This window comes from Mustela erminea, chromosome 10 (assembly GCF_009829155.1).
Source record: "Mustela erminea isolate mMusErm1 chromosome 10, mMusErm1.Pri, whole genome shotgun sequence".
Lineage (NCBI taxonomy): Eukaryota > Metazoa > Chordata > Mammalia > Carnivora > Mustelidae > Mustela > Mustela erminea.
The window spans coordinates 58,642,356-58,786,534 of record NC_045623.1 but is presented as its reverse complement, the minus strand read 5'-3'; the positions used below and the strand labels follow the sequence as shown (position 1 = coordinate 58,786,534).

At 36.8% G+C, this 144,179-nt stretch overlaps 1 protein-coding gene and 1 non-coding gene across 4 annotated transcripts; one reads left to right on the top strand and one right to left on the bottom strand.

Moving 5' to 3' along the window:
- Window positions 1-29,587: 29,587 nt before the first annotated feature.
- On the bottom strand, window positions 29,588-29,726 carry LOC116568300. Its single transcript, XR_004276539.1, has one exon. It is a non-coding gene; the product is annotated as a U4 spliceosomal RNA (small nuclear RNA).
- A 17,762-nt stretch (window positions 29,727-47,488) lies between these two features.
- ATG4C (autophagy related 4C cysteine peptidase) lies at window positions 47,489-124,176 on the top strand. Of its 3 annotated transcripts, none has more exons than XM_032302228.1 (11): window positions 47,489-47,821; window positions 71,696-71,833; window positions 79,756-79,839; window positions 89,487-89,720; window positions 91,613-91,943; window positions 93,954-94,024; window positions 97,500-97,636; window positions 100,950-101,028; window positions 101,686-101,762; window positions 108,621-108,740; window positions 123,614-123,781. In XM_032302228.1, the coding sequence occupies exons 2-11, from the start codon at window positions 71,758-71,760 to the stop codon at window positions 123,779-123,781; spliced, it is 1,377 nt and encodes a 458-aa protein (XP_032158119.1). In that variant the 5' UTR covers window positions 47,489-47,821; window positions 71,696-71,757. The 3 variants fall into 3 exon arrangements, with proteins under 3 accessions (XP_032158119.1, XP_032158117.1, XP_032158118.1); XM_032302226.1 differs by having other exon boundaries at window positions 47,493-47,775; window positions 123,614-124,176; XM_032302227.1 differs by having other exon boundaries at window positions 47,809-47,989.
- The last annotated feature ends 20,003 nt before the right edge of the window (window positions 124,177-144,179 follow it).

The following is a 144,179-nucleotide window of genomic DNA, read 5'->3' as shown; positions in this document are numbered from 1 at the left end:
AAAAAATGGAAACAACCCAAATGCCCATCAACTGATGAATGGATGAAATGTCACGTATCCATACAATGGAATATACTATTTGGCAACACAAAGAGATAAAGTACTGATCCAAACTACATGAATGGACCTTGAAAACATTATGCGAAGTGAAAGGAGCCAGACACAAAAGGCCACAATTCCATTTACATGAAATGTCCAGAATGGACAAATCCATAGAGACAGAAAGTAGATTACTGGTTGTCAGGGGCAGAGAGAAAGGGAGAATGGCAAATGACTACTGATGGGTGTAAGGCTTCTTTGGGGATGATATTAATAGTATTAATAGTCATTATTGCACAACTCTGTGAGTGTCCTAAAAGCTATAAATTATAGATTTTATGGGTGAGTTGTATGAAATGTGAACTGTTATCTTGAAATGTTTTTCTTCACAACATTCTGACACCAAATGTATATAGTTTTCCCCCTACACCAGCCAACTCCCCAGCTCTCTAGACAACAACTGGGTGTCTTATGATTCACTTCTATTCTGACACTACCCAGAGTTTGCATAGACCCCACAGGTGAAGGGCTCAATCCCACAAGACTGCCCCAAGTGCCATTGCAAGTCACGGTTGCCATATGCACTTCTGACCAACCAGATATAAATTCAGTGCTCCCACAGTATCTTCCCAAGTTCAGTAATTTGCTAGAATGGCTCACAAAGCTGAGGAGGACACTTTACTTATTATTGGTAGTTATTATAAAGGATACAAATAAACAGCCAAATGAAGAAGGGCTTAGGGCAAGTCCAGAAGCATCTCAGCACAGGAGCTCTGTCTGCATGGAGTTGGGGTGCACTGGTCTCCTAGCACATGAATGTTTCTGCCAACTCAGAAGCTTTCCAAATCCCATCATCTGGGGCTATTTACAGATGTTCCATTATGTAGGCATGGTTGATTAAACCATTGGCCATTGGTGATTCAACTCAATCTCCTGCTCCTCCCATTCACAGAGGTCTGTGAGTGGGGCTGAAAGTTTCAGCTCTCTAATCACATGGTTGGTTCCTCTGGCAATATGCCGCATTCTGAAGTGATCTAGGGGCCCCACTAAGAGTCACCTTATTAGCATAAACTCAGGCATGATTGAAAGGAACTTTTTATGAATAACAAAAGATGCTCCTATCACCTCTATTACTTAGAAAATTCCAAGGATTTTAGAAACTCTGTGCCAGGAACCAGGGACAAAACCCAAATATATATTTCTTATTGTATCACATATCTCAATAAAGCTGTCATTAAAAAATGGAACAAGAGGCACCTGGCTGGCTCAGTTAGAGAGCATGAGGTTCTTGATCTTGGGATCAATGGTTCAAGCCCCATTTATTTTACCTAAATAAATGAACTTTTTTTAAAAAAATGGAATAAAACACACTTAAGAAGCATACAGTATTAATCAGAGTTCTCCAGAAAAACAGAATAGAAGAAAGAGAGCAAGTTGGGGAGTTAGGGATTTAGGGAAGGAGAGATTTATTTTAAGGAATTTGTTCACACAATATAGAGACTGACAAGTCCCAAGATCTGCTGTTGGTAAGCTGGAGACCCAGGAAAGCCAATTGATAGAGTTCCAGTCTAAGTCAGAAGGCCTCAAAACCAAGAAAACTGATGGTGTAGTTCCAGTCTGAAGGCCAGAAGACTCAAGGTCCAAAGAGCCAATATTTCAATTTGAGTCATCTGAAGGTAGGAAAAAACTTATATCCCAGATCAAAGGCCACTTAACAGGAGGAATTTCCTCTTACTCAGGGGTAGGTCAGAACTTTTGTTCAATTTAGGCCTTCAGTTGATTGCACAAGGCGCACCCATATTATGGAGGGCAATCTGCTACACTCAGTCTATCAATTTAAATATTAGACTTGGGGCTCAGTTGGTTGAGTCTGCCTTTGGCTCATGATCCCAGGGTCCTGGAACTGAGCCCCACATCAGAGAGCCTGCTTCTTGCTCTCCTTCTGCCCCTCTGCCCTGCTCATGCTCTCTCTCATTGGCTCTCTCTCAAATAAATAAAATCTTTGGGAAAAAATAAATACTAAGCTCATCCAGAAACACCCAGTGTTTGATCAACTATCTGGGCACCATCTGGCCCAGTAAAATTGACACATAAAATTAATCATCACACATTCCAACCCAAATACAATGTGCGAAACTATAAAATAAAAGATATTGTGAGACAGCAAACTCTGATCACTGACTGGGTTTTAAATAACATTAAGAATTATATTTTCTGGATATTTTCCATTTGTTCCTCTAGATCCACTCTCTGCCCTGCTCTCTACTTTGGAAGTCTGGCCCTATATGAACTGTATTAGCAGGCCTCCCTGCCTTTAACTATTAGATGGGCTTGGCCAGTGACAAACAGTGGCAAGGGCACTAGGGAGGGAGGAGAGTAATATCAGGGTATTATTCCCCAGCCTCCTTCCCTGAAAGGTCACCTTTTGCATACTGTGTCTCTTGGACACAGCTATTTGTTTCCCTCAGAGCAACCAACTCCATAGAATCTTTTTTTTTTAATTTTTTAATTTAAATTCGATGTAATTAACATATATTGTATTATTAGTTTCAGAGGTAGAATTCAGTGATTCATTAGTTGCATACAACACCCAGTGCACATTTCTTCAAGTGCCCTCCTTAATACCCATCACCAGTTACCCCATTCCCCCATCTATCTCCCCTCCAGCAACCCTCAGTTTGTTTCCTATGGTTAAGTGTCTCTTATGCTTTATATGAGTACACTGTAACTGTGGTTCCCCTATACCCTCTCTGTTTTCCTTTTATTTTTCCTCTCCTTTCCCTATGTTCATCTGTTTGTTTCTTAATTCCAAGATGAATGAAATCATATGATATTTGTCTTTCTCTGACTGACTGATTTCATTGACCATAATACCCTCTAGTTCCCTCCACATTGTTGCAAATGGCAAGATGTAATTCTTTCTTATGGCTGCATAATATTCCATTGTAAGTATATACCACCTCTTTATCCATTCATCTGTCAATGGATATCTGGACTCTTTCCATAGTTTGGCTATTGTGGACACTGCTGCTATAAACACTGGGGTGCGTGTGCCCGTTTGAATCACTATGTTTGTATCCTTTGGATAACTACCTAGTATTACAATTGCTGGGTCATAGGGTAGCTCTATTTTTAACTTTTTGAGGAACCTCCCTATTTTTCAGAATGGTTGTACCAGTTTGCATTCCCACCAATAGTGTAAGATGGCTCCCCTTTTTCTGCATCCTCCCGAACCTCTGTTGTTTCCTAAGTTGTTAATTTTAGCTGGTTTGACTGGTATGAGGATGTATCTCATTGTCATTTTGATTTGTATTTCCCTGATGCTAAGTGATGTTGAGCATTTTTTTCATGTGCCTATTGGCCATTTGTATGTCTTTTTTGGAGAATTACCTGTTCATTTCTTCTGCCCATTTCTTGACCTTTCTAGAATCTGGTAATCACTCCCTTCCCTTTCTATATGGCACCGTAGGAAGTACCAACTCAGTCACTTACTTTAGGTTAGTACACTATATCTGCGGTTCCCCTATACACACAACCTTTAAATAAATCCTCCTAAAGTCATCCTATTTTGAATGTGTCATCTGTTTACTGTTGAAGCCTTGATGTAAGTGTGATAAGGGTTTTGTAGTTATAAAAAAAAAAGAGAGAGAGAGAGAGGAGGAGAGGGAGTCTTTTATTCCTTGAAAATATACACTGTGGAGTGTTTATGAATGAAATTATATAAGGTCTGGGATTTGCTTTAAAAATAATTCAAGGGATGTCTGTGTGGCTCAGTCAGTTAAGCATCTGCCCTCGGTTCAGTTCATGATCCCAGGGTCCTGGGATCAAGTCCCACATCCTGCTCCCTGCTCAGTCAGGAGCCTGTTTCTTCCTCTGCCTGCTTCTCCCCCTTCTCTCTGGCAAATAAATAAATAAAATCTTTTAAAATAGATAAATAAATAAAATTCCACATGATTAGGGGCACCAGAGTGACCCCGTAGATTAAGGGTCCAATTCTTTTTTTTTTTTTAAGATTTTATTTATTTATTTGAGAGAGAGATCACAAATAGGCAGAGAGGCAGGCAGAGAGAGAGGGGGAAGCAGGCACCCCGCTAAGCAGAGAGCCCGATGCGGGACTCGATCCCAAGACCCTGTGATCATGACTTGAGCCAAAAGCAGAGGCTTAAGCCACTGAGCTACCCAGGTACCCAAGGGTCCAGTTTGGTGTTTTTATTTTTTTTTTTAAGATTTTATTTATTATTTGACAGAGAAAGACACAGCAAGAGAGGGAATGCAAGCAGAGGGAGTGGGAGGGGGAGATGCAGGCTTCCCGCCAAGTGAGGAGCCTGATGCAGGACTTGATACCAGGACCCTGGGATCATGACCTGAGCAAAGGCAGATGCTTAATGACTGAGCCACCCAGGCACCCCCCTCAAGGGTCCAATTCTTGATTTCAGCACAGAGCATGATCTCAGGGTCAAGGGATGGAGCCCTGTACAGAATCAGGCTCTGCACTCAGCACAGAGTTTGCTTGAGATTCTCTCCTCTTCCTCCCTCTAAGCCCCTCCCCCACTCACCAACAAGCTCTCTTTCTCAAATAAATAAGTAAATACATAAATGAAATCTTTTTAAAAAATTGAACATGATTAAATCTAGTAAGCATAGGGCTTCAGTATTAAAAGGTGAAAAAGCTCCCGGGATCTGTTGTACAATGATGTGAATATATTTAACACTGCTGAACTTCACACTAAAAAATGCTTAACATAGGGAGCGCATGGATGGCTCAATTGGTGAAGCATTTGCCTTTGGCTCAGGTCATAATCTCAGGGTCCTGAGATTGAGCCCTGCATCAGGCTCCCTCCTTAGCAGGGAATCTGCTTCTCCCTCTCACTCTGGCCCTCCCCACCACTCATGCTCTTGCTTGCTCTATCTCTCTCTCAAATAAGTAAACAACATCCTTTAAAAATGATTTAGATGTGGGGTGCCTGGGTGGCTCAGTGGGTTAAGCTGCTGCCTTCAGCTCAGGTCATGATCTCAGGGTCCTGGGATCGAGTCCCGCATCGGGCTCTCTGCTCAGCAAGGAGCTTGCTTCCTCCTCTCTCTCTGCCTACTCGTGATCTCTCTCTGTCAAATAAATAAATAAAATCTTTTTTAAAAAATGGTTTAGATGGTACATTTAATCTTATGTACAACACACACGCATAGAATCATAATCTAACATGGGCTTATGTTGATGATTGTTGAAGCTGGGTGATTGAGACATGGGGTCATTGCATTATTCTTTTTTTTTTTCATTATTCTTTTTAAGTTGAAAAAAAGAAAAGAAGAAAAGTCTCAAATTATCATAATGTCAGACAGGAGAAGACAACCTGCTGATTAGAGAAAAAAAGAAAGAGTTGAAAGCTCTGAGAATATATCTATCTGGTAGCTAACCCGAAAGCCTTAAGCAGCCAGGTTAAGAAAAGAAAGCAAGCAGAGGCAAGGTAGGATCAAGAGGCAACTCAGAACCAGTATCTGTGGTGCCCTACTGTGTTGTTCTTATGTCACTGCACTGAGCTAGGATCTGAAACATGCTGGGTATTATTTATTCTGGATCTGGGCCCAGCTGAGCCCAGTGTTCTGTAGGAACAGTAGGATAGATCTGGAACAAGCAGTTTTGACACAGAGAAAGGAAGGAGAAGCACCAAAGTTAAAAAGAGTTGGAGTCATGGAAAGGTTATGCTGCGGGGCTCCTGCCTGGCTCAGTTAGTGGAGCATGTGACTCTTGATCTTGGGGTTGTAAGTTCAAGCCCCACGTTGGGTATAGAGATTATTTAAAAATAAAGTCTTTAAAAAGAAAAGAAAGGTTATTCTGGGTAGGAAACTACACATTTGCAGGTTGTGGGGAATGACTAAGGGGAGAAAGAAAATTGGTAATATGAGATAGACACTTTAAAAAAAAAAAAAAAAGATTTTATTGGGGCGCCTGGGTGGCTCAGTGGGTTAAGCCACTGCCTTCGGCTCAGGTCATGGTCTCAGGGACCTGGGATCGAGCCCCGCATCGGGCTCTCTGCTCAGCAGGGAGCCTGCTTCCTCCTCTCTCTGCCTGCCTCTCTGCCTGCTTGTCATCTCTCTCTGTCAAGTAAATAAATAAAATCTTTAAAAAAAAAGATTTTATTTATTTATTTGACAGAGAGAGATCACAAGTAGGCAGACAGGCAGGCAGAGAAGGGGGGGGAAGCAGGCTTCCCGCTGAGCAGAGAGTCTGATGGGGGGCTTGATCACAGGACCCTGAGATCATAACCTGAGTAGAAGACAGAGGCTTAACCCCCTGAGCCAACCAGGCACCCCGAGAGAGACACTTTTAATAACATTGAGAGAAAGAGGTATCTTTCATAGGCTACCTCAGGAGGAAAGAAAATGATGGAAAGTCATGTAGAATTTTAGAAGGAGAAATCAGGGAAACTGAGGCAACAACAGTCTGGTAGGATCCCAATTTCTTTACTAAATATAACCATGTAATGCTGGTATATTTGTTTTCTATCACTACATAACCAAAGGTAACCACCATCGTACATTTGTCATACAATGTAACCTGTCAAAGGAGCGACTACTTCATCATATGCATGGGTCCTGCCCACACACTTTAGGAGGGCTTATACAGAACATGTACACCAGAGGCAGGGAGTTGGGAGGCCATCTTAGAATTCTGCCTACCACAGCTAGGAAATTGGTTCAAACTGTGAACTAAGAGATAAAGCCTTGGCTGGGGAGCCGGGTACCATATTAAAAATTTACCAAGAGGGCGCCTGGGTGGCTCAGTTGGTTAAGAGACTGCCTTCGGGGGCGCCTGGGTGGCTCAGTGGATTAAGCCGCTGCCTTCGGCTCGGGTCATGATCTCAGTGTCCTGGGATCGAGCCCCGCATCGGGCTCTTTGCTCAGCGGGAGCCTGCTTCTCTCTCTCTCTCTGCCTGACTCTCCGCCTACTTGTGATTTCTCTCTCTGTCAAATAAATAAGTAAAATCTTTAAAAAAAAAAAAAAAAAAAGAGAGACTGCCTTCGGCTCAGGTCATGGTCCCTGAGTCCCGGGTTGAGTCCTGCATCGGGCTCCTAGCTCCATGGGGAAGTCTGCTTCTCCCTCTGACCCTCCCTCTTCTCGTGCTCTCTCTTTCAAATAAATAAAGAAAATCTTAAAAAAAAAAAAAAATTTCCCAAGAGACACAGAGGGTGAAATAGGGAAGATGCTGCCCTTTTTGATATAGTTGGAGCAGGGAGCTGGAAATCAGAAAGATTGGAGTTTAGTTCTGGCTCTGCAATAATCTTACTTTGTGACTTTAACCAAATCACAACCATCTAGGGCCTCTTTTTCCTCAGCTAAAAAACAGAAATGATGAAACTAAATGAGTGTTAAGGTAAATAAAAATCCTCTGTTATCAGTATCATATGGCACTGGGGCAAGTATGAAAAACAGCTGTAGAATGTTTTTCTTCCAAACATTTTAAAGAATTGCATAATTTGCTCTGTTTGGGGACTACTGGGAATAGCCTTGCTTAATGGTAGGGGGAAAGTAGATGATTATCCCTTAAGAATGTTGCCAAAACCCAGAATTATGTGATTCAAAAAATAGAATGTTATCTCATACCTTAGCTCTGGTGTTTGCTATTTTCATCTATCTGCAATTTGTTTTAAAGTTCATTGCTTTCTTTACTGGTTTAACTCTATAATATCACTATTGTATGTTTGTTTCACAACAGGTAGGATATTCTATCAAGACAATTCTGAATCAGATTCTGACTCTGCTTCTCTCTCTGCTGCTGGCTCTAAAAACTTACCTACTACCACTGAATTGAATATTCTCAACATCTCACACAGAGATTATGATAGGCATTTGAAAGATTTCATGAAAATAATTGATTCCACAAACATAATTTAAAAGCTGTAAGTAAAAAGAACTTAAATATGGCTACATAAGTTTGCTTCTATTTGGCATATTTCTTCAAAGTACATTTTCTTAGAACAAGAATTATTTGGGTACCCCCTTACAGTTGTCAGTTCTCTTAGTCTGCATATTGTTACTTTTCTCTCTATAACATATTTGTAAATCACAGACCTGGAAGGAACCTGAGAGTTTATCTGGCTCAGTTGAAGTGGAATGAAATGATTTCAGTTAAAACCGTCCAAGAAGTGGCAGAATCCGGTACAAAACTCAGGTCTCTGTATTCCATTCAGAAGTTACTTTCATGACTCCATAGTATCCATTCATTCATCAACTTATTCACTCATTGAATAAATATCTTTTGAGTGCTACTCTGGGCCAACGTTTGTGCCGGGACATAGTGATACACTACGAATGAGAAAATAATCCTTGCTCTCCAGGAAGTTGATAAGGGAGAGGTGGGGAGGGAAGTAGACAAGCAAACAGGAAACTCTTTGACAAAAGTATGCAGAGTACTTTGCGAATACGTAAGAAAGGACACTAACCAATTCTTGGGTGGGCAAGGAAAGCTTCCAAGAAGAGGTGACCAGAATCCTCAAGGCCAAGTAGAAATGAGCCAAACCAGTGAGTGTGGGAAATGAGCATTTCAGGCAGAATGTTTAAACAGTATGTGCAGATAGAACTTTGTCTTATCCTGTGCGACTGCAAATAGTTCTATGTGATTCGGGCTTGGTATACAAAGTCAGAAATGATGATAAGTGAGACTGGAGAGATAAAGCAGAGGCTAGTTCAGGAAGGGGTTGGTATGCCAGGCGGAGGAATATAAAATACACCCTGAAGGAAATGGCATGGGAAGTGGAGGATGGCAGGGAATGAGCAGATGGAACTTGAATTCTACAATGACCCTGAATTTAAAGTGAGGGTGAAAAGACTAATCAAATGTTGTGGTATTAATCCATAGACCTGGTTACTATAACAGAAACTTCCCCTGCCAAAGAAGTGGTGTACATGACATCAAAGTTTTTCCTCCCTGAGACCGAGCAGAAGCAATCCAGAGCTGGTAGAGAGCAGTTCCCAGGCCTTGGATTCTCAGGTGTTACCCTTATCTGTTGTTCCAAGATGGTTCACTATTTTTTTTAGAGGGGGAAGCAGGCTCCCCGCTGAGCAGAGAGCCCAATGCGGGGCTTGATCCCAGGACCCCGAGACCATGACCTGAGCTGAAGGCAGAGGCTTAAACCACTGAGCCACCCAGGTGCCCCCCAAGATGGTTCACTATTACCACAGATGCATTACAGCCTGAGATACAGAATAGTGAAGAAGGGGATGTATTTCCCTTTAAGTTTATGATCTGGAACTTCTACATCACTTCAGCTCCTATCCCATTAGCCAGAATTTAGACACATGACCATTGTCTAGTGCAAAGATAGCTTCAAAATGTAGTTTTTATTCTGTGAGGCCATGTGTCCAAGGAAAAAACAGGTGTTTATTTTATTTATTTATTTTCTTATTTTTAAGTAGGGTCGTGCCTAGCATGGAGCCCAACACAGGGCGTGAGCTCACAACCCTGAAATGAAGACCTGAGCTGAGATCAAGAGTCGAATGCTTAACCAACTGAGGCATCCTGGCACCTCAACAGGGGTATATTGCCTTAAAAATGGGGGAGAATAAATTTTCAGGGAAACAGCACACAGTTTCTATCATCTAAGTACAAAATATATAAGACCCAAAGCCATCTATAGGTCCAATATAATCCCCAACAAAATACCAATGGAGTTATTCATAGAAATGAAAAAAAAAAATCCTAAAACATGTATGGAACCAGAAAAGGCCCAGAGTAGCCAAAGAAACCTTGGGGAAAAAGAACAAAGGTGGAAGTGTCACACTTCTTAGTTTCAAACTCTACTATGAAGCTATAGTAATAAAAACAGTATTGTATTGGCAAAAAATAGACACAGAACCCAATGGAACACAAAAGAGAGTCCAGAATTAAAACCTTGTTTATATGGTCAACTAATATTTGATAAGGTAGCCAATAAAGAAAGGATAGCTGCTTCAACAAATGGTACTGAGAAAACTAGAAAAACATATATACAGCAATGAAATTGGAACACTATTCACACCACCCACAAAAATTAACTTGAAGTGGATCAAGAACTTAAATATAATACCAGATACTATTAAATTCCAGAAGAAAATGTAGGGAAGAAACTCCATGACATTGGTCTTGGCAATGATTTCCTTTAAAGATTTATTTATTTATTTATTTATTTGACAGAGAGAGAGAGACTGAGAGAGAGAGCAGAAGGAGGGGGAGCAGGAGAGGGAGAAGCAGTTTCCCTGCAGTGAGCCCAACATGGGGCTCGATCCCAGAACTCTGAGATCATGACCAGAGCCAAAGGCAGATGCCCAACAGACTGAGCCACCAGATGCCACAGCAACAAATTTTTGGATATGACACCAAAAAAAAAAAATAATAACAAAAGCAAATCAACAAATGAGACTCTATCGAGCTTAAAAGCTTATGAATAGAAAAAGAAACAATTAACAAAATGAAAACCTACAGAATGTGAGAAAATTTGTGGAAACCATATTTCAGTTAAGAAGTTAATGTCCAAAATATATAAAAAACTCACACAACTCAGTAACAAAAAGACAATCCAATTTTAAAAATGAGTAGAAGACCTAAATAGACTTTTTCCCAAAGAAGTCATACACATGACCAACAGATTCATGAAAAGACACTCAACATCATTAATTATCAGGCAAATGCAAATTAAAACCCCGTTGAGATATTACCTCACATATTAGAATGGCTATAATCAAGAAGACAGAAATAACAAGTGTTGGCAAGGATTTGGAGAAAGGGGAAAACCTTGGGTACTGTTGGTGGGAATGTAAATTGGTGCAGCCACTTTGAAAAACAGTATGGAGGTTCCTCAAAAAAATTAAAAATAGAACTACCATGTGATCCAGCAATTTCACTTCTGGGTATTTATCTGAAGAAAATGAAAACACTCACTTTAAGAGATGTCAGCACCACCATGATCATTCCAGCATGATTTGCGGCAGCCAAGATATGGAAACAACCTAGGTGTCCATTCACAGATGAATAGGTGAAGAAAATGCAGTAAACATTTACAATGGAGTATTATTCAACCATGGGAAAGAGGGACATTCTGCCATTTGGAACAACATGGATGGAATATGAGCACTTTATGCTAAGTGAAATGTCAGAGAAAGATGAGTACTATATGATAACACTTGTATATGGAATTTTAGAAAGCCAAATTTTTAAAAGCAGAGAATAAAATTATCATCAGGGGATAGAGGGTGAGTGGACAGGACAGAGGTTGTTTAAGGGTACATAATTATTTGCTGTTTATGGTCCTAGGGTCCCGGGATCTGAGCCCTGGTTTGGGCTCCCTGCTCAGCAGGAAGCCTGCTTCTCCTCCCTCTGCTGCACCTCTTACTTGTGCTCTCATTCAAATAAATAAATAAAATCTTTAAAAAAATTATTTGTTGTTTAATACAATAAGCAGTACAACAGCCCCAGAGATATGACACACAGTACAGTGAATATATATATAATCATCAAATATAATATAATCAATCAATATAATCATCAAACTTGCTAAAAGACGAGGACTTCATTATTCCAGCTACTGAAAACAAAAGATAATTATGTAATGTGATAGAGGTGCTAATTATTGCTATGATGGCAATCATATTACAATATATAAATGTATGAAAGAAACATGTTATAGCCCTTGAATTTATACAAAGTTATATGTCAAATATATTTCAGTAAAAAAGAAAAGGACCTGAAGTAAGGTAGTGGCAGTGAAAATGAAAAGAGGTGTACTGGTTTGAGAGGTAAGTAGGAGGTAGAGTGGACTCAGTTTGGCTATGGAGGGTGAAGAACAAGATGATGCCACAAATAATAACCAGGTTTCTGACTAGGGTACCTGGATGGATGATGGTGAATAGCTTTTACTGAACAAGAATACAAAAGAAGAGATTTAAGGAGGAAGTAAAGAATTCAGTTTTGCACAGGAACTAGAGACACAGCAGTCTGAAAAACCTGATTCCCTAAGAGCCAATACGAAAGAGCATTTTATTTAAGCACTATCCCTTCAAAATAGAAAAAAAAAAATCACTTGATTTTATTACATCACTGTCAAAACTCAAAACTATTCAGTTATTAAGGAATCCTTGGTCATCTGGATAGACCAAATACAATTTTTTTTAGTTATTTATTTGATGTACTTGATGTATTCTCCTAGTTTCCATTATGGGTGAGCACTCCAGTCCAAAAGAACTTCCATCTCTGCTCAGATTGGCTCCTCTTAAGAACTTTCCGTAATAAAATGCTGAAGGCTGGAGTTAGTAAATTGCAAACTGCTCATTAGTGCTTTGAAAACACATTGTTTCCACTTAACAGCACAAAAGAATTGTTTGGATTTTCATTCTTTAATTTTAGTTTTATTTGTGTTGTTGCTATTGGATAGGTTCTGTTTAAGAATGCTGTAAACCAGGGCAGCTGGGTGACTCAGTGGGTTAAGCCTCTGCCTTGGACTCAGGTCATGATCTCGGGGTCCTGGGACCAAGTCCCACATCGGGATCTCTGCTCGGCAGGGAGCCTGCTTCCTCCTCTCTCTCTCTCTCTCTCTCTGCCTGCCTCTCTGCCTACTTGTGATCTCTCTCTGTCAAATAAATAAATAAAATCTTTGAAGGAAAAAAAAAAAAAGAATGCTATAAACCATGAGAGTGCGAACAGACAAAAAGGAGAGTCTAACCTGCTTCATGCTAAAAAGGACTCTTCAGAGAAAATCACCTTTATTACAGATCAAGGTTAGGTTGGAGGGCTGATGTCTGAGCAAGTGAGTTTCCTAATACTGAGTCCAGAGTTATTCAGACCTGCCTACCCAGTTGCAGACAGAGCAGGAACTGGGGAGACCCCTCGTCTACCCCCAGCATGGGCGGGCCCTGACCCTGGAGGAGCAGAGAGGAAAAACAGGGTGCCTCTCTGTAGCTAGATGCCAAGAAGCATCAGCTGAGCTGTTCATGCCCAATTTCTTTTTTCAAACATTACCCCCAGGGTGGAATGTATGCCCAGCTGGCAGAAGATCAGAAGCACTATCCTAATACATACGCTAATGGCCTCCTGTCAAATGCAAGAAACATCAGGAGCAGGAAAGAAGTATTCTCTATAACTCTGATAGCATACTCACAGGTTAAATACATCTATTTGTCTATCTAGAAGGTCCCAATTGTTTGATTTATAGCTCTTTCTAATATTCTTGATAAAAATTTATTTTTTTCCTTTGCCTTATAAAGTTCAAGAAATTACTCTGCCTATACTTAGAGTTTTAATAGTACCATCACTTTATCATTATGAAGCAATTATACTAAGCACCTACCTGTATGTAACCTTGGGACAGATACGTTAATCTCATATTTTATCACTGCTATGATTTCAAGAGAGGACATTTATTTTAACAGATTATGAAACATGAGGGTACAGATGAGTTCAATGCTAATGACAGTTCCCAAAGGCCTTTATCTATCTTATTCAGCACGGCTCCCAAGCTTAGTGCCTGGCACATAAAGGGTCTCAATAAATATGTGTTGGATAAATGAATACACTTTCCCCAAATCTCACATTTATTTGGATGGTCCATTTCTAAGTTAGTGTTTATGGGCGAGCCTTCATATTTGCAAAAGAAATATGTTCTGGAAGACTTTTCAATTGGGAAAATCCTCTGTACTTAGAGATGTTCTCAAGGAGAAGAAAGCCAAGAAGAGAGAGGTAGTTAAAAGGAAAAGTGTGATGCTCTTTTTTCAAGTGGGTATTTGCATATATTCTTTCCCCAGGCATTTTCTCCTCTCCACACAGTTTCCTCCTCTTCTTTCCTTTCTTTGTACTCGTTGGCTGCTGCTTCTCCTTCCTACCCTTCTCCTCCTCTTCTTCCTCATAGAGAGGGACACCTGGCACCCAGGAAGGAGGTATACCAATTTAGAGAGCCTGGTCTGCCCTAGAGGAGTGAGGAATTCTCTCGACTGGGGGGATGGAACACATTGGAGGAGACGAAAGTTTGCAACTTTCTAAACCAATTGTGACATTGGTATTTCTCAGCACAGACCTCCTCACTCATTAAAGAGAGAATAAGAATCATTTTTCAATTAAAAAAAGAATTCAAGTAAGAGATAAGCGGATCAAATTTGTATTTTAAACAAACTCTGGCTGGTGTTTGGAAGATGGATGTGAAGGAGTTCAATGCTGGAGACTTGGAGAATGTAGATTGTTGGCAGTCGTCCAGCCAAGAAATTCTGAGGGCCTGATCTGTGGTAGTGATTTTAGGAATGGAAAGGAGGAGACCTGGCTAATTAACGAGGTAAACTTGTCTTGAAGAGTGACTAGGAATTAACCTGGCAGAGAAGTGAAAAAATGATATTCCTAGGCTGGAGGAGAGGCAAGGAGATGTGGACAAGGAAGAACTCTTCTGAGAAGTAATTAACAAATAATTCAGTGTGAGAGGCACACAGTACCACTACGAGTGTGTCAATCAAAACCAAGAGCTGCACAGTAAGTAGTTAAAATGGTGAAAACAGATCTTATTCGGGAACTATTACAATAGGAGAAAAGAGAGCTCAGTATAGAATTGGGCTCAATTTAGGATATAAAGGAAAGTGGGGATTTGTAGCCAAGGATGGGGTGGGTGGGTAGGTAAGTCTATCAGTGGATGGAAAATTACTAAAAGGGTAGAATAATCTTGCTCAAGTGACCTAATAGGATTCTTGCTGAAAGTAGGCCAGAATCATCAGGTATCACCTGGGAGATTGTGGGGAGTGGCGAATTTGACCAGGTATCGAGGGTGATCAGATATCTGAGGTGAGGGATTCCCTCTATGCTGACTTAGCAGGATTCTTGCCACAACTTCACCAAGCAAGCCCAACAAAAATTGACTCTGAAGCCCAACGTCAAAGCCTAGTTGAGAAGACAGTTTAGAGGAATCTGAATAGTTTGGCCAAAAAGAGCATCTTTGTCAGGTAGAGGCAGAAGAAAGAGATGTTTGGGGAGTCAGAGTCTAGTTCATGAAGGGTCTCCTATGTTATGCTTAGGAGTTTGGTCTCCTTGATCGCTTATGCTGCATACTACCCACATCCATCTTTTTCTCTTTGTAAGAAAGAGGTTCTGAACTCCAGGGCATGCAATAAAATCAAGGAGTCCTTGGGTAGGAGGGCCTCAACCCCTCCAGAAAGATCCAGAACCATAATCAAGAATCCTCACACAGGGAGTGCCTGTGGTTCCTTTGTGAACGACCTTTCAATCCTGCAAACCTCATAGCCTCAATCACCACCGAGTGTTATCTGAATATAGGCTGCCCTTTCAGTCTCTAATTTCATTGCATTGACTGAGGCTTTAGAGAGTCTATTGTTGGAAAAGGAAGCATTTGTGCCTCAAGTACAGGAAATCACCAAACAATTAACTTCCATGGACTCGTGCAGCCTGGGTCAAATGCCTCAGTGTGATTGTCTTTGTTTCATGTCAGGCTATTGAGGAAATGTTTTGCAGGTCAGAATCTTGGCTTTAATGTGTTGTTTTGAGTCAATGGGATCAGCTGTGAGACCTCTCACAGTGATAATTATCTATAGCAAAATGTGAATATAGCCGGTCAGAGGTCTGCCATGAGGAAGGAAGATTTCAGGGGGGGAAGAGTTTTCTCTAAAATACACTGTAATTTGGATATTCGGAGGTGGGAAGGGCCACTTAAAGAGACCAGGGAGAAACTAGCGTGGGAAGAAGGGGAAAGGAAAATAGTTATTACATTTTGTGGACAGGAAAACATTAACCCCTCGGAGACAAAGAATTTGGTGTGTGGGGGGACAGTAGGCAGAGGCTGTTGAGAGGCACTTGATCCAGTGACCTCTCTGACCCAGGATATGCCTCAGAGAGAAGTGCCAGAGAAGCCTCCCAGAGGATGAGCTTTCACAATGTCACAATATTTTCCAGGAAACCATTTAGGATGGATCATTTTGCTAGTGGAAGAAAACTATATTCACACCCTGGGACAATATTATATATTAAGAAAGTGGCAACTGATTATTATTACTATTATATTTTTTTCTTCATGGAGAAAGCAATAGGAGCTAACGGCACAAGACTGAGATTAAATGGATCTGAGTATGAATCCTAGCTCTACTGCGTACTGAGTCACTTGGCATAAATTACTTGTCTGATATCACTTTCCTCATCTGAAAAATAGGAATAATGACTCATTAATTTTCCAAAATATTTGCTGAGCAGTGAGGTGGGGGAGGAAAAATTTCTTTTTCCCCTCTACCCATCTTAAGCTCATAGGCTGGTGCTCTATAAATTAGAATGACAAAAGACAGATTAACAAGAGAAAAATGGAAGTTTACTAACATGTGCATTGGGCATACACATGGAACACTCCGAGGTGAGCAGTTCAAAGGGATGGTTAAAATTTGGGCTTATATGGTATCTTCACAAAAAATAAATTTTTAGAGAATTGACAAGACAAGGAAAAGGGCTTTGAATTTCAGTTGGGTGGCAGACTGTGGGAAGGCAAACATGGGGGAAATCATGGAAGGGCTTGTTAGTGAAGTTTGTTATATAGAGTCCCTGGGGCTAATAAGGGTCTAGAGTTTTCTCCCATGATTAACTTTTGTCCTGCCTGGCAGAGATAGAAAGGGAAATACTTTCACAAATTTAGGTCCTGCTTTTAGGCAAATAAGGGGAGGGCAAAGAGTTTTTCTTCTATCTGTTTCTCAACCGCCTTCAATTTAAAATAAGTGGCTTATTCTGGGGTGATATGTTCTGCCACTCTCCAGCAGCTACTATGTGAATGGGACGAATAAGATTCCTACTTTTGAGAGGCTTACAACCACGTGGGAGTGTAGAAGGAAAGAAAAACAACGAATACGTAAATAAGAAATGAGATGGGGGCACTTGGGTGGCTCCGTCGGTTAAGTATCTGACTCCTGGTTTGGGCTCAGGTCATGATCTTAGCCTCGTGAGATCAAGTTTTGTGTTGGGTTCCATGCTGGGTGTGGAGCCTGCTGAAGAGTCCCTCTCCCTCTTGCTCTGCGCCCCATTCCCTCCCTCTCCAGAAAACAAACAAACAAACAAACAAAAAACAACAACAAAAAAAAAAACCACATCACCACCACCAGCAACAACCAGATGATTTTAGAATGTGATTAATACTGTAGAGGAAATACAGTTTTAAGTGTGTGGTCTCTTGAATTAGTCAGCCTGGGTCCAAATATTGGCTCTGCTACTTACTAGCTATGAGATCTTTGCAAGTTACTTAGTCTCTGTGTTTCCATTTCCTCATTTGCTTTTTGTTTGTTTGTTTGTTTGTTTAAGATATTATTTATTTATTTGACAGAGAGAGAGAGCATGAAAGTGCACACAAGCAGGGGGAGTGGCAGCAGAAGAAGGAGAAGCAGGCTTCCCGCAGAGCAGGGAGCTGGAAGACAACTGAATCCCAGGTCTGGGGACAGGACCTGAGTAGAAGGCAGACACTTAACCCAATGAGCCACTCAGGCACCCCTCCATTTCCTCATTTGTAAATGGGGATAGTGACAGTACCTGCTTTGTAACTTCATGGGGTTATTGGGTGTGGCATCTAAATGGGGTGTCTCTTGATCCGATGGGGGCCCGTCAAATGTGGGGTGACGATCTGGTGCAAGCCAGTAGCGCAGGACAAAGGACATCAAAGTTTATTGAACACACAAGGGAGTGGCGGGCAGGACAGCGGAGGAGAGGCTGTCTTTCAGGAGGCAGTGGGTGGGGGCTGCTTCTAAAAGAGAAAAGATAAGGAGTATGGTGACTTGTGGAATTTTCCCTTTTTTGGTAACTGTGCCTAGTTCTAAGTAGCCCATTGGTCAGTTAGGGCCTATGGATATTTTGAGATGGGTCACCAGATGGGCCTGTTTGTATTCGGCCAGATGGTCGCTGTGGGCCCTTTCTACATTCCATTGCTTAAAGTCTGTTTGCCTAAAAGAGGCTTCTACACTGGGGAGATTAAATGAATGAATGAATTAAATAAATGAATGTATCCATGTGAAGTGCTTAGAACTGTGTGTGTCCCACAGGAATTGCATACTAAGAGCTACCTACTAGTACTATGAAGATAGTGATACAGGACAATAAATGCGGAGGGTGGTGCTTTTAAGATAGTCAGTGAAAGACTTACTGAGATTGTGGTGATTAAGCTGTCACCCAAAGTGTGAGCAGGAGCCTGTCATAATTAGAGTATTTCAGGAGGAGGGAAATCTAAATGTAAAGATCCTACAGCAGAAGCAGCTTAGCATATTTGAAGAAGAGAAATGTGGCCTGTGTGGCATGACAGTGAGCAAGAAAAAAAGTTGAATTCTATTGGTTTTCTACTGTGGTGCAACAAATTGCAACAAACTCAATGCCCATTTATTAGCTCACAGTTCTGTGGGTCAGAAGCCTGGGTGGGCTCAGCTGCATTTTTCACTTAGAGTCTCTCACAAAGCTGAAGGCAAGTTGTTGGTCAGACAGTACTCTTATTTTTTAATTTTATTTTTAATTTTTTACAAGTATGCTCTAAGCCCCACGTGGGGCTTGAACTCGTTACCTGAGATCAAGGGTCACACGCTCTACTGACTGAACCAGCCAGGTGCCCCAGACACACAGGACTCTTACATGAAGGCTCCGGAAGAGAATTCACTTACAGACCCATTCAGGTTATTGGTAGAGTTCAGTTCCTGGTGGTTGTAGGACTGGGGTCCCCGTCACCTCGGTGGCTGTTGTCTAGAGGCTTCCTGCACTCCTTGGCTCAAGGCCTCTTCCTCCATCTTCAAAGCCAGCAAAGGCGAGCCACATCTTTCTTCTGTATTGAAGTTCTCTGACTTCTGCTTCTGCCTCTACTTGCGCAAGCTCAAGTAATCTCCCCTTTGCCATGTAACATAACACAATCACAGGAATAATACGAGGGATGGAGATAATGGGGGCCAAAATTCTGCCTACCACATGCATGAAATAAATTGTAGATGTATTCTTTTTTTTTTTTTTTAATTTATTTATTTATTTATTTTTATTTCCAGCATAACAGTATTCATTATTTTTGCACCACACCCCGTGCTCCATGCAATCCGTGCCCTCTATAATACCCACCAGCTGGTACCCCAACCTCCCACCCCCCGTCCCTTCAAAACCCTCAGATTGTTTTTCAGAGTCCATAGTCTCTCATGGTTCACCTCCCCTTCCAATGCCATTTGCGACAACATGGATGGAACTAGAGCGTATCATGCTTAGCGAAATAAGTCAAGCAGAGAAAGACAACTATCATATGTAGATGTATTCTTAAACCAGATTATGAAAAGACTGATAGTGTCGATGTTATTCTCCCCGCCCCCCAAGTTTCCTTCCTTCTTTCCTTCCTTCCTTTTCCTTTCTTCTTCCTTCCTTCTTTCTCTCCTTCCCTCCTTCCTTCTGTCCTTCCTTTCTCTCTTCCTCCTCTTTCTTTCTTTCTTTCTTTGCTTCTTTCTTTCTTTATAGCACAGGGGGAGGGGCAGAAGGAGAGAGACAATCTCAAGCAGACTCCATGCTGAGCAAGGAGTCCAAGGTGGGCCTCAATCCCACAGAACTGAGATCATGACCTGAGATGAAATCAAGAGTCAGACGCTTAACTGACTAAGTCATCCAGGTGCTCCAAGTGTCAATGTTATTCTAAGTCTAAATGAAACCCTTAAGATTTCAAGCTTACAAGTGTCCTGATCTGATTTATATTTTCCAAAGGTCATTCTGGCTGCAGGTGAAGAACGGATTGTAAAGATTGTTAAGCAAAGGCAAAGAGGATATGCCTGTCCAGATATGAGATGAAAATACCTGGGACTAAGAGTGATGGTGGACATGGAAAGAGAGGATGGATATTGGCATTCTTCAGATAACGTCAGAGGAACTTACTGATCAAAGTAGGTATAAGAGATATGGAAAAAGAAGTGATCAACTTGGAGGATCGTAGTGCCATTGCTGAGATGGGAAAGAATGGGGAATGGTCTGTTAAGAGTGGAGAATGGACTTGGGAATCAAGAGTTCTGTTTGACACGCGTAATAGGAACCAAATCTCTTCACTGGTTTCTGTTTCCATTGTTGCCTGGTTCCTCCCCACCAACCGCTCTTCTTAGCAATCACAGTAATTCTTTTTAAAAACTTCAGTCTTACAGTATCGCTTTCCTGCTCTCAACCCCCAAATGGCCTCAGTTCACAGAATGAAATAGTTTTTTTATCATGGTCTACAGAACACTCCCTAATCTGACCCTTGACTCTCTCTCCAACTTTGTTTCCCATCATTCTTCTCCTTGCTCACTGTGCCTCAGCCACTCTGGCTTTCTTCCAGTTCCTCAAACTTTGCAAACCTGTTCCCATTTCTGAGTTCTCACAGTTGCTTTTTCTGTAGATCCCAGAAGGTCCACTTCTTCACTTCATTACAGTTTCTGCCCAAATGTCTTCTTCTCAGATAGGCCATCTTGACCAATCTATAGAAAACAGCAACACTGTTGCTCTAATTCTTTGTCCTACTTTAATTTTCTACCTAGCATCTATCAACATCTAACATTGTAACTTAAGTTTGTTTCTTATCCATTTCTCCCACAAGCCTCACCAACAATGTTCAAATTTTTGCCCATCCAACCTACAAAAATTGGAATATCAGTGAGGTTTGGGTTTTTTTTGTTGCTGTTATTTTTTTTTTTTTAAGATTTTATTTATTTATTTGACAGAGAGAGACAGAGCAAGAAAGGGAACACAAGCAGAGGAGAGTGGGAGAGGGAAAAGCAGGCTCCCCACAAAGCAGGGAGCCTGATGCCAGGCTCGATCCCAGGACCCCAGGATCATGACCTGAGCTGAAGGCGGACACTTAACGACTGAGTCACCCAGGCACCCTATCAGTGAGTTTTAATATACTTTTCTCTTACTATGAATAAAGTTGGTAAGTTTTTCATATTTATTTTATGCAGATTTTTCCTCATTTTAGTAAATATTGCATATTACATATTTTAGGACTGAGCTTCCCCTTTTAATAAAGTGGTTACTTCTGTGTTAAGTATGTGTCCTATTCCATTTGGGCTGCTATAACAAAAATATCATAGAATGTGTAGCTCAAATAATAAATACTTATTTATCAAAGTTCTTGAGGCTAGGAAGTCCAAGGGTCAAGGTATTGGTAGATTCAGTGTCTGAGAGCTACTTCCTGGTTCATAGATGGCCATCTTCTCTCTGAATTTTCACATGCAGAAGAGGCAAGGAAATCTCTGGAGTCCTTTATAAGGGCACTAATCCCAGTCCTGAAGGCTCTGCCCTCATGACCTAACACCTCCAAAAAACTTCAAATACTATCACATTTGGGATTAGGTTTCAATGTATGAATATTCGCGGGTATATGAGCATATAGTCTATATTAGTGTGTTAAGTATGTTTATTTATAAAGACCCTTTTCCACAAAATATTTGAGAAAGGTTTTAAAAAGGCACATATAGGAAAGTACTATACTATAAATAAAAGAAAATAAAGGCTAAGAAAAAGAAGAATACTAACATGACAACCATTGGGGTAAACATAAATTACTGTATTTTTTTTAAAGATTTTATTTATTTATTTTACAGAGAGAGAGAGATCACAAGTAGGCAGAGAGGCAGGCAGAGAGAGAAGGGGAAGCTGGCTCCCTGCTGAGCAGAGAGTCCGATGCGGGGCTCGATCCCAGGACCCTGAGATCATGACCTGAGCTGAAGGCAGCAGCTTAACCCACTGAGCCACCCAGATGCCCCTAAATTACTGTATTTAAATCACACAATTTTCTATGAACATCTTAGTGTTAACAGGTATAAAATTGTTCAGTAATTTGCATTTAGACACAAAGATGGCCCCAAATTATCCTCACTTCCTGGTATTCATGCCTTTGTGTAAATCCTTCTCCTTGAGTATAGGCAGGGCCTGTGACTTGCTTCTAACCAATAGAATATGTCAAAGGTGATGCAATGTTAGTAACCTCTGTCATTGCATTACAGAAGACTGTAACTTTGATATTGCTAGCGGATTTTCTCTATGGACTCTCTGACTTACTGGCTTTGATGAAGTAAGTCACCTTATGGAAAGGCCCATGCAACAAGGAACTGAGGACAGCTTCTCCTCAACTGCACAGGGTCTGAGGCCCTCAGTCCAATAGATGACAAGGTGTTGAATGCTGCTAACAATGAAGCAAACTTTAGTAGATCCTTCCCCAGTCAAACCCTAGATGAGAGACCAGCCCAACCCTGATTAGACCTGATGGCAGCCTTGTGAGAGACCCTGAAGCAGAGGACTGGGCTAAGCCATCCCAGATTCATGACCAAGAGAAGCTATGACCTAATAAATGAGTAATTTTTTAAAAGATTTTATTTATTTATTTAGAGATTGAGAGAGAGTAGAGAGCACGGGGAGGGGCACCGGGAAAAGGAGAGAGAGAATCTCAAGTGAGGCTTGATCTCAAGACCCTGAAATCATGACCCGAGCCGAAATCAAAAGTCAGACACTTAACTGACTGAGCCTCCCAGGCGTCCCTATAAATGAATAATGTTTTAGCCCTTTAACAAATGACTGATATTTTAAGTTACTCAGTTTGTGGTAATATTGTTACACAGCAATATATAACTTATAAAACTACAGTGTAAGAAATACCACATTTCATTATTTTTCTCAATTAAATTAAATCCTTTGGGCTCTTATCTATCAGGGTTGGTAATTCAATCATAGTTATTTTTAGAAGGCCCTACCTCATTCATTATAAAAGAACCTAAGGCTTATGTAACTTACGAAAACTGATGTGGAGGAGAGAGTTATAGAGAGTCCTCAGTCCATTGATTTGCTGCTGAAATACACATTGTCCCTTCTTACACTCCATTCAAGGGTGGTTGCCTCTGCTGAAGATAGCATCTACTCCCTCTGCCGAATTTGGCAGCTGGAATTTTCACTACAGGGATGATTACAGCTTAGTGCTCAGTCCCCAGATACACAGAAAGCCACGCTCAACAACATTCCTGCCGCGTCCAGGCCACTGTGAGAAAGCAGAATGAGGAGGCCCACAGCTAGAGGACCTAGCACAGCCTAACTGCCCACTCTGGATATAATCCATCTCTGCGCCAGTCCCTTCTCTCTTAATACTGGAAGTTCTCGTCTTTTAGGCCAACTCAGCAAGTCTCAAAAAACAATGTTTTCTTAACTAGGTGAGGGAAGCCTAGACTCTACCAAATAGAACACAAAGTCCTGGCTACCCTGCCCTCTCCAACCCTCAGACTCTTCCCGAGGAAGCAAGGAAGATTCTTTTGTGAAGATTCTCATTCTTTTGTGAAGATTCTATAGCAATTTAAATAAATTAAATGTAAATAATTTAATGTAAATAATTATTTAATTTAATAAAGTTAGTAATAATAATTTAATAATTATTTAATTATTAATTATTTAATTTATCATTTAGGTTGCTAGCCACACCATCAGGGCAAGATGAAAACACTTCATCATGAAGTTCTCACTATTGTGAAAGATTCTGTTTTCACAAAACAAAACAAAACAAAAACAAAACAGCACTCTTCTTAGCTCTAAATTCTACGGGAGATTTTCTTTTTAAGAATAAAAAGGAAATAAAAGGAGAAAAAAAAAGACATAAAAGGGACACAGTATTACGATTTGTAAGTTCTGGTCTACTTAAAGTCCAGCAGTAAGTGAAACCCTCATGTCAGTGACCCTGGGCCTCTGTTCTGGTGTAGTATTTTGAGATAAGGAGAAGACTGAATATTGTGGTAAAAACCATATTGTGGAGGGACTTGCTGCACTATAAAAGGGATAGATTAAAACTGAACCAAAAGTAGACATTTATATTTCACAAATTAAAAAAAAAACTGTACTATTTATCACTGTGGTCTTGGCTGTTCTAATTTCTGATGCTCCTTTAATTTTTTTTTCTCTGAAATGTATTGGACAGCATTACAAATTGTCTACTTCGCCAAATCTGGGTTCTTCCACAAAGATATGAATTTAGTTTTTCAGCAGTTCAAATATTTCCCCCCTTTTTCCTTCTGCCATTATCTCTGATAATGCTGTATTAGTTAGTCCTCCCACTCAAAAGCAAAGAAAGACAATCCAACAACTTCCTCCTCCAACTTACTTAGAGGAAAGAATAGAATCAATTCTATCAACTCCAGCTGGGGCAGCAAAATGCCAAGAAGCTTTTCTTAGATTTTTGAATTCTGTGTGACTGTCACTGTAGGTGCTTTCCAACAATTTGGTTTTATTTTTCTTGAATTCTGTTTTTGCTACAAAAACCTTCAATTGTCTAACACTGGTGATATTTAGTAATCTTAGCCAAGTTTCATTCCAATTCAGTTGCCTGGAAGGTTTCAGTGACCCTGGAATAAGCTTTTGTAAAGCTTGTTTTGTGCAATGGGAAATTGCTCAAGGAAGTATGAGTCAGCCTCCCCCCTTCCAGTAAAACAGATTGATTTATTTCTTTTTATTTCAAGATGGAAACAGAAAGCAAACAAAAAAAATATGACCATCACCCTTGCTCCTACTGCAGAACAAGTTAAATCTGCAGCATTGTAAAAAGCAATGTTTGCCTCAGGGAAGTATCTGTCTCTGACAGTACCCAAGGTCATTGTAGCTGGTAAGCTGGCAAATTTTTTATTATAAAAATTGTTCCCTTAATATGTATTAAGAAAGTATGACAATGTATTAACCTATCATTTCATGGATTTTATTATTTCAGATTAGGCTAAACAAAAAAAGCTCCAAGAAAAATATGAAATAAATGATAACACAATTGTCATGTGAATCCTGAAAGTGGTACATGAGCAATGGTGTACAAACAGTTGATGGTTAAGAAACATTGTCCAAGGGGCGCCTGGGTGGCTCAGTGGGTTAAGCCGCTGCCTTCGGCTCAGGTCATGATCTCAGGGTCCTGGGATTGAGTCCCGCATCGGGCTCTCTGCTCAGCAGGGAGCCTGCTTCCCTCTCTCTCTCTCTCTGCCTGCCTCTCCATCTACTTGTGATTTCTCTCTGTCAAATAAATAAATAAAACCTTAAAAAAAAAAAGAAACATTGTCCAATTAAAATGTACAGGGATTTGTCTGGATGGCTCAGTCGGTTAAACGTCAGACTCTTGGTCTCGGCTCAGGTAGTGATCTCAGGGTCATGAGATTGAACCCCATTTTGGGCTCCGTGCTCTGCTTAAGACTCTCCTTCTGCCCCTCCCCTCCTCTCTCTAAAATAAATTAGTCTTAAAAAAAGAAAAAAAAAAGACGAAACTGTTTTGAAACCAGTATCCCTGCTAAGCGTCTCTGAGCTTTAGGCAAGTCCACAAACCTCTCTGAAACTCAATGTCTTCATCTGTAATTTAAGGAGAGTTCCTACCTTAACAGTTTTTTTGAGAGAAACCAGCTACTGAGTTTAAAGCAGAGTTTTATAGTGAGCATAGTGTGTACTCTATTAAATGGTAGACATCTTTATCTGATTCCTCGTGACTCTGTTTATTGTCACTTATCTTAAGTAAAAATCTTGTAGCCACAAAGCCAGTAACCAGCTCTCCTGCCCAACATTAGTGTCAGAAAATACTGGTGCCCCTGAGAAACAGGGGAACTAATGAATAGGGCACTGTTTCAGGAATCAGGATATCTGGCTTTCATCCTGGACTTACTGCAGCTAGTGACTTAACTTACAAAGCAACTATGAAAACAAGCCTTGTGCCTGAAAAAATAAACCATCTCACTCTTTTCTTGGTATGTTTGATTGCCATGGGATTGTTTTCAGAATTAGGGGAATATGGCTCAAGTTCAGTTCAGGTCAACAACTTTTTTTTTTTTTCAGGACTTGAGCTGTGTCAGGCACTGTGCTAGTTCTTGGATATAAAAATGAATAAGGCAAGATTCTTGAGCTTTCATCCACTCATTCAATAAATGTTTATGGAGTATCTAATACATAATAGAAACCTTGTAAGGCCTGAGGAATCAAACAAAAAGAGTTACTGCATTGAAGGAATTTATAATATAGAGAAAGTTATAGACAGTGATGTATTAATACATGTATTAATACATGTTTAAGAACTAGCTCACTACTGGGGCGCCTGGGTGCCTTCGGCTCAGGTCATGATCCCAGGGTCCTGGGATCGAGCCCCACATCGGGCTCTCTGCTCAGCAGGGAGCCTGCTTCTTCCTCTCTCTCTGCCTGCCTCTCTGCCTACTTGTGATCTCTGCCTGTCAAATAAATAAATAAAATCTTAAAAAAAAAAAAAAGAACTAGCTCACTACAAAATAAATTTTAAAAGTGTGCATGTATTAAATTTTATTAAGATAAATAATGTGTAGCCAAAATTTATAGATAATAATATACACTTTATTGTGAAGTCATTACAGCCAGTCAGTTCTCACTAAATGATTTTGTTGATTGTTGCAGAACTTTTGAATCCATGGCAGACCTATGGCTGTAATTGACAAATGAGTGTGATTACTCCTGAATGTTGGTCAATATTTTAAGTTAAAGATTAAGGTGAAGTGGAACAAAGGAGAAGAATGTCACTTGTTTGTCAATGACTGAGTGATTTCTTCTTGAATGAGATAATCGTTTTCAAATACTGAAAGAATATATACTCATTTTTTTTGTGCTATTGACAACCTAACTCTTACAGACAAAACACACTTTTAATTTTAATTTGTATTTTTAAAAAAGATTTTATTTATTTATTTATTTGAGAGAAAGAGTGAGCGAGAGTGAGCAGAGCACAAAGCCTGGGAAGGTGCAGATGAAGAGAGAGGAGTAGACTCCACAGTGAGCAGAGAGCCCGACTTGGGGTTCAATCCCAGGACCAAAGGCACACACTTAACCAACTGAGCCACCCAGGTGCTTAATTTGTTTATACTATTAATATACTTCTTTATCATTTTCTTCATATATATATATATTAGAAAGAGAGAGCATGAGAGGGAGAGAGAGAGAGAGAGAGAGAATCCTAAGCAGGCTCCATGCCCAGTGCAGAGCCTAATGCTGATCTCAATCTTACAACCTTGAGACCATGACCTGAGTTGAAACCAAGATTTGGACAGTTAACCAACTAATCCACCCTGGCACCCCTCTTTATCACTTTCTTAAGTCTATAGAGGAGGGAAAGAACAGTATTAACCCTTATTGTAGCATTTTCTTATTTCTGTGATAAAAATACTGCCAGTATTGCCACTTTCACTTCTAATATGATTTTCCTAAATATGCGGTTGGAAAGAGATTATATATTATTTCCACCATATAAAAGATAGATGTAAATAACTTCAAAAACATAAATAATAGTAAAATTCACTAAAATAAGTTAATTTAGGATCTATTTTTGATATAATTCATTTCATTGTAAGTTATAAGATACAATAAGCATTATAAATTTATTTATTTTTATTTTTTAAAAATTTTAAAAAGCACTTTATTGTTTATTTGAGAGAGAGAGAGCACAAACAGGAGGAGGAAGAGGGAGAAGCAGACTCGCCACTGAGCAGGGAATCCAACATGGGGCTTGATCCCAGAACCCTGAGGTCATGACCCAAGCCAAAAGCAGACGTTTTACCCATTGAGCCTCACAGACGCTCCTTTAATTTGATTTTTAATAATGGTATTTACGGGGTACCTGGGTGGTTCAGTGGTTAAGCTATTGCCTTTGGCTTGGGTCATGATTCTGGAGTCCCAGGATCACGTCTCACTCAGGCTCCCTGCTCTGACCTTCCTCCCCTTTCATGTTTTCTCACTCTCTCTCTCTCAAATAAATAAATAAAATCTTTTTTTAAAAAATGGTGTTTAAAAACTGGCTCACAGCATTTTAAAAAATAAAACCATTATTCTTTTGAGCTAGTATAAGCTAGCTCCAGCACTCTTGGAAATGTTATAAGGTAATATCTTGAAATATTCGTATCTGTGGGGTATTTTTCTTTTCTATACTTTCTTGTACTTGATCTTTTCCTTGTAACTCAGAACTGTTGCCTTAAGAAGAAGCATGGCTATTTTAGTGAACAAGAAAAAAGGTCCTTATTATTCATGATAGAATGAACACATTTGTTCACCACAGGTTTCTCTTGAAATCCTTATGAAGACATAAACAAGAAGAGTTAAGAGAGTGGGAAAGGAGAAAATATAACAAAATTTGAAGCATGGAAGTAGATGAACAAGTGATGAACAAGTAGATGAAGTGAGAATGAATATTCCAATCTAAAGAAAGTTAAAATCTGAACTTGCAGAGGTAAAGTTAATAACAACAAACTGATTCATGGCTGTGGAATCCCAAAGGCTCGGGAATTTGAAGATAAAATTGAAGGAAATCTCTGAGAAAGTAGAATCAAAAAATAAAAAAGAATGGGAAATAGAAAAGAGAAGAAAATTAAAGACAATTCAACATCTAAATAATAAAAGTTTCAGAAAGGAAGGATAGAGAAAACAGAGGGGAGACGATCAAAGTAGTAATTAAGAGCAATTCCCACAATTGAAAGACATGAGTTTCCAGAGTAGGAACACTCACTAAATGCTAAGCACAATAGATTTAGAAAGACCCACACCAAGGGATCTCATATGAATTTTTATTTACAAGAGACAAAAAAAAGTTCCTAAACATTTTCAAAGAGCGAAAAGGGAGGCCACAAACAGAGCTAGAATTAGAAAGGAATTGTCTCTTTCCATCATACAGAAGACAACTAATCAATGTCTTCAGAATTCCAAGGAAAATAGTTTCAACCTACCATTCTATACTCAGCCAAACTTTCATTCAAGAGTGAGGATAGAATAAAGACATTTGTAGATGTCCACGTTTTTAAAGATTGTATCTAACATGTATACTGCAGAATGTGTTCCACAAAACAAGAGAGCAAAATAAGGAAGAAGATATGACACCTAGAAAATAGGAGATCCAACATAGGAAGGAGAAAGAATCCTCAGCACAGGGCTGGAGATCTCAGAGCCATATTTGAATATTGGTAGGGAAAAATCTATTCCTGTTGGGACTGGAGAGCAGAAGGCTTCACAAGGGATGTTGCCATGAGATAAATAAATTAAAAAAAAAAACCTGATGTATTTGAAAATTATGAGAGGAAATTTATAATTCTGGAGGAATTTTTGAGGATGAATTAGTTATAGGAACATAGAAAACTGAGCAAACAGTAAAGATAATTATTAATTCCAAAAGAAAAAATTATAGAAGAAAGGAAATACAATCATGGATGTTATTTAAGAAGATGGAAACAAGTACCAGAAGAATATTTAGCTACCATAATGGAAAAAATGTTTTGTTTTAAAAGTGGGAATTGAGAGTAGTGGAGGAGAAACAATGTATGTAGTGCTTTACTTCATTGTATTATAATAGTATTTGATTTTTAAAGCTCTGTACAAAAATAAGCTATTGTTTTAGTTTTTATTTTATTTTTTAGTTTTTATTTATTTATTTGAGAGAGAAAGAGAGCATAAATAGGGGAGGAGCAGAGGGAGAAGCAGACTCCCTGCTGAGCAGGGAGCCTGTTGCCAGGCTCCATCCCAGGACCCTGGGATCATGACTTGAGTGAGCCAAAGGCAGACGGACGCTTAACTGACTGAGCCGTCTAGGTGCCCTGATAAATTATTGTTGTAAATAAAGAAGTAAGAGGCACCCAATTGTCTTCTTTTTGTTTTTTTCAAATAATCTTTTTCAATTAGCAATAATCGCGCCTCAGATAAACCTCATTGGCTACGATACTGCCACTGCACAAAGCTTGAAAATAGAATTCTATTTTGAAAATAGAGAGAATGCAGTGAGGAAAGTGATAGTGGTGTGTGAGGGAAAGCTTCAACCATAATGGTATAGTGTACTGGAGAGTGATAATTACCACCACCGTTACAAAAATAATCACACCCTTCAGTGTTACAAAGAAAACCCAGAGAGGGTTGCCTGGGTGGTGCAGTCGGTTAAGTGGCTGACTCTTGGTTTTGGCTCAGGTTGTGATCTTAGGGTCATGAGATCAATCCCCGCATTGGGCTCTGCACTCAGCATGAAGTTGGCTTAAGACTCTCTCAACCAGGGGCACCTGGGTGGCTCAGTGGGTTAAAGTCTCTGCTTTCGGTTCAGGTCATGATCCCAGGGTCCTGGGATCGAGCCCCACATCGGGCTCTCTGCTCAGTAGGAAGCCTGCTTCCTCCTCTCTCTCTGTCTGCCTCTCTGCCTACTTGTGATCTCTGTCTGTCAAATAAATAAATAAATCTTTAAAAAAAAAAAAAGGCTCAGGTCATGATCTCAGGGTCCTGGGATTGGGCCCCATATCAGGCTCCCCACTCCGTGGAGAGCCTGCTTTACCCCCTCTCTCTGCCTGCCTCTCTGCCTACTTGTGATCCCTCTCTCTGTCAAAAAAAAAAAAAAAAAAGACTCTCTCAACCATATGGTTCCTGGGTGGCTCAGTTGATTGGGTATCTGCCTTATACCCTTTAGGTCAGGTCCTGATCTCAGAGTCCTGGGATCAAGTCACAAATCAGGCTCCTTCCTTAGTAGAGGGTCTGCTTCTCCCTCTGCCTGTCACTTTCTTTCTCTCTCCCTCTGACAAATAAATACATAAAATCTTAAAAATAAATAAATAAATAAAGACTTTCCTTCTTCCTCTGCCCCGCTCCACTTTAAAATAAATCTTAAAAAATTATGAAACATTTATGAGGTACTAGTATTTCTTTAAAAAAAAGAAGAAGAAAAACAAAGGGGAATTGTGGACCCTTATAATAAGGGTACTCAATCCCCTCTGTGGCTTATGGAGGATTTCCATACGAGCTTACAGTTCAGCCAAAGAGACAGATTATAAATAGATAATTTCAACACAGGTGGTAAGTAGAAATGATGGAAGTATACATAGAGGGGCGTGGAGCACAGATTGAACATTTAGCCCAATCTGCATGTATCAGGGACTTCTGTAGGAAAGAATGGTTAAAGATGTGCAGGAGGGTAATGAAAGATGTGGAACAATCATCAAATATTTCTGAAAGGTTTTGAACCTTTACATGCATAAGTTGAAAGTTTCTAGACAAATGTTTTAACCTGATAATCAGAATCATATATAGCCTTAATATTTGAATATCTCTTTATAGAGTTGGTAAAAAAGGGAAACAAGATCAAATAATAATAATGTTTATAACTAACTAGTATGGGAAAACCTTAATTTATTTGAGCATTACCATATTTCTTTCTTTCAAGTTATATTCCTTCTCTTGCCCTGGAGTCATAAGAAAGTAGGAGAATGTAGGGGTATTTGGAAATTTTCACCCTAATCATATTCTTTTTTTTTTTTTTTTAACTTTAAAGCATTTATTTTAACCTTATTCACTTGTTGTATTTCTTGGAATGGGGATATATACATTATTTACCAATAAATTCTTTTTTCTTTTTTTTCCAATAAATTCTTAATGCCTTAATTTACAATTACCATTTATTTGCAGAATTTTGAAAACTATCCCAATTACATGGAAAAAAAATGTACAGAGGCACCTGGGTGGCTCAGTCATTAGGTGTCTGTCTTCGGCTCAGGTCATGACCCCAGGGTCCTAGGATGGAGCCCCGAGTTACCTCAGCTCCCTACTCAGCAGGAAGCCTGCTTCTCCCTCTCTCACTCCCTCTGCTTGTGTTCGTCTCTTGCTGTGTCTCTCTCTGTCAAATAAATAAATAAAATGTACAAAAATTATCTTTCTTTTGCCCTTATAATTCAAAGTACATTCAAATTAACATGGTGGGTTTCTTTTCTTTTCTTTTTTTAATAAATAGAGAGAGTGCACATGAACATTTTGGGGGAGAAGAAAGGGAGAGAGGAAGAGAGAGAATCGTAAGCAGGCTCCAGGCTCAGCACAGAGCCCAACCTGGTGCTCAATCTCATGACCCTGAGATCATGACCTGAGCAGAAAACAAGAGTTCCATGCTCAACAGACTGAGTTACCCAGGTTCCCCTATAGCAATCTTTTTAACTAAAAATTCAGTGACAGTTTTGTAAGTTTAACAAATGGCCACATTCTTAAGTTTAATTCCATTGGTATCACTGACTCTTCACACTAGTCTGACTGAACTAAGAAGTTATAGCTGCTAGCCGATGAAAAACACGTTAAAAGAACTCTAGTCGTGTTTGTAACTATTATCCAGGCTCTCTAGGTTTCCTTCAGTCTGGCTCTTTATTCAGATTCCTTCTCTAGCAGCTTCTGGCCTTTGTCTCCTCTTTCTGGCCATGTGTTTCATTGCCTCCTGGACTTGATGAAATCTGCCTTCCTTACTTTGACCCGTGGCCTAGAATCTCACTGAGGCCAGCCCCATGTTACCATGGGAAAAGACTTCACTCTCTTCAACCAGTCACTTGCTCAAGTTTGTTTGAAGATAATCTTTAGGGTTTGGAAAAATATAGTCTACCCATAATTCTCTATGCAGTGGAATTGTTAGTGATTCTTATTCTTTTTTTAAAAAACTTGTTCTTGTATTTATTTCCCTAATAAACATGAGAAGGAGCAACAGTAACATTTTAAATTTGTATGATGGGCTTCATATGTATATCGTCTTCAACCAGGGCAATTTGACTTCTCTGTGTTTTATTTCTTAACTTCCATAGTAAGATTTTAACAAAGGACTCCTTCGTAAAAACAATGTTTTTCAGATCAATATTTGCTTTGAGTATTTAATTTAATCCTCAAAACAACCCAGCAGGGCTGATAGTTCATTTTTTAAAATCCTACTTGAGAGATAAGGATATGAAAGCAACAAAATACTGATTGAGCCTTTTTTATACAGCTAGTTAGTTTTACATCTGGCATTAGAATTCAGGGCAGAAATAGTTATGGTGCAGGTTGTCTGGGAATTCAGGTGGTAGTTTCTTGTGGTTGCCAACATATGAACACCAAATTAGATTTTTTTTAAAAAAAGATTTTATTTATTTATCTGAGAGAGAATGAGGGAGAGAGAATATGAGAGAGGAGAAGGTCAGAGGGAGAAGCAGACTCCCAAAGGAGCTGGGAGCCTGATGCCAGACACGATCCTGGAAGTCTCGGATCATGACCTGAGCCCAAGATAGTCACACAACCAACTGAGCCACCCAGGCGCCCCTCAAATTAGATTTTTAATATCCACAATATTCATATCTCTCCTCAATCCTGCTGGGGTCATCAATACCACATTACCCTGCCAGAGGTAATTGTTCGATTCAATTGTTCGAACTCTGATGCTTTGGTAATTTTTAAAAAATTAATAATTGGGATTTGTAAACTAGCAAAATATTTTTTAATTTAAATGCATGAATTCACTTATAGGAAAAATCTTGCAGAGACATAAAATTTAAAATCCAATAAAGGAATGACCTTTGTTGTGGAAAACAAAAGAAAGGAAAAAATTAGGTCTTTTCTGGAAAATCTGGGACATCAAATTATTAGGCATAAAATGTTTCTCCCTAGGGACATAGGTCACTTTCAATATTTGCCAAAGCATTAGATCAGCCAGGCACTGGGAAACATTTGTAAGCTTTAATAACTGAGCTCTTTCAATGTGTTTTGTTAGAAGTTTAAAATCTCTCTGGCCCCATTTTATTAAACATATACCTTTGGCTATACAACATCTCTCTCCTAGGATATTACTGAGAGAATAACCATCTACTTAACAACTTTTATTGTGCCTGCAGTATATGTACATTTGTATAGCTGTTACATTGCACAAATGCAATGATTAGAGCTCTGGAAAGGGAGTTGGAGAAAGAGGAGAAATTTGTAATCTGAGCAGGATAGGACTTAATTATTTAACTGGTTAAAAGTATGTCAATCTCCTCTGCTTTGCAAATAAACTGGAACCCAGAGGTAAACTTTAAATAAAACCCAGAAACTCTGGAGTCAATAAAGGAGACACTTAAGGCATTAAAAACAAATAGTTGAAACAAATTTTTTGTAGAATAATCAGAATATACAGGGACTTTTAAAAAAAGATATATTGATTTTATTTTAGAGAGTGTGAGCCAGGGGAGGGGAAAGGAGTAGGGAGAAAGAGAACCTCAAGCAGACTCTGCACTGAGCATGGAGCCCAATGGGTTCAATCCCATGACCTTTAGATCATGACCTGAGCCGAAATCAAGAGTTGGACACTGAGCTACCCTGGCGCCCCTGTACATATACTTTAAAAAAAAGAAAGAGAATAAAAACTACCTGAACTCTACCAACTAGAGATAAGAATTACTAACATTTTAAGATGAATCTTTCCACACTTTATATGTGTATATATACATATGTACAATAAAAAGCTATACATACTGGTTTATAACTTACCTTTTAAGATTCATCAATATCATAAGCATATTTCTATGTCAGATAAGAAACTAAAATGTCACGTTAGTTACTATGTAGTATTTCATTAGACTATTTTACCAAAATTTGCACAATCTTTGTCTTGTTACTCATTTTTGAGATTTATTTATTTATATTTTAAAAATATTTTATTTGTTTATTTAAGAGAAAGAGTGAGCAGGGGGAGGAGCAAAGGGGGAGAGAGAGGAAAGAGAATCTTGAGCAAAGTCCCTGCTGAGTGAAGACCCCTCCCAACATGGGGCTTGATCTCATAGCCCTAAGATCATGACCAAAATCAAGAGTTGGCTGCTTAACCGACTGAGTCACCCAGGCACTCCTCATTTCTAAAATTTATAGACATTAAAATGATAGACATTTTCTTTCTTTTTTTTTTTTAATGAAAGTCATTCTTATAACCAAAATCTTTGGACTCCTTTGTTAGTTCTTAAAGATAAACTCTGGGAAGTAAAATTATAAGGTATACTGGTTAATATTCTTTGGTTGTAAGCAACAGAAATCTGGCCACAACTAGCTTAAGGAACAGGGAAGAACTGATTGATTCACATTCATCCAATAATTGTTTAAAACCCTTTAGAAGTTTTGTTCATTGGAAACTATAAGGATACATTTATCACCTATTTCCCAAGTTGGAACACATAGATAGGCTTAAAGAAAACTATAAAGATTTTTGTTTATTTCCACCTTAGTTCCTTATGTCCATACTCTGATAAATACTCAGCTAAGCAATAGAGGTAGACCTCTCTAAATCTTCAGAGTACACTCTCTGTGCAATGATCTCTTCTTTGGTATGCTGCCCTGAAAACTCTAGCCTCCTTGTCTTCTCATGGCCCCAACTCTATCTTCTCAACTCAGAGAGACCATTAGGCTCTACCTGGCTTCCCCCTCTTCGCAGTGCAGTATGGAACTCTCTCCAGACAATAAGCAGAGATGTTCATAAGGCTCATTTTGTTTATTTCCTCCCTTTAGAAATCATACTGGGTTATTTTTTTTTTAAGATTTATTTATTTATTCTGGAGAGAGATAAAGAAGAGGGAGAGAGCAGAGGGAGAAGTAGACTCCTCGTTGAGCATGGAGCCTGACATGGCTCAATCTCACAACTCTGAGACCACGACCTGAGTGGAAATCAAAAGTCGGATGCCCAACTGAATGAGCAACCCAGGCATCTCCCCCACCTTTTTTTAGAGCAATCTCTACCCCCAACATGGGGCTTGAACTCATGACCCAAGATCAAGAGTTGTGTGCTCTACCAACTGAGCCAGCCAGCTGCCCTGAAATCATACCGTCTTTTATTGCCTGATGTCCAGTGTCTAAAAACCATTTTTTTCTTATATTTTGTCTTTTTTTTTTTAATTGTTTTGGAAGGAAGTGTGAATGTGGCCCGGGTCACTTCATATTTGTCCAAAGGAAAGTCTCTATCTCAACATTTTTAGAGCTCCTGTCATGTGCCAGCACTTGGGATCCCTAGTAGAACACATGACAAAGCTACAGAAAGGTCAGAATTTGAGCTGCCTCCATGGAGAGCAGTGTCCAGAGATATAAATTCTCTCTGATTTTAAGATCTCTCTGTCTCTCCATCTCTATTTCTTTCTCTCTTTCCATATCTTATGTCTCTATATTTTTGCACATTGGTGTTAATTTTTCCTTTAGATGTCTAATTCATGAAGATTAATAGGCAAAGAGACTTGAAATTGTATTCTTTCAAGCTTAGTTGTTTTAGAAAAAGGTAAACCTCTTTTTCTCAGCTTCATTATGAAAACTCTCTAGGAAGGAATAATAAACCCATCCCTTGGATAAATCACTCTGGCTAGGGAAGTAAGGAACTTAAACTGACCCAGTCTAGAGCATGGGCCTTACATTTGTGACCAGGGATCTGGAATCTCTTACAAAACAGAGTCACAGGGGAATGAGCAGGTGAACAGCCATCACAATTTGTGTCTACAATCCTGGGTATATTATTTTTTGTTTTGTTTTGTTTTAGAGAGAGATAGAGAGTATGAGTAGGGAGAGGGGAAGAAGGAGAGAGAAAGAGAGAGAATCTCAAACAGACTCTGTGCTGAACAATGAGTCAGACACAGGGTTTGATCCCACAACTCTGACTGAGATCATGATCTGTGCCAAAAATCAAGAGTCAGACACTTAACTGACTGAATCACCCAGGTGCCCCAGTGGGTATACTATTTTTTGATATTTACAAAAAACTACTTTAAAATAATATCCGGGATGCCAATGTGTCTCAGTCGGATAAGCATCTCTCTTTGGCTCAGGTCATGATCCCAGGGTCCTGAGATTGAGTCCTGCATCAGGCTCCTTGTTCAGTAGGGAGCCTGCTTCTCCCTCTGCCTGACGTTCCCCCTGTTTGTGCTCTCTCTCTCTCTCAGACAAATAAATAAATAAAGTCTTCAAAAAAAAAGTCCGACTTCAACACATTTGCCAATGGGTAGCATTAAAGAGTCAGATGCTTGTCTAGTATAGTGCATAGAGAAGCTAAGTTAGTAGGACACTTAACATTTGATTAGTGAATATGGTTCAGAAAAGCAATACACTGCAGAAAAGCATATGAGGGTCCAGAAGAACAACAGAGAACTCTAAAGGGTTTCTAAAGGGAAACATTTACAAAGGTAGTTAGAGGGACACCTGGGTGGCTCAGTCGTTAAATTGTCCGGCTTCGGCTCAGGTCATGATCCCATGGACCTGGGATTGAGTCCGCATTGAGCCCCGCATCGGGCCCCTTGTTCGGGGGAAAGCCTGCTTCTCCCTTTCCCACTCCCCCGGCTTCTGTTCCCTTTCTCACTGTCTCTCTCTCTCTCTGTCAAATAAAAAAATAAATAAAAATCTTTTTTTTTTTTTTTTTTTAAAGAGTAGTTTAGAAAACATCCAAAAAGAACTTTATGACAAGGTAGGGAAATCTTTCCTCATTCATGTACCCACCCAGGAAATTCTTAAGACTTCTAGGCTAACTGTGTCAAAGTTGGGCAAGAAAAAACTTTAATCTTGAAGTCATCTTTGAATAGTCTCTCAGCTTATTATTCTCTCAGCCAATTAATTATCAAGTCCTATTCATTCTCTCAACCCTCTTTGGCCTCTTCTTATTTAAGTCATCTATCGCTTGGATTACTGCAAAGGTCTTCTAGCGGGCTTTCTGAATCATGTCTTGCTGCCTATGATGGGATGCTTGTGCTTACTGCCCAGCAGCCATTTCCACTTCTTCTCTGTAGCTGCACCCAAAAATCTCCTTTTGGGAAAAATTCTTCTCTCTTGCTCTGAACCATATAATTTTGGAGAGATTAATTTCACCTTCAGTTCCAGAAGTGGATTCTTGTGAGCTTAACTATTTAGTGAATTTCTATTGAATTAATAAAATTATTGATTCACTTACTGAATTAGTGAATTCATCTATTTCCTCTCATCATACTGATTACCTTAGGCCAATGAGACTCAGTGAAATATTTGTTGGGGCCTCTGGGAGCTAACACATTTTTCCTTTGAATCTCTGTAGAAAAGTCATTAAAAAAAAAAAAAGAAATGTCATTTTCTTAGAGACACTTTCCCTAATTTCACAATTTTGGTTATCCTCCCCTGTTAAACACTCCTGTAACTACCTTATGTAATACAAATACATTTGTAATTGTTTAAAATTTGCCTTCCTTTTAAAGAATATACACTTCCTAGATGGAAGGTTTTCTATCATACTATCATTCTATCATTGGTATATTCCCAGAGTCTAGTGCAGGGCTCGGGACCAAATACATGGTGAACAAATCCATAGACCGAGAATGAATGTGGAGCAGAGAGAAGGCAAGAAAGTGTTTTAAGAAGAAATGAGTATTTGACCAAACCTAATTTAAACATCAACCTAAAGCTACCTGATATTAAAGAATCTGAGTATTTGGGGCTAAATTCCAATTTAGACTGAGTCGAGAGAAGAAATGTGAAATCAGAGAGGCCAAATATTGTGCCTTTCCAGTAAACTTTTTACAAGTTTTCTTGTTTGTTTGTTTATTTATTTATGAGTAGGCTCCACACCCAGTGCAGAGTCCAATGTGGGGCTTAAACTCACAACTGTGAGGTCAAGCACTTAGCTGAGATCAAGAGTCAGACACTCAATTGACTGAGCCACCCAGGTGTCAAACCAAGCTTATTTCTTTTTCTTAGTAATCTCTACACCCAGCAAGGGGCTTGAACTCACAACCCTGAGATCAAGAGTTGCACGTTCTTCTTCTTCTTTTTAAAAAAGATTTTATTTATTTGACACACAGAGAGAAAATAGCAGGGGGAGTGATAGAGGGAGAAGCAGGCTTTCCACTGAGCAGGGAGTCCGATGTGAGGCCTGATCCCAGGTCCCCAGGACCATGACCTGAGCCGCAGGCAGACACTTAATGATGGAGCCACCCAGGCACCCCAGGACTTGCACATTCTTCTGAGCCAGCAAAATGCCCCTCAAATAAACATTGACTACACTTTTCTTAATGAGCTCTGTGAACTCATCCATGTCTATGCTTGTGCATTGTCTATCATTTTGGTGTTTTGTTACTCATTAATTCAATAAATATTTATTCACTATCTCCTTTATGTATGCACTGCTATAGATGCTAGAGATGAATGAATAAAATGTGATCCTATAAGGAATTTACAGTCTAATTAGAAAGATAGATGTGTAAATAAATAAATTATAACATTGTGGAAAGTGCTGGAAGAAGAAATTAATGATTATTGCTTTCTTTAAACATATGGTATTATTAGTCAGGGTCTTTCAGTTGCAAATGACAGAACCCCTATATCAGATGGCCTAAGCAGAAAATGGAATCTATTGACTTTTGTAATTAGGAATTCCAGAGAGAGAGCTAAGCTGAGCTACTCAAATAATATTGTTGGACTTCTCTATTTCTTTCTGGTTTTATGTCCTGCTGTTTAAGCTTCATTTTCTTTTTCTGAAGATGGACTCTGAGATAGATCGCTGTGGTGCACTGTCCAGATGCCACCTTTAAGATGGAAGCACTGATTTCTCCCTGGCTTTGGCAGTGTTGGCTGCTGATGGCTCAAAGCTGAGTCTCTCTCTCTGGGAATTGCTCTTACACAAAGGGAGCACCTCATTCCATCTCTTTATGCTTCCTCTCTGGGAGCAACTTATGTCCAGACTGATCAATGAAGGGTTCCAAATCCTGACCTCTTGCCTTGATTCAAGACATTTCTGAAGGGCCATCTCAGCTTTAGAGCTACCCATGGAGTCAGTCGAAGAGTCTGAGGAACTTGAGAAGGTCTGACACTTGGCCGATCTATTCTATGAATAACAGGGTTGAATTTATTTTTAAATTCTGGTTATAGAGGAAGAAATGGAGAGAAGTAAAGAGGAGGAAATATGAAGTAAAATCAAGACTGTTCTAATTAAAGACCAAGAGCCTTGCCCTGTGACTTCTCCTTGAGATTCTACAGCTCTTCAATAAGTGCTTCTGTGTAAGTGGGTCTTTGTGAAAGTAATGAAGAGACCGGGCTTCCCCCTGGACTTGCCCAGGATGCGACAGAACTGTAGAGCACAGGTATATTTAGGAGTTTAGAGACATCATCTGAAGAAATAAGTTCTAAAACTTTGCAGAGACAGTGAGTAGAGCTATAAACACAATATGTTATAAGGTCTAACTGGTGAATATCTGTATATATCTGTAATATATACAGATACCTTATAGAATAAAATATAGCTTTATTTCCCAAACACTCAAGGAACTAATAACAAAATAAATTCTAATAAATCACAGTATAATAAAAGAAAGGTAAAATGTCATAGCGATAGAAAGATCTTAAACAACCAATATATTATAGAAAAGTTGGCTTTTAAAAAATATTTTATTTATTTATTTGTTGGAGAGAGAAAGCATGACAGCACACAAGCAGGGGGAGTGGCAGGCAGAGGGAGAAGCAAGTGTCCCACTGAACAAGTAGCCCAATGCAGGACTTGAACCCAGGACCCTGGGATTATGACCTGAGCCAAAGGCTGAGACACCCAGGTATCCCTAAAAAAGATGGATTTTTATAAGTCATTACTTGACTGTTATTTTTAAAAAATGAGATAAAAAGAAAAATTAGAAGCTCATTTTCCAAGAAAAATGTAAAAAACAAATTAGGTTCATCCATGTATCATGACATGTAAAAATAACCAAAATTCTTGTCTCTGATTAAAACATTACCCAAAGTGTTCCTTGAGGTTTTATTCATTAAACAACAACAGAGGCACCTGGGTGATGCAGTTTGTTGGACATCAGACTCTTGGTTTAAGCTCAGGTCCTGATCTCAGGGTTGTGAGACTGAGCCCTGTGATGCTCTTTGAGTTTAGCATGGAGTCTGCCTGAGACTTTCTTCTTTCTGCACACCCCCCCTTTCTAAATATTAAAAATAAATATTAAAAAAATAAATAAATAAAATAAATAAAAATAAATATTAAAAAAAAAAATAAAACCGGGGTGCCTGGGTGGCTCGGTGGGTTAAGCCGCTGCCTTCAGCTCAGGTCGTGATCTCGGGGTCCTGGAATCGAGTCCCGCATTGGGCTCTCTCCTCAGTGGGGAGCCTGCTTCCTCCTCTCTCTCTCTGCCTGCCTCTCTGCCTACTTGTGATCTCTCTCTGTCAAATAAATAAATAAAATCATTAAAAAAAAATAAAAATAAAAAAATAAAACCACCACCAACAACCCCCCACAACTGTCCTCTAAAGAGGTACTTCTGCAGATGACTACAGCTGTGTATTTTAAGTCCTTCTAGAAAATAGACAAATGAATTAGATAATTTCTGGGGAACCATTTCTACCCCGTTACTGGGATTTTTTGATGGTTGTAACTTGACTGGGAAAAAGCACAAAGCTGAAGTGAAAATAAAACAGCAAATTAAGAGAGCCATCTACTGGCAGCTCATTGAAATCTGTTTAATTCATTAGGTTTTTAGGCCGAAGATACTTCCTAAGTTTATGATACACTTTCTTGGATAAATTTAATCTGATCAACTTTCATGCTATATTTTGTATGAAGGAGGATATCTGTAACATAATAGTTATAACCTGAAATACAGATACCCATGTTTAGAAGTTATTCTTTGAAATTTAGCCAACTTGGCTATTAAATGAAGAATGATGATGACAAGGTAGATGATGTTTAATATAGTGAGTATAATAAGAACAGACAATATATGTCTAGCACTGGTCCATGGACTTCCCTTATATTAATTTTTATAATCTTTGCAACAATCTTATAAAGTAGGTGTTATTATTATCCTCATTTTGTAGATGAGAAGACTGAGTACAAAGAAGATGGGTGGATATCTGGCCCATAAGTCAAACAGCCAATAAGCGTCAGCACTTGGAATAGAACTCAAGTAATTTGGCTGCTCAGTCCATACTCTTAACTGTTACCAGATACAAAAAAATATTGAGTTCATATTATGTAATCAGCATTGTTATGCTTATAGAGAGACTCCTGAAATTGTGCTACAGATACAATTCTATAAAAATTTTAGCTGAGGGATGCCTGGGTGGCTCAGTCAGTTAAGCTGCTGTCTTCAGCTCAAGTCATGATCCCAGAATCCTGGGATTGAGTCCCACACCGGGCTCCTTGCTTGGCGGAGAGACTGCTTTTCTCTCTGCCTCCCCCTGCCACTCTGCGTGCTTGTGCCTTCTCTCTCTCTGACAAATAAATAAATAAATACAGTCTTAAAAAAAAAATTTTTAGCTGACTTTTTGCAGAAATTGACAAGACGATCCTAAAATTCTTAAAGAAATTTTGTAAGCAACTGGCAATAGCAAAAACAATTTTGAAAAAGAATAAAATTGGAAGACTCACATTTCCCAATTTTGAAACTTACCACAATGTTACAGTAATGAAAGAAAATATGGTACCAGCGTAAGGATAGACATATATTTCAAAAGAATATAGCGGTGCCTGGCTGGCTCAGCCAGTGGAGCATGTAGGGTTGAGCCCCACGCTGGGTGCAGAGATTACTCAAAAATGAGGTCTTCAGGGGCTCCTGGGTGACTCTGTCATTAACCATCTGCCTTTGACTCAGGTCACAATCCCAGGATCCTGGGATGGAGCCTGGCAGCCAGATGGCATCGGCATCGGCATCGGGCTCCCTGCTCCTCGGGGAGCCTGCTTCTCCCTCTGCCTATAGCCCTTTCTGATTGTCTCATTCATAGGCGTGTGCTCTCTCTCGCTCTCTGACAAATAAATAAATTAAATCTTTTAAAAAAAAGTTTTAAAAAAGGAATAGAATTATGAGTCCAGAAACACACTTAACATATTTATGGGCCAATGGATTCTCAACAGGAATGCCAACACAATTTAGTGGTGAAGGAATAGTCTTTTCTTTCCTTCTTTAAAAAATTCTTTATTTAAATTCAATTTAGTTAACATAGTCTGTATTATTAATTTCAAGTGTAGGAATAGTCTTTTCAACAAATGGCACTCGGACAACTGGAAATCCACAAACAAAAGAATGAAGCTTTACCTCCTATTATATACCAAAAGGAACTCAAATGGATTGAAGTTCTAAATGTAAGACAAACAAACAAAAACAAAAAAACCCTAAATGTACAAGCTAAAACCGTAATGTTCTATCTTCTTACCTTGCCAAAAAATACTTTTATAATAATAAACTGAAAATTTTGTTTAAATTTATGGTTTTATATAACTGAATATCACCCAAATATCAAAGATGATTGAATTTAATTACTATTCTTGGACATGTTTGTGCATCCTGTTGATGAGTTGGGAATATTTGATTTCGTAATAAAAAATACACATAACTTATAAACTATTGTATGCTGTATTAGCTTGCTAGGACTGCCATAACAAAGCACCACAATTTAGCAGTTTAAATAACAAAAATCTCTTGTCTCACACTTCTGGAGGCAGAAGTCTGTGATTGTTTGAGTTGCCAGCTAAACTGGATAGTTTTTTCTTGAAAAACCATTTTAACGTGAAAAAGTAACTGGCAAAATATGTTTATTCAGACTTCGGCATTTGACAGAATGAGACTATGTTACTTCAATAAAAACTACACAATATTTTCTGCTGACAGTAAAATTTGAGATTTTAAGTGAAAATTAGAATGTGGGAGAACTATCTGCCACAGTGAGCTTGTCAGCTTCTAAATACTTAAAGATATTTCTGACTAGAGAAGGGCACAGGTAAAGGCATATTTCCACCTTAGGGCTTTTGTACTGCCTGTTCCCTCCATTTAAATACTCTTCCCTCCTATCTGCTTGCCTTCCTCTCTTACTTCCTTAAATTTTCATTCACATGTCACCTTCTAAATAAGGACTACCTCCAGTGCCATATTCAAAATGATAATCCATCCCTGAGGACTCTTGAACTTTTCTCCTATCCTCTGTTTTTCTTCCTCTCTTCATCTCCAAAAACTCACCACCATCTAACATTCTACATAATTTACTTATTTTTTCATTTTTGAAAGTTTATTTATTTATTTATTTATTTAAAAGATTTTGTTTATTTATTTCTTTGACAGACAGAGATCACAAGTAGGCAGAGAGGCAGGCAGAGAGAGAGGAGGAAGCAGGCTCTTTGCGAGCAGAGAGCCCAATGTGGGGCTCGATCCCAGGACTCTGGGATCATGACCTGAGCCGAAGGCAGAGGCTTTAACCCACTGAGCCACCCAGGCACCCCTGAAAAGAGTATCTTAACTGTTCTTTTCAGCCCAAGACATTCTCCATATCACTGCAGGCTAAAATGCAATCAAATTATACCATTCCCTAAATGGTTCCCTATATAACCAGGTTCAAGTCCAAGATTCTTAACATAGTACACAGGACCCCTTCAGGAAATAGCCCCAGTCTGTCTTTCCAGCCTTGTATCGTACCACTCTTTCTTTCTTTCTTTTTTTTTTTTAAGGTTTTATTTATTTATTTGACAGAGAGAGATCACAAGTAGATGGAGAGGCAGGCAGAGAGAGAGAGAGAGGGAAGCAGGCTCCCTGCTGAGCAGAGAGCCCGATGCGGGACTCGATCCCAGGACCCTGAGATCATGACCTGAGCCGAAGGCAGCGGCTTAACCCACTGAGCCACCCAGGCGCCCCTCGTACCACTCTTTCACTCTCATGTTCCAACTGTAATGAATTTATGAGTTATTCTCCATTGGTTCAGCTGCCCTCTTCTGTAGATGATTAATTATTTTTGTCATTTAAGTTATCTCAGGACTTTCTACTCCAAGGTCTCTCAATTTGAGAATAAGTGACATGCCTTATTCTCTTAATACCTGTCCATACCTCTATCATAATGTTTATTACATTGTATTGTGGGACCATAATTTTCTTATCTGAAGTCTCTTCATATTTCCAGGATTTAGCACAGTGCTGGGTATTTGGTAGACATAGGTTGTGACTAGATCGTGTGCGGCATTTCAAGACTAAGGTTTACCTTGCTGCACTTGCTGAATGTGGCTATGTAATGAAAAGGAGGAGGGAATAATATTGCATTTAGGAGGGAAGCTGAATCCACTGAACTCGCTTTCAAAATTATGAGGATTCTGTAGCTAGGTTGAGATACAGAGGGCAGTGGAGAAATAGAAAGAGATAGAATATGCAAGAGAGGTGATAGAAATAAGGTCACGTGGAAAGGAGGAAAGGTTTTAAGATTTCCTTAAAATAGGGGCACCTGAGTGGCTCAGTCCTTAAGATTCTGCTTTTGGCTCAGGTCGTGATTCCAGGGTCCTGGGATTGAGTCCCACATCCAGCTTTTTGCTCAACAGGGAGCCTGATTTTCCCTCTCTCTCTGCCTGCTGCTCCCCCTCCTTGTGCTCTCTCTCTCTCTGTCAAATAAATAAACACATATAATAGCTTATGTTAAAACTACATAGTATGAATAAGAAGGGAGTTTCAGGGCCTCAGACATCACTCTGAACTCCCACAAACACTTATGGAGAGGGAGTTACTCTGAGCAAAGTGCTGTGTGAGAGCTGAGAGGGACACACATATTTAAGATGTGGTTCTCTCCTCTTAGAAGTTATATTAGCTAGTATAGGGTTCCAATTACCAAATCCAATTAACCAAATGCATAAATGATTGTTAGTAGGTGGTGTTACACATATTTTACTTTCTGTTTTCCATTCTAATAAAGCTCTCTTATTTTCTTTTCATCATCCTTTTAAATCTTTCCCAACTATCAAAGCTATCTGTGCTTCAGAAATAGATGGTAGTGCCTAAGCAAAGTGCTTTGTCCCTAGAAGCACTAATTGTGTATGTGTTGAACGAAAATGAGTATCTTGTCCAGTTTTAACTCTCTTGTGCTTGGCAGTTGGCTGAATTGGAAAGTCAAAGACACACTTAAAAATGAGGAGAGAATATTGCGGAGTATTGCAGCTGTCAAGAATCTCCTTTCAAAACCTAAAAAGTCTGTTACATAAATTATGTACTCTTTTAACTCTCTTCCACTTTCATTTACACAATTGATCATTGAAACTACTTTAGAATATGCATATCAATTATTTAGCATATTTTAAAAGCTTCCTTAATAACATCTTTAATAAGTGGATGCAATTATGTATTTATTTACTGCAAACAGTTATGAATAACAGATAATCTAATTATAGTTTATCATTACCTCTAACCATTCCAATGGAAAGGTTTCTCTCACTGTATTCATATTGTTGCTGCATGAGTATGGAAAGCAGCAGCTTGTTTTCTGTGATCATAGATTTTAAATATTTACTTGCTAGTGCTGCATAATTTAGCACACTGTAGTTGGAAAGCAGTTTGTATGGTAGTGGATGCTTTGTCAGTGTTACAGTGTTTCCCTCTGTGACTTCAATGTGAGGTTGTAAAAATGGAAAGTATTCTACTTCGTTTTTCTAACCAATTAAAATCTGTTTAGCTGTAAATCCATAGAAAACCAATGTTTATGGTATATTTCAATTTTATTTTGTAGAATTACTATATAATTTAAGAATTCAAGCATTGTTTTCCATGGGCTACTAGTGCACAATATCAAAAATAAAATATATTAATTCTTGGTAATGTAAATATTTTTTATTAAAGATCTTATTTATTTATTTGACAGAGAGAGATAGCTACAGAGGGAACACAGCCAGGGGTGAGGGAGACACAGGCTTCCAACCGAGCAGGGAGCCCACTGTGGGGCTCCATTCCAGGACCCTGGAATCAAGACCTGAGCAGAAGGCAGATGCTTAACGACTGAGCCACCCAGGCGTCCTGGTAATGTAAATCTTAATGAAACTAACAAAAAGGAACCCAGACAGCTTGTTTGATTCATGGTATCTGTCCTAAGAAATCAAAACAAAGTTCTGTATTTTAAAACATGGAATCACAGGCTATTTAATGAGGCAAGAAAAGTTATTTTGTTTTGTTCACTCTAATAAATGTTACATTTATGATCTTGCTATATTCTTTGTGTGATTGGTTATTGGTTGCCTTACCACATAATAGAAAATAAATAGTTCCAATTACCTGTTTTTGTAAGAATAATGAAAATAATCCAAACTATTAGCACGTTAAAGAAGTGGAAAACATTTTAAAGTTTAACATTGAACTTTCAACTCGGCATTCTGAACGATTTCCTTTGCCATGTGGGTGCACAGTCCGACAGTATAGATTAATTTTTCACTTCCAGCTCTTACTTTAATTTCTTATGCAGTTCAGGATCATGTCTGGTAGTCCTTGCTCCAACACAATCTTTCAGTACTGCAAAACGATCTAGGATTACACTTTGCAATAATTTATTATTATACCCCTTATGAATGTGGATAAAAACTTCCACTTCATAAAAAGCCTTTATACTGTCCTGGTTTTCAATCCTTGAAAATAACGGGAATATAAAAAGTGCACACGTTCCTTAATATTTTGTAAGTATTTACCTACAGTCTCAACTACAGCTTGGCTTAGGGAACCTTCACAACAAGACAGTAAGGAATAGCGGCATTTTTATCAAAGTGGGTCTACATTAATCCAAGGAATTTAGTGACTCCTCTGAAAGCACCTCTCGGCTCTGTGGGGATCAAGAGGAGCGAGAAGGGGGCGCAGTGCATACTGGGTCTTGTAGTTCCTGCGCAAAGGAGGTGGGGCATGGTGTTGCGTAGCACTCTGGGAGTTGAAGTCCACTTGTCCAGTGGGCGCTCAAAGAAGGCATACTGTGAATTGTCCGTCAGAGTCACCAGTTACAGGTTGATGCTTTCCCTTGGCTCTGCGCTTGCCCTATTGGTGGCCGAAGGGCTGGGGTGGCGAAGAGTGGGGAAAAAGAATGAGGTGGAGCATGGGTCTGTTGGCTGCAGATATTGCTACAACAAATCAGAAGGCTTTCGTGCCCCGGAAGTGGCTGACCTACTCGGTTCGAAGGGGAGGCCTTTCCTCTTACTACGGTGGCCGGGGAGCTCGGGTCCCTGTGGCAGCGGCGCTGAGGTCGGAGCGTTTGCGTGTGTACTGGCTGCTTTTGGGGCGGCTTCTGCTAGAGCTGGAACACTTCCCGGGTTGGTGGCTCCTGCACATTTTTTACACTTTTCCAGTTCTGTTTCGGTGAGGGGCGCTTTGAGCCTGGCGGAGTCAGGAGAAGGTTGGGACTTAGTGTTTCTGGTCCCCAAATGACCGGATTTTGGGGGGACCCTGCCCTCTCTGAAGATCCTGTGGCCAACTGTTTCGGCTCTCTCTTGAGAATTTTGGCACCTCCCTCATCTGCCTTCTAGGGTAATTTGTCTTCTGACCCTACGTTCTTCCTAGGCTCCAAAGGCTAACAAACCGTAAGCCTTCCTGTGGGCAGCTGTTCCCCTCTCCTTGTGGCTTTTCTTGGTGTTCGAGATACGACCTCTTGTCCCCTAAGCTTTCGCAGCCGTTTAACTTTTTCCCATTTAAAAGGAAAAAACAAACAAACAAACAAACAAACAAAAAAACTAGATTCTCAAGATGTCAATCTTCTCATTCCTAAAACCTTTCCTCCTTTTTGGCCTTTGTTACTGCTGCGGACCTTAACACAGTCGCCTGAGTATCTTAATGTCTTTCTGTCCAGACACTAACGTTCACTCACTTTACTGGGTTCTCACTCATCCTCAACGCTTCCACCTCCATCCACATCTAAGGGCTTTATAGGTTGAAGTTCGAATACATTCTTAGGATGACTGGTGAATCTGAGAGACGTCAATGGTCAACTCGGCATGCTTCTGCTTAGAGAGTTTATATTTCTTAAGATTTCTTTGGCTTGCATTTTTGTTTTGTGTTGATTATTTTCCCACAAGGGATTGGCTGCTAGCTTATAGTTAGAGGGGAATACCTTGTCCTACAGTTCTTTGTATCTGAGTTACTTAGGTGGGATATTCCCCACTCTATTCGTAGTCGGATCATGTGTCCCCTGTGGAATTTGCAATGATTTTGTGTCAGTCAAGAGCAGATAGACACAAGGGAATGCTCTTTCCTTATTGCTTGCTTGTGATTTGTAATTAGATTATGAGTCATTGAGAGTACCCAGAGGGATTGGAAAACCTTTGAAAGGGAAGTCTATGTATGTTCCAATTTACAAATTAATAAAGCTTCTTTCCTGAACAAGGAAGAGTTTCTAATTGGTACAATAATCTCATTTTATATTGACTTATCAGTTCATTCTCTGTAAAATTTTGGGGATGATTTAAAGTTAAAAAGTAGCCAATATAAGGAATTATATAATGTAGTATAAAAAAGTTTGAAAACCGTTTAACTAATGCTCTTTTTCTGTAAAATGGAATGCAAATATGTTGAAAATTTTATTTGTTGTAATTGTGTATTTTTTTAAAAGATTTTATTTGAGAGGGAGAGAAAGAGAGAGATAGCAAGAGAGAGAGCACAAGCAGAGGGGAGAAGGGAAAAGCAGGCATTGTGATCAAACCCAGGAACCACTGGGTCACGACCTGGGCCGAAGGGAGACACTTAACTGACTGAGCCACCCAGGCGCCCCTATGGTGTATTGTTATATATTTTGATAAATCTGGTAAACTACGTTGTTTACTATTCACTAATATTTTGTAGACAGAAATTTTTTTACTTCCTGGCTTTATGGGGACTGTGTGACTCAAATAAGTTTGCAGTTTCTCTTTTATTCTGATTATTGCTCTATGGAAATCCTAATAGTAAAACTTCATTCTTCCGTAAGCATCAAATATAATCTATACATGTCAATAAAATATAATTTTTAAAAAATATTTTATTCATTTTTTGACAGAGAGAGAGAGATCACAAGTAGGCAGAGACGCAGGCAGAGAGAAAGGGGGAAGCAGGATTTCCACCGAGCAGGGGGCCTGATGCGGGGCTCAATCCCAGGACCCTGAGACCATGACCTGAGTTGAAGGCAGGGGGTTAACCCACTGAGCCACCCAGGTGCCCCAGTAAAATATAAATATTAATACCTGTATCCTGTCAAATTGGACTTATTCCTAATTAGTCAGAAATGGTTTCAGTCATGCTTATGATTTGGAGCTAAATATATAATTCAGATTTAATTCACTCATAGAATTCTTGACAGGATAAATGATAGGCTAGATATTACACAAACTTACTATATTTTTCCCGAGACTTTATTCATTTTGTAAGCAATTATTGAATATGTCTTGCTACTTAACTATTGTAAGAAAAATCATCAGAATATTTATTGAGAGCATCCTCTTGTCCTCAGCTTTGTACTAGATGCTGTGAAAGCCTTATTGCATTTAATCAGTATAACAACTCAGTGAGATGGTGAGCATTATTTACATTTAGCAGATCAAGAAACTGAAGCTCAAACAGTTTAAGTCATCCAGTTCAATTTGACTCTTCCCACTATACCACAGCTGCAAAGATGTGTTCTCTACCCTGGAATCTATAGGGAACATTAATTCAATAAGTATTTTTTGAAGTAGCTGTTATTTGGTACATGATATATGTTATCCCTTGCTGGAGATATAACAGTAAAAAAAAGAGACAAAAGTCTCTGCTCTTGGGAAGCTTACAGTATAGCAGAATGTATGGGATGTAAACCTTGCCTTCAAGAAGCAGCAAGTACAACCAATATGCTGTATTATTTTTTATGTGTTTTAGAATGTTAAAGTTGAATAGAGAAATTAACTAGGAAAGATTTAATGAAGAAGATGAGATTAAATCTAGAACTAAAGTAGTGACTAGGTTTGGTAGGTGGAAACTGGGAGGAAAGTGATTCTAGTTTGAGGCATAAAAAGAAGAAAATTCTGAATTTTGGGGACAAGAAAAGAAAGGGAGCGACAGGTAACTGGACTGCTTGTATCATCAGTTCCTTGTACACACAAGTGCTCAGTGTTGGTTGAATTTGAAACAAATATTTAAATGAATGAAGCTATGACAAGAGTTCAGATATGAAGCAATGAGGAATTAGATAGACCTAGTATTATAGTGGGACTGGGAGAAAGGAATGGATTTGATAGCTCTTGGTGAAAGAACTACTAGGTTCTGTTAATTATTTAATGTTGGGAGTAAACGGTGGCCAAAGGAGAAAGGGAGGCTAGATTACCAGGTTTGAACTGAGTGATAGACCGGATGTGAGGAATGAGGGAGAGGAAGGTGGTGCCACTGCTAGCTTTTTGGCTTATGTAACTGGATGGATAGTAGTACAGTGCACTGAGAGAACACTGTAAGATGATCAGGTTTGGGGGACATGGTTTTTTTGTTAATTTTTTTTTAATGGTGGCATCAATTTTCAAGGCTGATTTCTTATTTCATCAAATAATGAGATTTCAAAAAAAAATTCCAAGATGCATCTTTGTTTTGTGAACCACTATGAAAGAAAAAAAAAATATTGCCAATTTAACAGAGATCATCAACTATAAGATGTATTTATTTCAGAGTTAAAATGTAAATGTATGATCTAGAAATGATGAAATAAAGTACTCCTTATGGTTGGTGGAACTTATAACCAATTTTTTTCTCTGTTTATAAATAAACTTGCAGTCTTTGACATGAATTCAGTCATTTAGCATTTACTTATTAACTGGGCACTCTCCTAGGTCACAATGGTGAAATGGTGGGTAAATACAGTTTCTACCCTCATAGAACATACTGTATTATTGGAGAGGCAGACATAAATCAAATGTTAAAAGAAATTTAAAGTTCTGGTTATTTTAAGTGCTATAAGAAAGAACTTGATGTTCTACAGAGGAAAAACTATTTATAAGAGGGATAGCAGTGTGGATAGGGAGAGGCCAGATGAAAGATGATATCTTGGGCAAGATGGTGATGAAGATAAAGTGGGTGGATTAGAGATGTTTAGGAGGTGGAAGTGGGTGATAGACCGGATGTGAGGAATGAGGGAGAGGAAGGTGGTGCCACTGCTAGCTTTTTGGCTTATGTAACTGGATGGATAGTAGTACAGTGCACTGAGAGAACACTGTAAGATGACCAGGTTTGGGGGACATGGTTTGTTTGTTAATTTTTTTTTATGGTGGCATCAATTTTCAAGGCTGATTTCTTGTTTTTTTTTTTTTCCTTTTATGTCATTGTTTGAATTCAGCATACTTGAGGAATGTTGTACCTGAAATACATTTTTTTCAGGTTTTTTTTTTTAAGATTTTATTTATTTTCATTTGAGAGAGAGAGAGAGAGAGAGCACAGAGAGGAAGAGGGAGAGGAAGAAGCAGACTCCCTGCTGAGCTGGGAGCCTGACAGGGGCTCCGTCATAGGATCTAGAGATCATGACCTGAGCCAAAGGCAAACACTCAACCATATGAACCACCCAGGGTCCCTCCCCTGCCTTTTTTTCCCTTGAGTGAGCAGGGATAACGTTCTAGATGAAAGAATTTGGAAATATGTTGGTATTTGTTTTGAATTTATATGTAACATATTCAGTCATACATATGAATAGGTATATGATCTTTATTTTCACATGGGATTATGGGCAATAAATTGGGCATCTGGTTAAATTCTAACTTCATTCAATGAGTGTTTTTGTAAATTTAAATGTGTATTAGGGAAGAAAGAAGTACTTTTTAAAAAAATTTTTTAATTTTTTATTTTTTATAAACATATAATATATATATATTTTTAAAGGTTTTTTTTTTTAAAATTTATTTATTTGACAGACAGAAATCACAAGTAGGCAGAGAGGCAGGCAGAGAGAGAGGGGGGAGGCAGGCTCCCTGCTGAGCAGAGAGCCCGATGCGGGGCTCAATCTCAGGACCCTGAGATCATGACCTGAGCTGAAGGCAGAGGCTTTAACCCACTGTGCCACCCATGCGCCCCAACATATAATATATTTTTATCCCCAGGGGTACAGGTCTGTGAATCGCCCGGTTTACACACTTCACAGCACTCACCAAAGCACATACCCTCCCCAATGTCCATAATTCCACCCCACTTCTCCCAACCGCCCTCCCCCCAGCAACCCTCAGTTTGTTTTGTGAGATTAAGAGTCACTTATGGTTTGTCTCCCTCCCAATCCCATCTTGTTTCATTTATTCTTCTCCTACCCCCTTAAACCCCCATGTTCAATCACCATTTCCTCATATCAGGGAGATCATATGATAGTTGTCTTTCTCCGCTTGACTTATTTCACTAAGCATGATATGCTCTAGTTCCATCCACGTCGCAAATGGCAAGATTTCGTTTCTTTTGATGGCTGCATGGTATTCTATTGTGTATATATACCACATCTTCTTTATCCATTCATCTGTTGATGGACATCTAGGTTGAAAGAAGTACTCTTGATTTTTCCTTGAAATGTCTCCTTTGTGTAAATTTTGATAGATATTGAATTAATGCACTCAGTTTATTTTTTAAATTATATGTTTCATAGTAAGCAGAAGAATGTGTAGAGCAGAGAGCATGGCCTCTGGAGTCAGACTGCCTAGATTCAAGGTGTGTTTTGCTATTTATTAGCAGTATGACCTTGTAGAAGTTATTTAGTCTTTCCAAGCCTTTTTTGCCCTTAATCTATAAAATGAAGATGATAATAGTATCTACATTATAGAGTTGCTGTAAGGATTAAATGAGATGATACATGTGCATAGGTTAACAAAATTCCTGGTACAGAGTTTGTGTTTATTATTGTTATAGATATGTGGCCTGAAATTGTATGTCTGTGATGACGTTTTAATTATAGAAATCCTTAACTAAAAGATTTCAATTGGAGAAAAAATTTGCTTGGTTAGTCATATTTGAATTTGGAGTAAATATTATGTAAGATAGCTTTGCTGATTCATAATTGTCATGAGTTAATACATGTCCTCTTTTAAGCATTTTCATCAGAGATTGTGTTTAGTCTACAGCTGTAATAGGAAACTAGTGGTGGGTTGGTTTGTAATTATGTAGTATTTGTTAGTATTACTACTTTTATTTTTAGCCAACCTTTTCTGAACTTCACACTTGCTTTTAGTGCTTATGGATAGGATAAAAAAGTATTTAGACTTAATAAAATCTGATCAGCAGCTTGAAAGTCAATTTAATTTCCACACTGGTTTTTTCTTTTGAAAGTTTCAAACCTAGGGCCCCTCGGTGGCTCAGTCAGTGAAACGTCTAAATGTTTAGGTCATGAACCCAGTATCCTAGGACTGAGTCCTGCCCTGGGCTCCCTGCTCAGCGGGGAGCCTGCGTCTCCTTCTGTCCCTCCCCCTCAACTTGTGTGCACATTCTCTCTCTCTCAAAAAAAAAAATCTTAAAGTTTCAAGCCTATTAAAAAACTGAAAGAATAGTATAACAAATACCTGTATATCTTTAACTTAGATTCAGTAGTTGTTAACATTATATCTCACTTGCTTTCGCTCTCTCTAAATACACACACATGGCATGCTTTCTTTTTCTTGCTGAACCACTGGGAACTAAGGCAGAGTCATCCTGACACTTCACTCCTAAATTCTTCCTTATATATCTCTTATGAACCAGGACATTCACCTACTTGGCTATAATGCTATGTGCACACCCAAGTAATTTAACAGTGATTGACAATACTATCTGATGTATAGGCCATATTTAAAAATATAAATTTGCTCAGATGTTTATCAGTAATGTCCCTTATAGCTTAAAAAAATACTTTAAAAATACTTACAATTTGGGCTCCTGGGTGTCTCAGTCAGTTAAGCATCTGACTCTTGGTTTCTGCTCAGGTCATGATCTCAGGGTCCTGGGATTGAGCCCCACATTGGGCTCTGTGTTTAGTGTAGGGTCTGCTTGCTTGTCCCTCTCCTTCTGCTCCCCCCACCCCCTTCTTGCACTCACTCTCAAATAAATCTTTTAAAAAAATACTTCCAATCAGAGATTATGAATTTTCTTAGTTGTGTCTATTTTCATTTATCTAGAGCAATTCTCATCTTTTCTTTTTCCTCCTTCCTTTTTTGTTTTTTTGGTCTTTCAAGACTGACAATTTTGAAGAGTCCAGGCCATTTTGTTTTGTATAATGCCTCACAGAATGAATTTGTCTGATTTCTCCACAATTTCAGGTTAAATTTTTTTTTCATGACTGTTAAGTACGAGATATTGTAAACTTTCCATTTCACCACTTCGGGAAGAATATAATGGCAGTTTGTACCATTATTGGTAATGTTAAGATCAGCCACTTAGGTTAGCCAGATTTCTACATTCTAATGTTATCTTTTCCTGTTTGAAATTAATAGTTAATCTGTGGGGTAATACTTTCAACAGTTTTTTTTTTTTTTTTTTTCCCTATCCTTGGTTTTAGTAGCCATGGATCATCCTTACCTCAATCAGTCATTGCGTTGGTGGTTGCCAGATAGTGATTTTCCAGTTCTCTCAATCCTGCATGTTTGCTGGCTATCTTCTCCGAAGAAGAGCTATTCCTCCTCTTTTCTTTTATTTTAGTGTCACTATGTACCCAAGGATTCTTTAAAAAAAAAAAAAATTACCGGCTGTAAATCTATTGCCATTCTTCTTTCTTAAAAAGATTTATTTATTTACTTATTTATCACAGAGAGAAAGCACAAGTAGAGGGAGTGGCAGGCAGAGGGAGAGGAAGAAGCAGGCTCCCTATGGAGCAAGGAACCCAATGCAGGGCTCAATCCCCCTGGGATCATGACCTGAGCTGAAGGCTGATGCTTAACCAACTGAGCCACATAGGTGCTGCTGCTGCTGCTGCTGCTGCTGCTTCTTCTTTTTTTTTTTGAAGTAGGCTCCACACCCTGTATAGGACTTGAACTCATGATCCTGAGATCAAGAGTTTCATGCTCCATTGACTGAGCCAGCCAGGTGCCCCACGATTATTCTTTTTTTTTTTTTTTTTTAAAGATTTTATTTATTTATTTGACAGACAGAGATCACAAGTAGGCAGAGAGGCAGGCAGAGAAAGGAAAGGAAGCAGGCTCCCGGCTGAGCAGAGAGCCTCATGTGGGGCTCAATCCCAGGACCCTGAGATCATGACCCGAGCCGAAGGTAGATGCTTTAACCCACTGAGCCACCCAGGCACCCCACCATTATTCTTTTGATGATTAATTTATCTTAAATTTGATTAGTCAAGTTCAAGCCAGTTTCTTTGGCCTTTGCCAAAGGAACTGGCATTCACATTGGTATCTGGGCACATTCTTATTTTTTTGTACAATAAGAAGTTCCAGGCTCACCTTGTAAATTCCCTGCTTGAGACCTGGATTAGTCATTTTATCATGGAGTCCTTGTTCAGTTTAGTGGGAAATGCTACTCCGAAACAAGATTTGGGCATTGAATGTACTCATTGCTAGGAGTACATTGCTTTTAGGATACACACATGCACACACACACATACTTATAAGATACCTTAATTCATACTCAGAACCACAGAATTCATCTTCACCTTCTGGCAGTTCATATTTTATCTCCCTTTTCCTACAGGGAATTCTGATTCAAAACCATATCAGTATATTTACTCATCTAATCTCTCCTATAAAACACTTAAGATAGTTTTGGTATTACTATACTGGTACTCTCTCCAACAACATATTTACCAATTAAAGATTTCTTTGCCATTTTATGTCTTTAGACTATATCCCACTAAAGACCTAGAGTCAAATTATGTGTTCAAAGTTCTTTATATTATACTTTCTGTGTGATTTGGTTATAGCTTAAAATATAAAGTTCCTACTAAACTACATTTTAATAGACTCTGTAAAATAAGTTATCTGGTAAAATGACTAAAGTACCCATAGTAATTTAAACCTTTATCATAATAATATGTATATTGCTATAGGGAACTCTATAACAGTTATATCAGGTAGAAAATATGCATTTTAAAAGCATTTGTAAAGCTTTAAACCCTTAGCTTTATTTTCAAATTGATATACTATTGTTTAAAATTAGAAATGACATCAAACAATTCCATTTGTAAGCCAAAACAGTTGTGTTTGTGAACATTTTAAACAATGCTCTTTTGACCGATGATACAATTCAAGCATTAATCTTTAACAATAGACATAATTGTTGAGGGTACTTTAACTCCTTCCTAAGAAATATGCCTAGTGTTAGCCTTATTTACACCCAGAATGTAAGATTTATATTGTTTGTGTGTCCTTGGTCTTTGTATTTGAAGAATCCCAGTTGTGACTGTGTGTGATATTTTTCTTGTGGGAATATTCTCATTGGAAAGGGGAAAAATATTTCCCAGTAATTTTAACATTTTATATTTCTACTGTGGTACATAACCATATTACAACTGAAGTTCTGGTTAATTATAAACATCTTGCATTTTAGGATGTAAATTTAATGGGGACAGGAACTGGATCTCATGGCTCATTTTATCTCCCATAGAGCCTTACGAAAGTAGCCACTCAAGTACTTGATGAATGAATAAATGTGATATTTTGTGTTTAAATGAAGTATAATTACTAGTCTCAATAATATGGATGCACCTTTTTGTAGCAGAAGTAACTAATGGAATGGGACTTGAAAAAGATCCTGTCCATATTTACTTGTTAAACAAACCTCAAAATCACTATGTCATTCTGAATTGATGTTGCTAGTTCTATAATCTGAGCTTGCTGTTTATATCTCATTTTTTATATCTCATTTCTTATCCCTTTATCAGTACCCTGATTGAGGCCTCATTTCCACTCATTTGGCAGTCTTCTGACTAATTGAAGGAATTGAGAATATTTAATGTGGAGAAGAGATGGTGCAGCGGGAGTGGGGAAGATATTGGAAGGTCTTTATTTTTTTACTTTTTCTTTCTTTTTTTAAAGATTTCATTCATTCATTTGAGAGAGAGAGCACGCTCGAGAGAGAGAGCACAAGTAGGAGGGAAGGGGCAGAGGGAGAGGGAGAAGCAGACACGCCCTACTGAGCAGGGAGACCAATGCAGGAGTCAGTCTCAGAACCCTGGGATCATGACCCCAGCCGAAGGTAGATGCTTAACCAACTGAGCCACTCAGGCGCCCCTGGAGGTCTTTAAATACCTGATGGGTTATCGAATGCAAGGCAGATTCGTTTCAGAAGGCCCAACCAGAAACAGTTGGTGGACATTTTAAGGACACAGATTTTTGGTTCCATGTCTTTTAAGCAACTGAAGTTGTTTAAAATTAGGTGGAATAATGTAGTGATGTGGATACTCTAGAACAGTGATGTTAGTGAAGAAAAATAGTTTAAAATTGTATCAGGCTTTTAAACTTACACAGCTGTATTTTTAGCTCAGTACAGAGCTCATTAAGTACTGAACTTTCTGTTTTGGAGGTGTTCACTCAGAGGCTTGGTCAGTGCACTTGGCTAGGACATTGGAAAGGAGATCTTGCTATTATACGGGTAGTTGAACCCAATTAATAATTAGTGAGTGAATTTGAACCAGATAGCAGATTAGATTCCTGGGGATGGGAGTGATATATTTTTTTATCTTTTAAATTTACACATTTTCTTTCACTGCTTTCTTTGACTGTTCATAGGAGAGTTTAGGGATAGATTGGAGTGTATTATATGGGAAAATGGTTAAAACCTGTTATTAATACTACTACTTACTGGCTAACTAGATACTTTGCAAATTCCCTTTCAATCCTGAGATTCTGACATCCTTCAGTTCTTGTAGAGGTTAGGTTAATTTTGTTAATGATTAAATAATTTGATTCTGTATGTTTCTTCTTATGCAGACTGCATGTTTCACCACTTGCAAAGTTGCTTTGGAAGCTCCAAACATTCATAGTTATGTTGGACCAGTCAGAGGTTATCTGACATAATTAAAATTTATTTCTCAAGCTAGAGTAAATATTATATGGTTCTTAGAGATAAGATCAGGGAAATCAAGGAATGCTTAAAGCAACCCAGATATCATTAATACCTCTCACTATAATTTTAAGTAAGTGATTGAAGTCACTTACTATTTAACTATTTATATCCCATTTAGATGGTTATGATGACAACTTTATAATCTGCGAATGTGTAGTACTCCATGCGGCACAAATGGAGGTTTTTTGTTTGTTTGTTTTAAGATTTTATTTCTCTTGACATAGAGAGAGCACAAGCAGGAGGAGTGGGAGAGGGAGAAGCAGGCTCCCCGCTGAGCAGGGAACTCCATGAGGGGCTCGATCCCAGACTCTGGTATCATGACCTGAGCTGAAGGCAGGTGCTTAACTGACTGACCCACCCAAGCACCCCTCTAATGGAGGTTTTGATTGTAGGACCTTGATACAAGTCACATGTGAAGGTAAATGAATGCTCAGTACTTAGTTTCTTTTTTTATTTAAGAGAATAAAGCATAAGTAGTACATATGAGTTATCATTGTAAAGAAGCTCTGTATTGATTTAGTGTTTTTAACTGGAGGGTGTATTCCTGAGGAGTTTTAAGAATGTTTAGAAGCTGTATTCTTGAGGCAAAACTATCTCATTAGTCCCTTATTAATCTTTTTGCTATAAGCTCTTTTATCCCTCTTTTAAAAGTCAGTTTCTGAATATGTGAGTCCTGCTCTTATTATGTTGCTGTTCCTTTGCTCAACTTTTTAACTCTTAACTGCCATGTACTTTGCCTAACCCATAGCTCTGAAAGAGGACAATTCAAATAAATATTACCAGCATTCTCTCTTTCTTTATATTTGTGACTTTTTAAAAGAGATAAACATGCTGGGTTTACAAACAACATTTTTAGACAGCACGTTCAGTGTATGAAGATGGAAGACTGGCAAATGTAGGAAAAGAGGGAAAAAGAAATGGGTACAGTAATTGATGTTTCTGCAGACAAAGAACTGAGATGGAGAGAAATAAGAGAGCAGAGATGACAGACCAACATATTGAGAGACATTCAAGGTCAGACAAGGGATTAATATTTGTTACTAAAAATGCAAGCAGGTAGAAAAGGTTACAGTAGATGAAAACCTAGAATGGACCTCACACTTCATTTTATTTGATGGTATAGCTAAAAGCACATAAAAATTTTTAAATCAATACCTATATTTCATCTTGCTGCAGAATACCATTTGGGGGAGATGCCCAAGCATACGCAAATCCTGTAAAGTCTGCAGTGTTTTTGTCGGTTGTACTATGTGACTGAGATATATTCTGTAGAGTCAGTCCCTAAAGTTCTGTCAGGAGCTTTTTCTTGGCTTTAAATTCTCAGTGGATAAAATATTCTTCTACCTATTGCCATAAGGGAGAGGCTGATTACCTTCATCTGCCCTTCAAGGACATTGATTTGAGTACCCTTTACATTTATCAGTTTATAATTTATTGACTGTCTTAATGCATGGTTATGGTTAGAAAAGTGACTCTCTAAAAATGACATCTGGGTCTCAATCAACGATTTTCATATCAAATGTAGCTCTGCTTTCCAAAAGAACTCTGCTCAATGTTCACTCTGCTTTTCACTTCATTAAAATAGTAAAATTTAGGAATAAACCTCATCTGGTAGCTTTATGTTTACTAAGATAAAATACAATAGAGATTTCTCCTCGTTATTGCTATTTTTTAATTAAAATGGATTTGTCAGAAGGCAAGCAGTGAACAGAAATATGGGAATGGTGGATGGTTAAGATTTATTGTAGTATCATTAATAAAGAAAGTCTACTTGAAAAAGTTACTAATTTCTCTAAGGTTTAGGAAATAACCATAAATCCCTTCTTAAAAAAAAGAAAAAGAAAAAACCACACCCCGCCCCCCCTTTAACCGTAAATCCCTTTTTAAAAGTGTTTGGAGGGGCACCTGAGTGGCTCAGTCAGTTAAGCATTTGCCTTCAGCTCAGGTCATGATCCTGGGGTCCTGAGTTAGAGTCCAGCATCGGATTCCCTGCTCAATAGGGAGTCTGCTTCTCCCTCTGCCTGCCTCTCTCTCTGTCAAATGAATAAATACACTCTTAAAAAACTGTTTGGAAGTTGCGAAGAATGTTACTTTGATGGTTTTCTAGATTAAGGTTCTGACATCATATAAACTAAACAAGAATTCTGGCATGTCAGTTTGATCACTGGAGCAGTGAAACCAGGTATTTCAGGTAACAAAAGAGATAAATATACTAAGTAATGGGTAAATCATCACTTCATTTTATACCTGATAGAATGAATTTTTTTTTTAAGATTTTATTTATTTATTTGACAGACAGAGATTACAAGTAGGCAGAGAGGCAGACAGAGAGAGAGGAGGAAGCAGGCTCCCTGCTGAGCAGAGAGCCCGATGTGGGGCTCGATCCCAGGACTCTGAGATCATGACCTGAGTGAGCCGAAGGCAAAGGCTTTAACCCACTGAGCCACCCAGGCGCCCCCTGATAGAATGAATTTTAATTCATTTTTAATTTTTTAAAAATCAAGAAAGCTTTTGGAAAGGGAATTTCTGGGTGAGGATGGTTTAGACTTTTTAATGGTATTAATATTAAAGTGCATTGTGGTTTTGTTTGTGTTTTTTGCTAATTTGTAGTTAAACTAAAAGTACGGTTTGTCTTGCCTTTCCTTGCCCTATTTCACACAAGTATAAAAAACATTTTAATAGACTGAATGGACTCAATTATTAATTTATTCCTTTTCTTCTTTCCAAGTCTTACTACTATTTCAAGGAGGAAAAAAAAAAATTAACTAGGGATATCCTCCCAGTGATTTTATTCAGCCAGAGCTACCCTAGGGAATTGCATTGAGGAAGTTACGTTTTCTATATGACTAAATAGCTGAATCTGATGTCATTAAGAACCGGAAGAATAAAATTGTTTATCTTAGAAAGGAAAAAGCACTGGCTCAGCATTTTATTTTTCTTAGAAGCTGCTTAGGATTTGTAATAGAATGTGTTCTCTGTAGGTTTCTTAGTCAAGCAGTTTTCGGCACATTTGCAATTTCCTGTATTATTTTTAATCTGAGCAATTTATTTTTGAATGTTATTTTAATGTAAACATTAAATGTAAACAATTTAAATAAATAGAAGTACAAAAATAAATAAAAGATGACATTTCATCTCTTAGTTCCACTTTTTTTTTCTTAGTTCCACTTTTAACATGGACTTCAAGACATTGTTTTTGCATATTTGTGTGTGTGTGTGTGTGTGTGTATGTGCGCAGCTCTCTATACATATATAGTATATACACATATAGATATGTAAATTGTATTCATGCTATTCTCTCTTCCTTTTCCTCACCTTCTATAAAGTTAGTAAACTTTTATTTTTTATTATTTAATTAACTTCTTTATAAAAATATTTTATTTATTCATTTGAGACAGCAAGTTAGAGAGAGCATGAGCAGGGGGAGAGGCAGGGCGAGAGGGAGAAGCTGACTCCCCTTTGGGCCCAGGACCCAGAGATCATGACCTGAGCCAAAGGCAGATGCTTAACCATCTGAGCCACCCAGGTGCCCCTAAACATTACTTTTTTAGAGCAGTTTTGGATACATAGCAAGATGGAGCAGACAGAGTTCCTATATCCCTCCTGTCCCACAAAATGGAGAACTTTGCCCACTATCAACATCCTGTACCAGAGTGGTACATTTGTTACCACTGAACCTACATTGACACATCATTATCACTCCAGGTCTGTGGTTTATATTAGGGTTGACTTTTGGTGTAAATTAATGTATGATGACATGTATCTACAACTGTAGTACTACAGAGTATAGTTTTATTGCCTAAAAATCCTCTGTGTTCTTCCTGCTCATTCTTTGCCTCTACTGCCCCATCCCTCAAAAACACTTATCTTTTTGCTATTTCCATAGTTTTGCCTTTTCCACAATATCATTCTGTTGGAATCATACAGTTTGATTAAGATTGGCTTCTTTCACTTTGTAATACACACTTAGTTTTCCTTAATACCTTTTTATGGCTTGATAGCTCCCTTCCTGTAAGTGCTTGAGTTAGTCTGTTGTCTGGATGTATTATAGTTTATTTATTCATTCACCTACTGAAGGACATCTTAGTTGCTTCCAAAGTTTTGGAAATTATGAATAAAACTGCTATAAACATCTGTGTGCAGGTTTTTGTGTGGATTGTTTTTATTTCATTTGCGTAAATACCAAGGACCACAATTGCTGAATCATATGCTTAAGAGTATGTTTAGTTTTGTGAGAAGCTGCTGTACTGTCTTCCAAAGTAGCTGTAACATCTTGCATTCCTATCAGCAATGAATGAGAGTACTTACTGCTTGACATCCTTGCTGGCATTTGGTATTATCAGTGTTCTCGATTTTGCCCATTTTAATAGGTATGTAGTGCTGTCTCATTGTTTTAATTTGATTTCCTTGATAACATATGTGGAACATATTTTCATATGCTTATTTGCCCATCTTTATATCTTTTTTGGTGAGCGGAATCTGTTAAGGTCTTTGGTCCGTTTTAAAATTAGGTGGTTCATTTTCTTATTGTTGAGTTTTAAATGTTCTTTGTGTATTTTGAATAGCAGTCCTTTGGCAGATATGTCTTTTGCAAATATTTTCTCCCAGTCTGTGGCTTGTCCTTCCATTTTCTTGACATTGTCTCTTACAGAGAAGTTTTTAATTTTAATGAAGTCCAGCTTACCAGTTGTTTCTTTCAGGAATTGTGCTTTTGGTGCTATATCTAAAAAGTTACTGCCATGCTACAGGTCATTTAGGTTTTCTTCAATGTTATCTTCTAGGACTTTTATAGTTTTGTGTTCTACATTTAGTTCTATGATTTTGAGTTAATTTCTGTGAAGGGTGTACGATCTATTCTATCTCCTTTTTTTTTTTATGTGTATATCCAGTTGTTCCATTTATTGAACAGGCTGTCTTTGCTCTGTTGTATTGCCTTTGTTTCTTTGTCAAAGACCAGTTGACTATATTTATGTGTATCTATTACTGGCCTCTCTATTCTGTTCTGTCAATCTCTTTGTCTGCTCTTTTGCCAGTATCAATAATGTCTTTGTCTGATTTTGGTATTAGGGTAATGCTGACCTCATGGAATGAGTTAGGAAGTATTTTCTCTGCTTTTATCTTTTGGGAGACATTGTAGAGAATTGGTATAATTTCTTCCTTAAATGTTTCGTAGAATTAAGCAGTGAAACCATCTGAACCCAATGCTTTCTTTTTGGAAGTTTATTAATTATTGATTTGATTTCTTTAATAGATATAGGTCTATTTAAATTGTCTATTTCTTATGTGAGTTTTTGGCAAACGGTCTTTAGAGGAATTGCTTCCTTTCATCTAAATTACCAAATTTGCTCACATAGAATTATTCATAATACTCCCATATTGTCCTTTTAATGTCCAGGGGATCTGTGGTGATGGCTCCTGTTTTATTTCTGATATTAGTCATTTGTACATTCTCTTTTTCTTTGCCTGGCTAGAGACTTACAGATTTCATTGATCTTTTCAAAGAACCAGGTTTGGTTTGTTGATTTTCTCTACTGATTTCTTTCTTCCTGCCTTAATTTTTGTTACTTCCCCCCCTCCCTTTTTTTCTGGCTTACTTTATATTTAATTTGTTCTTTTTCATGTTCCCTAAGGTGGAAGCTTAAATTATCGATTTTAGATCTTTCTACTTTTCGAATATATGTATTCAATGCTATTAATTTCCCTGTAAATTTTAAGAGAATTTTCTGCATCTCACAAATTTTAAATTATATTCATTTTCATTCTCATTCAGTTAAAAACTTTTCTGAATTTCTCTTGAGATTTCTTATTTGGCCCTGTATTATTTGAAGTATTTTATTTAATTTCCAAGTATTTGGAAAATTTCCAGCTAACTTTCTGTTATTGATTTCTTGTTTAATTCCATTTCAGTGGGAATAATATTATATGATTTCTATTCATAACATAAATGACAAATTTAAAAAATTTTGTCAAGAGGTGTTTTATGGCCCAGAATCTTGTCCATCTTGGTGAATATTCCATGTGAACTTGAGAATAATGTGTAATCTGTTTCTGTTGAGTGAAGTAGTTTGTCAGTTGTGTCTAGTTAATTGATGGTGCTATTCAATTCAACACTGTCTTTACTGATTTTCTGCATGCTGGCCCTGTATTTCTTTCTGTTAGAGGGGTATTAAAGTCTCCAACCTTAATAGAGGAATTATCTATTTCTTCTCATAGTTTTAGCAAGTACGTTGATGCTCCCCAGGTATCTTTTTATGGTAATAAATATATATCTATGTCATAATATGTGCATACCATAGTTTTGTCATCAGCAGATACTTGTGTCTGTTAGCACACCCATGTGCTAGGTGTAAGGATACAGTAGTAAACAAGACATATTCTCTGTACTCATGGACTTTATTATTTGAGAAATTATTATGTAAAATACTTGTTTCTTCAGGCTCACCAATTTCATCTCTTACGATGATGAAAAAATATGAAATTCCTTTAATGTGCATTATTTAGATTTAGTAAGTTTGAAAATATTTTCCCATTTTTATTTGTCTTTTTCTTTTACAGTGCCCAGATTTTTTTTTTTTCTATTTGGTTGTTTTATCCCTAATTGATTTATAGGAGCTCTTCATATATTAGAGACTTTCAATTCAGTTTTGGGGGAGTCAAAAGTTACACATGGATTTTCACTAAACAGGGGGTCAGCATCCCAAACCCTGCATGTGTATTACTCAAGGGTCAACTGTGTATAAATTATTAAACTAGCAACAGCTTAACTAGTTTGACATTATGATAATAATTTTATTATTCTCATCTACCCTATGTACAATGGCAATAAAGTATTCTTATAGCATAGTCAAGGATATGTTACAAAACATTTTTTTTTAAAGATTTTATTTATTTATTTGACAGAGAGAAATTACAAGTACACTGAGAGGCAGGCAGAGAGAGAGAGAGAAGGAAGCAGGCTTCCTGCTGAGCAGAGAGCCCGATGCGGGACTCGATCCCAGGACCCTGAGATCATGACCTGAGCCGAAGGCAGCGGCTTAACCCACTGAGCCACCCAGGCGCCCCCAAAACATTTTTAATGTTTCATGTTTGGGGGGTATCGTTATTTGGAGTAAATAGTCAATAAAGCAGGAATTTTGAGGAAAAATAATAAAGGTATAACCTAACAATTTATTCTACTCCAAGTTCCTTGAGGTTTGAAAAATTTTCTAATTTCTGAATCTGTCACAGCATCTTACCTTGGCTAGCTATTTATTATTTGTTTAGGAGCCATTGTCTAAGGTACAAACTTTTCCCATACAAAATATCTTTGTCTTTATGTCCCTCCCACCCACTTTAACAGATCATTTTTACATTCTTTTTAAGGACTGTCCAGGGTATTCCTGGTAACCAGTGCTGCAAGCTTTTTGAATCAAAGTCTTCCCCATGACCTACTTTCTTTATGACTTAGAAAGAAAATACATGTGTGTATATTCTCTTATTTTAAATATTTTGAATTTAGAAGACTTGTGGTTGGTGGCTTCCCCCCCGCAAAGAAGATGTATTTATTTATTTGAGAGAGAGAGAGCAAGCAAAGGGAGAGAGAGGGAAAGGGAGTGGGAGAAAGAGAATGTCAAGCAGACTCTCCTCTGAGCGCAGAGCCCCATGTGGGACTCAATCCTATGACCTTGAGATTATGACCTGAGCTGAAACCGAGAGTCAGATGCTCAACCAATTGAGCCACCCTAGCGCCCTGGTTGGTGGCTTTTTAACAATAAAAATTTTAAATTCTAGGGGCACCTGGGTGGCTCAGTGGGTTAAAGCCTCTGCCTTCTGCTCAGATCATGGTCTCAGGGTTCTGGGATTGAGCCCCGCTTCGGGCTCTCTGCTCAGCGAGGAGCCTGCTTCCTCCTCTCTTTCTGTCTGCCTCTCTGACTATTTGTAATCTCTATCAAATAAATAAATAAAATCTTTAAAAAAATTTTAAATTCTAAAAATTACATCTGTTCTTTGTATAAGATTTGGAAAAGGTGGGCAATAGTGGTGTAAAAATAACCTCACACAATTTTACATCCAGAGAAACTTGTCATTTTTTTATTTCTTTCTAACTCTTTCCCTGCTACTTCTACAGCTAGAATTATGATGCATAATGTTTTAGATTCTCTAGTGTTTCCCCATTATCACAAACTTTTGGAGACTTTATTTATTTATTTACTTATTTATTTTTGATGAATTATTTTTTAAAAAGATTTTATTAATTTGAGAGAGAGAAAGAGCAAGTGCAAGCAAGAGGAAGGGAGAGAAGCAAGAGGGAGAGAAGGAAGCAGACTCCCCTTTGAGCAGGGAGCTTGATGCAGGGCTCGATCCAGGGACTCAGAGATCATGACCTGAGCCAAAGGGAGATGCTTAACTGACTGAGCCACCCAGGTGCTCTGGTGACATTTTTTAAAAAAACATTTATTTATTGAGCCATCTGGGTGGCTCAGTCCCACATTGGGCTCCTCACTCAGCAGGGAGCCTGTTCTCCCTCTGCCCATCACTCCCCCAACTTGTGCTTTCTCTCTCTGACAATTAAATCTTTAAAATAACCCATTTATTTATTAGAGCAAGAGGGAGTGAGAGCACACAGCAGGGGAAGAAGCAGAGTAAGGAGGGGAGAGAGAGAATCTCAAGCAGACTCTCTGCTGACCATGGAGCCCAATGCAGGGCTCGATCTAATGATTCCAAGATCAAGACCTGAGCTGAAATCAAGAGTCAGACACTTAACCAACTGAGCCATCCAGACACCCCTCTGGAGACATTTTTAATGGATATGTAATCAGTCATGTGGATGCACATTTTATAAACCTTTCTCCTTACTTTTCCAAATTTTGTTAAATTATGCAATTTTCTGGAGGAAGATTTTTCTTTTTCTTTTTTAAAAAAATGTTTAATTTATTTATTTGCCAGAGAGAGAGTGGGAGAGCACAAGTGGAGAGAGCTGAAGGCAGACGCTTAATTGACTGAGCCACTCAGGCACCCCTGGAAGAAATTTTCTTTCCTTTTCTAGGTGTCAGTGAAAAAATTTCCGATTGATAGACTTTTACACCTTGTTAGAGCACTACTAGTGATATACCTTATTAATTTATCTATTCACTGATTCATTTAATAAACATATTTTAAGAACTAATCCATGCCAGGCAGAACTCAAGGACATGCAAAAAGTTGACCACTTAGTGTGTAAGAGGTAAGAAGTAATGATAATACAGTCTGATGAATGCCATGATAGAGGAGGACATAGAATCCTATGGGAGCTAATAGCAGGACATCTGTTTTAATTTGAGGTATGGAGGTGGCTAGAAATCTTTTAAGTCTGACCAGAGGAGGTGAAACTTAAGCTGGGTCTTAGGGACTCATGATAATAAGGTAGTCAAAATTGAGGGTGAGCAGGGAGGGCTTTTAGGTGGAGGGAACAGCACATGCAAAGACAAGGAAGCATTTCCAGTTTAGGAAGCTTTAATATTCATATTAAAAATGGCTTCAGTAGCCTAGTATTATATAATTTTTCCCTGGAAATGAACTTTGTTTGTAATGAAAACCTTAGTTCTGTGGAAAAAATTAATATAATGAATCAGTTTATGTACACTTCTTTTAATTACCAAGTGTAATACCGTTTTGTGATTAATTTGCTTCAAATTAAAAAAAAAATGACTTCAGTGAATGGTGCATATGAGGGAGTGGCAAGAGTGGAAGCTACATAAAAGGGCAGATGTAATTTCTTAAAGGGCCTTGGATATTCTCAAGGCTGAGGTGTAAACATAAGGCAAAGTCATTGAGGAACATGTTTGTAGCTCTGATTCTCATTTATACATCAGCATTTCTCAAATTAATAGTTTTCACTCAGATCTCATCTTTAAGTTCCAGATCTATAAATTCAACTGCCTCATTGGCCTCTCTAGAATATATCAAGAAGGTAACCTCCATGAGAGCAAGTATTCCACTGCTTTTGTCCTAAGCTCTATCTGCATTGCCTTGAAGAGTGCCTGGCAATATTCTTGAATAATTAAATAAATGGATGATTCTATAATATATCTCTCAGATATATCTCAAACTACATATAAATTAAATTCATGATCTTCCGCCTCTAACCTGACCCTCTTCTGATGCTTCCTATTTCAATGGTTGGCACCTTTTATTTAGTTTCATAAGCCAGGAATATGGGTGTTATCTCTGGCAAAGCTGCCTTTCTTGCCTTCCATATTCATTTAATCACCAGGACATTGAATTTTTGACACATTTCCTTATATGTCTAATTCTCTCCCTCTCTGTTGCTCCCTTTGAAGCTATTATCATCTCTCTTCTAGTCCTGTACAGTACTAGTAAGCTCTAATGTACTTTTGTCCTTTTCAATCTATTCTTTGTGCTGCTCTGGGAGCCAAACCCACTGAATCAGATTCTAATATTCCTGTTTGAAACCAATTGTTCCTAGGATAAAAAAAATTCTTAGCATTGTGTACAAGACTATGTGTGCTCTGGCCCGTGTTACAACTCAAGCCACAACTCAAGCCCCCTTTTTGGATTTATTGTGCTCTAAAATTTATTGACTTTAAAATTTTTCCAACAGACCATGCTTTCTCCTGCCTCAACTCTTCTGTATAATTAGTAGCTTTTAGTACATACTATAAAATGGAATGTCTATTGTTAGAGAATTAAATGTATCTATACTTTTCAGTAGATATTTATAACCCTAAAAGGGCAATGTTCTATGCAGCATTCTTTTTTTTTTTTTCTGTGCAGCATTCTTTTCTTGAAAAGTAAACTATCTGAATTATTGCAAATAAGCACAAGCATTTAAAGGTATAATTTGTTCCTCTTTCAGATTATATCGCACATCTCAACTTTCCCACAAGTCAGTTACAAAACAAATATCCGTGAGCTACATATATTCTTATTTTAAAGTAAAAAAAATCTTCTGTTGTAGATTTAAACCATTCTATTTTTTTTTAAAGATTTATTTGTTTATGAGAGAGATGGGGTGTGTGAGCTGGGTTGGGGGGAAGGAAAGGAGGGACAGAAGGAGAGGGAAAGAGATCATCTTCAGCAGACTCTGCTAAGCTCAAAGCCCCATGTGGGGATTGATTTCAGGATCTGGAGATCATGGCCTCAGCTGAAATCAAGAGTCCCATGCCTATGGAGAGGATGTGGAGAAAGGGGAACCCTCCTACACTGTTGGTGGGAATGTAAGCCAGTGCAGCCACTCTGGAAAACAGCATGGAGGTTCCTCAAAAAGTTGAAAATAGAGCTACCCTATGACCCAGCAATCGCACTACTGGGTATTTACCCTAAAGATACAAATGTAGTGATCCGAAGGGGCATGTGCATGCGAATGTTTATAGCAGCGATGTCCACTATAGCCAAACTGTGAAAAAAGCAAGATGTCCATCAACACATGAATGGATAAAGAAAATGTGGTATATACACAAAATGGAATACTATGCAGCCATCAAAAGATATGAAATCTCGCCATTTGCAACAGCGTGGATGGAACTAGAGGGTATTATGCTGAGCAAAATAAGTCAATCAGAGAAAGACATTTGATCTGATTAGAGGAATTTGAGAGGCAGGGTGGGGATTGGGGGGGTAGGAAAGGAATAAATGAAGCAAGATGGGATTGGGAGGGAGACAAACCATAAGAGACACTTAATATCACAAAACAAACAGGGTTGCTGGGGGGGTGGGGGAACTAGGGAGAACTAGGGATAGGGTGGTTATGGACATTAGGGAGGGTGTGTGGTATGGTGAATTTTGTGAAGTTTGTAAACCTGGTGATTCACAGACCTGTACCCCTGGGGCTAATAATAAATTATATGTTGATAAAAATAATTTTAAAAAAGTCCCATGCCGGGCGCCTGGGTGGCTCAGTGGGTTAAGCCGCTGCCTTCGGCTCAGGTCATGATCTCAGGGTCCTGGGATCGAGTCCCACATCGGGCTCTCTGCTCAGCAGGAGCCTGCTTCCTCCTCTCTCTCTCTGCCTGCCTCTCTGCCTACTCGTGATCTCTCTTTGTCAAATAAATAAATAAAATCTTTAAAAAAAAAAAAAAAAAAAAAGTCCCATGCCTAACTTACTGCACTACCCATGTGTCCCTAAGCCATTCTGTTTTTAGTAGCATTTAAAAGATGCTGCAGTATTGGGGCACCTAGGTGGCTCAGTGGGTTAAAGCCTCTGCCTTTGGCTCAGGTCGTGAACTTGGAGTCCTGGGATCGAGCCCCACATCGGGCTCTCTGCTCAGTGGGGAGCCTGCTTCCTCCTCTCTCTGCCTCCCTCTCTGCCTACTTGTGATCTCTGTCAAATGAATTTTTAAAAAAATGCAGTATTGACTGCATTTAGGGAGGAAATGCCTTAAAAAACAAAACAGAACTTTAGGTTTTATCTGAAAGTAGTGAGTTAATCAGTTTTAAGTGGAGTCCTCCATTCTGAAGATAGTTGTCATTTATTTTTTTAAACAATTATTTATTTATTTTTATGAGAAAGAAAAAGAAAGAGCACAAGTAGGGGGAGTGGCAGAGGGAGAGGGAGAAGCAGACTCTCCTCTGAGCAGGGGCCTCATGTAGGATTTGATCCCAGGACTGCAGAACTACAACCTGGGTGGAAGGCAGTCCACTACTCAACCAACTGAGCCACCCAGGTGCCTGACAGTTGTTATTTCTTGAGAGACTTAAAACCAACTTCCGTCATTACAAATAAAACAAATCTTGAATAGTCTCACAAGCACCAAAGCAGAGTTATTTCACTAAACTAACATATTGTTCTTAATTGTGAGTACTTGGAAGAGGTTATTGTTTGGTTTTGTATGGTAATTTTTATTGTGTATTTGGTATTTGATGTTTTTTGTAATTAAAGTGTTTATAGAATATTATATATATATATATATATTTAAAGATTTTATTTATTTATTTGACAGACAGAGATCACAAGTAGGTAGAGAGGCAGGCAGAGAGAGAGGGAGGAAGCAGGCTCCCCACTGAGCAGAGAGCCTGATGCTGGGCTCCGTCCCAGGACCCTGAGATCACGACTGGAGCTGAAGGCAGAGGCTTTAACCCACTGAGCCACCCAGGCGCCCCTGTTTATAGAATATATTATATCCTGTTATGTAAAATAAGAAATTGGTTTGCTCATTTGCAGTTCAAATTGTATTCAAGTTGTATTAATCATATATAAAACTTAAGCAGTAATATACCATATAATATATACTCATGACTTATTTTTCTTTAATTTTTTTCTTTTAGCACTAAAGATAACTTTACAGAAGAATGCAATCAAGTGATGGCTTTTTCTTTAGAATTTGAATATGGAGGCCACAGGAACAGATGAAGTTGACAAGCTAAAAACTAAATTTATATCTGCTTGGAACAACATGAAATATAGTAAGTATCATTCGAAAATTGTATAAATCTAAAGAAATATTTGAAGACGTGTATCATTTGCCTTATTAAGTCACTCACAATTGCTTACGTTTCTCTTGAATGAATATAAACATTGAATTTGGAAAACTATGGACACTGATTTTTTAAAAATTGAGATACAATTTACATACTAAAACATTTACCCTTTTATGATTCAGTGGTTTTTAATATATTTTAAGATTGTGCAACCATCATCACTATCTAATTCCAGAACATTTTTTTCACCCCCAAAAGCCCATTAGCAGCTCCCTACTTCTCTCCAGGCCCTGGGAACCACCAGTCTACTTTCTGTCTCTATGGGTTTGGGTATTGTGGACATTTTTTTTTTTTTTTAAGATTTTATTTATTTATTTATTTGTCAGAAAGAGAGAGAGAGAAAGCACACAAGCAGGCAGAGAGGCAGGCAGAAGCGGAGAGAGAGGCATGCTCCCCGCTGAGCAAGGAGCCCGATGTGGAACTCGATCCCAGGACCCTGGGATCATGACCTGAGCCGAAGGCAGAGGCTTAACCCACTGAGCCACCCAGGCGTTCCAATGTGGACATTTCATATAAATGGAATCATACAACTTGTGGCCTTTTGTGTCTGGCTCCTTTCATTTAGCATAGTGTTTTTGAAATCCATCCATATTGTAGCATGTATGTATCACTACTTCATTCCTTGTGACTGAATAATATTTCATTGTATGGCCATACCACATTTTCTTAATCACTTACTAGTTGATGGACATTTTGGTTGTTTTTGACTTCTTGGCTATAATGAATAGTGCTGCTGTGAACATGGTATATGAGTTTTTGTGTGAATATATCTTTTCGGTTCTCTTGGGTATATACTTAGGAGTAGAATGGCTAGATCATATGTTAACTCTAAGTGTAACTGAGGAACTACCAAGCTGTTTCTCAAAGTGGCTGCATCATTTTATATTCCCATCAGCAGTGTTCAAAGTTCTGAATTTCTCTGCATCCCAACCAACACTTTCAATTGTCCATCCTTTTTTAAATTAAGTCTTTTATTTATTTAAGTAATCTCTAAATCCAGAGTGAGGCTCAAACTCACAAACTGGAGATCAGGAGTTGCATGCTCTTCTGACTGAGCCCGCCAGCTGCCCCATATTGTCCACGTTTTAAAAAAATTTTTTTAAAGATTTATTTTAGAGAGAGCATGAGTGGTAGGGGCAGGGGGCGAGGGAGAGAGAATCTCCAGCAGACTCTGTGCTGAGCAGAGAGCCTGCACACAGGGCTTGATTTCACAACCCCGAGATTGTGTCCCCAAGCAAAACCAAGAATAGGATGCTCAACTGACTGAGACACCTAGGCTCCCTGTTCATCTTTCTTATTGAAGTCATTCCAGTGGGTGTGAAGTGTCTCACGCAGTTTGATTTGTATTTCCTTGACGAATAATGACATTAAGCATCTTTCCATATTCTTATTGGCTATTTTAATAATTCTTTGGAAAATGTTTATTTAAATCCTTTGTGCTTTTTAAATTGGGTTATGTCTTTTTATTGTTGAGTTATAAGTGTTCTTTGTATATTTTAGATACAGATCCCTTAGCAAATAAATGTATGGTTTGTAAATATTTCTTCACATTTTGGGGTTATCTTTTCACTTACTTGATAGTGTCCACTGAAGCACAAAACTTTCAAATTTTGATGAAATCAATTAATATATTTTTTTCCTTTGGTTGTTTGTGCTTTTGGTATAATATTTAAGAAACTTTTGCTTAAATCAGGCTCATGAAGATTTGTACCTATGTTTTTTTTTAAGAATTTTATTATTTTAGGGGAACCTGGGTGACTCAGTGAGTTAAAGCCTCTGCCTTTGGTTCAGGTCATGATCCCGAGTCCTGGGATCAAGCCCTGCATTGGGCTCTCTGCTCAGTGGGAAGCCTGCTTCCCCCTCTCTCTGCCTGCCTCTCTGCCTACTTGTGATCTCTATCAAATAAATAAATAAAATCTAAAAAAAAAAAAAGAATTTTTATTATTTTAGCTCTTACATTTAAGTCTGTGTTCCATTTTGAGTTAATTTTTGCTTGTGATGTGAGTTATAAGTCAAATTCATTTTTGTATGTGGCTGTTTAGTTGTCCCAGCCCCATTTTTTGAAAAGACTGTTCTTTCTCCTTTGAATGATCTTGATACCCTTGTCTGAAATCAGTTGACCATAGATGTAGAGATTTATTTCTGGACTTGCAATTCAGTTCTGTTTATCTACACATCTGTCCATGTGCCAGTACTACACTTCTTGATTACCTTAGTTTTTTGTAAAATTTAAAACTGGGAAGTGTGATTCCTCTAACTTTGTTCTTCTTTTCCAAGGTTGTTTTGGCTATTCTTAGATCCCTTGCATTTCTATATGAATTTCTTGATCATCTTATCAATTTCTATAAGAAATCCAGCTGGGATTTTGATATAGATTTTATATGGAATCTGTAGATCCACTTGCAGAGTATTGTCATCTTAAAAGAGTATTGCCATATTAAGTCTTCCAATCCATGGACATGGGATATCTTTGCTTATATTTAGGCTTATATTTTTTTCAGTGACATTTTGTGGTTTTCTACATATAACTTTTGCACTTTTTGGTTAAAGTTATTCCTAAGTATTTTATTCTTTTTGATGCTATTTTAAAATGAATTGTTTTCTTAATTTTATTTTCGTATGTTTATTGCTGGTATATAGAAATACAGTTGTTTTTTTATAATCTGATCATGTTTCTTGTAAGCTTGGTGTTCTACTTAATTACCTCCAACATTTTTTTGTGTATTCCTTAGCATTTTCTGACTGTAGGATCATGTTCCTATGCAAATAGAGGTTTATGCTCTTTTTAAGCCATTTAATCTGGTGAACAGGTTGTGTGATGAAGATTTCATTTGTAAGTTGAAAATTGTCATATAGCTACTAGGTAGTAGTTCAGGTAACTAAGTGTTCTAGATAGCTTCAAGTTATGAAGTAGTATTCTTTATTTGATTTTATTGGTGAAAATCATTCTAAAATGTTTTATGTATTTTCCTTGCTTAGAGTTTGTGTAATATGGGTGGTGTAGGAAGAACTAACATTGATTGAACACCCATTAGCATATTAGCATTTTGTAGATAATTTATGTACCTTCTTATGTAAATCTCATTTATTTCTGTGATAGATATCTTTCTGGTGGGGCATCTGGTGGCTCAGTGGGTTAAGCCTCTGCCTTCGGCTCAGGTCATGATCTCAGGGTCCTGGGATCGAGCCCTACATCAGGCTAACTGCTTGGTGGGGAGCCTTCTTCCCCCTCTCCCTCTGCCTGCCTCTCTGCCTACTTGTGATCTTTCTCTTTGTCAAATAAGTAAATAAATAAACTCTTAAAAAAACTGATATCTTTCTGGGATTTTTTTTCACTAGAAAACTGAGATTAAGGGACATATTCATGGTCATATATCAAAGTTATAAGTCTTGAAACTGATACTCAAACCCAGCCTCTCTTGCTCCCCAGTCTTGCTGTTTTCTGAATACAGTAAACATAATTAGGATTATTTATCAATGTCAGTGTTATGAAGTGATGAAGAAAGAACTAGAAATAGCATAGCACTCAAGGCTTAAAAGACTGTGGACTTTGGGACACCTGGGTGGCTCAGTCAGTTAAGCTGCTGCCTTAAGCTCAGGTCATGATCCCAGGGTCCTGGGATCGAGTCCCACATCAGGCTCCTTGCTCAGCAGGGAGCCTGCTTCTCTTTCTGCCTCTGCCTGCTTGTGTGCTCTCTCTCTCTGACAAATAAAAAAAAAAAAAAAAAAAAAGACTGGACCTTACTTTTTTGTAAAACTCATTTTTTGCTTTTTTCCTCCCTCCCCCCTTTTATTTACATGACATTATGAGGTATGTAAACTTGACTTCCTTTTTAAAATAGTAATAAGTAGGGGCATCTGGATGGCTCAGTGGGTTTAAGCCTCTGTTTTCAGCTCAGGTCTTGATCTCAGGGTCCTGGGATGGAGCCCCGCATCAGGCTCTCTGCTCAGTGGGGACCCTTCTTCCCCCCCTTTTTCTCTGCTTCCCTCTCTGCCTACTTGTGATCTCTGTCTGTCAAATAAGTAAATAAAATCTTAAAAAAAAAAGAAATTGAAAAAAAGTTTAAAAAATAATAGTAATAAGTAAACCATCCTTCTGTGCGTTTCTGATCCTCCAGAAAATCATTGTCATCTGTTATTTCTATGTTCTTTGGCTTATTTGCATCTTTTAAAGCCTCGTGATTTTCAAGTTGCTGACTCAATGGACTATAGGATTTTTTGTAATATTCTGTTTATGGTAGCTAGGCTCCAAAGATGGTCCTTAGTAAGGATCTTTAATCACATTTGTGTTGTTTCTTTTTTTGTTGAGTCTGGGCTGGCCTATGCTTTATATTAACCAATAGAATGAGACAGAAGTGAGGCTCTGTCAATTCTAGGGCTGGTCATTAAGAGGCAACTTCTGCTTGCTGTGTTTTGGAGCTCTGAATTGTTATGTAACCAGCCTAGATATTCAGCTGGAGAAATAGCATGGAAAGGCCACACGAAGAAGAAAGGCCCTGAGACTGTATTAGAGAGAAAGCATTAGCCAATGCAATGTCTCAGTTGAGCCTCTCCATCTGATTTTTATGACATTAGAGACTCCAAGCATGACCAGTGGGAGAACTGCTCGATTGAGCCCAGTCAACCCACAGAACTATGTGATATAAGAAAAAAAGTTGTTTCAAATTATTAAGTTTGGAGTGGTTTGTTAAATAGGAACAAATAACTGAAACACTGTTCTAGTTTATCTCTTAATTTCTTTTTGTAATTAAGAGAAAAGTAACAAAGTGAGATGAACATATCATAAGTATACAATTTGCAGAGTATGATACATGTTTATATCTATGAAACTAACAATTTAATCAATATATATAAATTTCCTTCACCCCAGAAAATTTCTTCATACTTCCTACTGGTCAATGCTCACCCCTCATAGACAGTAACCACCTTGTGTCAACTTGTTTAATGGCTTTTTGGCCAAATTCACTTACTTTCTTAATTTATTTAGTTTTATTTAATTAGTTTTTATTTAGAAATCATAATGACATTTAGGATGTCTCTGTCCCACCTCTCTGCTGCTATAAATTGAGATTTAGAAGTAAAAAGTAGGGGAAATTGAAGAATAAAATAAAAATATATACTTGAGTATGGAGAATTCTGATGAATATATATTTTTCAGTATGTGTAAGAACTTATTCATAATCATACTTCTTACTCATGGCTCTTTCCTATGCTCCGGGCTCTGTTATCCTATACTTCTATGGATTTTACATCTTTCATTTTCCATCTCTGTGTGCCAGAGAGTCCTGGTTCAACATCAACAAGTTAGGTTAGAAATTGTGGTACATTGCTTACAATGCTTTTAAAAAGAGGAAATGAAAATTGGTCAGCTAAAACTAAATAATCAAAAAAAAAAAAAAAAAAAAAAGAAGAACTTAAACTAGTTACTTGGCATATTGGTCTAATTCAGCTCTGACATGCCTGTGGAAAAACAGAGGAAAATGGCTGGGCCTTATCAGAAGTCCTGAGTCATCTTTATGTACCTAGCATCATGGAGTATTAAAGGAAGTCAGTCTATTATGAGGATTAGGTCCTGCCAGGATTTGCACAGGAAATAAAAAAGCAAGAGTATGTACCATATGAATGATGGTTGAGCTTTAAAGCACTGTAAATCTGTGCTCATGTAAAATGTGGATCCTTGCAGTGCCTGAAACTAGATTCGCAACTTCTGTTTTCTTGAGGAAGGACTGGTAACTTTCAAGAGGGGTAGGCAGAGGTTAAAGCATAGAAGTTCCTCCTTAAAGATTATTTCCTTTTATTTGAGGTTTTTGTGAAGTTCTTCAAATTTTCCTTAGAAATGCTGTTGGAGGGCAGGGAGTTATTAGTATTTTGGGGATTAGAATTATTTCAGTACAGTACTAATAATATTTCCAAGACATAATGTTTGTAAAGTACCTGGTCTAGTTCCTGGTATACAGTAAGTGGCCAGTGAATACTAATTTCCCATTAGAGTTCAGAGAAGAACATCAAAGCCAAGTGTGAAAAGGAAAAATTGGCTTACAAGTGCATCCATGAGCCAGAAGAAGTAGGATTTAGATAGGCTGATATTGAGGAGGACGTTTTTGTCATGGTAGTATGACCCACACAGCAAGCCCCACTTTGAGTATAAGTGAAAGTAGTGGTAAAGATGGCTGTAAAGGTAATTTGTAGCATATTTTGGAAACTCTTTAGTATTACTGAGAAGAAGTTCATAATAAATCTGTTAAGTAATGAGTCACTGAGGATGGTTTTTGGGCTGAAGAGTTACCTAATCAAAACTGAGCCACAGGGAGATTAATATGGCAGTGATGTGTGGCATATGCTAGAGTGAAGAAAGACTGATGGCACAGAAATCATTCTGGAGAGTACTGCAGTAATCCAGGCTGCAGGAAAACCCGATTCCTGGGTTTGATTTTCCATTCTTTTCTCCAGCAAATGAAAATACTTGCATCATCTTTATTGTGAATACATATTTTTATTTGTTTTTTGTATTTATTTGTTTTACAGCACTTTGGGGAGTACTTTCATGAGACTTACTGATTTTAAATTTTCTATCAGTTCTTCAATATAAATGGCAGATAGTCTACCTAAGAGTAGACCTGTCGGGCAACCCTCTTGGGTCCCCTCCCTCTTCAGGAGCTTTTTTTTTTTTTTTTAAGATTTTTTATTTGACAGAGAGATCACAAGTAGGCAGAGAGGCAGGCAGAGAGAGAGAGGAGGAAGCAGGCTCCCTGCTGAGCAGAGGGCCTGATGTGGGACTCGATCCAGGACCCTGAGATCATGATCTGAGCCAAAGGCAGAGGCTTAACCCACTGAGCCTCCCAGGCACCCGTCAGGAGCCTTTTCTATTCAGTAAATTTTTACTATCGCTCAATAAACTTTGCTTTGCTGGCCAAAAAAAGAAAGAAAGAAAAAAAAGCAGATCTAAGTCTGTTGACTCCCAATTTCAGATTCTTTCTGTTTATATGCTCTTGCATTTCAGAAGCGGCTCTTAAGGCTACCATTAGCAGTCAGGAATTTCATATACTTGGGAATATTTAGGAATGTAATGGACAGGTTTTTTTTCAGGAAATTGAGAACTACTAATGGTACCACAAAAAACCAAGAGGAGGGGCACCTGGATGGCTCAGTTGGTTGAGCAACAGACTCTTGGTTTCAGCTCAGGTCATGCTTTCAGGGTCATGGGAAAAAAAACAACCCAAGAGGATACTACCTTTTAGACACATACAGTTTAGTAGGAAGAAAATTGGAATGATATCTGAAAGCTTTATTCAGTATTTCAGAGATCCTCAGGTGGCTGACATGATGGGGTTAAAACATTTTTCCAGGAAACTTCAATACACATTTATCAAAAGCACTAGTGTATTTTGTATTTTGTTACCTTGTCCTTAAATCACTCCATTGGAATACTCAATTTCTTTAAATATTTTAATTATCTAAGATGGAAGGAAATATAAGAAATTGGTAATATTTGTTGCATTTGGGAAAAGAGATTGATGTCAGAGAAACTGGAGTAGAATTTGTACTTTTAAGTTTTATACCATTGTGTGGTAACACTGTGACCTGTTTGAAAAGAAATTAAAATTAAATTCTTTTTTTTCTATGTCCTTTTTGTGGATAGAATATGTTTAAAATACTTGACTGTATTTGAATGTCACATAAGTGGCCTGTATTTTCAGTTCATTGTCCATATATTTTGCTATTCTTGCAAAAAAATGTGTGTCCATAGTTGAAAATTAACAATTTCAAATTAAGAAAAAGGAAATGCTGCTAGACTCTTAGTCTGAAATCCTTTAATTGCAAAACAACTTTTCTCTTTTCTTGTTTAGGTTGGGTGTTGAAAACAAAAACATATTTTAGTAGAAATTCTCCTGTATTATTGCTTGGAAAATGTTACCATTTTAAATATGAAGGTAAGTGCTAAATTTGTAATCCATTTAAAAATCTTTCTAGAAATTCATTGTGTAACTGTTTTCATTGTTTTATTTCCAGATTAATCTACTTTTGGCATATTTCTTTTTGCTTCTTACTTATACTTTTTTTTATTGTAGCAAAATACACATAAAATGTACCTTCTTAATAATTTTTAAGTGTATGGTTCAGTAGTATTAAATACATTTATAATGTTGTGCTAATAACATTACCACCACTTCCCTCCAGAACTTTTCATCTTGTAAACTGAAACTTGACCCATAAAAAAATAGCTCCCCAACCTTTTCTTTCCCTCAGCCCCTGGCAACCACCATGCTACTTTTTATGCCTGTGTTTTGGCATATTTCTTTTAAGAACCTGTATTTTATGTAACACAAAGTATATTGCCATATGGTTTGGGTTTCTATTGAACTCCTTGAGGATGAAAATCATGACCTCTTTTGTTATATCCCTCATAGTTTTGAACTTATGATAGTGTGAATGTTAAGTAAATATTATTGATATCCTAATATCCCTATCAAGTTCTCAGATAGCTTTAAAGTATAGCTAATAATTAAAAGGAGCACCTTAGTTAACCTAATAATGGTAGATTTTCCAATTCTTAAGCATGCTCCAATTTCTGAAATTAATTGACCTTATTTAATATTTTTAAGTTTCCACATATACTCGCGTTCTCTTAATAATTATATGTTTTCTTTTAATAATTATCATATATTTTCTTTTAATAATATATGTCACTTAATGAGCATCTTCTATGTGTCAGGCATCATGCTAAGCTCTTTGTGAAATGTCTTTTATTCTTACGAAAGCCTACAACGTTGATTCAGATATCCTTACCTTATGAGTATGGAAACAGGAGCTTAGAGAAGTTAAGTAATTTGTCCAAAGTCGCACAGGTATTAAATGGCAGAGCTAAAATTTAAACCAAGACTATGTCTCACTTTATGACGGATTTTTTTTCCTACTCTATGTCTTTGCTTGGTTTTGTGTGTGTGAGTGTGTGCATTTTGTGTGAATGTGTGTGTGTGTGAGTGAGTGAGAGAGAGAGGGAGAGTAGAGAAAGAGAATGTAAGAGTATGTCATTATCAAGGCTATTATTTTTGGTTGACCTATTTTGGCATATCATTTATCAGCAATTTTCTAAAACCTTGTAAATGTCTTGTAATAATAACAGCTACCATCTATTATTATTTGCTAGGCAGCATTTTAAGTAATTTACATGTTTAACTGATTGAATCCTCACAGCATTCTAGAAGGATGAATAAGAAGGTGATGGACAAAGAAGGGATGCATTTTAGTAAATAGAATGGCACAAGATATTAGAGAGTATATTTCAGAAACAGAGACATCTAGTGTAGGTATGTTGGGAGAGGATTCTGAAAATAATCAAATTATGGAAGGGTTCTTGAATGCTATACTAAAAAGTTATATCATTTGTTTATAGGCAGAGGAGAATATGGGCTTTGGGGTCAGACATAAGTGCTTTGAATTTGGCTCTTCTTCCTAATTAGTTGTAACTTTAGGCAAATTATTTATTCTTCTTAAGTATTAAGGATAACTGTTTCATAAGGGTTTAGTGATGTGCCTGATACATATGAGCATCCTAAATAGTATTATTATTCATGATATAGGAAATTGGAGAAAAAGTTATTAAAATTTTTAAAATTAAATAAAAAAATTTTAAAGTAATCTCTGCACCTAATGTGGAGCTTGAACTCATGACCCCGAGATCAGGAGTCTCATGCTGTACTGACTAAGCCAGCCAGGCACCCTTTATTAAAATTTTTTTTAAGGATAGCATTATAGATTTTTTGGAAGAAATACTTTGAACAGATCCTTGTAGTGGGCTCTTGGAGGCCTTCAACTCAAGAGACAAAAAGTAAATAATGTAGGAGGTATGAATGAGGCAAATAGAAGACTGTAGTTGACTCTTGAACAATGGGTTTGAATTGCACAGGTCCACTTATATGTAGATTTTTTTTTTCTTTTTAAAGATTTTATTTATTTATTTGACAGAGAGAGATCACATGTAGGCAGAGAGGCAAGCAGAGAGAGAGAGGAGGAAGCAGGCTCCCCGCTGAGCAGAGAGCCTGATGTGGGAGTCGATCCCAGGACCCTGGGATCATGACCCGATTTGAAGGCAGCGGCTTAACCCACTGAGCCACCCAGGCGTCCCTCTTTTTTTTTTTTTTAAGATTTATTTATTTGACAGACAGAGATCACAAGTAGGCAGAGAGGCAGGCAGAGAGAGAGAGGGAAGCAGGCTCCCTGCCAAGCCGAGAGCCCGACGTGGGGCTTGATCCCAGGACCCTGGGATCATGACCCGAGCTGAATGCAGAGGCTTTAACCCACTGAGCCACCCAGGCGCCCCTATATGTGCATTTCTGCAATAAGTACAGTACAGTACTATAGATATATTTTCTCTTCCTTGTGATCTTCTTAATATTTCTTTTTCTCTAGCTTGTTGTAAAAATAGAGTATATACTATATATACAAATATGTTTTAATTGACTATGTTATCAGGTAAGGCTTCTGATCAGCAGTAAGGTATGAGTAGTTCAAGTGTTCAGGGACTCAAAGTTATGCATGGACTACAGGGTTGGTATTGGAGCCCCTAATCCCACATTGTTCAAGGATCAACGTATTTTGCTTTGGTTTAGGAGTGGTGATAGAGAGAAGGAGAAAGGTGTAGGGATCTGCAGGGAGAAAGGAGAGGACCTAGAAAGGTGGTAGGAGGCTGCATGTCCATTGAGATGTTCCCTGTTGACATCCTCTGATCTTTAAGTAAAGTTGGGTCGGCTTATGAAGTGCTTGGTCTAAGAGGATTTCTTTTGGAAAGGGGATAAAATTGACATGTGGAATAAAGAAGACAACTCATATTGTAGTGGCTGGACACAGGGAGGACCATTAAAGCTAAAGCTATGGAGAATTAGCAGAAATCTTGGAGGCTAGGTTTGGACTCTTACAGGTCACAGAATTTTTGGCATGAGCAAGTTGTCTACATTTTCAGAGAGATAGAGAGTGGGGTGCCCAGTTGGCTTCCTAATTACATTGATTGTTACTTTCTTAGATTTTTGAGCAACAAAATGCCAAATTTCATGTAACTATTTTTAGTGATTATATATTGAGAATGTACTGGTTAGGACATTGATCTTGCCTAGAAGGAACACATAATAATCATAACTAATACATGCTTTGGAAGAATAACTGATAGAAGAATGATTGGAAGTCAGTTAACAGGCAAGATACAGTGACTCTGATATAGGGTAGTGGAAATGGAAAGGAGGGGATGGATTTGAGATATTTTAAGAGAGTATCAACAGCATTTAACATGATTGGATTTAGTAACATGAGAGACAGAAGATAAAGAAGACTTAAAAACTACTATCTTGGATGATAGGTAGTATTAGTAACTAAATGTGCTATACTAAAGGAAGCATGGGTTTGAGGGTACATGTAGTATTTGAAATACACTATTTAGAAATGAACAGTCTAAGTGAAGTTGGCTGTTTAGAATTTATTTGTATTTATTTTCAAAGAGGTGGCCTTTGAGGCCAGTGGGTAAGGTCATATTGATGGAAAGTATAGGCAGAGAACATCCATCTTGAAGGATATCCTGATGAGGAAGAATTAGTGAATGAAATTAAGAAGGAATAGGCAATATATAGGACAAAACCCCACAATAGTATATTATCAAAGACAAAAGGAAAGAGATTTTCAGAGAGAAAGAGTTGGACAAACTGTTTAATGCTCAAAAGAGGTTGAGTGGGAAATAGCCTCAGTAGAGGCTCTAGGATTTAATTGCTGATGACTTTTGAGAGAGCAGTTTCACTGGAGTGGTAAAGATAGAAAAGTAACAGCAGCTAGCCTGCATTTACTCAGCATGGGTATGATATTTGGGAGAGAAGAATTTTTTTTTAAAAGATTTTATTCATTTATTTGAGAGAAAGAGAGAGACCGAGGGATCATGAGCAGGGGTGGGGCATAGTGAGAGAGACCTGCAGATTCCCTGAGTGGGGAGCCTGACACCAGGCTCGATCCCACGACCCTGAGATCATGACCTGAGCCAAGGTCAGATGCATAACTGACTGAGCCACCCAGGCGCTTCAGAGAAGAACTTCTTATATAAAACATAACATTATAGGGGCTCCTGGGTGGCTCAGTGGGTTAAGCCTCTGCCTTCAGCTCAGGTCATGATCTCAGGGTCCTGGGATCGAGGCCCATATCGGGCTCCCTGCCCAGTGGGGAGCCTGCTTTCCCCCTCTCTCTGTCTGCCTCTCTTCCTAATTGTAATCCCTCCTGCTGTCAAATAAATTAAAAAAAAAAAAAAAAAGCCTCTGCCTTCGGCTCAGGTCATGATCCCAGGGTCCTTGGATTGAGCCCCACATTGGGCTCTCTGCTCTGCAGGGAGCCTGCTTCCTCCTCTCTCTCTCTCTGCCTGCCTCTCTGCCTACTTGTGATCTTGTCAAATAAATAAAATCTTTGGGGCGCCTGGGTGGCTCAGTTGGTTGGACGGCTGCCTTCGGCTCAGGTCATGATCCTGGAGTCCCGGGATCAAGTCCCGCATCAGGCTCCCAGCTCCACGGGGAGTCTGTTTCTCTCTCTGACCTTCTCCTCGCTCATGTTCTCTCTCACTGTCTCTCTCTCAAATAAATAAATAAAATCTTTTAAAAATAAATAAATAAATAAATAAATAAATAAAATCTTTAAAAAAAATAACATTAGCACCTATACAAGAAAATATTGATCAATTTGACCAAATACAAATTTAAAATATCTATATGACGGAAGACACGATAAACAAAATTTCATAGCAAGCAAGATAGAGAAGATATTTACACATACTCTTTCATTCTCTTTTCATGTGTGTAGGTGTCTTATCTGTATGTGTATCACATGATGATCTTTCTCTCTCTCCATCTACATCTTAAACAAAAGTTTAGTCTTCAAAATAATAATGAACTACAAATTTAATATAAAACACATAAACAATCCAAGAAAAAAGTGAGCCAAGAAAATCAACAGGCCAGGTGCTTTTTAAGTAGAAATCTGAACGGCCAAGTATGGAAAAGTGCTATGCCAATAATAAAGGGAGTGCAAATTAAAATGAGATGACTATTTCTTAGTCATCGGATTTGCAAAAATTGAAAGGTTTCATGATATCAAATGTTAACAAGGATATGAAGAAATAGAAATGCAAGCATGGGTGATGAGAGCATAAATTGGTACAACCTCTTCATGAGAAATTTGAGAGTGCTTAGAAAAATTGAAAATATATACAACTTAGAACCCAGAAATTTGACCTTTAAGTATTTACCATAGTGAAGTTCCCCATATGTGTGGAGAACACATGTACAAGGATGTTTATTGTAGCTTTATTGAAATAAAAAGTTGGAAACAACTTAAGTATTCAGTAGTAGGAGGTTTGATTAATAAGGTTATTTATTTATTCCACAAATATTTATTGAGAGTCTTATAATGTGCCAGGTGCTGGAGTTGATGTTGAAAGTGTGATAGGCACAGTCCTTACTGTCAAGGAACTTATTGTCCAGCAGATAAGACATTAAACAAATAAGTACAAAAGTCATCAATACCATTATATTTTTATATTTGTGATGAAGCAGAAGTACAGGCTGCTATAAAACTACAGAAGGAGACCAAATTAGAAAAGTTGCTAATGGATGTATTTCAAAATAGTTTAAAAAATAAGGGGATGTATTAACCTACACAAGCAGAAGTCCCATGTAGGGACGGCTTTAGGTTGGTTAATTCAGGGCCTCTGTGACATCAAGGACTCATATTCTGTTTATCTTCCTACTCTGCCAATCTCAGCATGGTGGCCTTATCTTCACCTACCACTCCTTAAAGTATCAAGTGTCTGTTTCAGCACCAAGCTCGGATATATAACCAAAACGACAGAATCCAGTAGAAGAAAGACTTTTTCTTCGTATTATTTCTTTATTACAAATATTGAGTTATTATTTTAATAACTTTATATTAAATCTTTAGAATTTTGAAATTATGAATTATTCATACATAGAGAAGATAAAAACCTTGTGTATATACTTTTAAGGAGTATAACAAAACTGAACTCAACACAAAAAACACAATATTACTTTATTTAGCTTTAATTTGATATGACATAATACTGTATGTTAATTATATTGTAAGAATTCTACTTTCTCTTTGTCACCATTACTTGATATTTTCCTTTTTAATTAGAGCTACATTTTGATTTTAATTTTCATTTCTCTGATAACTAATGGAATGAGCATATTTTCATAAACATTTTTCCGTTTGGATATGTCTTCTATTAGATTCTCTTTTACTTATTGATTCATTCCTAAGTTTTCTTTATGTATTCTAGATGTGAATCCTTTTTTGAAAATATTTGTAGGAAATGTCTTCTTCTAATCTATTGGTTACTTTTTCACTCACTTAATGTTATCTTTCAAAGAACAGTAGCTCTTAATTTTAATAGAGTCTGGTTAACTATTTTACCTCCTTACATAGTTATTGCTATTGTGTTCTGTTTAATAAATTCTTGGTTACCTCAGGACAAGAACATGTTCTCTCCAGTATTTTGAAGCTGTCATTTCTTTGTTCTCTCTGGTTGTTGTTTTTTTTTTTTAAGTTTTTATTTATTTATTTGACAGACAGAGATCACAAGTAGGCAGAGAGGCAGGCAGAGAGAGAGGAGGAAGCAGGCTCCCTGCCAAGCAGAGAGCCCAATGCGGGACTTGATCCCAGGACCCTGAAATCATGACCTGAGCCGAAGGCAGAGGCTTTAACCTACTGAGCTACCCAGGCACCCTCTCTCTGGTTGTTTTCAAGATAATTTTTTTTTTTTTTTTTGTCTTTCATGTGAACTTTCTTTTACTCTACTTAGAATTCATGTCTTTCTTAAAATCTGAGATATTTTCAGCACTTTTAATTTATAGCTGTTCCCCATTCTTCCTATTCTCTCCAGCATCTCTGATAAATCTTTGTTAGATTTTTTTCGTGTCTCTGAAATTCTTTGTTTTATTTTATTTTTTTTTTTTACATATTCTATTACTTTGTCTCTCTGTGCTGTATTCTGAGCAATTCTTTAGCTCTTAATTCTGGTTTCTTAATTATCTCCTGAGTGGTATGTAATTTTCTGTTTAATCTTACACCAAATTTCTATTTTTAGTTATTATATTTTTCATTTCTAGCAGTTCCATTTGATTTTCTTTCCTATGTGCCTGATCAGTTTTAATAGTCTGGTTTTAGTTATTTGTCTAACTTTCAATACTCTTCTATTTTTTAAACATATGCATACTTATTTTATCCTATACTTTGATAATTACAAGAGCTGTAGTCTTTGAGAGTTCATTTTACAATTTGCTTACTTATAATTATTTCTCATATTAACTTGTTTAATTGTGATAGTCAGCCTTGATTGAACCCTCAATGATAATAGCAGTTCTCTTCTGTTTCCTTTATCAGCTTTCATTTCATTCTTTGTTGTGGTTCTTTGAGACTTCCCATGCTTTGTAGAGCTCAGCTCTCACATCTCTCCCATCATAAAAAACAAAAGCAAAACTAAAGTTTAAAAACCCCTCTTCCTTTGGTTCCACTTATCTTACGTTCACTTGACAAATGTTTATTGCATCCATTATGAACTGAATGAACTCTCTGCTAAGTCCTGGAGCTTTAGGGGTGCAGAAGAAAGCATTCCTTCTCCTCTAGTGTACTTGAAATTTGGAAAGGAGGCAAATGTAGATAAATATTATAGATTAATTAAGATTGTGAAAAGAAAAGCCAGTAAAAGAATGGAATAGTAGGGGCAGTATTACTATAGTGGAAAGTCAACAGGACAATGAAGTTCATTTAGTATTGGCAATTTTCCAATAATATTTAGAGTAAATTTTTTTCGGGGGCAGAGAGGGGTAGGGGCAGAGAGAGGGAGAATCCTAAGCAGGTTCCACGCCCAGCATGGAGCCCTAGTAGGGTTAATCTTCTGACCCTAAGAACATTACATAAGCCAAAATCAAGAGTCAAAGGCTTAACTGACTGAGCCACCTGGGCGCCCTGTAAATTTTAAATTTAGAGTAAATGTTTAGAGTAAATTTAGAGACTAGATCTTTTTTTTTTTTTTAAAGATTTTATTTGTTTATTTGACACAGAGAGAGAGAGAGAGAGAGAGTACAAGCGGGAGGAGCAGCAAAGGCAGAGGGAGGAGCATACTCCCCGCTGAATAGGGAGCCCAATATGGGACTCGATCTAGGACCCTGGGATCATGACCTAAGCCGAAGGCAGCCACTTAACTGACTGAGCTACCCAGGTGCCCTAAAGACTAGATCTTAAAAGGATAAAGAATTAATCACTTCATCAAGGTAGGAGATTAGGCAAGCCACAGGATAAGGGTGTGAGTGTTAGGTACTGTTGTATCAGATTTCAAACAAATTTAAATGTCTCTAAAGTAGAAATATTTGACATATTTGTAGGGCCTTGTTAAATTTCTAGGCATTTCTATTTGTAATTAACTTCAAATATTGAGAGAAATTCATTGATCATGGGGGTTTGGTAGTCATTCTTTTTATTGTCATTGAATCTGTATGCCACAAGTTACCTTCATTAAGCTGAATATTATGAAGTTCAGGTGACTGTGATTTTTTTCAGAATGAACTTGAAGGAGGATAGGTGCAGCAAGAATAAAGAATAAAAGCATGATAAAACTGTTTTAACATCCTGCAGAAGGGCATTGGAAATTGAACTCCTTGGAATTGAGAGTTGTAGGCAGATTTATCTATCCACCTGTCCACCCATCTAAACCAAGCAACATTTATTAGGATCTACTTGTTTTAGACACTGTGCTGCATGCTGAGGTTGTAAAGGTGACTAAGATATTCTCTCTTTTTCTTTTTGAGAGAGTAATCAAGGTATATTAGCTCATTTGAGCTTCAGTATTTTGTAAATTATTGGGCAAACAGTGACCACAGTTTTCACATAGAAATTGTATTACAGGTAATCAATTTGAAAAAGCTTTTTAAAATGATATATGTGGGTCAGAGCAGTTTTTAAAAAACTATATTTCAACATGAAAGGATAACTATATAGTTAGGAATTTCATATTCTTACTCTTCAGCTTCTTAGTTTTGATTATATAATTTGAGTATAAATATTCATGACAATAAATACAATGTGCACCTTTTATTTGATTTTAAGAACGAGTTTATGTGATTACATTCAGTCTTACATATTGACAAATCATGATATTTTATTTGCAAATCTCATTTTAGAGAGACTAATATGTATATCCTCAGCCAAATGAGGCAAAAAGAAAAGGTATTTTTATATTATCCCCTCATAAAAGAGTTGATTATATTTGGAATATAGGATATTATTATTAACAGTGTTACTGATGATACCTTTTATTAGCTAGTTCAAGAGTGTACAAAACATTTCAGCATCCATTCGCATTTGATTTTCATAATAGCCTGATTAGGCAGAATAACATTTATCTTCATTTAAATTGAAAAAAAAAAACTATTAGAAAAACTATAATATAGTCCATATCTAATGGACAGTAATGGGGACATAATACCATTATTGACATTTCTTTGCGTATATTTAGATTATAGTTTATATTTTTATTTTGTAGATGAGAATAAACTGTTACCTGCAAGATCAGGATGTACAATAGAAGATCATGTAATTGCGGGAAATGTAGAAGAATTTCGTAAAGATTTCATTTCAAGAATATGGTTGACCTATAGGGAAGAATTTCCTCAAATAGAAGGCTCGGCTTTGACAACAGACTGTGGTTGGGGCTGTACATTAAGAACTGGCCAGATGCTATTGGCTCAAGGACTCATACTACACTTTCTTGGTAGAGGTAAATAAAATCTCTGTTTTTGTATGGAATTTTTGTTTTGGGGAGCCAGGGACAGAGGAAGAAGGAGAGAGAGAATCTTATGCAGGTTCCATGCCCAGCGCAAAGCCTGACATGGGGCTCAGTCTCAGAACCCTGAGATCATGACCTGAGCCAAAATCAAGAGTCAGAGGCTTAACCGACTGAGCCACCCAGGCTCACCTGTTTGTTTTTTTTAATTTGAAGTCCAGCTTATAAACTGTGTAAAATTTTGTATAGTTAATTTCTTGACTTCCTTATGTCTTCTAAAGGTTGTAACTAATCTAGCATATTCTATCTTTATTGAACTAGGGTGTGTATTACTTACATGTATGAGTTTTTAGTAGCCTTTGGTTTTTTTTGTTGTTGTTATTTAGTTTTTTTTTATTGAATTATCTGGATTATCTCCAGTTCAGTAAATCTTGAGCAGGTCAATAGCAGTGACTTTGAGCAGGTAGTTGATATTTGTATATTATTTAAATCTTAAGAAATTTAAGCCATTTCTTTATTTTCTCTCTACATATCAATAATGCTTTAAAATGTTTTTATCTTTACAAATATGATTATAATCAGTTAACTTGATTATGCATAAGGTTATCATGCTTCATCTTAAGATTATCATGTTTCATCTTTTAGACTCTCAAAAATATCATTGATACTTCTTACATATATCTATTAAAAAAAAAACAAAAACCTTTCTTACCATTTCTGTTAGTCCATTTTTTTATAATTTGTACATTTGTAGGAAGATTTTGGTTTGGTATTTTAGCCTATCATATATGGTTATTACTAAGTATTATCATATTTTTAAAGTGTTAAATAATTTCCCTGCATTGCATGGCAAATATTTGGTAACCTTTCTGTAGGGATTATTGATGAGATTATTTAGAGAGAATGTTTATTAAAGAGTGGTATGGATAATACAAAGAAAACGAATTTTTAAACTTTCTCTGAGAGGATTTATTTGTAGTCTTGTGCAGTCATTGGCAAGAATTGGGATATTTTTCACAGTCCTAATTAGTTCTCTGAGTCTGTGACTCATTTTTTTAACCTAAAGTTACATGTGTGCTTGAAACTGTCTTATCATAAAAACTGTGAAGTAGTGAATATAGTTGGTTTGGGGGGGGATCTTTGATCTTTAATGACTTCTGTTTATCAACTTCTCATTTACTAGAAAATTGATATTACTCTCTAAACAATGATTATTTTGAAAGGATTGTTTGAGAAAAAAAGAAAAGAAATTTAAAACTTCCATGGTTAGACTTACATTTTAACATATAATCAAAATCCTCTTTCTGAAGTTATTCTCTCATTCATGTTAGTGATTATGTTTATTGTGCCTTTGGGTAGTCAAGACTGGATATCTGATAAACAATACTGGTAAGGGAGTACAGATGTCCTCATTCCATTTCAGCACTGTCAAAGAAAAGAAAAGAAAAGAAAAAGAAAAGCATTTTCTGGAATTGTTTATTTGTACCTGAGTTTACTATTTTTAAAAAAATTAATCTCAATACTTTTGTTTAACATATCGCAAAGCTTTATTGAGATATAATTTATATAACATAAAGTCACTCAGTTAAAGTGAACAATTCAGTGGTTTTTGGTATGCTTCCAGGGTTCTGCAACCATCACCATCACCGAATTTTAGGACATTTTCATCATCCCCAAAAGAAACCTCCTATCCTATGACAGTCACTCCCAATACCCTGCTTGCCATATGCAAACAATCTACTTTCTTTCTCTATAAATTTGCCTACTTCTGAGTTTACTATTTTAGTTTAGTAACCTGTATGACTTTAAATGCTATCTACTTACTTTAGTAGAATTGTTAAAATCTATTTAAAAGATCTGAACACCTTGCTTTGGAACTACTATAGCTTGGACGTGGCCTGATGCTTTGAACATTGAAAATTCAGACTCTGAATCATGGACTTCCAACACTGTAAAAAAATTTACTGCATCATTTGAAGCATCACTTTCAGGGGAAGGAGAACTCAAAACCCCAACAGTTTCTCAGAAGGAAGCAATCAGAAGATATTCTGATGATCATGAAATGCGAAATGAAATTTATCACAGGAAAATCATCTCTTGGTTTGGTGATTCCCCTTTGGCTCTCTTTGGTTTACATCAACTAATAGAATATGGAAAGAAGTCTGGGAAAAAAGCCGGAGATTGGTATGGACCAGCTGTGGTTGCTCATATTTTAAGGTAAAATTGTACTGAAATCTTTCATCTTACGACAGAGGTCCTTAGGCTTAGAGATACTGATTTTTGCAGTGCATATATAAAATTGGCAGTTTTAAAGTCTTACTGCTTGAGAATATTCACAAGGAAGCTTTCATTTGCTAATAAGGAAAAAACAAGACCTTGCAACTCTAGTTGCATTTAATTTATCTATGACAAATTTTTCTTTTGTTCATTGGTATAGATATCCAGGGTTTGTGTCTAACCAGCTTTTCATTAGACCACCTTATTGGAATGTTCTAAAAACTAACAACTCTTTCAACCTTGGAACATACATAACATTATAGTTTTTTTTTTTTTTAATAGTGTAACCTGGGGGCTGAAATGTACTGATAGTGTAATGAAATGTCAAGAGCTAAAATTGATGTTTTCAGCATTTCTTTGCACACATCAAATTCTTGTGAATTGTAAATGTATGGGACTATTAATATTATAATTATATCATAGTAAAAGTAAAGGGTCTGTGACATTCAGAGTAGTTAGAAAAAAGTCAAAAGTCAAATTTCACTGTTCCTCAGCCTTTTATGTGCCATTTGTTTGGATATTGCTTGATTTAAAAAAAAATTGTCTTATTTGTTGTGTGTTCCATTGTTGTAAATGGAATCATTAATATATCATCCAGTTCTAGTATGTTATAGTAAGTTTACTCCATCTAAAATCATATATAAATTAGAAATTATTATATTTTTTTACATATTAACAGGCTTTTATATTTTATAGGCCAGATGCTTACAAATGGAAATGTATTTGCCTAATGTTATTAAATGGATTGTTAATAATAATATCAAGTCCTGCTTGGTATGATATTTATAAAGACGTAATTATAAAAGCCTAGTTTCTATTCTCCAAGATACTATGTTCTGACACCAGGGATCAGAACACTTTTTCTGTAAAAGGCCTCATGGTAAATATTTTAGGCTTTGTAGGCTATAAAGGGCTCTGTTGCCTACTTTTCTTTTCTTTTTTTGTTTTATAACCCTTCAAAACTGTAAAAACCATTCTTAGCTTACAGGTTGTACAAAAGCAGGCCACAGGTTGTATTTGGCCTATGGCCCATAGTTTGCCAGTCCCTCTTCTAAATTAACACATGCAAACATAAATAATAAGTCATGTGAAATTAAAGAATTAGAAAGATACAGTTAAATAAAAATATTTATATTTTTTCCAATTTGTCTAATTTCCTTTTACAGATATTACTGTGGCTTTTTTCAAATCATGTGTGCCATTGAGAACATAATATTCACTCAAATATTTTTCAGCTTGCAATTTTACTTATAGAATTCTAAGACTCAAAATCAGGAAATTCATTTGTTCAGGTTACTTAGGTTTTTGAGTGAAGGGAAAAATAGTCATGCTTGCATTTATTTATCTATTTATTTTATTTTATTTGTTTTTTTAATTTTTTTTTAAAGATTTTATTTATTTATTTGACAGAGAGAGATCACAAGTAGGCAGAGAGGCAGGCAGAGAGAGAGAGGAGGAAGCAGGCTCCCCGGTGAGCAGAGAGCCCGATACGGAACTCGATCCCAGGACCCTGAGATCATGACCTGAGCCGAAGGCAGCGGCTTAACCCACTGAGCCACCCAGGCGCCCCGATTTATCTATTTATTTTAAAAGATTTATGTATTTATTTGAGAGAGAGAGAGAAAAAGAATCTCCAGCAGACTCCCCACTGAGCATGAGTGCATTTGGGGCTTGATCTCATGACCCTAAGATCATGACCTGAGTTGAAACTGAGTCCAAGTCTTAACTGAGGTGTCCCTGTAACTTATATTTTAATGTTCTTTGAGTAATTTAGTGTAAGGATTGACTTGATTTAGATGTCATTCAGATAATAGTTTTGAGAGCAGACACTATAGGTTAAATAAGAAAGTTAAAAAAAAACAAGATGATGGCTCTTTCCCCTTAAATTAAACCTTTAACTATTAACTGAAAATGTTAGGCTTTTAAAGGATGATATGTGTTGTTTTTTAGAAAAGCAGTTGAAGAAGCAAGACACCCTGATTTACAAGGAATAACTATTTATGTTGCACAAGACTGTACAGGTGAGGAATATATATAATTCTAATGTTTATTATCTATTATTTGGTTATACTTTTTAATTTAGATATAATTGACATATATAATGGATATATATATAAAAAATATATATCTATAATATAATGACTCATTATTTGTATATATTGTAAAATGATCACACAGTAAGTCTGATTAACATGTCACCATATGTAGTCACAAAAATCTTTTTCTCGTGATAAAGACTTTTAAGATCTACTCTCTTAGCAACTTAAAAAAAAAATATTTTATTTATTTGAGAGAGAGAGAGGGAGCACACAAATGGAGGGAAGGGCAGTGAGAAAAGGCGTGGGACAAGGACAAGCAGACTCCATACTGAGCAGGGAGCTGGATATAGGGCTTGATCCCAGGATCCCAGGATCACCACCTGAGACCTGAGCCGAAGGCAGATGCCCAACCAACTAAGCCACCCATGTGCCCCTCTTAGCAATTTCCAAATATAACAAGGTATTATGAACTGTAGTCCCCATGCTCTACATTACATTCTCCTGACTTACTTATTTTGTAGCTGGAAGTTTGTACCTTTTGACTCCCTTTATCCGCTTCACCTTCTTCCCCACCCGCTGCCTCTGGAAACCAGCAGTCTGTTCTCTGCAGGTGAAGCTCATTTGATTAAAGTATATATATTAGTTCAGAAGAGTCAGAGATAGGGATGGTCATGTGTGTGCTGCCTCAGAAAAATGAGAGAACTTAAAGGTTTATAATTAGAAGTCATTACTGAGTAGTTTGGAAAAAGTAAGATGATAGAATTGAGACATGAAAAAAACTCTTGTTGCATTTTTGTACCTTTGGTTTAGATTGACTATGGGAGATAGGGAAACTGCTGAACAGAAGAATTTGGTAGCTCTTAACCTAAATTTGAAATTTAAAGGGAAGAAGTCGGGCACAAGTAGCAGAATTTGTTAATCAGCTAACTGTTCAAGAGCAGAAGAGTTTGGTTTTCTTCAAACAGGGAGTTTGAAGAAAGCTGTTTTGTAGTTGTTAAACAAAACAAAATAAAGTTTTGTCTGTATATGGTTGTACAAAATCCCATTTTCTCTTGAAGTATTCTACTTAGGCTGTCAACACCCATCACTCTACCCAGACTGCTCTTACAATAATTTAATCTTGCTAAAAATCCAGGGGTCACTTCTCAGTCCTCACATTACATAATTTACCAGCAGCCTTTGACACAGTCGACCACTTTTTCCTCCTTGTAATGTCTTGTTTACTTGGTTTTTAGAATGCTGCTTTTCAGGTTTTCCTTCTATCTTGTCTACTCCTTCACAGTCTTCTTTGCTGGTTTTCCTTACCTTGGTGATCTCTAAAATTGCACTCGGCCTTTAGACCTTTTCTCCTGTACACAGATTTGAATTCACCTGGTCTCATGGCTTTGCAGAACCATCTGTGTGCTGTCAACTCCCACATTTATAGGGCCTCTCACCAAATCCAGGCTTTTATATCCATCACTGCCTACTCATCCTTTCTGCTTGCATGTTTAATAGATATTTGAGACTTAGCATGTCCAAAACTGAATTCCTGATTCTCCTCTTCTTGCCCCTCCTATGGTTGTCTATAGTATGTCTTTGTAAATGGTATGTCTCTTACTCTGTTTACTTGTACCAAAACCATTCAAATCATCTCTGACTCCCTTTTTTTCCTTCTCCCATCTTGCCTTTCACATATTAAGGAGTTCTTTAATTTACTGATCACTTTTAACCAGCTCCAAATGACCAGCCCATGACTGTTCCCGACCTTCACAATTACTGCCCTTGTTTGAGCCACTATCATCTCATGATAGACTACTGCAATTCCTTCCTTCCTTTCTCTCTCCCTCCATCTCTTTTTTTTTGTTCTTCCTTCCTTTCTCTTCCTCCCTCCTTCTTCCTTTTCTTTTCCTCCCTGCCTCCCTCCCTTCATCCCTCTCTCCCTTCTTTTCCCCTTCCCTTCTCTTTCCTTCCTTGCTTTCTAGATTCATTTATTTGAGAGAGAGCATGTGAGCATGAAGGGGGAGGGACAGAGGGAGAGGCAGGGAGAGAATCTCAAGCAGACTTCCCACTGTCTGTGGAACTTGACACAGGGCCTGATCTCAGGACCCTGAGAGCATGACCTGAGCTAAAATCAAGAGTTGGATGCTTACCTTACTGAGCCACCCAGGAACCCTATTTTCTAGCTGTTCTATATGCTTCAGCCCTTGTCCCTACAGTCTATTATCAACACAGGAAACACAAGTAAAGTGTAAGTCATATTAGGACATTCCTTTTCTAAACTCTTCAGTGGCATGCTATGTCACTCAAAGTAGAAACTGCAGTCTTTACAATGGCCTTTAAGAGCTCACCCAGTCTCTTGCTTGCTTTGGCAGCACATACACTAAAATTGGAAAGAGTTCACCCATTTGGGGCACATGGGGGCTCAGTCAGTTAAATGTCTACCTTTGGCTCAGGTCATGATCCCAGAGTCCTGGGATTGAGCCTCACATTGGGCTCCCAGCTCAGTGGTAAATCTGCTTGCCTCTCTCCCTCTGCCACTCACCCTCACTCGTGCTCTCTCGCTCTTGCTCTGCCCTCTGTCAAATAAATAAATAAAATCTTAAAAAAAAAAAAAGAAAAGAAAATGAGTTCACACAATCTGTCTTCATTACCCCTCAGTGTTTTACTTCATCTCCTAACCTTATTTCCTGTTATTTTACCCCTTGCTAACTTCCCTCCAGAGACACAGGCCTCTTGTACCTGGAATGTGGTGGTTATGCTTCTGCCTTCAGGCATTTGCATTGATTGATCTTTATACCTGGAATGCTCTTCCCCCAAGTTCTGGCATTCTTGATTTCTTACTTTGTCTTGATTTAACTGTTAGGTTTCTCATAAGGCCCTCCTCCCCACCTTATTTTAACTCCCACCCCCCATGCCTGCATTTCCTATCCATCTTTCTCCCTGTGTTTTTCTTCAAAGCACTCATTACCATCTGACGTATCTTTTTTTTTTTTTAAGATTGTGTTTATTTATTTGAGATAGAGTGTGCATAAGTGGGAGGGGGTTGCAGAGGGAGAGGGAGAGGGAGAGGGAGAAGCAGACTGCCCAGTGAGCAGGGAGCCTGATGGGGCCTGATGGGATCATGACCTGAGCTGAAGGCAGACGCTTAGCCAGCTGAGCCACCCAGGGGCCCCAAACCATCTGACATACCTTACATTTTACTAATTTACTGTCTGTTTCCTTATATTAGAGTATATGATCTATGCAGACAGGGTTTTTCCTCTATATTGCTTACTGGTGAAGTCCTTGGTACCATATAGTAGCTACTCAATAAGTATCTGCTAAATGTATAAATGAGGTAGACATTTTTTAACTCATTGAGACCTTGATAGTGATATCAGAGATCAGATGACTGGCCAATGGGGAGGAGGGATGAGAGTAAAAATGTTTCTGAAAATCATTTTTATAAAATTTAATACATATTTATTTTTCTCAGTTTACAGTTCTGATGTAATTGATAAACAGTGCACTTCCATGGCCTCTGATAATACAGATGACAAAGCCGTTATTATTCTAATCCCCGTTAGACTTGGTGGGGAAAGGACCAACACCGACTACTTAGATTTTGTAAAGGTATGAAATAACTAATATGAAAAATATACATCTCCCTCTCTCCTTCCACTTCCTCCTCCTCCTCCTTTGTCAGCAGTTGTCTTTTTTCCTGCCAAACCATTGTATATTGTACTCTATACAATTCACCACTCAGTTCTATTTTTCAAATTTATTAATCAAGGTAATTCCAATCTTTCAGAGATGGTACCATCCCCTGCTACACTCTCTGAGTAGAAAGAAGTTTGGTGTGGTGCTTTATCAGCTCTTAGCTCAGGAAGTTTGTTTGTTTATTTATTTATTTATATTTTAAAGGACCTGGGATGGGGAAAATCTAATATGTTCTTCTCCAGCAAGACAAATTAGGACTTTTCTTTTTGACTGATTACTTCAGTCTTATTTATTGCTTCATGAGTACAGCTCAATAAATTCTCACCACTAGATAACCGTGAAGAAGCTTTTTTAGGAGCTGAAAAGTGTTTAGGGTTTCCAAAGGTGCAGTCTTTTATATGTAATGGCATTCTAGTTCCTAGTCTGCTTCTGTTTATTGCTAAATGTGCTCTAGTCTGTTGTAAAGGAAATACAGATGTCAGGAACCAAAGTCTTTATTCCATTACTTGGAGTCATTCTTTTTTTGCTGAGGAGAGCCACTGATGATTCCTACTATATATTTTTTTCTTTTCTTGGCTATGAGGGACTTAGAACTTTCACTTCCTGGTGGCTGTCTTTGTCAGAAACATTGTGTGTCAGCTGATCAGACTGCTTCAACTTGAAGTAAGGCACTCTCTAATTAAGGATTTTTATTTTAGGGGAAAGGAACAGAATAATAGACTATTAATGGAATAATAAAAATAGAATAATAATATTTTATTGTTCATTTTCTGTATAATTTCATCTGAATTTGTTAGCTCTAAAATTTTAACCTATAATACGTGTTCTTTATTATATTTAACTTTTTTAGTTGCGGTTCTCCTTTCCAGAAAAACCTCTATATTTTCACATGACTGAAAATGTACAAAGTTGTTGTTTTCTCTAAAGGTTTATTTATAACAGTGAGGACCTGGAAACAAATATTCATAATGGAGATTTTAAAGCATGTTGTGCTATTTTCATAAAATTGAGTATTTTATAGCCATTAGATATTATACTAGTGATCTGTATTTATTGGTAGAAAAAGATGTATATAATATAATGAGTGACTAAAGTCAAAACAACATATGTAGTGTGATCCCACATACATAGGACTGTATTCAATAAATCTTTATGTGAATGTATATAAAATAGATCGAGTTTAAGAAGGTGTTTCCCAAATATTAATAATGATGAGCTCTTAGTGTTGGGGTTTTGGGAAATTGTTAGTTTTCTTTTTTAAAAAAGCTAGTTTATTTAAGTAATCTCAACACCCAATATGGGACTTGAATTCATGACCCTGAGAACAAGAGTCACATGCTCTTCAGACTGAGCCAGCCAGGCACCCAGGAAACTTTTACTTCTTTTTTAAAGTAGGCTCCATGCCGAGTGTGAAGCTCCAAGTGGAGCTTGAACTCAGGACCCTGCGATCAAAACCTGAGCTGAAATCAAGAGTTGGATGCTTACCCCACTGAGCCATCCAGGCCCTCCCAATTTTTACTTTTTAAAATACATCTATGTTTTAAAAATAACAACCACATATTATTATTTTTTAAAGATTTATTTTATTTATTTTAGAGAGTGTGCATGTGTGGGGAGGGGCAGAGGGAGAGAGAGAGAGAATCTCAAGCAGACTCTGTGTTGAGCATGAAGCTCAATGTGGGGCTCCATTTCACAACACTGAGATCACAACCTGAGTGGAAACCAAGAGTCAGGCATTCAGCTGACTACACCCAACCACATATTATTTTTAAGAAAATACTTTAAAAAATACTCTATGGTTTGATTACTTGTTAAAGGGAAAAAAACATTAGTTCATATACTTTGTATTTTTATTAATTAATTAATTAATTTTAAAGATTTATTTATTTTGAGAGAGAGAGAGAAATCCATGGGAGGGGTAGAGGGAGAGGGAAAGAGAGAATCTGGAGGAGGCTCACTGCTGAGTGTGGACCCCAATGCTGGACTCCATCTCACAACCCTTAGATCATGACAAGAGCCGAAACCAAGAGTTGGATGCTTAAACGACTGAGCCACCCAGGTGCCCCATGTACTTGTTATTTTTATGTCTTCTAGATTTCAAAACATCCTGTCGTTTAAGAGAAAGAAAGTTTATTATTTAATACTTCCTGGTTTTATAATGTGCATTTTATCATTATTAGTGTTTTCTAACTTTATATGATATATTTATAGGCATATATAAGCTAAACTATTGCAAGACTTTACATGATTCCACTGGACATGTGTTTTAAAAGGTTCAGAATTATTGGGGTGGCTCAGGGTGGCTCAGTTAGTTGAATGTAGGGCTCTGGGTTTCAGCCCAGGTCATGATCTCAGGGTTGTGAGATCACACCCTATATCTGTCTTTGTGTGCAGCTTGGAGTATGTTCCAGATTCTCTCTCTCCCTCTCAGTCCCCTCCTTACCCCCCAAATTAATAAATAATAAAACATAAAAATAAATAATCTTTAAAAAAAGATTTAGAATTATTTGACCCACTTAAATAGAATTCTACTTAGAAGTGGATGCTGAGGGATGCACTAAATAATTTATTGAAGTATCCTTGTTATTTTATGATGAGTAAATTGACATTAAAAACAGTAACAATTATTATTTGCCTTGGATTAAATTATTTTCTTCTTTGTTTATTCCAATAAATTTATGAAATAGCATAAAAATGTGTTAAGTGATAATGATGACTAACATAACATAAAAAAATGTGTCATGTGAATGTTGATTAGAAAATTATTTATAGTCTAAGACTCGATGTTCAGCGAAAACAGTAATAAGGTCTAAGGACTGTTTCTAGTATTTCAAAAAGTGTGATGAAAATACTGTGTTGATCATGATAAGGCTGCATCAGCTAACCGAAAGGCCAAGTGCTTGGGCTCTGGCAGGAGTTTTATTGCCTTTAAATGCTGACCTTATTTATTTCTGTATCTGGCACACAGTAGTTGTTAATGTGGTTGAATGACATGTTGATCAGAACAGTTGATTTAGTCATGTTAATGTTGAGTGATTTAAAGAAAATAGAAAACAGTATGGTAGATGAAAGGATTTTAAAATATGGAGCATATGTACTAACCATAAAACTGGTGGTGAAATTTGGAAACTGCTATACATATTAATACTGCTAATATAAGTTTGGTTGTTTTGAATAATTACCATTTTCCTCTTGACTCTAAATCTGAATTAATTTTTTTTGGCAGGGTATTTTAAGCCTTGAATATTGTGTGGGTATTATTGGTGGCAAACCTAAACAGTCATACTACTTTGCTGGATTTCAAGGTCAGTGATTTAATAAAACATATTTCTTTATTTTTTCTTTTAAAAGTCGGAAAGTTAATTTGGGACCATTTGGAAACAGAATGATTAACAGAGCAAAATGAGTACCTTATAAATTCATCAGTCCTACCATAGCCACTCATTTGTCATTTGGTCCACAACATAATTGGATTCTGTAAAATGTATGTTTAATTTCTGTTATTGCATAAACAGGCATAATTTATTGGTTTCACTAAACTTCAGAAGACATTGCTGCCACATTCTGGCAGTTACTATTTACATATTTACTTTTTACCAGTTTTAGTGGTGCTAGTTGATGATAAAATGACAAGCAATATGTTCTTCCTGTCAGGATAAAGTAGTGCAATACATTTTTCATATGCAGACTGTAGAATATAATTGTGTGTTTGTGAAAGTAATTTTATGACCAAAAATTAAATGACAGTCTCATCACTTTATAAAAATTCTGCTTATACAAGCATATTTGATTATGCAAAAGTTAATCTGTCCTGTGCAAACCTATGTTTCAGTCAATGAATATCAGTCTGGCAAGCTGTTATTCCCAGGTTTTTTTCAGCTATTCTACATAGAAATTGGATTGTAAGCCGTGTAATAATAAGGTGTTTTTTGAATTACTTGTCTTCTGTTTTGTCCTTGTAGATGACAGTTTGATTTACATGGATCCTCATTACTGCCAATCTTTTGTAGATGTCAGCATAAAGGATTTCCCTCTTGAGGTACTATGGATAAAGAGCTGCTACTGTTTTCTTACAATATGAAGGAAACTCTTAAGTATGTAGAGATGTGCTAGACAGCTATGCTTTTATGGTATTACAAGTTAATAATATTTTACTGATTTATAAAACCACACTCCACACAGTAGTCAAAGGTTAAATAATTTGTTGCTGAATTTTAATTTATGACATACTTTCTTCTTCATTTATCTTTGTCTCTAACTTGTTAGATATCCCAGCCCTACCAAAATAAATGATCAAGTCTCTAAGTTATTTTGTAGATAAATAGCTGAATATTACTGAAAAATTTAAAATATTAGGTATGTTTAATAAAAGAAAAAGGGGGAAGAAAAAGATGATGGAGATGGGTTAGAATGACAAAGTGTTTTGAGACTCTCTGCTGAATTATTTTAAGTATAGTGGTTGAGGCTTAGCCCCTAGCTAAGTTGTGTTTCTAATATTTGTTTTAGCTCTGATTTTTTTAAAGATTTTATTTCTTTATGTGAGAGAAGAAGAGCATCAGTTGGGGGGTAGAGGGCGAGGGAGAATCAGACTCCCTGCTGGGAAGGGAGTTGGAATTGGGACTTGACCAAGCCGAAGGCAGACCTTTAGGCCACCCAGGTGCCCCTGTTTTAGGTCTGATTTCTTAACATATTCTTTTCCTTTATGTTGGGTCTTTTGTGAACCAGTATTTTATTTTATTTTTAAGTTTTATTATTATTAATTTTTTTAAATTTTTTATTTGTTTTACTTATTTTTTAAAAATATTTTATTTATTTATTTGACAGACAGAGATCACAAGCAGGCAGAGAGGCAGGCAGAGAGAGAGGAGGAAGCAGGCTCCCTGCTGAACAGAGAGCCTTATGAGAGTCTTGATCCCAGGACCCTGGGACCATGAGCCGAGCCGAAGGCAGAGGCTTTAAACCACTGAGCCACCCATGCGCCCCAGGTTTTATTATTATTTAAAAAATACTTACTTAGCAATCTCTTTGCCTACTGTGGGGTTCGAACTCACAAGCCTGAGATCAAGAGTTGCATGCTCTACTAACTGAGCCAGCCAGGCACCATGTGACTCAGTATTTTCTTTCAGAAAATTTTGAGAGTGCATAAGTGAGGTATGTAATTATTATATGGTTTTGGTTCTTGTTTTCTCAGTTGTTGCTTTTACAGACTTTTTTTTTAAAGATTTTATTTATTTATTTGACAGAGATCACAAATAGGCAGAGAGACAGGCAGAGAGAGAGAGGAGGAAGCAGACTCCCTGATGAGCAGATGCCCCTTTTACAGACTTTTAATATAACTGTAATCAATTGAGGGGCATGGATCACTATTTCTCAAAGGCTTGACAAATCGGAAATATGGTTTAATACTTGTTTTAGTAATAGCATCCTAGCTAATATTAATATCTAGTGGTATTTAAATGATAGGTTATCTCAGTAGGACACTGGGAAATTGGGTTTAGATTTATATTTTTGAGATGCTGGTAGAGTATCTCCACCTGTCTGGGTAATTCCTCTGGATAGTTTTTCATTTATCTCAGCTTAGGGATGTCTCTTAGGCTATTTAGTGAATAGTATCATTTATTTTTCTATGAGAGTATAACATAAAAACTATAACAAATTGCTTTTGTACAAAAATGAAATTTCACTTTTTGCTTTTTAACATATTTTAAGCTTAAAATGCTCCAGGAGAATGTATTTTAACTGCCCTATATAATTGACATCCTTGACTTCTTATGTAGGTTGTGTGTATTTATGCTACTGAAATTTTGCAGTTGATTGACATAATGATACGAGCATTCTAAAACCATGCTTATACCTCAATGATCAAAATTATTTTTTTAAAGATTCCATTTATTATTTGAGGGAGAGGGGCAGAGGGGAGAGAAGGCATCCAAGCAGACTCCATACTAAGCAGGGCGCCTGACATGGGGCTCACTTTCACAACCCTGAGATCATGACCTGAGCCAAAATCAAGAGTCGGATGCTTAACCAGCTGAGCCACCTAGGCATCCAAAATTATTTTTGGAAAGAAACTTTTTTTGATCAATACTTGTTTTTGGTCAATAGATGGAGAAATTAAAATCTTAGCTCTTTTATTCAATTCCATGTATTCAATCACTAGTAGTCCTGATACTTTGAGTGAATGCCTTGAATCCAATAGGATTATGAATATTTAAGAAAGTAGTATGATATCTGAATATTTGAGATTGAAGAGGAAATTTAGCAGATTACATCTTTTGTTTTTCTTACAGTATTGAATTCCTACATATTTAGAGTTGAGCTTTTAAAATACTGAAACCAAATCAGACCAAGTATTCTATTTGATTTTTATTTAAATTTTTAAATTTTATTTATTTGAGCTAGAGTGAAAGAGAGAGAGAGAGAGAACACAAGGCTGGGGGAAGGAGAAGCAGACTCCTCAATGAGCAGGGAGCCCGTGTGGAACTTGATCCCAGGAGCCGGGGATTACAACCCAAGCCGAAGGCAGATGCTTAACTGACTGAGCCACCCAGGCACCCCTCTTTTTTATTTTTAAAAAAGATTTTATTATTTATTGGGGGGTGGGGAGGGGCAGAGGACAAGGGAGAAACACTCCCTACTGAGCAGGGAGCCCAACATGGGGCCCAATCCCAGGACTCTGAGATCATGCATGACCTGAGCCAAAGTAAAATACTTAACTGACTGAGCCACCCAGGTACCCCCCAAGTATTCTTTTTTAAACTGCCATTTATTGAACTCTTTCCATATGCAAGGCACTCTCCTAAGCACATTAGTTAGTTGTTTGTTGAATTGTTTTCTTCCCTATAGTTCCGTATCATTATATATTTGTACTAATTTTCCATTCTTGTGGGATACTTTCTTATAAAATATATTAGTTTATACTGTTGAATTTTTATGTTAACTTTGTAGAAGAGAATTTCCTTCATCTCTATCTACACAGAGTTTTTAACACTGTGAAGTGAACGTAAGTAGTCATGAATGCATATATGTCTCTAATTTTCATATAGAGAATAGGGTATGAAGGAATAACATGAGCACCTTAAGGAAAAAAGTTGTGGAAAACAGCTTGAAATTAAAAGGGAATGAGAAGAACACAAGTGGCTTCTAGCAGTGAGGGTATGTTGAACTGTGGGTTCCAACTATCAGTGGTTCAGGCAGAGTATCAATTGCTGGGATGAGAGGACTAGAAGATAATGTATCTTCAGTGTAAATACATATTTGTGTGTGTGTGTGTTTAATAAGATTTCTCAAACCAGAGACTATTGTTTCATGTTATTTATGATATACTTTCAGAATTACAGATTCTAACTCTTATATAACAAATTCTATTCTATTATTAAGGCAATATTTGATTTTCTAAATACTAATATTCCACTAGTAAGGCAGGAAAAGCCTTATTAATAGACATGTTAGTCTGTTGTGATTCCTAGGCCCCCAGTTTCAAATTTTAGAATGTCTATGCAGTGATTATTTTAATCTACCCTAGTAAAATCAGAGAATAGTGGCATTAAAGATTTAAGAATGATGTGACTGATTAGAGAGATGGATGAGTGAATTCATCAGTGAAACATGTACCCATTATGAATTACACATGTGGACTGCAGTTAGTAGGATTTGTTTTGTAGTAAGGGTATTCTCTAATTATCTTAGGAGGCTCCACCTTAAAGTATTTGTTTCAGTATTATTTGTATGTTTAGGTAATAGGATCAACTATTCCAGAAAATAAGCCTAGAGTAGTACCTGGCATTTAGTAGGTACCTAATAACTATTTGTTGAGGCAGTGAATAAATAATGTATTGAAAAATGAAATAAATGGGAATTGACTCTTTTTTTTAGTCATATATTTTTTTCAGAAACATATTTCATTGTCACAGAACTGTATCTAGTAAATACTCCCTAAAATGTGTTTGTAAAGTAGAGGGTGCTACTCTTACCAATCGTCAGAATTGTAAAGATTAAAAAAAAATCATAAGTACATAGCTCAAAGAATTATCACAAAGTAAATATAGCTGTGTAACACCCCTTGGAAAATATTTTAGTCTAACTTGTTCTGCAATAAATAGAAATGATTCTGAATTATAAATTAATGTTGGCTTGACTTCAGAATCTTCTTGGGTGAACGAAAGAATATAGTTTTAAATTTTAATGTTACAAAATGCCTCTTTGTAATATGAATCCTAGTACTCATATAGTAACACCCAATAGCAGTTTTAGTTTTCAGTCATCGGAGATTTATATCTGTGTTTTTGCGAATAATATAAAAAGTTCTTGGTAGATATCAAAACACTATGAATAACAATGTAGTATTTGTCATTACTATGATCATTGAGATAATACAGTGAAACAACACTAAAACGATTTGGTTTAGTCTTTTTGGTTCTTACATGAAAACAATAATAAAAAAAAAACATAGGACATCCTCGTAGATGAATTTAAAAAATATTTTATTGGACCTTGTATAAACGTTTGGTCCTTTCTTTTTTTTTTTTTTTTTTTTAAAGATTTTATTTATTTGACAGAGAGAGATCACAGATAGGTAGAGAGGCTGGCAGAGAGAGAGAGAGAGGGAAGCAGGCTCCCTGCTGAGCAGAGAGCCCGATATGGGACTCGATCCCAGGACTCTGAGATCATGACCTGAGCCGAAGGCAGCGACTTAACCCACTGAGCCACCCAGGCGCCCCCGTTTGGTCCTTTCTTATCCCTAAGTAGTAAAAACTAAATAAACATTCCTTATTATTGGCTTTGGAAGGAGTTGGACTGTTTTTAGATAGCTTATATGTATGTAGAATAACTTCTTTTTTTAAAGATTTATTTTTTATTTACTTATTTGAGAGAGAGAGAGAGAGAGAATGTAAGTGGGGAAGAGGGGTAGAGGGAGAGGGAGAAGCAGACCCCCTGCTGAGCCAGATGCAGCATTCCATTCCAGGTCCTGGGATCCTGCCCTGAGCCAAAGGAAGAGGCTTAACCGACTGAGGCATGCATGCACTCCTAGAATAACTTTTTGTAAATATGACCTAGAGCTGTCTGTGCCGTGTACACTAATCTATTCCTGTATATTGTTAACAAGTCTATGTAGTTATTCTGTGCCTTTTCAGATCTGTTTTCAGTAAAACAGATAAAAAAAGGCAGGTGACACAGTGTTGAAAAAAGACCAACTAAGGCAATACTTGTGTTGACTTGTACTTTGGAGACTCCAGTTTAGTTAGGTTGGATCTCACTATATAAAGTACTAGTTAAGCATTTTATAGAAGTTATAGTTTTTTTTTTTAAAGATTTTATTTATTTGACAGAGATCACAAGTAGGCAGAGAGGCAGGCAGAGAGAGGGGGAAGCAGACTCCCTGCAGAGCAGAGAGCCGGATGCGGGGCTCGATCCCAGGACCCCAAGACCATGACCCGAGCCGAAGGCAGAGGCTTAAACCACTGAGCCACCCAGGTGCCTTAGAAGTTATAGTTTTGAAAACATATTTGTTTGGCCTGTATTTACTGCAGTGATAGAGAATTTGAATCTAATATATGATTGAACTATCTATAAGGGAAAAAAGGAGCTTGAATAGGAGCTTGAAAAGGAGCTTGCATAGTCTCTAGTGATAACATGGGACACTAATTGGATCACTGGGATGGATATAGGGGGAGGGAAAAGAATGATTTTGACTGATTTACCATGAACATAAATATGAAAGCCTATGTTTTTCTGTATTTTGATAGTTTCAGGTTAAAATCCCTTAGTTTTAGATATTAAATGTAGGGAAAATTTAAGTTTATGAGTTCAAATTCGGCCTGGATCATTTTGAGAGAAAGAACATGTGTGCACAGGCGAGTGGGGGAGGGGTAGAGGGAGAGGGAGGGAGAATCTTAAGCAGGCTCTATCCCCAGCGTGGAGTCAGATGGGGGCTCCATCTCACAACCCTGGATCATGACCTGAGTGGAAATCAAGAGTCAGTCACTTAACTGACTGTCACCCAGGTGCCCCCCAAGATCATGTCTTAATTGAGCTTATTCTTCAATTAAAAAAATAGAATATACAATAAAGAATTTCTCATACCTGTCTACCATTTACCCAGTTTTCTCTCTCTCCCCTAAACTTGTTAATTTTGGTATATCCTTAAAGTTCACTTATACAAACATAAACAAATTTGAATATATATATATATATATATTTCTAAGGCCCTCCTTTTTTTACATATAAGCATTTTTTTATACACAGAAAAACAGACTTTGGTAGCCTCAGTGATTTTTAAGGACAAGCTATCTGAGCATTCAGGATGCCTGGATGGCTCAGTTGGTTAAGCGTCTGCCTTCAGGTCAGGTCTAATGATCTCAGGGTCTTGGGATTGAGCCCTGCATGGGGCTCCCTGCTCAGCAGCGAGTCTGTTTCTCCCTCTGCCCCACCCCCACCCCGCTCCTTCTCTCTCTCTCTCTCAAAATAAATAAATAAAATCTTAAAAAAGGCAACCAAACCAACCCAGCTTTAATTGAACTATCATAGAAACAACTAACTTGATTCTAAACCTTGTACTAGCTTATGTATGTCTTTTCCAGTGGCACATTTTTCCTCCCTTCTGCAAGTATTAGAAATGCATATCACTTTGACACACTTGTTTTCTTTTACAGAATGACACTAATGCCACATAAGGTGGAGATTTGACTTGAATGTAAATAATGGTGGCTGTCATGTTTTACAGCTTTGGAGAGTGGAAAGGACCATTTGCAGAGGATAGTCTAAAACGCTGTTTGAAATATGAAAGCATATTTATGAGAAAAACTAGAGGGCAAATTTTAAATTAAGTAATATCTTGTATATATTCAAGTCCATCAAATAAAACTAAATTAATCCTGAAGAACTTTTAAAATTGCAGACATTCCACTGCCCATCTCCCAAAAAGATGTCATTTCGAAAAATGGATCCTAGCTGTACGATAGGATTTTACTGTCGAAACGTTCAGGACTTCAAACGAGCTTCTGAAGAAATCACTAAGGTACTTTTATTTAAAATATTACAATATTTGTAAATAACCTAATTTTTATTAGACATAACCTATAAGAGGACAAAACTCTGTAAATAATTCTTTTGTAAAATTTCCTCTTGATTGTTAATATTATTAGGACTATTGTGAACCAGAAAATTAGACTATTTGGGGACTCCTAGTCTTTGAGACTAATGAAACCCAACTAGTGACCAGTTGAAAGTATCAATTCCTCCACTAGGTGGCACTGTTGAAATAAAAATCCCTTTGCAAACTAGCCATGTGCAAGCAATTAGGGTTATATTTTATTTGAAGAGGATTTTAAAAGGGCAATACCTTAGGGGGTAGAAAAAAATTAATGAAGTATTTGATCAAGCCAAATCGAGCATTATTTCTTGTTAGTCCAAGTGCTTCTTTGATTTTTTTTTAAAGAGAAATGGTATTTTTGGATTTCTCAGAACTGCTTTATAAAATGAGCTGTGTTGTTACCTTCCAATAAGCTTGTCTAATCTGATCTATTCTACTTACAGGATCTTTGAAATAGGTTTATTTAACTCCCTCTCATAAGCTTTAAACTTCTGCATTTTTTTGATCTTTGAGTACTGCTAAAACATTTATAGAACCTTACGATCTGTCTGTTAGTACTTTAGAAAATAAAAAAGATTATTTAGGAAGTAAGCATAAATGGATGGCTGTCTTTATTAGTATCAGTAATAATAGGCTATCATTTTAAGGTAAGTAAAACCAATACTAAATTCATTTTTTGGAATTTTCAACTTGAGTTCAGGTATAATAGTATTCATTACTGCTTTAATTTCCAATTAGTTTCCTTCTGGAAAATGGACCCAGTGGGTTGAAATTTGATTTTTACAATGTAAAAATAGAATAAAAAGTTTCATATAAGCTAAGTTTAGTTTACTTGACCTGCCATGTAAAAGAGGAAATTTAACAGGAAAATGACAGAAAAATGAATGAGAGGAGAAAATGAGATATGTGAGAACCTTTCCTTATTCTTCATTTCTCATAGTTGTCGTCTTTTCATTCTCCTTTTTAACCCAGAGGGCCAAGTGAATGTAACAAAATGTGTCTTCTCTATTTCCCCCCTTTTCTTGTTTGAAGTTAGTATATACATTTGTTTAATTTTTCTTTGGCAATTCTGTCTTTATAAAATATCATGTAAAATATGTGCTAAAATATACAGTCCAGATGATATTGTAATATAGATTTATGTTGATGAACATTTCCCTTTTAAAGCCATTTCTGTTTCTACCAGTTTATTTTCTGTCTAGGTGAAAATAAGTGTGTTTAAAATAGTAGTCTATTCCTGGAATAGAAACAAATCAAATTATCATTACCAAATTAAAAAAAACAAGATGAACAAATGAGTTGCATATTGATATTTTCTGATTAAAACAGTTTTTGTCGGTTTTATATATTATATATATATATATACACACATACATAATATATATTGCCTATATATTTATATTGTTTTTACATGGGAAAAATACCTAGAAATTATTGCTCATGATGCATCAGAGTAATATGCAATATTAAAATAAAGGAAAACCATATTGAAATGTCATTTTGAAGTACTGAGAATTTTTCCAGAGTCAGTTAACTTTTTTTAATAATAGTTTTGTTCTTAAATTAATAGCTTTTCATAGCAGTATCAAAAACTCTCTTTGTTGATTAATAACTTGATCATTTACTTTTGCTTGGAAAATTGTAAGTGAAATAGTTTTCCTTTTCATCTTAAAAACTGAACTTGGCATTTTTATGTTAAACTTATTTTTTTCTTTTTAAAAATTAATACATTTTATATTATTTGTTTCAATGCAGGATATAATTTCAGTTGTCTCATTTTGAAAATAAAGCTAGGTAGCCTAGATTCTCATGTTTAATTTATTATGTGTGGATGAGTATTCTAATGCCATATATTACATGATTTTTAAAATGTTAATAAAAATTGTGAAATTAATTCAGTGTTTAGCACAGCTCAGCCCAGCAAGTATCTGAATAACTACCATGTTGAGAGCATAAAATCACCAAGCCATAATACTACTTTTGAACAGGTATAAGGTTTCTGCCCTCAAGTAGCATTTGTAGGCCAGGAGAGGGAATAAGACAAGTACACATACATTACATTGAATATGATAAGCACTAGTACAGAAACAGAAACAAATTGACAGCAGAAGGATGGATGTTGAAATGAGAGCAATGTCACATCCAAGTCAAAGTTCTTTATTGTGATGGTGATATTTAATTTGGCCCTTAAAGTGTAGGCTTAATTTTTACTGCTGTAAGGAAAAGAAAGGTTACTTCAAGCAGAGGAAATAACAAGAGGAAACGTATTGGAAAAGGAAAATGTAGAGCTTGACTAGAGAATGGCAAATAGTCCAATTTGTTAGTGCCAAGGGTACATGTAGAGTAGGATCTCTGTCTTCTGACTCCCTAAATTAGGATCCTCTATGGCCTGAGAGTCTCCAGTTCTAACAAGCCTCCCAAGTAGTCTTGTATTCCAAATTTGAGAACCATTGGTGTAAGACTGCAAACCAAAGTGTGACACTTGATGTTTTTAGGTAGCACCAGGATACATATTTTAATCCATATGTATTTATTTATATTCATATTAGAAAAATATAACTGGCATATTAAACATGTGATTTCCTGTTAATTAATGATTTGTACAAGGCTGTTTAAGTTAAAAACTATGGAAAAAAAAGAATCATTAATCGTAACAGAGATGGTGTACATAAAAAAATAATGAAGAGGGTATATGTGTGTCCAAGGCTTGGAAAACACTGCTGTAGGAAACAGCAAAGGATGAGGCTAGAAGAGGAAGTTGGATACTATTGTGAAGAGTCTTGAATGCCAGGCTGAAGAGGTTTGTAATTTAGCAATATGTTGATTTTATTAAATTAGTTTTTTAATTTCAAGCATACAGAAATATAGAGAATAACATAATAAATACCCATGTGCTACCATTGAGCATAAGGGAAAAAAATACATATATAACTGAAGCATTTTAACCTTCCTCAACCTTATTCTCTTCCTTTCTTCCCAGTGGTAGCTATTATCCTATGTTAGTATATAATATTCATTCTTTATATATATACATAAACAATATATACTACTTTGCGTGTTAGTAAATTTATCACAAATGATATGTTTATATGAAAATGTTTATATATCCTGCCATTTGCTTTTTCATTTAATAGTGACTTAGAAATTAGATCTATATGGATTGGTCTAGCTTATTCATAACTGCTGAATAGTAGTACATTTTACAATCTACTACTTTTTATTTAAACTGTCTTTTGTTAATGGTCATCTAGCTTGTTTCATTTTCCAATTACAAATAATGTTTTTAAGAATATCCTTGTTCTTATCTCTTCATTTACATGTACTATGTTAACTGGGATTATTACAGTAGATACCCTAGACACAGCAGAGTAGAACTGCTGGGTCTCAGGGTGTGCATATTTTTAGATTTGCTAGATATTGTCAAATGCTCTCCAAAGTAATCATACCAAGGAGTCTATGAAAATTTCCAATGATTCACATCCTTATTAAAACTCGATATTGTAAGACTTCTATACTTTTATCCAATCTCATGGATATAAATATAAATATAGCTACAAAGTATTTCTTTGTAGTTTTAATTTGTATTTCCCTGATTAATAGTGGAATTGAGCATCTTACCAAAGTTTATTGGTCCTTTGGTTCCCCTTTTGTGAATTTCTTATTTATTCCCTTTCTCTAATTCTCTGTACGGTTATTTGAGTTGAAGGAAATCAAATCAAATTTATAATTTTGGATCCTACCACTTGTTGGCTCTGTGTGTTGTAAATATATTCTCCCAGGCTACTATTTTCACTTGTTAAGGGTGTCTTTAATTTTTGTCAAATTAGTAAATCTTTTTCTTTATGGGTTTTGAATTTTTTATCAAAGAAATACGTAATAACCAAAGTCATAAATAGAATTCCTAAATTCTCCTACATTTCTTCCAGAAGTTTTATGTTTCACATTTAAAACTTGTATATGTCTTAAGATCTGCATCTTCTTTGGGGAAAAAATGGATAACTGATTGTTCTAGCATTATTTATTAAAAAGCTAACCTTTCTTCATTGATTTGTAATGCTTTTTTCAAAGACTTGGATGAGGACAGTGCTGTGGGATGGGAGAGGAAGGAACTGTTCGGAGAGTTTGTGAAAGTAGAATCTATAAGATCAAGCAGTTTTGAGGGCAAGTGAAAGGCGGAGCCCCTAAACAAGTCTGCTTTACATCTGAGTGTCTAGGAAAAAACAATTATTAGTTCATTAATATGGCAGTTCAGGTAATCAATAAGATTTGAGTGCTCTCACCCCTACCATTCTGCCAAAACTCCACATGGCCAAGTCCATTAGTCATATCTTTGTCTTCATCCCACGTATCCTGACATTAATATTTGCCATAAATGAACACTCACTATACCTTCATACATCTTCTTCATTTGGCTTCTATAATCACTCTCTTGATTTTTCTCATTCTTCATTAGTTTTTCCCTCTCATTTCTCCTTTGTCTGCTCTTCTCCCCAGTCTCTTAATGTTGGAACACCCCCTGGCTTAGTCTTCAGTTCTAATGTCTTTTTTATCTTGGTTATCTCTTCTAGCCCTATAGCTTTAAATATCAAATATAAGTCAGCTAAAACCAAGATCATGTCTTCAACTCAAACCTCTCTTTCCAGTTAAAGATTACATATGTCCAAATGCATTCAGCATCCTATATATGTCTGATATACATTTCCAAAATCAGATTCTGATCTTCCTTTTCAAGCCTCTTTCTGCTCATAATTTTCCTCTTCTCATTTAAGGGCAAATTTATCTGCTAAGGCCAAAAGCTTGGGGTTATCCTTACCTTCTTACTCTCTCTCATATCCTATAATCAATTAGATGTTCAATATATATCTAGAATCAGACCACTTTTCATATCTCTGCTGATAGTACTGTGGTCTGCAATGGCCTAATTTGTTTCTAAACTTCCTCCCCCAAACCTATTCTTTCTTTCTTTCTTTTTTTTTTTTTTATAAGATTTATTTATTTATTTGACAGAGATCACAAGTAGGGAGAGAGGCAGGCAGAGAGAGGAGGAAGCAGGCTCCCTGCCTAGCAGAGAGCCCCACAAACCTGTTCTTGATTTAGCAGCCTTACTGATTTTTTAAAAACCAAAGTCAAAGCACACCACTCTTTTCCTCAGAAACCTGCATTGACTTTTCAGTTCACTTATAAATAAAAAGTTCTTACCATATCCTCTAAGACCCCAGATGATGTATGTTTCCATGCCCCATTCCCTTACCTCAACCCCTTATCCCTTACTCTACCCTCTTTCACTCTGCGTTAGTCATGTTGGCCTCCTTGCAGATATCTACCCTAGTTGCAATGGACTGGAATGCTTTTTTCCTCAGATTATCCGTAGGACTGATAATCCTTGCTTCCTTTAAGGCGCTTCAGTGAGGCCTAATTTGATCACCTTATTTAAAGGTGCCGTGTCCTCTACCATTCCTTCTTACCTTAGTTATTTTATTTTTTTCTTAGCAGTTACAACTTTCTAATACACTATAAAATTTACTTATATTACTGTTACATTTATTATATTATATATATATATTATTATATTTATTATTACCTGTCTTCCCCAGTAGAATATAAACTTCACAAGGGCAGGAATGTTTTGCCTGTTTAGGTCACTGATGTATCCCAAAGCATCTACAACACTGCCTGGCCCATAGTAAGTACTCACTATATTGAATGACTGTTTGGTGCTGGGTATGCACTTGTGAACAAGAAAGTTATGACTTCTAGCTTCATGAACATACAGTCTAAGTGGACAAGATGAACATTAAATCAACAAGTAAGTGGATAACAAAAATTTAAAATTCCATAAAAATATAGTGTTATGGACAAGAAAAACAGGAAACATATAATTTAATTTGGGGAGTACAAATTTTATAAAGTATATCCATTTCATTTTCCTTAATGTAATAGTGAGGGTCCTCCTAATTACATGAAGATGTAACTGATACATCTTCATGACTTGCTTTTAAGAATTTGAAACCTTGATTTGGGAGCAGATAAGATGAGCAATAGAGTCTGGTGTGATAGAGATAGCAGAATTTCTGGTAGAGTTAGGAGTATCTTTTATGTCATTGAAATGGTCAATCATGGAATCTCTCTGGATAGGGAAGCAAATGATCTGGGAGAATTGAGAGAGGTGGAAAATTTGGAAGTCAGGTGAATATGATGAAGTCAGGTTTACTGGGATGCATCTAAAACAATACCTCTTCCACTTCTTTAGATTTTAGGATCTGTATGGAACAGTTCTGTTTAATCCTGTCTTTGATCTTTCTATTAACAATCTTCTCCTTCCCTCCCTTTCTCGTCTCTCAATAGTTAACTGTGTTGTTAAATTTTTTCATGTCCTTTTTGTTCCTGCATAGTATGTAAGATATGTGATAAAAGTTTCCGCTTGTAATTGTGGGTTTGTTCATTTCTCCTTCAAGTTCTCTTGCCTTTTGTTTTGTATATTTTGATTACATACAAATTCAGTATTGTTAGGTCTTCCTATTGAATTGACTCTCCACGTTCTGCAGGGTGAACTTGCTCACATTTCATAAGTATCCTGCCAACACATCTCTTTGCCAATCCCTGACTTAGATTATGTCTCCACTGCTCTGCTTTCTTACAAAAAGGCCTGATGTAGATTATTTTTATCTTATCTCACATCCCCTGTTCTTCCTTTTTTTTACTTGTTCTCAGCCTAAAGATAATTGTAAAATAAAATACTATTTTTTAATGATAAAACTTAACTACCTAATAGTACTGATGTTTGAGCAGAAAATCTCAAATAAAAATGTGAGTATTAGGAAATTGTTTGATTATGGAATGAATGTCCACACAGGAAAAAATATTTATAAGTATCCAGCTGTCCTCTAGCTACAGAACAAACATGATTTACAGCCATTGGATCCCAGATATCTAAGAGATCTTAGGGGTTATTTTTAATAAAATAATAAAAATTATAAATTTTTAATTTATAAATTATAATAAAAATATTTACAAGTATCTAGCTGTCCTCTAGCTATAGAACAAATGTATATTATAGCCATTGAATCCTGGATATCTAGGAGATCTTAGGGGTTATTCAATCCAGAGCTAACGTCTGTGGAGTCCTTACCATATGTTTGATATTGTGCTACACACCTGATATATATTATCTCATTTAATCTACACAAACCTTCTGAGGTAGATACTGTTATCCCCTTGTACATATGAGGAATCTTACTTTGGTGGTATAGCTGCCTTCCATGACGAATCTTGTCCTTACAGAGGTTCAGTAACCTTCATAAAAGGTCACAACTAATAAATGATAGTGCTGAGATTTAAACCTCAGACACTTTGACTTTGAGAATATGCGCTCATAAACACTATTCTCTATAGTCTCCTCTTTATCCATCAATCCACATGGTCTGGACAGTTGACTATCTAATCTTCATTTAGGTAATGGTGAGCTAAGTATTTTCCTGGAAGTCTTTTCAATTTTTGGACAGATCCTTATTGTTAAAAAAGCATTTCCTATATTGAGCTGGAATCATTCTCTACATAACTTTTACTCCATCTCACAAAGCAAGAGAATAAGTTTGCTTCCTCTTCTAGAACAAACATTCCCTTTTCTCCAGGGGTATGCAGTTTCTCATACCCATTGCTATTTGGTAAATGTATTTTTGTAAATACCTTAGTGTGTCAGGTTTATGTTCATGATTATATTTCCCCTCCTAGTCCTATACTTTCCAAGTGAAATTTGAGGGATATTTTTCTTTCATAGGTCTTTTTCTGGGTTTTAATGATAAGAACTCTGATTTCTTTTAAAATCTTCAGGGACTTACTGTTTATTGGGAAGACATGAAGTGGATATTAAAAATAAATGACTGTAGGGGCGCCTGGGTGGCTCAGTGGGTTAAGCCGCTGCCTTCGGCTCAGGTCATGATCTCAGGGTCCTGGGATTGAGTCCCGCATTGGGCTCTCTGCTCAGCAGGGAGCCTGCTTCCCTCTCTCTCTCTGCCTGCCTCTCTATCTACCTGTGATCTCTCTCTGTCGAATAAATAAATAAAATCTTTTAAAAAAATAAATGACTGTAAAAATATATTTAGTAAATGCTAACATTGTGATAATAATGACAGTAATAATAGCCAACATATTAGAGGCCCGGTAATCTGAGTACTTTCCTCACAACAACTTTGTGGCAAAGATGCTATCAATACTGACATTTTACAGCCTAAAGAAAACGAGACAGTCTTGTTAAGTAACTTGCCCAGGGTCATACAGTTTGTAGGTATTAGCCAGGTTTTAGCAGAGACTAAGTTCCATAGTCCCTGTTTGTAATCCTTGTGCTACACAAATCTGTAGAACTTTGGGAAAAGTCATAAGCACTTCAGTAGATTTTGGGCTGGAACTTTGAGGACTGAGTTTGTATGATCAGAAAGGATGTAGGAAGGGCAGCTAGATGATAGGAATATCATGAGCAGAAACATTACAGTAGAGTGTTACTGAATGTTTATGGTTGAATGTTAGGAGGTAGAATGTTTAATGTGGCTAACAAGGGCCTGGATGATCTGGCTTTTATGTACCAACCATTCTTCCTTTTTTCCTCTATCCTTGAGCCACACAGGCCCTCTTTCTGTTCTTTGAACATGCTAAGTGTATTGGCATCCTAGGCCTTTGTACTAGCTGATTTTCCTACCTGGAATGTTTTTCTCCTAGAACTCTAATGTGCGATTGTGTATTATTATTATTTGGGTCTCAGCTTGGCTTTTACTGACCAGAGAACCTACAGGAGCCTTCCTGCCTTCCTTACCACATTACCCTGTTTTATTTTTATCATAGTTCTCCTCTCCGAATAGTGTGCAAGCACCATTAGTTACCTGTTCAATATCCACCTCTCTTTTTTATTGTTTGGCTGAGAGAATCCTGTAATTTGGGGGAACAGTGTGCCCAAATATTCATTTTTCTTGGTCTCCCTTGTATTTAAGCACAGTTTGGCCAGTGAAATACAAGGGGATGTATGTTGGAAATATCTGGGGAAAAATTTGCTCTTCTGATAAAATGGTAGATTTAGATGTGGTTCTGTCACTCCCTTTATATCTACCTGCCCCTGTCTTGAATGGGAACGCAACACCTGGGGTTTCTGTAGTTCTTTGTGACCATGAGGGAAAGGCCAAGAGAATTGTAGGAACTGTTTGACATCAATTAACCAAAGGTAGCATTGTCAGACTCTTTTGTTATATTCCTGGTACCTAAAACCATTGCTGTATTTTATCTTTTTGTCAGTTGGCACAGAAACCATTCCTAACTAATAAAGATGACGTTGTCAGTGATAGAAACCTGGAGAAGTTTGGAAGGGAGCTAATTTGGGGAGGCAGAAATGATCATCAGTTTGAGTTGATATTGCAGCATGCCTCTACTTACTGTAGGAGGCGGTATAGTATAGTGGTTATAACAGTACCAGCCTGCTTAAGTTTAAATGCTGGCTCTGCAAGTTACGGCTATGTGAACTTGCACAAGTCACCTAACCCCTCAATATTTTTCAGTTCCCTCAACTGTAAATTATGGATAATAACAAAGCCTAACAGAGAAATGGCTGAAACTAAGAATAGATAATATTTTTGAGAACATGGACTATATAAAGAAGATAAAGGATCAATAGCTGATTAATATCTGCATTTTGGGATGTAGGAATAAATAGAGTCAATGAAGGAGATAGAGAAGAAATAGTTTAGAGAATAGGAGAAACAGGAAAGCAAAATATTGCAGAAATCAAAGGAAGTGAGTATTTTAAGAAAGTAATGCTTAGCAGTGTCGATTACTATAAAACTATTAAGAGAATAGGAACTAATAAAAGCTTTTTTTATTTGAGAACCAGAAGAGAGTATGTTCAGTATGGCAAGGGGTAAAAGTTGGGTTACAGTAATTTAAGATTGAGCAGAGAGAAAACAGAGAGGAGTGAGTATCACATGCTCATTTAACTTACTTCAGTTCAACTACGTGAACTCTTGCAATAAAACAGGAACATGTTTTTCCATGTGTACTCTTTATTACATACTCTAAATTAATATAGACTGTAGTGTATTGTACTACATGTACAATTGTACTACATGTACAACTATTCCATGTTATGGAATAGGTTTGTACACACAAGACTATGCATAACACCCTTTAAACAATTTAAAGGCCTTTTGAAGATAATTTTAATTATATTGATTTTGACTGTTTGATTTTCACATAGTGGGCTGACTTTAGAACCTAACCACTACATAAAATGTAGCTCCACTGTGAATATAGTTTTGAATACAGACCACATAGTACTCTGTACTGGTTATAATTTTACATGTGTGGTGGCAGAAGCTAGAGCTAAAGGTTTTTTTACCCTGGGGAAGAAGAGGTCATCTCTTCGTTCTATTTCTGTTCTTCCTCACACCTATGAGCATTATAGAAGAAGAAATTGCTTAACTTATGTCCTCCAGCTTTTTCCTTTCTAGATTTTGAAACCTGTCAACTTAGCACATGGGAAAAATGTGATAAATTATTTGAACTCCTGAAAAATGATTTTGCTTCTTATGTTTTTATTATTATTATTTTTTAGAGATTTTATTTATTTATTTGCCAGAGAGAGAGAGCGCACGAGCACAGGCAGGCAGAGTGGCAGCAGAGGCAGAGGGAGAAACAGGCTCCCCGCCAAGCAAGGAGCCCGATGTGGGACTTGATCCCAGGACGCTGGGATCATGACCTGAGCCGAAGGCAGCCGCTTAACCAACTGAGCCACCCAGGCGGCCCTGATTTTGCCTTTTAGATAATAAAGCTGCTTTAGTGTATCTTTGATTATGTTATTAAAATACAACAGAAGGCTTGCCTATTCTAAAATTATTGTTGAGCAAACCATTGAATCACCTTTTGAAAAGCAACCGTGAGATAGTAAACTCAGTTATCTTAAATTTTTTAAAAAATGGTTTTCTCCTAACTATCTAAGATATACATGTTAGAAAGTTTGGAAATTAGAAGTCTAACAAAAAAATCACCACTAAGTCTTTTGTTCATAGAAAACTTTATATTTTGTTGTATCTCCTTCTAGCCTTTTGAAAATACGTATTTAAAATGATTTTAACAGGGGCACCTGGGTGGCTCAGTGGGTTGGGCTGCTGCCTTCGGCTCGGGTCATGATCTCAGGGTCCTGGGATCGAGCCCCGCATCGGGCTCTCTGCTCCGTAGGGAGCCTGCTTCCCTCTCTCTCTCTCTCTCTCTGCCTGCCTCTCTGCCTACTTGTGATCTCTTTCTGTCAAATAAATAAATAAAATCTTAAAAAAAAAATAAAAAAATAAAATGATTTTAATATAACAGATTATATTTTATATATAACTTTATACCCTATTTTTTTCTTTTAACATTATATAATTTCCCAAGTTTTTGTTCTCTTTTATTTTGTATATCTCAATTGATAATACCCTGTATCATACATAATCTAGTTTAGATTTTTTTTTAAATGTAGCTTTTATGTAATCCATCATAGAGCGACTTTAAGCTTAGTTTTAACTTGTAATACAAGAAAAGAAGACTAAAGTTTTCACTTTTGATAAAAGTTTTTAGAATCAAATTTTCAAATCAGTGTTTTTTTTTTTTTTTAAACAAGTCTGAAAAAACATTCTTGATAGGGTGCTTAGGAGCTGGGAAAATGTTTAAAAGGCATATTGATAAGTGGTTGAGGCCTAATATTCCCAATAATTCCTTATTAGTTAATCTCTTTTTATTGTTGCTGCTGCTGTTGTTAAGTCATCTTGGGAAAGTAATTTAAATCCTTGGGAGCTCAGTTTTCCCATTTATAAAATGAGAGTAAGCTCAATAATTTCTAATGTTTCCTTTGGCATGCCATATTTATGTTCTAAAATTATTTCTTCCCTATCATATCATATTTATGTACTGATAGGTTATCACTTACCTTACTGCCCAACTCACTTGTCCTTTAATATGTATATTTAAAATAGGCTTTATTTTTTAGAGACATTATAGTTTCATAGCAAACTGAGTGAAAAATACAGAAAGGTTCCATATGCTTCCTTCCCCATCAAAATTCCCCACTAGACATGTCTTATAATTGATGAACCTACATTGGACACATAATTATTATCACCCAAAGTCTACAGTTTACATTATGGTTCACTCTTGGTATTATATATTCTGTGGGTTTGGAAAGGTGTATAATGATATGTAGCCACCATTATAGTATCATACAGAATAGTTTTCCTGCACTAAAAATTCTTTATATTCCACCTATTTATCTCTCCCTTCCTATTAATCCCTGATAACCACGAGTCTTATTACCTACATAATTTTGTCTTTTCAGAACATAATATTGTTGGAATCTTGCAGTTTGTAACCTTTTCAGATTGTCTTTCACTTAGTGATACACACTTAAGTTTCCTTCATGTTTCTTATGGCTTGATAGCTCATTTCTTTTTAGTGCTGAATAATATTCCATTGTCTGGAGGTACCAATTTATTTATCCTTCACCTTCTGAAGGACATCTTTGTTGCTTCCAAGTTTTGGCAATTCTGAATAAAGCAAGTTTTTGTGTGGATATAAGGTTCAGTTCATTTGAATAAACCTTTAATGTATTTTTCATTTGATAATCTTTAAAATATTTTAAATAAATCAAGAAAAGTTAGAAAAACTTGAAACAAGATGGGATCAGGAAGGAGACAAACCATAAGAGACTCTTAATCTCACAAAACAAACTGAGGGCTGCTGGGGGAAAGGGGGTGGTGGCTATGGAGAGGGTAGTTGGGTTATGGACATTGGGGAGGGTATGTGCTATGGTGAGTGCTGGGAAGTGTGTAAGCCTGATGATTCACAGACCGGTACCCCTGGGGCAAATAATACATTATATGTTAATAAAAATAATTAATAAAAAAAAGAAAATATGGTGTCGAGTAACCAAATTCAAAAAGAAAACAAATGTCACATTGGTCAATTTTAGAAAGAAAGATATTTTCCCCCCTCAAAAAAAAAAAAAGTTAGAAAAACTATAGTTCTTAAAGCCTAAATCAATAAATACATATAAGGGGGCCTTACACTACAAGTGAGTTTGCAAAAAGTAAGTATATTTTGTAATTAAAGGACAAAGATCCCCTTTCTGACATTTTGCCCTGGGTCACAGATTTGAATCTTAGTTGATGAGCTGCTAATAAACCTAAATGACTTCTTATTGATCTTGAAAGAAAGGATGAAGAGATGATAATATTAGCTTTGTTGTGCTGATTTGAAAATGATACAATGCCCATTAGATATTAACTTTTATAAGTAACATTAAATGAATATAAAATGAAAATTTTCAGCTGTATTCCAGCCATTAGCTGGAGGTGAAAGAGGCTTGATCACATTATTTTTATCTTCTGCACTTTTCCTTCTTTCTTCCCTTTTTTTATAGAATGTAAATAAACTTGAGCAATGTGTACTTTAGGAGAGCAATTTGAATAATAGGTTATGAATTTCATTACATCCAATTTTTTCTAAGTACTTAATTATTTTTAAATGGTTCATTCCCATTCAGTTTAAAAAATGTATTTCATAGTAACTGTCTCATTGAAACATTTTAAGTTTAACATTGTATCTGTATGCTAGAGCTTTATATTTATTTAAGCCACATTTCAAGAGAATCTATAAATGCAATATATAAGAATTTGATGATCCTTCAGTTGAATATTGACATTTGGGAGAATTTAGTTTTTACCCCTGAAATTATCCTTTAGAAACAAATTATAATTAATTGATCATGATTAATGATGTGTAAATACTGTTGGTATTTTTTCAGCATTCTCTGTAATTCACATAAATTTCTCAGAATCCTTACAGGTCCTGGTTATCCATAGAAAAGTTTGTTTCTACCACAATGTCATTCAAAAATTTTATTCACTCTTAATGTTTTAATTTTTTAATAGAATTTATTTAAAAGAAAGTTTTAAAGTGGTTTAGAATGGGTTGTTGGATTGTTAACAAATCCCAAATTGACAAAGGTTATAACGTTGTTGGGTCTTGCCACAAAATTCCAGGTACTGCTTTTTTCACTTTTGAATTATGTAGCTTTAAGAATGTAATATGTAAGGTATGGATTATTACTATCTATAACAACACTATTTTTCATGTTTACCAAATTATTGAAAAAATATTTTTTAAAATATGTGACTATGAAAAGACTAAATTTTTTAAAATAGCTTTTTATTACTGCTTTTGGCCAATTTAACATTTCTCTGAGGTAAGAAGATTGGCTATCTTTTGCTGCATTTTATAGACGATAGTCAGGTAGAGTGATTTTGTCCAAGGTCTCATCAAGGTGAGTTGTAGAACTGAGTTTAGAATGGGCCCTTTGACTCAGTTTAATGGTTTTTCTTCTGTGTAATGGTAACAGTCTTTCATAGTATTTTACCATAGTCAGTAATACCATTTTGTTTTATTGTCTGTTACTACCAAAAGAAGAGAAATCTTGATTCTTTAGTAAACCTTTAAGTCACAGAAGGTGATTAGAAGACTGACTTTGGTGGGGGGTGGGGGTAGGAAGTGAATGATAATGTACTTAATTTTGATGATCTACTCTTAAATGGAGAAGCAGGTATTTAGCTATAAGTAAACTCTGCAATGCTAATTAACTTTTTGTCTTTTGTGAGAACAGTGAAACAGTGGTACTGGATAAATGTAAATGAGAGAAACTAACAAGAGAGATTCAGGGCTAAAACATTAGATTTCGTTGTTTGGTCCTAGTGTGCACTTTTGCATAAGTGATTTTTCTGTACTTTCTGTTACAGATGCTGAAAATTTCTTCTAAGGAGAAATATCCCTTATTTACTTTTGTAAATGGTCATTCCAGAGACTATGATTTTACATCTACTACAACCAGTGAAGAAGACCTTTTCTCAGAGGATGAAAAGAAAAGATTAAAAAGATTTAGCACAGAAGAATTTGTCTTGCTCTAAAGATTAGTGTTCTTGTGCTTGTTGAGAAGAACTCCTCTGCAGGGGGAAAAATGAAGAGAAACAAGTTTACTTGAAACTGGCTTATTTTCACAAATATCTTAATTTCATATGTTCTTTAAAAAAAAAGAACATTTGGAAATATACAAGTTTTAGAGATATTTTTCTGAAAGAGAAATGATTTAATGAATCTTTATTTCTAATAAATATCAAGTGATTCTGGCTGCATTCCTGTTTCCCTAAGATCTGCTAACGTTAACTCTAACTTAATTGTAAGCCTTCCAGTCTTCAGATTCTTCCACCTGAGGCCACTAGTCTCCTGAAGGGTTTGTGATATAGGTCCCCAAATCAGAATCACCAAATAAGTTTGAAAGCTTCCACTTAGACACTAACAACCAGAAGACCAGAGAATGAACCTTCTGCATAGCCTCCTCATATTAATGCAACCAAAGGATACTTATGGATGTATCTGGATATATTAAACAGCAGTTGTTAGCTGTGATATGCATACAATTATATAAGTAGAACTGTAAGTTAATGTAATACTTAGCAGTATGATTTTATAATGGCTCCTCATTTTGCTTGCTATCAAGTCTTCTCTGAGGAGTGAATATAAAGTATTGGTGTTCCCCAGAAATTTAAAGGTTATGTTATTAATAACTTCATCTAATCAAATCAGATAAAGGCAATTTTAAGGCAGTAGTACTGTTTGTTTCCTGTCTCAAAAATGGAATTTTATGGGAATTCTGCTTACTATGGAGTTTTTTAATCTAAAGATAAGGACTAAGAAAGATATAAGTAAATGCTTCTCAATGTGATTTTTGCTATTTGTATGAATCACTGTAGTGGTATTTAGAAGTTGAGGCTATCTATAAGGTAATTCTGCCTTAAGTGTGTTATGTGTTACTGAAAGGCAAATATGTGATATAAAAATATAAGAGTTATTATTCAGCCAGGATTATGTACTTTAATAAAGATGTGAGAACATAAAGTATATTTGTTTGGTTTTAATAGGATTATTTTAGTTCTTTAATTTGAAAAAATCATTGTCTCATATGAAGTCTATTTATTTATAATGAAGGCAAGTAATATTGTTTCTCTGAAAGCAAAATATTAACTTACTTTATGGAGCTTTCATATTTCAGTGCAGAAAGGTGACTTATAAAGACATAAAACTGTGTATCTTTTAAAGTCATTGATCTCTTCCATCAGAAAGCCTATTTGTTAGGTTTAGAGTTGCATACAAAACAGAAACAGAGGGGGCAGTTGCTTTAATATGCCTGATGAGAGAAATCAGGTTTGGCATTTCCCTGTGAGAACAATTTACTACAATGATAAAAATGGCCTAAAATCTAAAATTTTCCTTTATTCCAGATAAAATCTGGACAAATTAAGTCCAGTACTAATTTTCCTAGAATGTCAAAGCATTACAAGAATACGAAGCCAGTATTATGCCCGATTTTATGCACTGCAGTTGTATTGTCTAAACTATTGCAGTTTGTTCTTTATATGTACCTGCAGTATTCACAGGATTTTACAACAAACACATCAAATGAGAGTACTCATACCTTCCAATGAATCAGAACTGATTGTAAGTATTCTCTTACAAGAGCTATATAAAAGTTTAGACTTATATTCTTGCATTCTACTATTTTCTCACCATCTTTGGGGATCATTTTCTTTCTTTCTTTTTTTTTTTTTAAAGATTTTTTTAATTTATTTGACAGAGAGAGATCACAAGTAGGCAGAGAGGCAAGCAGAGAGAGAGGAGGAAGCAGACTCCCCGTCCAGCAGAGAGCCCAATGCGGGACTCAATCCCAGGACCCTGATATCATGACCTGAGCCGAAGGCAGCGGCTTAACCCACTGAGCCACCCAGGCGTCCCCATCTTTGGGGATCATTTTAAGTTGGTTAAAATTAGACCTGGCCAAAGTTGAGGTGAGAGGAGGCAGAAACTCCCTTTACATTGAATTATATTGAAAATACTCAGAGTACTGTACAGAAAAAACAAACCAATCTTGTAATACAGTCATCCCAATGACTGAGAATAAATGTGTCAAATTGGAAATGATCAGCATAATATGCACATTAAAAAGTATTCAATATGTATTCAAAAGTATTCATTCAATAATGTATATGAATGAATGCATACATTCATGAAAATCAGATAGGCTGATTGATTTATCTCCCCTGTTAATTCAACTTCAGCTGAGGACCAGCCAAAAGTTGTGCTAATCTTTTATTGGAAAGGCAGCAACAAAACTACATCATTAGATTTAGAATAGAGGTACTGTATATTCTGGTTTCAGACCTTGTTTTGAACACAGATTTCAAGTTCTGACAGCCAGTAAACTCGGTCAATAAAGCTTATGGATGATCTCTTTCAGACTGGAATAAAGGAAAGTAAAAAAAAAAAAAAAAAGACAAGATACTAAGATGGGTGTTCTGTTAGAATTATTAAAGGAGGATCCTGCATTTAGACATCAATATTAAGATACTAGTTTTACCATTAACATTTCAGAAATGAATTTTTAAAATTCTTAATGTGACTTTTTGATGGCAAAGGTTTCTTTTCTCTCTTTCTGATAAGATTTGACACTTTGAATCCCCTTTTGTCAATGTATTAACCACCAGCAGGCAATGTTGAGAGTCATTTGCTGTATGAGTGAATGAAAAGATCCTTTACAGTACAAGTATATCCAAAAGGATTTCCCAAGGTATCCATTTTTCTGTTTTTATATTAAACTAGCCCCATTAATTCTGTATTATTGAGAAGACAATAGTATTAAAAATTTAGGTCACTTTTGTGTTCTGTTAACCTTAGCATTGTCCAAGGGCAAGCATATCTAAAAATATTTATGTTAATTCTGTCTTATTTTTAGAAGAATTAAAGAAATAGAACAGCAAAAATGACTTATCTATATAATATATCCAGTGCTAGATCAGAAATCTTAATTTTTTAGAGATCTCTAGTTACTTTCTATCATTGCATGCTGGAAAGCACTGTATTTCTGGTCAAATCATACTAATCTAGTCCCTCTCCTCCGTTTTCTCTGCTAATTATTTTGGAACTAGGAAAGTTGTATTTTCATGCTTTACCACAATCACCTTCAATAGCTTGCATTGTACATCTAAGTCTTTTTGACTATATATTTATATACAACCCAAAAACAAAACAAAACAAAAAGCACAGTCTAAGAATTTTCCAGAAGCAGGAAATGAAGAAGAACAGATAATGAAAAACACTTTGAAAATATTAAATAAGTATATGAATTTCCATTGAAATAGACAAGATAAGGAGGAAAATAGAATTTTTAGTGAAATTGAAGCAAGATATCCAGAACATATTGATAGAGGCAATTTCTTGAAAAGGATTAAGGGATTACTGTTTTCTATAAAAAGAAGAGTAAATTTCTTTAAAAAAATTTTAGACTAAATATTTTGTATTATTTAGTATAGCCTCAATACTGCAAATCACCACAATTTAGTAGTACTATATTCAGTTGAGGATTTAGCCTGAATATTTTGAGATAACTGAATTGAAAAGGTGAAACATCCCACCAGAAAAAATTGGAAACATCTCATCCTATTCCAAAATATAAATTTTATATCATTTTATAGTTTGAATCTTAACTCAGTTTAGAAATCTTAAGCATTTCTGTGTGGTTTTCATGGTTATATAAAGACCTTCTCCTTGCCTATAAACTTTGAAAAATATTATATTTAGAGTCAGTATTGCAGACACATTTTTGAATTAGCATTTTCTTCTCTTTCTTTTTTATAGTTCTCCTCAACATTATTGGTGGCAAGCAATGGCCCAAAACATTCACAACTACAGTTATAAAATTTCACTTATTCTCTCACAATAAGAAAAATATATTAAAAGTGAAGACTACATGTATGTTATTAGGTAGGAAAATTACTGTGCTACTCTGTAACCAGTTCCTCCAGAAATTTAGAAATTCAACCTTCCTTTATTTATATATTGAAGCATAGTTAGCATACAATATTATATTAGTTTCAGGTGTAAAATACAGTGATTCAAAATTTATATACATTTTGAAATGATCACCATGATAAAAGTGTAGTTACCATCTGTCATCATACAAAATTATTACAATATTGTTGACTATATGCCCTATGTTGTACTTTACATTTCCATTCCTTGTTTTATAACTGGAAGTTTGTACCTCTTAATGCTCTTCACCTATTTTGCCATTTGCCCTGTCCCCCTGTTGCTCCAGCAACTACCTGTTTGTTCTCTGTGTTTATGAATACATTTATTTATTTATTTTGGTTTTTAGATTCCACATATAAGTGAAATCATGTTATCTGTGTTTCTTTAATATATATACACACATATATGTGTATCATATATTTATCCATTTATCTGTTGATGGACACTTCTATATTCTATGTTGTAATGAACTTAGAGGTGCATATTTTTTTGGATTAGTGCTTTGCTTTTCTCTGGATAAATACCAAGAAATGGAATTGCTAAGTGTTATGGTATTTCTATTTTTAATTTTTTGAAGAATTTTCATACTGGCTGCACCAGTTTACAGTGTAGGAGGGTTCCCTTTTCTCCATGTTTTCTCCCACACTTGGTATTTCTTATCTTTTTGATACTAGCCATTCTGGCAGTTGTGAGGTAGTCTCTTTGTATCTTTTCTTGGCATTGCCCTTATGATTAGTGATGTTGGGCACATTTTCATATGCCTGTTGGCCACCTGTATGTCTTGGAAAAATGTCTATTCAGGTCCTTTGCCCATTTTTTAATTGGATTGTTAGTTTTGGTGTTAAGTTGTATGAATTCTGTATATATTTTAGATATTAACCTGTTAATCAGATATATTATTTGCGAATATTTTCTTCTATTCAATAGGTTCTCTATTTATTTTGTTAATAGTTTACTTCACTGTGCAAAAGCTTTTTAATTTGATGTAGTCCCAATTATTTATTTTTACATTTGTTCTCATTGACTGAGATGACAAAGCCAAAATAAGTATTTCTAGGGCCAATGTTCAGAGTTTACTGCCTATGACTTCAGCTCTTACATTTAGGTCTTTAATCCACTTTGTTTTTGCACATGTTATAAGAAACTGGTCCACTTTTACTCTTCTGCATGTAGCTGTTTTGTTTTCCCAGCACTATCTGTTGAAGAGACCATCTTTCCCCCATTGTATATACTTGTCTCTTTATCACAGATTAATAGGTCACATAAGTGTGGATTTATTTCTGGCTCTCTATACTGTTCCATTATTCTACATGTCTGGTTTTGTTCCAGTACCATACAGTTTTGATTACTATAGCTTTTTAGTATAGTTTGAAATCTGAGAATGTGATACTTCCTGCTTTGTTTTTTCTCAATTGCTTTGGCTACTTGGGGGTATGTATGGAGGTATTCTGTGGTTCCATACAGATTTTAGGATTTTTTTTCTAGTTCTGTGGAAAATACTACTGATAAGGATTGCATTGATTCTGTAGATTGTGGGTAGTATGGACAATGTTATTCTCCCAGTCCATGAGTATGGTATATACTTCCATTTATTTGTGTGATCTTCTGTTTCTTTCATCAATGTCTTAATAGTTTGCAGAGTGCAGGCATTTCACCCCCGTGGTTAGATTTATTTCTAGGTATTTTATTCTTTTTGATGCAATTGTAAATAGGATTCTTAATTTTTCTTTATGATAGTTTGTTGTTAGCATATAGAAACACAATTTTCTGCATATTAGTTTTGTATCCTGCAACTTTGCTGAATTCATTTATTAGTTTCAGTAGTTTTTATGGTGAAGTCTTCAGGGTTTTCTATATGCAGCATCATGTCATCATGTCATCATGTCATCTGCAGTTTTTCTTTTTCCTTACCACTTTATTTTTCCTTTTATTTTCCTGTCTGTCTGCTGTGTCTGAGACTCCCAGTACTATGTTGAATGAAAGTGGCAAGAGTGGGCAGTCTTGTCTCTTGTCTAGTTCCTGATCTCAGAGGAAAAGCTTTCAGCTTTTCACCATTAGGTATGATGTTAGGTATTAACATCATAAATCTTAGAAAAAAAAAAAGTATTGTCAAATTGGGTTTGCTAATATTTCACCATTAGGTGTTATGTTGAGGTATGTTCCCTCTATACCCACTTTGTTGAGAGTTTTTATCACAAAATGGATTTTGTCAAATGCTTTTCCTGCATCTATTGAGAAGATCATATGATTTTTATCCTTCATTTTGTTAATGTGTGGTGCAGCACATTGATTTGCAGATACTAAACCATCCCTGCATTCCTGGAATAATCTCATTAATCATGGTGTATGATCCTTTTAAAGTATTATTGAGAGACTCCTGGGTGGCTCAGTCAGTTAAGTGTCTGTCTTCAGCTCAGGTCATGATCCTAGGGTCCTGGGATCAAGTCCCACATTGGGCTCCTTGCTTAGGAGCCTGCTTCTCCCTATGCCTGCCTCTCCTCCTGCTTGTGCGCTCTTTCTCTCTCCCTCTATTTTTCTCTCTCTGAAAAATAAATAAAAATCTTAAAAAAAAAAAAAGTATTGTCGAATTGGGTTTGCTAATATTTGTTGAGGATTTTTGCTTCTGTATTCATGAGGGATGTTGGCCTGTAGTGTGTGTTTATGTGTGTGTGTCTTTGGCTTTAGTATCAGGGTCTTGTGGAATGATTTTGGAAGTGTTCCTTGTTCTTCAGTTTTTTTTAAAATAGTTTGAGAAGGATAGGTATTAACTCTTCTTTAAGTGTTTGGTAGAGGGGCGCCTAGGTCGCTCAGTCGGTTAAGCATCTGGCTTGATTTCAGCTCAGGTCTTAATCTTGGGTTTGTGGGATCAGCCCTGTGTTGGGCTCCACGCTCAGTGTGGAGTATGCATGAGATTCTCTCCTTTTCCCTCTGCCCCTCCTCCCCCACTTTCTCTCTCTAAAATACATACATACATACTTCAAAAAAATGTTTGGAAGAATTCACTTGTGAGGCCATCTGGTCCTGGACTTTAGTTTGCTGGGAGTTTTCTGATTACTAATTCAATTTCATTACTAGTAATTGGTCTGTTCAGATTTTCTATTTCTTCCTAATTTAATGTTGGAAGGTTATATATTTCTAGAGACTTATCCATTTTTTGTAGGTTGTCCAATTTGTTGCCATATAGTTGTTTGTAATAGTTCCTTATAATCCTTTATATTTCTGTGGTGTCATTTGTAACTTCTCTTTCATTTCTAATTTTAAGTCCTCTCCCTTTTTTTCTCTTGATGAATCTTACTAAGGTTTATCAGTTTTATCTTTCAAAACTAGTTTTTAGTTTAGTTGATTTTCTTTTCCTTCTCTCCTTCCCTTTTAACCCTCTTTCCTTCCTTCTTCCATCTCTTTTTGTTTCCACTCTAATCTTTATTATTTCCTTCCCTCTGCTAACTTTGGGCTTCATTTTTTCTTCTTTTCTTGTTCCTTCAGTTGTACAGTTAGATCGTTTATTTCAGATTTTTCTTGTTTCTCGAGGTAGGTCTGTATCACTACACACTTCTTTTTAGAACTGCTTTTCCTGTGACCCATAGATTTCAGAACATTGTGTTTTCACGTTCATTTTTCTCCAGATATTTTTGATTTCCTCTTAGCTTTCTTTGCTGATTTACTGTTCATTTCATAGCATGTTATTTAGTCTCTACGTTTATATTTTTTCCAGTTCTTTTTTCTTGTAATTGATATCTAGTTTAATAGCATTTTGTTTGGAAAAGATGTTTGATATAATTTCAGTCTTAAATTTATTGAGACTTGTTTTGTGGCCCAACATGATCTATTCTGGAGCATGTTTCACAGTCATTTGAAAAGAATGTGTATTCTTTTTGGAGGGAATGTTCTGGGAAGTCCATCTTGTCTAATGTGTCAGAGTAACTATTTACTTATGGATTTTCTGTCAGTATCAGTGATGCCAGTGGGGTCTTAAAGTCATCTATTATTGTATTACTCTCAGTTTCTCCTTTTTTGCCTATTAATATTTGCTTTATATATTTATGTGCTCCTAAGTTGGATGCATAGGTATTTACAATTGTTATATCCTCTAGTCGGACTGATCCCCTTATCATTATGTAATATCTCCTGTTAGAGTCTTTAAGGTCTGTTTTGTCTGAAAGTAATAGTGCTACTCCAGCTTTTTAAGTATATTCATTTGCATTTGCATAGACTACCTTTTGCCATCTTTTTACTTTCAGTCTGTATGTGTCTTTAGGTCTAAAGAGACTCTCTTGTAGGTAGCATATAATAGGTTTTGATTTTTTTACTCATTTAGTCACCCTATGTCTTTTCAGGGGAGCATTTTGTTCATTTACATTTAAAGTAATTACTGATAGGTATGTACTTATTGCTCTTTTATTCATTGTTTTCTAGTTAGAAAATTTTATTATTTATTTTATTCTGTCTTCTGTTTTTGTAGTTCTTCTCTGTTCCTTCTCTCTTGATCTTGTCCCATATAATTTGATGACTTTCTTTAATGTTATACTTGGATTCCTTTTTCTTATTTTTGGTTTGTGGTTACCATAAGATTCATATATAATATCCAATGTATACAGCAGTCTATTTTAAGTTGAAGATCATATAAGTTCAAACTCATTCTATTTTTTATTTTTTAAAGATTTTTATTTATTTGACAGAGAGAGAGAGTGCGAGTAGGCAGAGCAGCAGGCAGAGGGAGAGGGAGAAGTAGGCTCTCTGTTGTGCAGGGAGCCTGATGCAGGGCTTAATCCCAGGACCCTGAGATCATGACCTGAACCAGAGGCAGTGGCTTAACCGACTGAGCCACTCATGTGCCCCCACATTCTATTTTTTAATATAAAAATCTCAACAGTTTTTAATGTATATTGAGTAATTATTGAATTCAAAAATTATAGAGTAAACATATAAAATACAAGGTGTTTTTTTTTCTTTTTTCACCCAAGTTTTTATTTAAATCCCCGTTACTTAACATATAGTATAATACTAGTTTCAGGTGTAGAATTTAGTGGTTCATCACTTACATACAACACCACGTGCTCATCACAAGTGCCTGCCTTAATACCCATCACCCATGTAACCCATCCCCCAGCCCATATCCCTTCCAGCAAGCCTCAGTTTGTTCTCTATAGTTAAGAGTTTGTTTTATGCCTCTCCCCCAACCATGTTCATGTTTTGTTTCTCAAATTCTATATATAAGTGCATTATCTTGTATTTGTCTTTCTCTGACTGACTTATTTCTCTTAGCATAATACACTTTTGCTCCATCCACATCATTACAGATATAAGATTCCATTCTTTTTTATGGCTGAGTAATATTCCACTATATATATATATATATATATTTCACATCTTCTTTATCCATCATCTGTCAATGGACATCTGGCCTCTTTCCATAGTTTGGCTGTTGTGGACATTGCTGCTTTCCATAGTTTGGCTATTGTGGATATTGCTGCTATAAACATCAGGGTGCATGTATCCCTTTTAATATTTTTTAATGACATCTTTTTAAAAAAATGATTTATTTATTTTAGAGAGACAGAGAGCAAGAATGCATGCATGAGTGGGGGGAGGGCCAGAATGGGTATTTTTCTATCCTTTGAGCAAATACCTAGTAGTGCAATTGCTGGGTCATAAGGTAGTTCTATTTGTAACTATTTGTGGAGCCTCCATACTGTCAAACACATTCTAAAAGGACTACATTTTCACTCCTCCTTCTATGTTTTCTGTATGTCGAATTTTATATCTTTTTATTGTATCTCTTAACTAATTATTGAAAATAAAATTGATTTGACTACTTTTGTCTTTTTTGTTTGTTTGTTTTTGAAGATCTAATTGGCTTTATTTGATGATCATGAATTGGGCAGCATCCCATCTAACAAGTAGATAGGTGCTACTCTTGTTTCCTAATCTTCATATTACCTTTATAAGTGGTTGATACACTGCATTTACTAAATGTTTGCTTTCACCAGTGAGATTTTCTTCTTTCATAATTTTCTTACTTCTAGTTATGGCCTTTTCCACATTTGTTATAAATTTGGTTTAGAGCGATAAACTCCTTTAATTTTTGTTTGCCTGGGAAACTCTTTACCTCTCCTTCAATTCTAAATGGTAATCGTGCCAGATAGAATATTCTTGGTTGTAAGTTTTTTTTTTTTCAATACTTTGAATATATCATGCCACTTTTTTCTGGCCTGCAAATTTTCTGCTGAAAAAGTAGCCAAGAAAAATCAGCGAACAGTCTTATGGGTATTCCCTTGCATAACCAGTTGCTTTTCTCCTGCTGCTTTTAAGATCTTTAATTAAAAAAAAAAAAAAAGATTTTATTTGTTTATTTTTCAGAGAGAGCAAGCAGAGGGAGCAGCAGGAAGAAGGAGAAGCAGGCTCCCCACCGAGCAGCAAACCCAATGTAGGACTTAATCCCAGGACTTGACCCTGGGATCATGACCTGAGCTGAAGGCAAACTCTTAACTGAGACACTCAAAGTCCCAAGATTCTTTAATTTTTGACATTTTAATTATTAAATGTCTTGGTGTGGACCTCTCTGGTTCATTTGTTTGGAACTCTCTGTACTTCTTGGACTTGGATGTCTGTTTCTTTTCCCAGGTTAGGGAAATTTTTAGCTACTGAATCAGTAGCCCCCCTTTACTCTCTGTTCTCCTTCTGGGACCCCTGTATCATGAATGTTAGTATGGCTGGTGTTGTTCTAGAGGTCCCTTCAACTATCCTTATTTTTTTTAATTCTTTTTGCTCTTGAGCTTAGATGATTTCTACTACCTTGTCTTCCAGATCACTGATTCTTAATGGATCTTCTGATCTGCTATTGATTCCCTTTAGTGTATGTTTCTTTTCAGTTATTGTACTCTTCAGCTCTGATTTTTTAAAAAATGTATCTTCTTCTCTGTTGAAATTCTCACTGTGTTCATCCATTCTTTTGCCAAATTTGGTGAGCATCTTTAGGACCATTACTTTGAACTCTTTTATCAGGTAGTTTGCTTATCTCGACTTAGTTCTTTTTCTAAGGTTTTGTCTTTTCTTTCATTTGGAACATATTCCTCTGTCTCTTCATTTATCTTGACTTTCTATGTATTAGATAGATCAGCAACATTTCCTGGTCTTGAGGGAGTGGCCTTATATAGAAGGTGTTCTGTGGGGCCTGGAAGTACAATCCCTCTTGGTCATCAGAACCAGGCACCCTGAGATGTAGACTATATGTGCTCTCTTGTGGCTGGCTGAGACTGCCAGGGGTGCACTTGTGGGCAGGGCTAGACCTAATGTGGCTTCCTGCAAGACCCTGCCTCTACTCTTGTGGGCCTGCTGGTGGGCAGGGCTATCTCCATTCTGTGGGACAGGAGAAGCTTTGGAGGAGTGCCAGCCAGGGAAGGCAGGTTGGGCGGGATGGGTCTGGAGGGGAATACCAGGGCAGGGTGAGTGGTGCTAGCAAGGTAGATGGAGAATGTCAGCATTGGTACCCACCAATGTTGGCCTAAACAGGAGGGCAAGAAAAGTGGCACCCACAAGCGCTTCTGTTACCAGAGAAAGTTCCTACAGATCTTTGCCCCTCTAGCACCTGCCCTAAAATTAGTCAAAAAATCTTCATGTATAGCCCAGGCACTTTCCAAACTGCTGCCTCTGTGCTGGGTCTTGGGAGTTAGTTTGTGCATGGGCTGTTTAAGAGCAGAGTCTTGATTTCCTACAGCTTTCTGGCTGTAATGGAGTTAAGCCCCACTGATTTTCAAAGTTCCTGGAGTTAATCCCTGCTAATTTTCACAGCCAGATATTATGGAGGCTTGTCTGTCTGGTGCAGGTCCTCAGGGTGGGCGGTGCCTAATGTGGGGCTTGAACCCCTCACTCCTCAGGGAGGACCTCTGCACCTGTGATATCCTTCTACTTGTGGGTTGCCACACTGGGGTTGTAGGTCCTGACCAGATGGCATCTCTGCTCCTACTATCCTTTTTTTTTTTTTTAAAAGATTTTGTTTATTTGACACAGAGAGAGAGCACAAACAGGGGGAGCAGCAGGCAGAGGAAGAAGGAGAAGCAGTCTCCCTGCTTAGCAAGAAATTAGATGTGGGACTCGATCCCAGGACCTGGGGTCATGACCTGAGCCAAAGTTAGACGCTTAATGACTGAGCCACCCAGGCGTCCCCTCCTACTTCCCTTCTTGATGTAGTCTTTTTTTATTTATATCTTTAGCTGTGGAAAAGCTGTTCTTCCAGTTCTCAGGCCATTCTCAGAGAAAGTTCCTTTATATGTATGTGCAGCATGTCTGTGGTATGTCTGTGGGAGGAAGTTAGCTCAGAATTCTCCTTTTCCACCATCTTAAGTTATTCTTCCTATTGGCTCTTCCCTTTATTTTAAGTCAACAATCCAGATACTGACTGTCATTCAAGAGTAAAACATAAAATTCCATGGAGATTCTCTTCCATTTAAATGATTTAAATGGAAATTACATTGTTATAAATGATTTTGTGTAATATAAGTTAAGAATTGAGAATTCATGGGTTTAAAAAGAAGTTATAAGCAGAAAAGGTAAACAAAATTAGAACTCTCATAGGCAAATACAGTATAGTAAATACAGTATAGTAAATAGACACAGGTTAAAAAAATATGAATTAAAAAAGTGAATTAAAAAGATCCGTAGGCTGGGGTGATTTAAAATTTGATGTAGGCTTTGAAAGAAAGTAAATACTGACCAATACAAGGAATTGGATATGGGCTGCCATGTTGCACAACTCCAAGGGACACTATCTTTTGTTTATGTTATGTGAATGACACTACCTGGAGTTATACAATGTGATATCCCTGTAACTAATATTTATATACTACTTGCTATTTACTCAGCATAATTGTGGTCAATTTACTTGTATTAAATTATAGTTAATGAATCAAAGATGGGGAATTAGATCTGGGATTAAGGCAACAATTAATAAGAGTCCTTGGATGGATGATCACGTAATGGAGGGGGAGGTCAAGAGATTTTATGGTCAGGAGTCTAGTTAATAATAAGGGGGCTTTAATGGGAGAGATCCACATATATATTTAAATTATTTCCAAAATACCTTAAATAGATATCACAGGAAAAAAATACCTACCTCACACTTCTGTTCCATTAACATACTTTTGGGTGCCTGTCTGGCTTAGTGGAGCATGTGACTCTTGATCTTGAGATTGTGGGTTCGAACCCCACACTGGGTATAGAGATTACTTAAAAATAAAATCTTAAAAAAATACATATATTACTTTCAATGGTCTACAGTCCCTTCTATTTCATGTTCATGTTTACATTAAGCATGTTTAATAGGTTGAATTTTGATTCTTATTTTTTAAATTTAATTGTGTTTTGGGGCATCTGGGTGGAACAGTTAGTTAAGCGTCTGACTCTTGGTTTTGGCTCAGGTCATGATCTCAGGGTTGTGAGATTGAGTCCTGCACTGCACTCTGTGCTGTGCATGGAGTCTGCTTAAGACTCTCCTCTTCCCCTTGCCTCTCCCTGCCATGTGTGCTTTCCTCTCAAAATAAGTAAATAAATCTTTTAAAAATTTTAATTGTGTTTAATGGAGAAAGCCACCACTTACTCAAAATACTTATATTTTGGTTTGTATACTGACATTGTCTGAAGGCTCTGATTTGCATGGTAGTCTTTTTTGTGTGTGTCTTGTGACTGGTTCCTAAAACTGACACACTGTGCTTGGCCAGTTTCATGCCTGTACTTAGAGAGAGTCTTATTTTTGTATATTTGATCCTATAAGTACTTAAAAATAGTTGAATCTCAAGGAACTGAACCATAGATGTTTCCAAACAATGTTTTAAGGAAGGTTCCAAGAGAGTATAAAATATAAAAATATTAAAAACATTGTAAAATGATTTTTAATCATAAAAGTTTGACATGATCTTGGATGATACAGTTATAACATTTCATAGATATTCTTTATTTTTATTCTTTTATAGTCAAACATATAGTTCACTGATAAAGTGAGCGTTTCATTGAGGCTAATCATTCTTTTAAAAATACATTTATTTATTTAGAAAGAGTGTGTGCAAGCAGAGGAAAGGGCAGTGGAAGAGGGTGAGAGATAATCCTCAAGTGGACTCCTCTCAGAGTGCTGAGCCCAACATGGGGCTGGAGCCCACGACCCTGACAACACCACCTAAGCTGAAATCCAGAGTTGGCCACCTAACTGAGCCACCCAGGTGCCCTCAGGCTAATAATTATTTCTATCTTTGTGTTAATTACATCATAGTAAGCAGCAAGACATACGTTTCTTATCATGACTTTTAGCACCTTACTGTGGTTTTGATTTGTATTTTCCTAGTGAGTAATGATGCTGAGCATCTTTTCATGTGCTTGTTGGATATTTGTATATTTTCTTTGGAGAAGTGTATATTCAAATTCTTCACTTATTTTAAGATTTGATTTATTTATTTGACAGAGAGAGAGATCACAAGTAGGCAGAGCAGTAAGCAGAGAGAGAGGAGGAAGCAGGCTCCCCGCCAAGCAGAGAGCCCTATGCAGGGCTCGATCCCAGGACCCTGAGATCATGACCTGAGCTGAAGGAAGAGGCTTAACCCACTGAGCCACCCAGGCACCCCTTTTTGCTTATTTTAAATTGGGCTATTTGTCCTTATGTTATTGAGTTTTAACAGTTCTTTGCATATTCTAGATTTAAGTCCTTTATCAGATATATAACCTACAACATATCCTCCCATTCTGTTCACTTTCTTGACGGTATTATTTGAAACACAAATGTTTTTAATTTTGATAGAGTCCAGTTTATCTATTTTCTAATTTATTTGGTTGCTTGTGTCATATTTAAGAAACCATTGTTTAATCCAAGGCTACAAATATTTATACTTATACTTCTAAGAGTTTTATAATTTTAGCTTTTACATTTGGTTTTTTTGTTTTTACTCATTTTGAGTTGATTTTTGTAGATGTGAGGTAAAAATGTCCATACTCCTTTTTTTGCATGTGGGTATCCAGTTGTTCCAGCACTATCTGTTGCAAAGTCTATTCCTTTCCCATTGAACGGTCTTGGCATTCTTACTGAAAATCAACTGACCATAAATATAAGGTTTATTTCTGGATTCCCAGTTCTATTCCATTTATGTATATGTCTATCCTTATGCCAGTACCACACTATCTTAATTACTATAGCTTTGTAGTAAAATTTGAAATTCGGAAGTGCTCGTCGTCCAACTTTCTTATTTTCAAGATGATCTTGGAAAATCTGAATTCCTTGTATATTCATATGAATTTTAGGATCAGCTTGTTAATTTCTACAAAATTTTTGTTCATTTTCTTTTCAGTTTCTGTTTTTACAACAATAAAGTGTTACTGAATTTTTCCACAGTATAAAATTGGCCCGAAACAGCAAAGATACATGTTTGGAAAGGAATATACCATGAAAACACATGTGGGGCACCTGGGTGGCTCAGTTGGTTAAGTGTTTGACTTAGTTCAGGTCATAATCTCAAGGTCCTAGGATTGAGCCCTGTATTGGGCTCCTTGATCAGCAGGGGGTCTGCTTGTCTCTTTCTCTCTCCCTATGCCCCTCCCTCCACTTGTGCTCTCTCTGTCTCTTTCAAATAAATAAAATCTTAAAAAAAAAAAAGTGTAGGGTCGTTTGGGTGGATCACTTGGTTAAGTGTCTGCCTTTGGCTGAGGTCATGATCCCAGGATCCTGGAATTGTGTCCGGAATCAGGCACCTACTGAGCAGTGAGCCTGCCTGACACTCTCCCTGCGTTTGCTCTCACTCTCTCTCTCTCTCACAAATAAAGCAATAAAATCTTAAAAGAAAGTAAAAATAAATTAAAAAAAAACATGTAAAACATAGGTCTTATAATTATGGGCATATGTAAAATTACAGATTACGTTATAGCCAAGCAGTGGTCACAACAAGTGCTTCAAAAGTAAGACTACTCATATTCACTTAAAACTACTAGTTTGGAAAAAATTATGAATCCTTGTCTTTAGATACTTAATTTCCCTGTCAAGCTTCAGTGTTATACAGTGGAGATGGCATTAATAAACTGGTTAAACTGTAGAGTCAGATTGGCTCTGCTCAAATTGTGACTTTAACGCTACATGGCCTTGAGCATGCTACTTAATCTCATCTATGAAATATGGATAATGGTAACTATTACATTGGGCTATTGAGAGGATTAAGTGAGGAAACATGCAAAAACACTTAGAAAAAAATCCCTGGCCCATAGTGAATACTCAGTAAGTATTAGCCTTTAAAACTGTTGTCAAGATTTCATTCACGTCGTCTTAAGATCTGAAAAGGCTTTAAGAGTATTTTTTGTGTGTCAAGTGGCACTGGAGAACAAGACTTAGAAAAAAAAAAAAAAAGAGAGAAAACCCAAATCCCCTAAAACCTTTTAATTCTGTTCCAATATTGAATGTCTGTAGGGTCTATAGAATTTATTGAGATAAAGTGACACTTCTGTCAGGGAACTTAGAAATTTACTTAAAGGTTGGGAAAATACACAAAAAACTCAAACTTGGTAGGGGAAAGAAGACTCAGAAGTTCTACAAAATAAAATAATATTTGGTTTCAAGAGAGCTTACATCTGGTTATGGGGGTTAAGAAAGTCTTCATGGAGGCAGCGGCATTTGAGGTGAATACTAAAAGTCTGGTATGATTTACATAAAGGCAGGGATGAGGTAAGTATTTGGGCTAATAAGGAAATAGCACAAGGGCCCAGAGAGAGGATCCATAGACATGTTTTCTAAATGAAAGTGGGGTCAAGGTGGAGGGCCATCCCCCTAGGGTGCATTTGAAACACATGTGGCTGCCTAAGGAGCTGGTATTTAGTAAGGAGATGATGATAAACATCCTGTGATGACGGATAGGGACAGAGAAGTGAGTGATAAGAATGAAAATGTTTATTGAAGGCCTTGAGGGACTTGAGTATCAGACTGAAATTTATACTTATGTATGTAGGTGGTTGGGAGAGAAACACAGGAGAAAAGACAACAAAGGAAGGAAGGAAAAAAAGAACTGGGATTTAGTTCTAACACTTTAAAATGTGAAGATTTAAAGTTGGAAGATGATTTCTGAAGCCCTACCCCGAGAGTCTGTTTTACCTAGATAAAATTCTATAGAGTCTATGGATGAAGTCAGTGTATTTCGATGGGGCTGAAGAACAGTAGGTCATTTAATGTACAGGTTCTTAATTTGAACCCAGAAAAAGAATTCAAGAGTCTATGAACTTGGATGCAAAAAAAATTACAACTTTATTTTTTGCTAACATCTAACTGAAACTTAGTATTTCTCTTCCACCGAGAATGTAGGCAACAAAGTCCAGTTGTATCAGCAGTACCTAGGACTATCACTAACAGAAATCGTAAGTACTTTCAAATCATAATTAATGCAATTATTTTGAAATATTTACACTGCTTTAAAATATGGTAGGACTTGTTCCTAGGACTTATTAGTATGTTGATAAAGAAGTCTATATGTATGTCACAAGTTTAAAAATATTTTAACCATTCCCTTTGTAGCCATATGTATTTCATTTATATTTAAAAATATTTTGAGAATGGGTCCATTGACTTTACAAGATTATTAGAGGATTTAGAGTGACAAAGTGGGGGACATGGGATGATAGGTCAAAAGAATGTTAGTCAAGACAGTTCAGGCTGCAGTCTGGAGTTGGAGCATTTTGAGTGTCTGAAATAGATGGTGGGAGCATTAGTGGAAGGTGTGAATGTTGACAGAGCCAGCACCTGACAGTGGGATTGTAAAGCTACCCCTCTGCATCAGAGAGGTTTAAATGGAAGGAAGAGTCTCTGCTGGTGAGTTTAGGAATCCCTTAGTACTGTCAGGAAAAATAAAAGTTTGAGCTGATGTGAAGAGACAGAGGACTGATGACTGCAGTAATGATACTAATGGCAACAATGGCCTTTTTTTTTTTTTGGCACTTGTTAAGTATTTTATAATCGTATAAAATAGTATATTTAGTTTAATCTTCACAAAAATCCTGGGAAATTAGTTCTTTTTACTGTTTCCATTTTAGAGATAAAGTAACTGAGGGTCAGATATGGTAATATAACTTGCCAAGTTAATGCAATAGGTAATTTGCAGAACTGGGATTTAAACCTCTGCGGACTCCAAAGCCTGTTCTAATTTTAAATGCATCACAGAGAAGTTCCAAAGGACGGAGGAGAAGGCACAAGCAAAAATAGCATAGAGTGGAGGAGAAACTGCATGGGAATGAAAGCAGGGAGGCTGTGGGAGGGAAGTCTTTGACCTAACGTGGCCAGAATTTTGGAGGACTGGGATTAAAGACATAGGCAGTGTGGTTGGTAGACTGGACAGGCTGAAGAGAGGAGACAGCACTTGACAGATTTGCTTATATTTTATTGGCACTGAGAATTGGGTTCCTGTTGTTTCAGAAACTTCAAGATAGATGGGAAGTTTATGTAAGCTGCTCCCTTTCTCTCTTCCCTTTGCCTGGTACATCCTGCCCACCCTGAGGTGAAGAGTCTGATCCCAGTAGCTTTATGAGGCAACATTTTGAGCTTCTCTTCTTTCCCTGGCTTTCAGACCCCAATTTTCCAGAGACTGCAATTGAGAAAGAACCTTTTGTTACTGTACAATAGGAGGAAAACTCCCAGTGGTATTAAGCAGACTGAGGACTTTGCAAAATATAGCAAGTTCATGTCTGCTAATATGTTAAGTTATTTGGCCTCCCTAGTTTAAGTAGTGATTTGTTGTTTTCATGCTAATACAAATTCTTGTATTAATAGGAGCATGGCCTGGGTTTCTTCATCCGCCTGGGAAAAAATTACTCGTTTGATGGTAAACAAAGAACAGAAGAATTGATTCACTGTCCTCATTTTAAAAAAAGATGGTATGAAGCAATAGTGGAATAATTTTAATTGTAACCCTCTAACACTTGCGATCAGTAAGATCATTTGTGTTCTGTTTTTAGGAAATGGAGTATTAAAGAGGACATAGTGCATTAGAAATGCAAAACATGACCGCATGTTCTCAGGATTTTGTCAGTGTTACATGAAAGAGCACTTGTACTGGGATGCCCAGCTCTGAGGGTATTCTCTGTTCAGTGTGTATTTACAGAGATGTATGAATATTTGATTAATGAGTCATGGTCTCTGGAGAAATTTAATAACTGTGTTGCTGTACAAAGCCAGGCCCTTAACTGTTAACACAGCTGCCAATAGTGTCATTGACACTGCAACCCCTTTTGAATCTAATATGTTCTGTGGAGTAAATTCCTTGGTCAAAAAGGGATCTGTGAGAGATACTATTCAGTTATCTTTTTTGAACTTTACTTAATTTGCAGGCTCTGATTTGTAAAGATTTTTCCAATGAAAATAAGCAGTGATATGGAAACTTAAAAATGACCTTTTTTAAGTGATTGCTTTTCCCAGAAATTAGTTGTAAAATCATTGGTAAATAAAAAGCAGTTGATTATCCACTTCAAGATGATGTTAGCAGTTCAGAAATAATTTTTGTCTTGTTTATCATATAAGAAACATCCATAAGAAGTAGATATATGAGATTTGTGATTTAGATGTAGATCTCCTATCTACTTGAATGCTATAAACTAAATTCATTATTAAACATAATTTAATGCTTTCTTAGGAATTACGGAAGGCTAATCTATCCTTTCTCTTTCTCTTTGTGTGTGTGTGTGTGTGTGTGTGTGTGTGTGTGTGTGTGTGTGTGTTTTAATATCTGTGGAGAAATCAATTCTAACTTCCAAAGTTAGGTAGGTATTTTAGTAATGTTACCTCATTTAACTGCTTGAGTAACAGGGAGAAATGTCAGAAAAAGATAAATTTAGTGCATGAGCTTTTGCTGGAAGCTGTAACTGCAGGTTAGAATTATCCATGCTATGCAGAATTTCCTGCAACACTTCTCCTTAGGGCCACAATGCATTACAGCAGACGTATAATGAAGCTGCTATAAAATCTCTGGTAATTAAGGGGGATTTGACAGTAATTGCAACAGTGAATCAACTTAATTATTACCTGCTTCAAAGAGAGCTAACCTGATGTTATAATCTAACCTTTTCTACTTTTAAAATGGGAGATTAAACAAGTATATGTAGCATTTAAGAATTAAATCTGTTGAGATAGAATTGTATTAATATACTTATAATATACATTTTATGCACAGGTACACATCAGCCTCTCAAGAAGAACTAGCATTAGGCTGTCTGTGATTTCCATTCAAGTTATTTGGTATGCTCTGGAAACTGAACCAAACCCACAACTCTGCCTCAAGTCAACTTCTCTTCAAGCCACAGACAGACCTTGACTGCTGTTTACCTGACTTCCATAACATAGAAAAAGGGTACTTTCTTAATATTAGTATGTGAAGAAAAGACACCAAAACAATTGTTTACATTTAGATAGATTAGCTCTTAGAATCTTAAATCCCATCAAAAGCT

Bases quoted from the DNA above. Each gene is read 5' to 3' on its own strand.
- ATG4C (XM_032302226.1), top strand. From the start codon at position 71,758: ATGGAGGCCACAGGAACAGATGAAGTTGACAAGCTAAAAACTAAATTT. The intron at 71,834-79,755 runs GTAAGTATCATT...TTTCTTGTTTAG, and splicing joins TTGGAACAACATGAAATATA to GTTGGGTGTTGAAAACAAAA. The intron at 79,840-89,486 runs GTAAGTGCTAAA...TTTATTTTGTAG, and splicing joins TTACCATTTTAAATATGAAG to ATGAGAATAAACTGTTACCT.